The 121,143-nt window shown below is 53.3% G+C and overlaps 11 protein-coding genes across 31 annotated transcripts; 4 read left to right on the top strand and 7 right to left on the bottom strand.

Moving 5' to 3' along the window:
• The first annotated feature begins 19,324 nt into the window (after positions 1-19,324).
• Positions 19,325-27,957, top strand: EFNA1 (ephrin A1). Its single transcript, XM_081226496.1, has 6 exons — positions 19,325-19,419; positions 21,008-21,552; positions 25,081-25,376; positions 26,606-26,671; positions 26,838-26,888; positions 27,063-27,957. Exons 2-6 carry the CDS (start codon positions 21,461-21,463, stop codon positions 27,173-27,175), a joined length of 618 nt encoding a protein of 205 aa, XP_081082622.1. The 5' UTR covers positions 19,325-19,419; positions 21,008-21,460; the 3' UTR covers positions 27,176-27,957.
• Positions 27,958-28,452: 495 nt separating this feature from the next.
• Positions 28,453-31,579, top strand: SLC50A1 (solute carrier family 50 member 1). 3 transcript variants are annotated; one of them, XM_081216696.1, is made up of 6 exons: positions 28,453-28,671; positions 29,428-29,505; positions 29,648-29,771; positions 30,573-30,734; positions 30,993-31,112; positions 31,194-31,579. In XM_081216696.1, exons 1-6 carry the CDS (start codon positions 28,664-28,666, stop codon positions 31,293-31,295), a joined length of 594 nt encoding a protein of 197 aa, XP_081072822.1. In that variant the 5' UTR covers positions 28,453-28,663; the 3' UTR covers positions 31,296-31,579. The 3 variants fall into 3 exon arrangements, with proteins under 3 accessions (XP_081072822.1, XP_081072821.1, XP_081072823.1); XM_081216695.1 differs by lacking the exon at positions 28,453-28,671 and adding an exon at positions 28,986-29,118; XM_081216697.1 differs by lacking the exons at positions 28,453-28,671; positions 30,573-30,734 and adding an exon at positions 28,986-29,118.
• A 439-nt stretch (positions 31,580-32,018) lies between these two features.
• Positions 32,019-32,638, bottom strand: DPM3 (dolichyl-phosphate mannosyltransferase subunit 3, regulatory). Of its 2 annotated transcripts, none has more exons than XM_081216726.1 (2): positions 32,561-32,638; positions 32,019-32,378 (listed from the first exon to the last, which is right to left on the bottom strand). In XM_081216726.1, exon 2 carries the CDS (start codon positions 32,371-32,373, stop codon positions 32,095-32,097), a length of 279 nt encoding a protein of 92 aa, XP_081072852.1. In that variant the 5' UTR covers positions 32,374-32,378; positions 32,561-32,638; the 3' UTR covers positions 32,019-32,094. The 2 variants fall into 2 exon arrangements, with proteins under 2 accessions (XP_081072852.1, XP_081072853.1); XM_081216727.1 differs by lacking the exon at positions 32,561-32,638 and adding an exon at positions 32,488-32,548.
• Positions 32,639-43,378: 10,740 nt separating this feature from the next.
• KRTCAP2 (keratinocyte associated protein 2) lies at positions 43,379-46,039 on the bottom strand. Its single transcript, XM_081223600.1, is given in 6 exon segments — positions 43,379-43,531; positions 43,771-43,837; positions 45,219-45,282; positions 45,420-45,574; positions 45,886-45,922; positions 45,924-46,039. Coding segments are annotated over 6 exon segments (486 nt in total). The 5' UTR covers positions 45,966-46,039; the 3' UTR covers positions 43,379-43,410.
• Positions 46,040-46,529: 490 nt separating this feature from the next.
• Positions 46,530-56,300, top strand: TRIM46 (tripartite motif containing 46). 5 transcript variants are annotated; one of them, XM_081223596.1, is made up of 10 exons: positions 46,530-46,731; positions 48,119-48,380; positions 48,621-48,964; positions 49,635-49,778; positions 49,899-49,994; positions 50,694-50,947; positions 51,220-51,341; positions 52,335-52,637; positions 53,473-53,770; positions 55,162-56,300. In XM_081223596.1, the coding sequence occupies exons 1-10, from the start codon at positions 46,669-46,671 to the stop codon at positions 55,553-55,555; spliced, it is 2,280 nt and encodes a 759-aa protein (XP_081079722.1). In that variant the 5' UTR covers positions 46,530-46,668; the 3' UTR covers positions 55,556-56,300. The 5 variants fall into 5 exon arrangements, with proteins under 5 accessions (XP_081079722.1, XP_081079724.1, XP_081079723.1 ...); XM_081223595.1 differs by lacking the exon at positions 46,530-46,731 and adding an exon at positions 47,268-47,348; XM_081223598.1 differs by lacking the exon at positions 53,473-53,770 and having other exon boundaries at positions 46,600-46,731; positions 55,162-55,383.
• A 1,143-nt stretch (positions 56,301-57,443) lies between these two features.
• MUC1 (mucin 1, cell surface associated) lies at positions 57,444-61,994 on the bottom strand. 2 transcript variants are annotated; one of them, XM_081226495.1, is made up of 7 exons: positions 61,872-61,994; positions 59,745-60,649; positions 59,590-59,645; positions 59,309-59,439; positions 59,036-59,157; positions 58,803-58,952; positions 57,444-57,819 (listed from the first exon to the last, which is right to left on the bottom strand). In XM_081226495.1, the coding sequence occupies exons 1-7, from the start codon at positions 61,930-61,932 to the stop codon at positions 57,751-57,753; spliced, it is 1,494 nt and encodes a 497-aa protein (XP_081082621.1). In that variant the 5' UTR covers positions 61,933-61,994; the 3' UTR covers positions 57,444-57,750. The 2 variants fall into 2 exon arrangements, with proteins under 2 accessions (XP_081082621.1, XP_081082620.1); XM_081226494.1 differs by having other exon boundaries at positions 59,745-60,901; positions 61,872-61,982.
• A 2,413-nt stretch (positions 61,995-64,407) lies between these two features.
• On the bottom strand, positions 64,408-75,100 carry THBS3 (thrombospondin 3). 2 transcript variants are annotated; one of them, XM_081225904.1, is made up of 23 exons: positions 74,458-75,098; positions 73,241-73,447; positions 72,404-72,660; positions 72,197-72,299; positions 71,342-71,368; positions 71,060-71,142; positions 70,919-70,970; positions 70,637-70,785; positions 70,124-70,264; positions 69,805-69,882; positions 69,277-69,429; positions 68,975-69,085; positions 68,774-68,881; positions 68,316-68,475; positions 67,863-67,981; positions 67,673-67,725; positions 67,195-67,388; positions 66,827-67,005; positions 66,669-66,717; positions 66,299-66,495; positions 65,882-66,054; positions 64,802-64,941; positions 64,408-64,715 (listed from the first exon to the last, which is right to left on the bottom strand). In XM_081225904.1, the coding sequence occupies exons 1-23, from the start codon at positions 74,534-74,536 to the stop codon at positions 64,657-64,659; spliced, it is 2,871 nt and encodes a 956-aa protein (XP_081082030.1). In that variant the 5' UTR covers positions 74,537-75,098; the 3' UTR covers positions 64,408-64,656. The 2 variants fall into 2 exon arrangements, with proteins under 2 accessions (XP_081082030.1, XP_081082031.1); XM_081225905.1 differs by lacking the exon at positions 64,802-64,941 and having other exon boundaries at positions 74,458-75,100.
• A 760-nt stretch (positions 75,101-75,860) lies between these two features.
• On the top strand, positions 75,861-80,492 carry MTX1 (metaxin 1). Its single transcript, XM_081225909.1, has 6 exons — positions 75,861-75,981; positions 76,963-77,032; positions 77,167-77,246; positions 78,810-79,265; positions 79,392-79,468; positions 79,900-80,492. The coding sequence occupies exons 1-6, from the start codon at positions 75,901-75,903 to the stop codon at positions 80,366-80,368; spliced, it is 1,233 nt and encodes a 410-aa protein (XP_081082035.1). The 5' UTR covers positions 75,861-75,900; the 3' UTR covers positions 80,369-80,492.
• GBA1 (glucosylceramidase beta 1) lies at positions 80,490-97,971 on the bottom strand. Of its 3 annotated transcripts, none has more exons than XM_081225906.1 (12): positions 97,895-97,971; positions 85,341-85,399; positions 84,868-84,955; positions 84,429-84,620; positions 84,164-84,310; positions 83,728-83,861; positions 83,334-83,506; positions 82,863-83,100; positions 82,299-82,523; positions 81,772-81,935; positions 81,245-81,361; positions 80,490-81,151 (listed from the first exon to the last, which is right to left on the bottom strand). In XM_081225906.1, exons 2-12 carry the CDS (start codon positions 85,365-85,367, stop codon positions 81,046-81,048), a joined length of 1,611 nt encoding a protein of 536 aa, XP_081082032.1. In that variant the 5' UTR covers positions 85,368-85,399; positions 97,895-97,971; the 3' UTR covers positions 80,490-81,045. The 3 variants fall into 3 exon arrangements, with proteins under 3 accessions (XP_081082032.1, XP_081082034.1, XP_081082033.1); XM_081225908.1 differs by lacking the exon at positions 97,895-97,971 and adding an exon at positions 92,400-92,522; XM_081225907.1 differs by lacking the exon at positions 97,895-97,971 and adding an exon at positions 85,466-85,484.
• A 2,344-nt stretch (positions 97,972-100,315) lies between these two features.
• Positions 100,316-106,213, bottom strand: ENTREP3 (endosomal transmembrane epsin interactor 3). Of its 4 annotated transcripts, none has more exons than XM_081226490.1 (12): positions 105,416-106,213; positions 105,162-105,218; positions 104,853-104,963; positions 104,626-104,745; positions 104,354-104,461; positions 103,629-103,804; positions 103,399-103,498; positions 102,992-103,061; positions 102,182-102,727; positions 101,516-101,584; positions 101,156-101,409; positions 100,316-101,065 (listed from the first exon to the last, which is right to left on the bottom strand). In XM_081226490.1, exons 1-12 carry the CDS (start codon positions 105,638-105,640, stop codon positions 100,892-100,894), a joined length of 2,010 nt encoding a protein of 669 aa, XP_081082616.1. In that variant the 5' UTR covers positions 105,641-106,213; the 3' UTR covers positions 100,316-100,891. The 4 variants fall into 4 exon arrangements, with proteins under 4 accessions (XP_081082616.1, XP_081082617.1, XP_081082618.1 ...); XM_081226491.1 differs by having other exon boundaries at positions 103,629-103,801; XM_081226492.1 differs by lacking the exon at positions 105,162-105,218.
• A 540-nt stretch (positions 106,214-106,753) lies between these two features.
• LOC308613183 (dual specificity protein kinase CLK2) lies at positions 106,754-120,827 on the bottom strand. 7 transcript variants are annotated; one of them, XM_081226233.1, is made up of 20 exons: positions 120,548-120,811; positions 118,769-118,938; positions 117,962-118,190; positions 117,185-117,272; positions 116,765-116,831; positions 116,473-116,589; positions 115,496-115,662; positions 114,178-114,272; positions 113,408-113,537; positions 113,221-113,303; positions 112,981-113,060; positions 112,703-112,793; positions 110,497-110,574; positions 109,722-109,844; positions 109,515-109,635; positions 108,940-109,068; positions 108,335-108,494; positions 108,125-108,226; positions 107,482-107,599; positions 106,754-107,203 (listed from the first exon to the last, which is right to left on the bottom strand). In XM_081226233.1, the coding sequence occupies exons 2-20, from the start codon at positions 118,936-118,938 to the stop codon at positions 107,057-107,059; spliced, it is 2,295 nt and encodes a 764-aa protein (XP_081082359.1). In that variant the 5' UTR covers positions 120,548-120,811; the 3' UTR covers positions 106,754-107,056. The 7 variants fall into 7 exon arrangements, with proteins under 7 accessions (XP_081082359.1, XP_081082357.1, XP_081082353.1 ...); XM_081226227.1 differs by lacking the exons at positions 106,754-107,203; positions 107,482-107,599; positions 108,125-108,226; ... (3 more) ...; positions 109,722-109,844; positions 110,497-110,574 and adding an exon at positions 111,638-112,168 and having other exon boundaries at positions 120,548-120,827; XM_081226228.1 differs by lacking the exons at positions 106,754-107,203; positions 107,482-107,599; positions 108,125-108,226; ... (3 more) ...; positions 109,722-109,844; positions 110,497-110,574 and adding an exon at positions 111,638-112,168 and having other exon boundaries at positions 117,185-117,269; positions 120,548-120,827.
• Between the last annotated feature and the right edge of the window lie 316 nt (positions 120,828-121,143).

Below are 121,143 nucleotides of genomic sequence, written 5' to 3'. Positions count from 1 at the left end.
AGATATCAAGCAAAATTACAAATGCATTTACCCTTTCACCCAGCAGTCCCACTTCAGGAAATTTGTCCTGCAGCTATATCTGCAGACATTTGAAACAAAGTATGTATACAGTTATTCACTGTGGTATTCATTTACAACAGTAAAGTATTGGGAAAAAAAGTGTCTTTCTCTAGAGAACTGGTCTAATAAACTACTGTACCTCCACACAGTGGAACACTAAGCCACTTGACAAAAGAATGAGGAAACTCTCCGTGGAAAGATCTCCAGGATATAATGGAAAATGAAAACAGCAAAGTGTAGAACAATGTATATAGAATATTTTAAAACATAAGATAGTATATTCATATTTACTCATACCTTATGGAAAAAACACTGGAACATAACAATGTGAATATAATTAACACTACTGAACTGTACACTTAAAAACGATTATGATGGGGGACTTCCCTGGCGGTCCAGTGGTTAAGACTGTGCTTCAGTGCAGGGGGTACGGGTTTGGTCCCTGGTTGGGGAACTAGGATCCCACATGCGGTGCAGTGCTGCCATGAAAAAAAAAAAAAAAGAGAGAGATTATGGCGGTAAATTTTGTTATGTCTTTTTTACCACAACTTAAAAAAAAAAAATCATTGGAAGTGTCCATAAGAAACTAACATAATATGGTTGCCTATTTGGAAGGAGACAGGGTACGTGGAGTCAGTTATTTTGCTTTTTATATCATTTTGATTTTTCAACCATGTGAATGTATTACCAACTCAAAAATGAATTTAAAATTAAAATGTTTCCTGGACTGTTTTATTTTTTTATTTTTGTTTTCTTTTCCTGATTACTAATTTATCCCCAAACTCTCTGATCGATCCTTCCTCTCAATGTGGTCAGACGCATCAATAGCTTGGCAGTGCCCTTTTTCTTGGAGACAGTCTTCCTGGAGTCATTCACTCCTTTGCTCTAATCTGGGTTGGTTGGTCTTTAGTTCTGTTGCACAGCTGCCACCTTGGAGCTCCTCTTCATCAACAGTCTGGGAATTCCCTTCCCCTTTATCCTGTGTTAGAGCCCTGTTTCCTGGATCCCATGTCCCATTCTCTCTGTGTTTACTGCTCCTTTGTGGACATATTTCCAAGAACTTCCTGCGAAACATTTGTTTTCTTCTGTGTGTTTGAGTGACTTGTAGTGCCCTTTATCCTAACCGCATCCTTCACTGCTAGTTTGGTTGGGGTAGAATCATAGGTTGGAAAACATTTTCCCTCAGGACATCAAGGTCTCCTAGTTTCTAGCGTTGCTACTGAGAAGTCTAAGACTAAACCGATTCCTGATCCTTTGTGTGAATGCAAATCACTCTCATTCTAAAATTTTGGTTCTTAGAAAGTTTCCAGTATCATTTCTTTTTTTTTTTTTAATCTTATTTTATTTTTGGCTGCGTTGGGTCTTCATTGCTGCACACGAGGCTTTCTCTAGTTGCAGTGAGAGGGGACTACTCTTCCTTGCCATGCCCGGGCGGCTTCTCCTGTTGCAGAGCACAGACTCCAGGTGCAGTCTTCAGTAGTTGTGGCTCGCGGGTTCCAGAGTGCAGACTCAGTAGTTGTGGCACTCAGGCTCAGTAGTTGTGGCTCACAGGCTCTAGAGCACAGGCTCAGTAGTTGTGGCACATGGGCTTAGTTGCTCTGCGGCGTGTGGGATCTTCCCAGACCAGGGCTCGAACCCATGTGCCCTGCATTGTCAGGCGGATTCTCAACCACTGCGCCACCAGGGAAGCCCTCTAGTATTATTTCTTTGATAATTTCCTCCCATCTCCTTTCTCTTATTAGCTGGATGTTCAGTCTCCTGGGTTGTTTCTCTAAGTTTTATATTTCCTCCCCTATTCCCCAACACTTTGTTTTCTTCTGCTTTCTTAGAGATTTCTTCAGCTAAACTTTTCATTCCTTTGGTTAATTGTTTTTACTAACGTATGTCTAATTTCTGATTAATTAAATGTCTAATTGCTTTTTAACATAATCTTTTTATTTCATGAATTCTCTTACTTCTCTAAAAATATCAGTTACCATTTTTTTTAAAGATTTCTTCTACTCCCTGCATTATTCCTATTTTCTTTGTGATTTCTTTTTCTCTGTGTGCTTTATCTCTGTCTTTTTCCCACTGGAGCCTTCCTCAAATGCCCGCTGATCCTCGGCTATCCATTCATACTTCAGCATGAGGCACAGAAAAAGCTGTTGGGTAACTGTATGTACAAGCTGGGTTTGTGACTGTACTCCGATAGAATACTAGCTCTTCAAGGCAAAGATCTACCTCAGTTTTGTTTACAGATAGAGCCCAAGCACCTAGAAGATTGTCTGGCACATAGTAGATGCTCAACAAATATTTGTGGAAGGAAGGAAGGGAGGAGGAAACAGAGGGAAAATTGGAAAGAGTGAAGGCTGGAAGAAGGGAAGGACAGAAAGAAGAAGGGAGGAAAAAAGGATATCTAGAGGGTTTCTCATCTTTTCTAAAGGTTAACCTTTTCTTTGGGACCATTCTCTGGCACTTTATCTAGAAAAGAGTCCTCTAATCTTGTTCCTGGGAGTACAGCCCTAGCTTTCAGGAAGCAGGTAGGGAAGGGGGCAGGAATTTCATCATTCAGCACACAGACTATTTTTATCCATATACTCCTTTTACCTATTTTTGCCTGGTGTTCCTGAGGCTAGATTATTTTTTCAAATCCTACTATCTTCCCGGCATTATTCTCTACAGTAAGGAACAGAGTCCTTGCCCCATGAAGCTTAAAATCTACTTGGAAGAAACAAAAAATAAACAGAAAATAATATATACATATTTAATAAATACATAAAATCTATTTTAAATATAAATATATATATGTATGAATATAAATGTCAGGTACTGACAAGTGCTGTGAGGAAAAGTAAAGCAAAATAAGATGAAGAGGGGACAGTTTGGCAATGAGGATGGGATGAGTGGGACTTCCAGCTTGCTCCAGAGACTGAAGCTGAGACCTCAGGACCACTGATGAAGCTGGCAAGGCCTCAGATGGAGTGAGAATAACAATCATGCCATGTTCACCTTGTATTCATCCAGTGGAGCCTTCTCTTTACCAGTGATAATAAGCATGGTGACCTGGGATGCCATAGTTTGAAGATAACAGAATCGCAAGATAAAGGAAGTTCTAAATCTTCGCTTGGAGGAGAGCCACCTGCCAATCAGATGTCTATTTTGGACTTTTTTTTTTTTTTTTTTTTGCGGTATGCAGGCCTCTCACCGCTGTGGCCTCTCCCGTTGCGGAGCACAGGCTCCGGACGTGCAGGCTCAGCGGCCATGGCCCACGGGCCCAGCCGCTCCACGGCATGTGGGATCTTCCCGGACCGGGGCACGAACCCGTGTCCCCTGCATCGGCAGGCGGACGCTCAACCACTGCGCCACCAGGGAAGCCCTATTTTGGACTTTATATGAGTAAGAAATAAACATCTTTTGTATTATGTCAAAAAAAAGAAAATGACGAGGAACAGGAGTGCATGGGTGTGACCTTCCTCGTGCAAGCTCTTGTGAGCTGGAGTCATCAGAAAAGACCTCTCAATGCAGGTGACATGTGACTGACTAAGTGTATATCTTGGGGAAAGGTTTTCCAGCCTGACATTCAAAGTGCAAATTCTCTGAGGCTAAAGCAAGTTGGGGAGGTCAAAGAGCATCAAGAAGGCTGGTGTGGCTGGACAGTGGTAAGTAAGGAGAAAAATGGTTTGAGATAAGGTGGAGGAGGGAGCCTGGGGCCAGATAATGAAGGGCTTGGTAGACCACAGTGAGCACCTGAATTCCATTGTGTGACTGGGAGCCACTGGAGGGTTTGGCCAGGGGAGCCCAGGATAAAATTTACGCTTACAAGGATCTCTTGGCTATCTTGTAAAGAATAGGATTATAGGGGTGAGAGTGGAAGCTGGGAGACCGGAGGGAAGGCTGTTGCCTAGATCCAGGTGAGGGGAGGTGATGGTGGCTCGGCCCAAGTGGTCGAGGTGGAGGTGGTAAGCTGGTGTCAGCTTCAGGATGTACCGGAAGGCAGACCTGACAAGATGTGATGAGGCCTGGATGACGATTGAGAGATAGGACAGTCAAGGGTGACTCCCATTTTGCTCTGTTTTGCTTTGGTTTTTCTTGGCAATTAGGTGGTGCCATTTGCTGAGGTGGGAGTCACTAGGGGGAGGAATGGGTTTGGGAGTGGAAATCAAGAGTGCATTTTGGGGCTTCCCTGGTGGTGCAGTGGTTGAGAGTCCGCCTGCCGATGCAGGGGATACGGGTTCGTGCCCTGGTTTGGGAGGATCCCACATGCCGCGGAGCGGCTGGGCCCGTGAGCCATGGCCGCTGAGCCTGCGCGTCCGGAGCCTGTGCTCCGCAACGGGAGGGGCCACAACAGTGGGAGGCCCGCGTACCATAAAAAAAAAAAAAAAAAAAAAAAAAAACAAAGAGTGCATTTTGGCCATCCCAACAGTGTGGGATGCCAATTAGACTTCCTGGTGGAGATGTCACATAAGCAGTAGATCTGTGAGTGTAAAGTCTAGGGTGAGGGATGGGTTAGATATAAATGTGTGAGTCGGGATTCCCTGACAGTCCAGTGGTTAGGAATCTGCGCCTTCACTGCCAGGGGCCCAGGGGTTCAATCCCTGGTCTGGGAACTAAGATCTTGCAAGCCACAGGGCACGTGTGAGCCGGGAGCCTGATGAGATCTCTTAGGGAATTCATTCACTCAGGGCAGTGGGGAGGTTTCCTATGGGGTAGGGTTTACAAGGGTGTCATTGCTTCACTTCTGGGGATCCAGGAAAGACCTGGGGGCCTAACTGCCCCAGACCCCCCTTTCCTAACCCCATCTCCATTTCCAGCCCTGGGCCAGATCTTGCCTTGAGAGATGCCCTACTCTTCCAAAATCCTTTGGCAAGAGTCCATCCTGCAGGCACCCACCTTAGAGCTTCTTCCTTTCTCAAAAAATCAGTTCCCACTCCCCGACCAGCTGCCCACCTTCCAAAATGTGTTAAACCTCTCATCTTTGGAGGAACTATATTATTGTTATATAATGATTCACAGTCATTCTAGTGTGGTTTTAAGAAATAGACATGTGTGATTAACCCCTCCTGTTTCCCCAAGTCTTTTAAAGGGCAGAATTTGTGCATCAGCACGGAAAAAGCTGAGGATTCAAAGTCAGACAGACCTGAGTTCAGGTCCCAGCTCCACGATTTTCAGGTTTGCAAGCCTGGAAAGGCTTTTAAACCCCTCCATCCCCACTCTGGGATGGAGATGATACCTACTCCTTGGTTATCATTAGGAGAGGCTAGTTCCTTCGCTCTCCCCACCCCCTTATAAAACCAACTCCCCAGAATTCATATAAACTAGAATGGGAATAAAAATAGAAAAAGGGGTAATGAGAAGAAAGAGGCAGCCAGCCTATCGGGGTGAAGATCCACCCCCTAGCTCAGGTATATTCACAGCTATAACCATTCATGCTCATCAGTCACTTCCTTCTATCCTGGGAACAAAATGTGCTTGACCATGATGCATTTGTCTAACTTCGAAGCACAAGCAAGGAAGTAACATTAATCTGGTAATTGAGGTCCAAACCACAGAAGGAGCTGCATTTCCATTTGGTGACCATAAACCTATCTACCGCTCACCCACACTCCCAGATCCTCTGCATCTGGGAGAAGAAAACCCATGGAGATTGGGTATCGGAAATGGCTGCTTAGTTATGCTTAACACCTTTTCCAAAAAGGACCATAGCTTCCTACAGTTGCTTCTCAAGCTTAAACCAAAAAAACCTCCAGAGGAGTACGGATGTCCTCGGTCCTGGCCAGCCCCAGCTCTCTACCACATGCCACGTATACACTGTGCATCCCACACGTGCTCTATCACAGGCAGTGTCAGAGAGGACTTTGCTCAGGAATGAGTTTCACAGTACTGCAAGGAACAATGCTAGAGTTACACACTAAAGCAAACAGCACTTTAGAAGTTTCTAGAAGTTTAGAAATTTCTTGTTCTTGTCTGAAAACCCATGTCTTTGCCATAATGTATTTTTTTTAATTCATTTATTTATTTTTGGCTGTGTTGGGTCTTCGTTTCTGTGCGAGGGCTTTCTCTAGTTGCGGCGAGCGGGGGCCACTCTTCATCGCGGTGCGCGGGCCTCTCACTGTCGCAGCCTCTCGTTGCAGGCTCAGTATTTGTGGCTCACGGGCCTAGTTGCTCCGCGGCATGTGGGCTCTTCCCAGACCAGGGCTCGAACCCGTGTTCCCTGCATTGGCAGGCAGATTCTCAACCACTGCGCCACCAGGGAAGCCCTGCCATAATGTTTTTAGGACTCAGGAAACAGGTCGTAACCCCTCCGTCCCCAAATCAATTCTGATAGTGGTGCCGCTCCTTTGGAGCATCACTCTCCGTAACAATAAACGTGGGCAGCTGCCACTGTGGGCCGGGCACTGACAGAGACCTAGGAAGCAGAAGTGTGGGGTTTGGGTTCAGTCCTGCACACTTGGGCCTGAAGGATGATACCACTGTGTACCCGCTGGGCTGTACTGATGCTCCTCGGGCCTCTGAGGACACTAATTCCAGCCATGTAGGGTTAGTGTGAGGGCTAATACGGCAGGTTGTGTAACCCTACATGCCTGGTGCACCATAGATGCGCAGCAAGTGGTCATTATTATTAATGATAAGTAAAAGTGGTGCTGTTTCCTGGATGTCAAGGAAGTGTCAAAGTCATAAAGGGTTACAAGAGTTCAGAGGGTGGAGCTTACTAAGTTGACCCAGGAGGCTTCACAAAGGAAAATGCACCTTGACACACAGTTGTCAGGTAAACTACAGAACCCCCAGTTGAATTGGAATTCCAGATAAGCAACGAATACTTTTTTAGCATACATATGTCCCAAATATTCCATAGGACATACTTATACTAAAATATTCTTCATTGCTTATATGAAATTCCAATTAAATTGGGCATGCCCCGTTTTTATCTGCTAAATCTGGTAAGCCTAATCTGGAAGAAAGGATAGCATAGACAGGCTGGGAGAAGAGGATGGGGAACCCCCACAAGCTAAGTGGAGGAACGACCACACATGTGCGCTTACATCCGTCAGGCGCTGTGTTTGGGCAATTTACAAGAGTATCCCAAACCCTTGTAAGGTATTTATTATTCCTTACATTCTGCAGATGAGGGAACTGAGACTCAAGACTCAAGAACTGAGACTCAAGACCACTTAAATCCCCACCCCACACCCCACCCCCATCTGCCTGGCTCCTAAGCACCTGTCTCTTCCCAGGCACTACATCCTCCCGGGGGGCAGCCAGGAAGCAAAGGAAAAAAAGCATGAATACCCACCTTCATGAGAGAGCCCACCCCAGGCATCTGTTCCAGTTCTGTTCCAAGACAGCCTCACTACTGAGCACCAAGGAGCCTTCATCTTTTGCTTTTTGTAATTTATTTTTTTTTGAGAGCTGAATACAACAGCTAGACTTATAGATTGCCACTCCCTTTAACATTTCTATTTAATCAGGCTACATTTGGGATGCCTTTCCATTATTCACACTAATCAAGTGTTTTTTCCATACCCAGTTTTGAGTTCTCCAGAAAACACTACAGGGAATGGTGCCCAGTTGCCAGAGTGTCACCATCCTTCATCAATCAGATGCCAGGAAATTTCATAATAAAGACAAACTTACCACAGGCCGTCTTGCCCTCCCACAAAAGCTGTCCCCAAACAAAGGATTTCCTAACAAGATAAACATTATGTATGAGAACTACAACAACATAATACCACATTTTCTTCAAATTAGATTTTGAATTCCACCAATTCCAAATTCAGCGCACTCAACACTCTAAATGAGGCAAACTTCAAAGAGTATGAAATAAAAATATCTTAAAGTGTGATGGCTTTTACCAAATTAGGTCTGTGCCAATGCAGAGTCTTTATTTTCTGCAAAGTAACCCTCTTTAAAAAAACAAAAACAAAAACACAGTTTAATTCAGCAAACATTGACTGAGAGCCCACTCTGGGCACAGAGCTGCAGGGAGACGTTGAGAGCCAAGTGGGTTCTGGTCCTCAAAGGATGTGTGACGGGGAACGGACACTTATTCAGCTAAATTTCAGAAAGGAAGGAACAAAGTAAACATTGTAAAAGACAAAATGTCATGGGGGCCCAGAAGAGGGAGTGATTAATTTGCACTGTGGGGAGGTGGTACTGAGCCAGCTGGGAAGGATGACTAGGGTTTTGACAGCTGGTGAAGGCATCCAGGCAGAGGGAACAGCTTAAGCAAAGGTAGAAGGCCATGACGTGCAGGAGTACTAATCATCATCATCTAATTGATCAAAATGTGTATTGCGACATTCTAATTATTATATGTTGTCAGATATTATCACACCTACTTGCTTTAGAAGTAAAAATCACATACCTGCATGATTACCCCTATAGGCCTTTAACTAATGATGTATAAGTATGGTGGTTTTTAAAAAGATGCTAATTTCCCAGACTAAACCACCTTCCCAGGTCCCACAGCCCTTTACACACATTCCAACATGAGGAACACACACCCTGACCAACAACAGACTCCTTTCTTGCCCCTGATTCTCGTTGGCTCCTTGGCCATCACTACTTCTAAACTCCCTCATTAACACATACTCCAGGCCACACATGCACACATATTACCAATACGCAGTGCCAGACAGGAAACACATTTGGAGGATTTTAAACAATTTTAAAATGTGCCTTCAAATTTTACAACTTGCTGTACTTGCCCGAGGGAGGAACCAAGCCCCTTGTATAAATATCACCCCAAACAGGCCTGCTCTACATCCCACCCAGCTCAGGGATCTTGGTTTTTCTGTGTGAGGCTCAGGGTGGGTTTGGGAGTTTTGTTTATTTTGATTTTGGTTTTTTTTTTTCATTTCATCTGTGTCTACCGTGGTCACTGGCTTCTTCAGTCATGTTTATTTTATAGGCATTCCCGGTAGCCAGCGGGAGAGGAGCAGTCCTTGCTCCTCAGAGCACCAGCCACACAAGCAGCCCAGGACAAAACCATTTATCAGGCTCCAGGTGGACCTATGAGGAAACTTCCCAAGGACATAGTTCCCTGCCATGAATCAGTTCCTAGAGCGAGCCTGGCTGTGGGGAAAGGAAAGGACCTCATAGCAGGGACTGGGGCACCCAGAGGATGCTGGCTGAGACGGGCCTCTCTCAGTGCCCCAGCCTCTGGCCCAGTGCCTCTACCCACAGGGGACCCTCAGGAAGCCACCCCAGCTGCTTCATCCACTGTCCCTGTCACTGGTTCACAAACCGGAGTCTCCAGTTAACCTTTGCTGTTGTTTGTTAGCTATATTTTTTTTGTATCGCCTTTAGAGAAGTATAATCTGCACACAATAATATTCACACATTTTAAGTGTACAGGTTGATGATGACTTTCTCAACAAATGTATTCACCCCTGTAATCACCACCCTTGTCAAGATAAAGAACATTGCCATCTCCCAAGAGAGTTCCTTCACGACCCCTTCCAGCCAGTACCCCCATCCCCATCCCCACCCCCTATCCCAGGCAACCACTGAGCTGCTTTCTGTCCCTGGAGATTAGAGCTACGGGTCCTAAAATCAATTAAACTCTTCTGGTGGGACATCGTCGCTGGCTGGTACCCTGCCCTTCTCCACTCCTACAGAGGATCCAGGTGCTTCAAATGACATATGGGGATTTTTTTTCTTTTCTTTTTCTTTTTTGGAAGAAGAAAGAGGAGAGAGTTCTGCTGAAAGAGAGTCTGGGAAGAGATGGGGACTAGGCAGTGGGGGAGGTCTTGGGTCTGTCCTTGGCCTGGTAGAAGGGTGGGGGCGGATAACTGGCTTTGATAAGGGCCTTGGGGCCTCAGGGCTGATTTGGGCCTTTGGTGACTGAGCACAGCCCAGAGATGGAGAGAGGGCCCGCTCCCAACCTGCCTTGCCAGGGGCCCGGCAAGGCCGGTCTCTTTACCCAAGCTTTCTGCTGGGGACTCAGCTGGGCTGCTATGGCAGGAGGGGCTGAGGCAGGTCACTCACCGGAGCCTTGTGTGTGCACTGGGCTTGGCAATCACCAGGCAGCCAGGAGAGAACACCTCACAGGAGTGCCCTTGCCGGAGGGGCTGTGGAAGCTCCCCAAAGGCTCCGTGGCAAAGCTGTCATCCTCAGAGAGGACTAGAGGTCCCAGTACAGTACAGCAAGGTGGCGAATATGCACACCCATCCTCAGCCCAACCCCGGGGGAAGCCTGTCAGGCCTCATAGAGAGAAGCAGCTGCAAATGAAAACTGAAGAGCTGACCCACCAAACCACATGGATACACCAGTGGCCTTTCTCAGGGACCTTCCTCTCCTCCTCCGACCGAGGTCACACAGGAGAGGAGAGGGAGATGCCTGCCGCCCCATTCCCACCACCAGAAAAACACTGCACCCAGCAGAACAGCTGCAGCGCTCAGCGCGCACACACAATGATGAACCCACTTGAAACACCCTGTGGGGACCATCAGCAATATTCGAGAGGGACTTGGCAGGGGGCTGGAGGTCCTGTGTCAGCAGGTGGGAGCCAGAGCCAGTTGTACTGGAATTCATTACTGTTACTGTGAGCCCTCTGCAATAAAAATCATAATAATTACCATCATAATAGCTAATCCTGAGGTCTTTCCATATGCCAGACACTAGCCGGCTTTTCTAAGTACTTTACATACATTATCTCATTTAATCTTCTCTGTGATCCTTTGGGTGGGCCCCGTTATTATCATCTTCATTGCATAAATGAGAAAACTGAGGCTCCGGATAGGATTTGCCCAGCATCACATCCTAATAGGCGATAGAGTTGGGATCTGAATCTCTGCATTCTGTCTCCAAAGCCCAAGCTCTTAGCTTGGGTGAGGCCTGGGAACGGGTTCTCTAGTGACTTCTTTCCAGTACCTCAGCCCTCCTCCCACCCTCATCTCCCTACCTGCCTCCACTCAGAAACAGCTGCTCCTCCTTTTACCAAGCTGGACTCCTACCCTGCAGCCTGAAGCCCATCTCGACACGTCCTTCCTGGGGCCTGCTTCCTCAGTTTCCCCTCTGTATCTCCAGACTCTTTCCAGTAGTTTTCTCCTCTTTACCTATAACTGGGCCCAGATTTCTCCATCCAAAAGAATCCTTCCCTCCATTCTGCAAACTTCTCAAGCTACCAAGCTCCCTTGGTTGACATCTGCTTGTTTGCTTGCCCAGCTTCCATTTCCCCTTCTGGGGACAGAAGCCCAGTTTTCCTGTGGGACCCCCCTCATCCTCAGTCCACCTCCCAGGTCCAGTAGTGAGCCACTGTCCTGAGCCTGGCTAGTGCCAGCACAGCAGCCCCAGGCCACAAGGATTGGTTTGGGAATGGGCATGTGGCCCAAGGAAGGACGATGCGAGTTCTCCTTGGGCTCTTGATGAAACAGTAAAGATGCTCTCCCTCTGCTGGGATGACTAAAGCAATGGGATGCTTGCCTGAAGCCTGCATTTTGCCTCCCTGACAAATATACCTGGGCCCCCTCACTCTTTCGTGATTCCTGCCTGGCTCCCTGCAGGCACTGTTTGCAAACCAGCTCTCCACTCTCTCATGTCAGTTCCAGCACCTCAAACCCTAATTCTCTGCTCCATCTCCACACTTCTAACTCAAAGCGCTGTCCTCAGGCCCAGCGGCCAAGAAGAAACTTCTTCTCAACCCATTCTCCAGGCTTTTTCTTTTTTTTTCTTTATTTTTAAAATAAATTTATTTATTTTATTTATTTATTTTTGGCTGCATTGGGTCTTTGTTGCTGTGCGCAGGCTTTCTCTAGTTGCGGCGAGCAGAGGCTACTCTTTATTGTGGTGCGCGGGCTTCTCATTGTGGTGGCTTCTCTTGTTGCGCAGCACGGGCTCTAGGTGTGCGGGCTTCAGTAGCTGTGGCACACGGACTCAGTAGTTGTGGCACACGGACTCAGTAGTTGTGGTGCACGGGCTTAGTTGCTCCGCAGCATGTGGGATCTTCCCGGAGCAGGGCTCGAACCCATGTCCCCTGCATTGGCAGGCAGATTCTCAACCACTGTGCCACCAGGGAAGCCCTCTCCAGGCTTTTTCAAGCACTTTAAAACTTAACCTGGGGCTTCCCTGGTGGCGCAGTGGTTGAGAGTCCGCCTGCCGATGCAGGGGACACGGGTTCGTGCCCCGGTCTGGGAAGATCCCACATGCCGCGGAGCGGTTGGGCCCGTGAGCCATGGCCGTTGAGCCTGCGCGTCCGGAGACTGTGCTCCGCAACGGGAGAGGCCACAACAGTGAGAGGCCCACGTACAGCAAAAAAAAAAAAAAAAAAAAAAAAAAAACTTAACCTGCTGAAACAGAACTCCCTGTCCTTCCCCCAAAACATACATCTGCAGCTGACCCTTTTGGTCTCCCAGGCTTTAGACCTTGGTATCATCACCGACTCCCTCTGTACCCATCCAGGTCCTGGCTTGCCAGTGACAGAAACTGACTCCAGGTCACTTAAAGCAGAAAAATGATTTATTGGAAGGAAGTCCAGTAGTTCACACAACAGATGGAAAGGCTGGGAACCTGCCTTGGGAGATGGGCAAGGACCAAGGTACATGGGGTAGCCAAGACTACAGCCAGGATCACAGGAAGAGCCTAGGGAGAAATGAATTCTAAGTCCCCACATCTCTGAGTCCTTCCTTTGTAGTAAGAGCCCTGGGTGGAAGCACCTGACTGACTGAGCTCTAGCAGAAAGGCCTGGGAGAGCAAGGCTTTTATCTGGAGGCTTCCATGGCCCTGCCTCCCACCTGGGTTCCAGATGCTGAACTAACAGCTCCATCTTTCCCCCACATCCAAACAACTGCTGCATCCTGTAGAGATCATTTCCAGAATGGCCTTGCATCACTCTACACCCCCAGTGGCCTGCACTAGTTGCCCCTTTCTAGGAACAGCTGGATAGTATGGTGCAGTGGTTAAATCAGGACCCTCGAGCCAGATTGCCTTGTTTCAGATTCCAGCTTCACCGCTTTACCAGCTGTGTGACCTCAGGGAAGTTATGAACTTCTCTGTGCTTTCACTTTGCTCATCTGTAAAATGTGGATGATAATACTACCTATCTCTTATGGTGATTGTGAGTAGTGAGTGCTTAATGTACACAAAGTGCTTCAGATGAGCCTGGAATGGAGAACATGTTCTATAAACACGAGCTGATATTATTCCCAGGGCAACCTGCCCATTATCCACTCTCAAGTCTCCAAACCTCCCCTCTCTCTCTGCCTTCCCTCAGCCTAGGGCTCCCCAATGAAATACAACCCCCTCGGCTTGTCTCTGAGGCCATTCTGGGTTGGCCTGCTCCAGCCCATTCTGGAATGTCCTCAGCCCATGCAAAAGCAGTTTCCCTGCAAGCCACGTCTCCAAAGGGCCTCTTCCAGGATGTCTATCCCGACACCTCCTCACACGGGGACTCCTGCCCGTGTGAGGAGCTTTTTCTTCCGAGTCACAAAGTACTGGGAGCCCATCTCCCCGAGGTATTTACAACATTCGGCCTGCATTCCAGCTCTTTGTACACTCCTGCCCCTCCTCTCTGCGTGGTTCCAGCCCGCTCCCTGTGCCCAGCCCCAAGCTGTGTCGCCCTTTCCTGCTGTGTGCCCTCCCCCCGCCCCACCTTACTTCATCAATTCCTACTCTTCTTTAAGACCCAGCTCGGGATCTCCAGGACCCAGCAGTGCCTGGCCCACAGTTAGTGGATGGAGAAGGTGGTGGAGGGTACTAGATGGAGGCTGGGGGGCAATAAGGAACATGGAGGGAGTAGATCCTCTCCCCATCTCCTTCCCCTCGCCCCTGCAGTCAGGGGAGAAAGGCCTGCACCTTCCCTCTGGGCATGGAATGCCTTTACCCAACATCCCTACCTGGGGAACCCTCAAAAGGATTTCCCCCATTCATCTCTGCCCCCACTGCACCTCAGAGCTCTAGGCTGCCCTGTCCCTGGGGCATTTATCAAGTACTACCTGGAGGAACAAATATTTGTGTTCCTAAGGCTCCTCCTCCATCGCCTTCCCTGTATCCTGAAGACTCCCCTTCCTCATTCCCAGGGTCAGCACATTTACCCCCAGTCAGTACAGGAGGTCAGGCCTAGTAAAGAGAAATATACACCAGTCCTTACTGACAGTCTTCTCCCCCAGGCCCCTCACAGCAGCTATTTCCTTTGATCCATATAATAATTCCAGGAAGAAAGTAGCCTTGCCCCCATCTTACAGATGAAAACAGTGGAGGCTCTGCGACGAAAAATGCCTTTCCCAAGTTTCCATATCTGGGACTCAGACCCAGCTCTCACAGCACCACTCTCTCTCCTGCTCACAGGTTGCCTTATCTGGTCTTTCCTGCAGTGCCTAACAGAGTGCCTAATAAACAAACTGACCTCAAAAAATGTTTGGTGAAATGGAAAGTAAGCCATTATCCGGACATCTACTTCCTGCAGGGACAGGCCAGGGCAGGCTTCAGTGCTGGAAGACTGCATCTCACAAGCCTGACCCACAAACCCCTTCAGGTCCCTCCCCTCCCACCTCCCCAGCCCCTCTCCTCCCTCTCCCTCAAGGGCTCTGGTGAGGGAAGGAACTGCCCCCTCTCCACCCCCTTCCTTTCCCTTCTCCATACACATTCCCCCATTTGCCCACAGCAAATTCAGCACTTTGGACGCCCAGGTCTTTCCTTTATACCCAGGAGAGTTGGGCAGTGAGGTGTGGAAGGAATAAGGTGCTGTGGACCCAAGCCCCACCGAGGCTAACCGTCTGAGTCCTGGATACCATCATCTTTCCAAGCCTCAGTTTCCTCATCTAATCATTGGGGGCATAATTCCTGCTTTTGCCCACCTCAAAATGTGTAGGAGTCTATAAAGATGAAATAGTACGTGATAAAATACACAGCTGAAAACACTGGAAGAGCGTAAAATGTTACACAAATGTAAGGGATTCCGAGCTGGCCGTAACATGGGCATTGAACTGTAACCTCTCAAAGATATTTACCATAAAAAATTCCAGGGCTTCCTTGGTGGGGCAGTGGTTGAGAGTCCGCCTGCCGATGCAGTGGACACGGGTTCATGCCCCGGTCCGGGAAGATCCCACATGCCGCGGAGCGGCTGGGCCCGTGAGCCATGGCCGCTGAGCCTGCGCGTCCGGAGCCTGTGCTCCGCAGAGGCCACAACAGTGAGAGGCCCGCGTAACGCAAAAAATAAAAATAAAAAAATAAAAAAATTCCAGAGCCATGGGGAAAAGAACTGTGAATTGTGCTTGTTCCTGAGATTTAACTTCTTTGGGTGATTTTTTTTCTTTCTTCATTTGTGTTTCTCCAAGTTTTCTGCATTGGTCATGTATTCCTTCTGTAATTAGGAAAAAAAGTTATGTAAAAGTAATGTCCCTGAAATAAAAGTGTCTAAATTCCTGCTTTTACACTATGTTATAGTGAAAGATTAGGGGGAGGGGAGGGGGACAGGGAAGTGGAAGAGAGGTTTATCAGCTGCATTGAGAGTAAATGTCTTCCCACCCACCCTCACCCGGCTTTTCTACCCTGGAGGACCAGAGGACCAAGGCTGGGTAGCTGGGAAGGAAGGATTTCTCCCCAGTCAAAATCACAGGGAAAGGATTCCTGGCTCCCATCCCCAACTGCCTCCCTTAGACACCTCCCCCTGGAAATCCCACTGATCCTTCAAATGCAACATGTCTGCGCAGGCACCATTCAGTGGTTATCCTGCTCCCAGTCTAACAAGACTCCTGTTTCTTTGGGGAACAGAGCAGATCCCATTTGAGGGAGGAGGGTCCCAGGCCCAGCCCCAACCCTCCAGAACTGTCCCTTCTCCTGCACAAATGTTGCTGTAGCCATGGACACTGAACCAGTTCTGTCCCGAGAGTAAGTTGTCTAGGAAGCTGCTAGGAAAGATTTTCTTACCAGATAGAAAGAGACCCTTAGGAGGAGAAACCCTCTTGCTCCCACCCCTTCTTCCTGTGGCTCCTGCAGCTTGAATGTAGCTCTTGTACAATCAGCCATCTTGTAACCAGAGTCATGAGGACAGCAGAGCAGAGAGGCGGACAGCATTGGGTCTTTGACGACACTGTCGAGCTGCTGTCCCACATCAGAGGGCTTTGTGTTGGGGGAAACATAAAACCTCTTGCTTAAACCACTAGTAGTTGGGTATTCTGTTATTTGAAGCCAAAATCACTCCTAATTGATACAATGTCCAAAACTGTCCTCTTTATTTATCCCTCCTGGGTCTGTTCCTCGCCTCCATTTCCTATATGTAAATGGCACTTCTGCCCACCAAGCCATCCCAGACTCCTCCCGGCCTCCTGCCCATGGCTCAGCTCTCATCCAACTCTGTCTGCTCTGTCCTCTGCTCTCCCCCCTTTGCTGCTCCTCAGCTTCAGGCCCATCTCACTCCCACCGGAACTCCTGCAGCTCAGGCCTAACCAGCCCCCCTACCTCTGAGCTCCCTCTTCTACCCACATTGTTACCCCCAGTGATTTTTCTAAAATACAAATCTGATTATGTTTCTTTTTTTTTTTTTTTTTTTTTTTGCGGTACACGGGCCTCTCACTGTTGTGGCGTCTCCCATTGCGGAGCACACGCTCCAGACGCACAGGCTCAGCGGCCATGGCTCACGGGCCCAGCCATTCTGCGGCATGTGGGATCTTCGCGGACCGGGGCACAAACCCGTGTCCCCTGCATCGGCAGGCAGACTCTCAACCACTGCGCCACCAGAGAAGCCCCTGATTATGTTTCTTACTTAAGCATCTATGGGCTACAGAATAATGTTCAAAATCCTGAGCATGGCAGTCAAGGCCCTTGGCAACATGGCCCCCAAACCTCCTGCTTTCATCTCTTGCCACTCCCCCACACCCACTGTAATTTTAGCTACACCAGAGTATTCGCTGCACATACCCTAACCCCTCTACTTGTGTTTTTTTCCACTTATCCCTGAATATGAATGCCTACTTATCCTCCAAAACCCATTTCAAATATCTCCTCCTGAGTCAGCCATGTTGGCAGACTCAAAAGAAGGCAGAGGAAAAAACATATATATCCCCTCCTTTGTGAAGCATTCCTGACCCCAAATAAACATTCCTTCCTCTGTGAGCCCATAGCCTGTTGTTCCACTTATACCACTATTATAATTCTTATTTTATATTCTCAGTACATATTTGCAAGCAGATTAGATGCCTTTAGGACAAGGGTATATTTCAGAGCCCCCAGCACCTTCCAGTACAGTATTTGGTATAAGTGATTAATTTTTGGTGGCATCATTAACAAACACCTTCTGGTGCTTTCTGTGCAGAAACCATGGTCCCATCCTTCTTTTTTTAAAATAAATTTATTTATTTTATTTATTTTTATTTTTGGCTGCGTTGGGTCTTCTTTGCTGCGCACGGGCTTTCTCTGGTTGCAGCGAGCAGTGGCTACTCTTCCTTGTGGTGTGCAGGCTTCTCATTACAGTGGCTTCTCTTGTTGCAGAGCCCATGCTCCACAACAAGAGAAGCCACCACAATGAGAAGCCCTCGCACCGCAGCGAAGAGTAGCCCCCGCTCGCCGCAACTAGAGAAAGCCCGTGCGCAGCAAAGAAGACCCAACGCAGCCAAAAATAAATAAATTAAAAATATATATAGAGAGAAATATCTCATAAACAATCACAACAAATAAACTTTAAAAATATTTTTTAAATATTGTTTACAAAGAGTTTATACATGAAAATATCTTCTATTGTAAAGTTAAAGGGGAAAAAAGAATTACAACATAGAAATGAGTCATATTTAACACAATATCTAAAAGCAAGCAAACAAAACCTTACAAACAAAAAGCTGGCAGGGAAGGGTTGAAGATGTTCACAGTAGCTGGTGGTTCCCCTTTATTCTCCTGTTCTCTTGTTCAACTTTTGAAAAATATACACACATTACTAATAAAGTGGGAAACATACACTTCATTTTTCAAAATGACACAGGGAGAGGAGCAGAGGCTGCTTCAAGCTCTGGATCACCTCCTCTGCGCCCTGCCTCATCCCACTGCCCAGTGATGCCCTTAGAGGCTGTGCCAGGTTGGCTGTGTCCCAGGGCCTTGTGGTTCTGGCCTTCCCCACCCCAAACCACAGGGCGCTCAGCAAGGCAGTAGCAACCAAGTAGCTCTGCACGGTCCAGACTGGGAATGGTACCTCCAGGCCAACAGTGCCCCACAGGTGGACAGCACCTCCCTCCAGAGGCTGGGCCTCCCCCACGGCCCTCAGAGGGTTAATCCTGTCCCCGAGGAATTTCCAGAAAGGACTCATGCGGGGAATTTCCCAGACAGGCAGGCAGACAGACAGACACCTCAGATGGCTCCCGCCACTGAGCACAGATGTTTGCCTGAGGGTGGCGATGCTGAGAGCCAACACAAGCGCACAACTTTGTGGTGAGACGTAGCCCAAAGCAAGAACCGAGACGAGACCCGCCTGGGCAGGCTGGGGGCTGGGATGGGGGAGGGCACGGGGCTGAGCTGGTTTGCAGGTCGAGTCTCCGAGCCAAAGTCCCTTGGGCGGTCTCGGTCTGGGTCTCTCAGTACCTGCAGCTCTCCTCCCGGTCCACCAGGAGTCGCAGCGGCTCTCGGAGTGTCCAGGCAGCGCGAGGGCGGTTGTGGGTCTGCAATCTCGGCTTTTCCTCGTAGCAAGTCTATTGTATAAATGGTGGCTTCTCTATTTCCCCTACTGGTCTGAGGGCTAACCAAGGGCAGGGATTTTATCCTAGACGCACCCTTACCGTCGGTGCCCATCACAACAGCTGGGGTCTAGAGGTGCCCCATTAGTTCGGACGAAAGACCCCCATACGCACAAATACTAGGATAGGAGAAGAGTGATTGAGCTCCAAGCCTTCAGAGAGAATGCTGGGGACAGTGCCAAGCTGGAGAAAGAGGGCTCCGCGTCCCGTTCGTGCCCAGAATTTCCCCCCACCTCTCCTCCACCCGGCTTGCTCCAGCCCTACACGCAGGCAGGGCGGGAACGGACATGGCCCCGCCGGGCTGGGCCGAGCGAGCCCAAACCTGCCCGGCCCGAGCGGCGCAGCCCAGGGGACCCCACTGTTTCCCGCCCAGAAATCCCGGCGGTCAGAGAAACGGGGGAACGTGCCCCAAACTGTCTCCTCCAGGGGGCAATCCTGGGCCACCCTCTCTGAAGAACTACCATCACCCCTTCCTTCTCTAACCCTTCTGGTTTCTTTTTAGAGCAGTAAGTACCGCAGAAGTAACACTGAACAGTGATTTCACTCAACAAAGATTTCTTGACCACCTACTACGCGTGCTGGGTGCTGTGCCAGGTGCTGGCAATACAGCAGTGAACCAGCAAAACTCCCTGCCCTCGTGGGACTTCGATTCTATGGGACACGAGCAGAGGGCTGGGGTAATCTCGCCTGGGACACGTGGGTGGCCGACACCCAGGTGCCCTCCCAGGTGAGCAAAACGCGCGTGAGGCGTCGCTCTGGGGCTGGTTCGGCGGGTAGACTTCGGCCCCGGCGGGAGGGGCGGGCTGCACCTCGAGTAAACGCGGGGCTGGGCACGTCGCCTGGGGGCAGGTGCGCGCGAGGGGGTGGTGGTAGGGGCCGTGCGCAACGCCTGGCCGGAACCCGGCCGCCAGGTTACCGAGCCAAGCCCCTAGTTCGCGCGGGGTAAATATTTATCCTACGCGCGGCGGAATCCGGCCGAGTCTGGCCTCTAGCAACTTGGGCCCCCCCACGGGGTAGGGCTGGCCTGGGCCCTCCCCCGCCCCAGGCTCCTCCCCGGCGGGGCCAGCGCCGGACTAGCCGCTGCGTCCCGGCCCCGCGTAATTACAGGGGCTGCGGCGAGGCCTGGCCGTAAAAGAGGAGGATCAAACAGCCTGGGAACCGGGGAAGCTGGGTTCGAGCCTCAAGGGGGCCCCGGGTCTGCGGCTTCCCGCGTTGCTCAGCCGCTTGGAAGGGCTGGCCAGGGGTGTGTACAGACTCGCAAAATCAACTCCGGACGGGCATGCAAAACAGCCACACAATTACACAGATGAATCACCAAACGCACGCAGTCATACAGTATTAGGACCTCCAGCTCCAGATACACATACACACACACACACACACACACACACAAGAACCTGATCAAACACCTGCCCGCCCTCTCCGCCCCAAGATCTGGGAGGCAGACACCCACCCGCCAACCCCTGCCCCAGACGGTGCAGATCCCGGCAGGGAGAGGAGCCCCGAGAGGCGAATTCCAGCGGGTTTGTTTACACTGCTCGGGGTGCGGGGTGGCGAGCTGGATACTGGGGCCTGACTGACTGGGAGACCCAGCCCAAACTGGGCCAGACCCAGTCGCCCAGTCTGGGACGCTGCACAAAACCCCCCTCCCCGCCTTCAGCCCCCAGCCCCCAGACGTTGCTCGCCTGTGCATGTTTCCCCTCCTCTTCACACGCTGTTCACAAACATTAGCATACGTACGTCAAAGTTTCACACGCTTCCCCACACGCGGCTGTGATACTACTCACAAATGCTGTCACACTTGCGCGCCATCACACGTATTTACACATGCCAGATGCACATGTGTGGTTACAGTTTGTCACCCTTCAGGCCCAGATTCTCACAGTCCATATTCAAAGCCTGTTCGCACGGTACACACGTGTTAGCACACACTCACACACAGGTCATTAGTGCCCTTTGGAGCCCTAGAAATAAGAGCGAACCCCCTCGCGGGTCCAGAATCCCGAGTGTTCCTCCCTCTCACAGCACTGACGGACAGAGGCGCCCTAAGCCCCGGCCGCACACGTTACACACTTGATCACACACAGGGTTGCACTTTATTCCCGGCATCTAGGCAATGACACAATCTCCCGAACAAAGACAACATTGACAAACCCAACAAAAACAAACAGCAGCGTGTGTGGGGAGGGGCAGCCGAGCGCAGAGTCCAGGAAAGGGGTGGGTAGGAGGAGAGTGTGGAAACGCGGGCGCCCGAGCCTGGGTGTGTAAGGCTCGGGAAAGGTGCGGGACCTATCAACAACCTCGCACCCTTCAAGATCGGCGCACGGCGCCCGCCAGCCGGGTCCCGCACCCGCTGGTTAGCAGACCCGCACGTGGAGTTCGTTCCCTTCTCCCGCACGAGACTGCTTGGGGGACACAGACCCACCACCCCGCACAGGCCCACAAAGCTGCACGCGGATCCACGAGTGAGCAAACACACAGCGCTGAGCAGATTTGTCGGGCGGAGGTGCGCGCTTTGCTCCCCTCTCCTCCCCTCCCCCCTGCCCTCCCCTCCTCCACCTCCCCAGCCCCCAGGCCCAGGGCAGCCGCGCGCCGGGCGGGGCGGGGGCGGGGCGGGGTGTCGGGCGGCGCCGGCCCAAAAGGCGGAGTCGCGAGGCGGAGGGCCCAGAGCAGTGAGCACTGTGCTGAGTGCGCCGCGGAGAAAGCCTGCGGGAACCCAGACCCGGAGGAGACCCTCGTCCCCGCCCGGCCTGGCCCGGCCCCGCGCTATGGAGTTCCTCTGGGCCCCTCTCTTGGGTCTGTGCTGCAGTCTGGCCGCTGCTGACCGCCACACCGTCTTCTGGAACAGTTCAAACCCCAAGTAAGCCCCGAGTCTCCGGCCGACAGCCTGGGCGCCCGGTTGGCACTGCTCCCCCCTCCAGGTTAACTGTCCCGGCTAGCCCCTAACCTGAGTCTCGGGGAGGTGACCGGAGGCGGGAGGGATCCCATAGACTTTCTTCTCCCCCATAGCTGGGAATACCCCACCCCAGGGCAGGACCCTGCCCGCATCTGCTTGCACAGGCACTGTCTCTGCCCCTCTTTTCCTTCCCTCTGGCACCCCTGTTACTCCGAAGTGAGGGACCCGCGTTGAACCCCCTGCCTTTAGCAGGGGCCACTCTCTCTGGCCGCCAGGGCTCTTGTTCTAGGCCCTTCCACTGAGAAAGCCTCTGTGCCTCTCCTTGTGTGTTACTTGGGCATCTGCCCACACTGACAGGTCTTGACATCCGGAGTAAGCAGAATGCTTATTGTAATCCTGGAAGGACCCTTCAGGAGGGACCTGGGCTGCCAGCATGAAGTATTCATTCTGTATTTAAGGTCACCCTGGAAAGCCCTCCCCCCTCAAGAGTCTTTTGAGGTGGCATGAATGAGGCACATGCTGTGTGTGGGTAGGCTTGAGGGTATCTGAGGTTCAGGTAGTAAAACTGAAGAGAAAGGGAGAGGGAGGTCGTGGGAAAGGTTTCAGAGGACAGGAAGGGGTTAAAAGGGTTACAAAGGCCTCTGGGCAGGAAGGAGTTAATTTCTCCGGGGCAGGTTTAGGGCTGTGAGGCAAATGGTACGGGGAGGGAGAAGCTCCATCGGACCCTTTGTTCTTTGTTCTTGAGTTTTCTGAAGTTATGGGAACAATATTTGCAGGAAAACGGGAGAGGGGGGTAAGGTGGAGTAAGGAGAGGAGGGCTGGACACCTTGGGGTCGGGGGGGAAAAACACTTCACTCTGCCCAGCCACCGGCAGCCCTAGCAGGCCTACCCCCCACTCCCCTTGAGAAATAGATTGTGCCAGTTTCCTCTTGACCCTGTGGCAGCATTGCCTGGTAGGGGGTCTGTCGTCTGTGGCGAGCTGGGCAGGGAGGGAACAGCCAGCTGCCAACCCCAGAGGGCAATGCCCTCTTGCCCATTGGCCGCCTGACGGGGCAGTGCAGTCAGCCCTCCCCCACCTCACTCCTTGCTCTCTGTTCTTTGCTTCTTTGACCCAATCTTGTCCTAGAGGGAGAGAGCAAAGTCCCTGTTTATGCCCGTGCCAGGTGTTGGCTGAAGGAGGAGGAGGGGACAGGAAGCCAGGAGTAGGGAGGGGGGGACCCTGGCCTTTTCCGTTCCCAAGCTCCCAGGTTTCCTCTCTTTCAGGAAGGAGCCTCTTCCTTGCCCCCGCTCCCCGCCTTCCCTGACGCCGCTGCCCCCCTTTCCCAGATGGAGAGCAAGAGTCAAAGGAGTGCTAAGTGGAGCAGATTGTACCCCCAGGAGGGGGGTGATGGGCGCACCCACCAAGCACAGCTTCTGCCCTGTCCATCTGGACACACACACACACACACACACACACACACACACACACACACACTACCATACCCAGGACTAAAGAGAAAGCCAGCCCAGAGTGGAGACCACAAGCAGCCAAGCCAGGCCCAGCTTAAGGGCAAAGACGAGGTGGTAATAAGCTGGGTGGGTATGAGGCTGGCATGGGTGACTCAGGGCAGTGGGCATCAGCCCTGGGATCTCCAGGCCCCATGAAGGAGCAGCATGGGAAGAAGGGCAGTGCCACTGTGAGCTGCACCCTGGCCTCCTCGGTGCTAGAGGGGCAGGTACCCCACCCATTCAGACCTGTCAGCTCCTTTTGCCTGGAGGACAGTGCCCAGAGCAAGTGGGCACTGGGCCATCCTGGGGTCCTGGGGGCTGTCCACATTTGACAAGGGAAATTTTCACAGGTTCTCATGAATGCCGGGGTGGGTGGCAGAGGTAGATGAAGAATGAGTCAGTGCCCGTCACGGGAATGGAGGAAAGACGCCAGACCCAGAGCTGAAATACCTGTTCTGAAATGGCTTCTATGTTTATCTCTCCAGAGAGGAATTTTAAAAGCCTCTCTCTGCTCCTCCTCCCTCCCTCCCTCTCTCTCTCTCTCTCTTTTTCCCCAGGGTGGGGGAGGGGCCTTGGTAAGCCTAACTGGAGCACTAGCATGCTTCTGCAGAGCCAGGCCTCTTAAGGGTCTGAGCAGTGGGTGCCCACCTCAGAGGCCTCTTGGCCTAACCCCTGCCCCTCTCCCCACCACCCATGCCCCTGGCTTTGGTTTGAAGCAAGTTGGCAGCCAACTCTGCTGAGTCTCTAGCTGGCCGTGGTTGGTGGAATTCAGAGAAGCTGACCGGCTTGGAGAGGGAGGTGGGGAGGCACTTTTTCCCCTACTAGGACCCCACCTAGACTGGAGCCAGGTGTCTAGAGCTGCGGGGGAGGGGTCTGTGGGCAGTCCGGCTGGAGCCTTTGGAGCCTGGGGGGAATGGGCTGGGGGAGGGGAGCTGGCTCCATCTTGGGAAGAGGGAGGGGAGAGGCCTTCTCAGATCTGAGAACTCCAGCATTTCTGGAGCTCATTTCACAAGAGGTGAAAGTATGGCTTTTGGAGATAAAGGGACAGAGAGGTTTTGGGGTGCTTTGAGAGAAGTGGACAAGGAGAGCTGAGCATAGATTTGAGTAGCTAGAAGGGGAGATTTGAGGGGACTGGATGAATTGATTAAAGCAATTTAACTCAAAAGGACTGGACATTATCTGTGGGCATGGATGTCCTGGGTGTTGGGGGAAAAGTGAAGTTGAACAATGTGAGATATACTCAGTGGGTCAAGGGGAAAAATGAGAGGAGTAAGAGAAGTGAAGACAGATTGTTGGACGCCGAGTACTAGCATGGGAAAGAGAAGGGGTTATGTGGATCTTGATTATAGAATGGGCCAGTAGGGTCTCAGATTGAGGTCTAATAGCAGTTAAAGGAGCAAGTGGTAGAATAGAGTTGGGGAAATATTTATAGGTAGAAGAGTGAGCAGAGGAAATATTTAGAAGCCCATCCTTGGGTAAATATCAGGGAGGTTATGGGAAGTGCCTTGGTACCTGAAAGATACTAAGTGGATGCTATTTAGAGGATTAGTGGCAGACGATGGTGGCGGGAATGTTTGGAGATGGTGGAAATATATTTAAGAGATCAAGATCAGGGCTTCCCTGGTGGCGCGGTGGTTGAGAGTCCACCTGCCGATGCAGGAGACGCGGGTTCGTGCCCCGGTCCGGGAAGATCCCACATGCCGCGGAGCGGCTGGGCCCGTGAACCATGGCCGCTGAGCCTCTGCGTCCAGAGCCTGTGCTCCGCAGCGGGAGAGGCCACAACAGTGAGAGGCCCACATACCGCAAAACAAAACAAAACAAAACAAAAAAAAACAGAGATCAAGATGAGTAAATTAAATACTGGAAGTTGAGAGTTTTAAAAATCTTTGGTGGGGGCGGTGGTCCAGTATGAAACGTGAGGGGTCATGTAAACATTTGGAAGCTCAAGGCTCTGGCCTGGCTTCTGAGTGACCACCAGCTTTCTCTACCTCTGCGCATGCCCAGGTTTCGGAATGAGGACTACACAGTACACGTGCAGTTAAATGACTACCTGGACATCATCTGTCCTCATTATGAGGATGACTCTGTGGCAGACGCTGCCATGGAGCGGTACACACTGTACCTGGTGGAGCGTGAGCAGTACCAACTGTGCCAACCCCAATCCAAGGACCAGGTCCGCTGGCAGTGCAACCAGCCCAGTGCCAGGCATGGCCCAGAGAAGCTGTCTGAGAAGTTCCAGCGCTTCACACCCTTTACCCTGGGCAAGGAGTTCAAAGAGGGACACAGCTACTACTACATCTGTGAGTGCCCGGGAGGCATGCACACAGGTGCACACACTGGGGGACACACCTGGCATGATGTACATGCTTTGGTACATGCTTAGTGGGAAGGCAAGCAGCAGACGGCCCCTTCCAATCCTGAAGTCTGTTTTCGTTCATTCCCATTACAAATGTGGAGTGAGCTTCTACTGTGTCCTGGGCACTCTGCTTAGCACTATAGGCGCAGAGATAAATAAAACATTACAGAGTCCCTGTCCTCCAGGAACCTGGAAAGGGACATACATAGATTAACAGACCATTAGAACAGGGTGATATGGTAGATATGAGCTCAGGGGCCCTGCGGAAATGACTTGAGTACCTGCTAGTCTGGGGTGGGGGGCGCACCTCAGAGAAGGCTTCCTGGGGAAGATGACCCAAGAGTTTAGGACAGACAGAGGAGCTGGCCAAACAAGGGGACATGTGCAAAGAGGCATGACATCTTCAGGGAACTTCATATGGTTCAGACTGATTGGAACAGGAGGGACGCCTGGAAGTGGGGAGATAGGAGCTTGGAGAAATAGACAGGGTAGATAGAGCATGGGGGCCTAAGAAGTGCTAAGGAGTTTGGACTTTATCCTGAGGGCAGTGGAGAGCCACTGGTGGATTTTACAAGTTGTGAGATCAGCTTTGTATAGAATGAATCCAGGACTCACCCTGTCAGTGGGGCTTAGGCAGGGTGAGGACAAAGTGGCCAGGTAAGGGGAACATATTGTGCAGGTTGCCCCCAACTTCAGGCTGGGAGGAGTGGAGGATGGGCTGTAGGGAGGGGACAGTGTCTATGTTCTTTTTACCACCACCTCCAAAGTCAGGGGTTATTCCCAAGAATGGGAGCTTGGACTGAACTTGGGGCAGAAAGTGGGCAAAAACTAAGGAAGGTGAGAATCAAAGATTAGAGGGAGGGGCTTCCCTGGTGGCACAGTGGTTGAGAGCCCGCCTGGCGATGCAGGGGACGCAGGTTCGTGCCCCGGTCTGGGAAGATCCCACATGCCGCAGAGCAGCTGGGCCTGTGAGCCATGGCCGCTGAGCCTGCGTGTCCAACGGGAGAGGCCGCAACAGTGAGAGGCCCGTGTACCGCAAAAAAAAAAAAAGATTAGAGGGAAGAGAGGGATTAAAATGAGTAGGGACTGAGAAAGCGGGGTCAGAGGCATTTACGCTTATATTTTCTTCCAAAAAAGTTTCCTTCCTTATCACTCTCTGGATTTATTTTGTAGCCAAACCCATCCACTACCAGGAAGACCAGTGCTTGAGGTTGAAGGTGAACGTCAATGGCAAAATCAGTGAGTGTCACAGCCTTGTGGGCCTCCTTGCTCCATCGCTATCCTGGGCCTGGTCTAGTGATCTGGGATGGTTGGGAAGTCCCACTGCCCAGCCCACCCAGCATTCCCACCCCTCTGCCTCCTTGGTGTACCAAGTACCTGACCTAAGACCACCCTTATCTTTCAGCTCACAGTCCTCAGGCCCATGCCAATGCACAGGAGAAGAGACTTCCAGCAGGTAGGTGGCTGGAGCAAATTGAGCCTGGGGCACAAAAGGGGGTCTGCTTGAAGAGGGTGGGTACAGGAGGTGGCTCTTTTGCCAGGCAGGGGCAGGGGAAACCTCGCTGGGCTGAGGGCCAGTGCCAATAGGGGGGCTGCTCACCTTGGGGGCCTCTGTCCTCTCACCTTGCAGACGACCCAGAGGTGCAGGTTCTACATAGCATTGGTCACAGTGCCGCCCCCCGCCTCTTCCCACTCGCCTGGGCTGTGCTGCTCCTGCCATTCCTGCTGCTGCAAACCCCATGAAGGTGTATGCCGCATGCACTGTAAGAACTGGAACTGGGCTGAGGGGGCAGGGCGGGCCTCCCAAAGCCCTAGTCCTGGGAACCACTCCTACCACGTGCACAAGCTGCCACCCAGCAGCCTCAAAACGGGTCAGTATTAAAGCTTTCAACCCAAAGGAGGTCAGCAAGCCTGACAGTGCCATCCTCGCCTCCACCTCAGAGGGATGGACAAAGAAGTGGAGACAGTCCTTTCCCCTCCATTCCTGCCCTTAAGCCAAAGAAACAAGCTGTGTGGACATGGCCTCTTAAGAAGGGCACTGTGGGAGCCGAGCTGAAAGGGGCTTGGGCTTACATGGATGGACACTGAGCTTGGCAAAGATGTCCCTCCCAGAGAGAGCCAGGATGGCTCTGAAGGAAAAGCAAGAGACAGTTTCCTGCTTGGGAGCCAGGGACAGGAGAGGCAGCATGCTTGGGCTGACCCAGCATCTCCCCCAAGACTTTCCTCTGTGGAGGTGCCACGGAGAGGACTGTAGCCAGGCACTACATCCTCTCCCACCCTGGGGCATCACTCCACAGAGCTGCGCCAGCAGGGGGGCTGTGCCTACCTGTTCTTAGAGTGTAGCTGTAAGGGCAGTGCCCATGTGCACAGAGTCTGTGCCTAGACTGACTGTAGCCTGAAGGGCAGGGCCCACGAGTACAGAATCTGTATATGAACTAGATGTGTGTCTGCTGATTTCTACAACTGGAGTTTTTTTATACAATGTTCTTTGTCTCAAAATAAAGCAATGTGTTTGTTTTTTTGGACATGCTTGTCTGCCCTTCCATCCTAATTTATGACCATTGAGTCCCTGCTGCTGCTAGGCTCTGTGCTATGTCAGTAGCAATTGGGTTTGAGTTTTTTCCCCTCTCTCTGAAAAGAATACATGCCCCTCACCAGCCCACAAGGGTGGGGTGTTTCCTCCTCTGAGGGTTGTCCAGGACAGGAGTGCTCCCCACAGCAGTCTCTCGGGTTCTAGGCTGCACCCCACTCTGGAAGTTCCTCCCGTCCAACCTCCGCCCCACTCGTATCCTCTCAGCGCTGGGCTTTGGCGTACTGTTCAGGTACTCAGGCTCTTGGGTGAGTCAGGGCAGCCGCTCGGAACGCCTGCCAGCTGAGGCATGCGGCTCGCCCCACAGCCCCACCAGCAGAGATGTGTGGGAGGCTGGGAGGGAAAGTTCCCGGCAGCAAGTTGGTTGGACTAGGGGGGGTCGGTGATACACGTTTGTCCAGTGGATTGGCCAAGTCACGGAAAGCCGGCAGTGTGGCTGAAGGGGGAGGGCATCTCACAAAGACTTGGTGATTCCTGGCAGTCCCTGTTACTTAGGGAAGAGACCGGAAAGAGGCTTCAGCAAACAGCGAAAAAATCTCCTAATCCCTGGGCAACTGAAGTTCTGAGCTGCGGCCCTCCGTGAAAGCGTGTTGAATTCCCCGTAGCAAGCTTTTGAGTTCTACCACGTAGGCTTGCGGCCTATGGGAAAGTGAGTTGAGGCTGGGGGTCTGGGTGATCCAAGAAGTAAGCACAGAGTGTGGAGCGGCTGATGCCGGGGACAAATCCGCGGAGCCTTAGGAAGGAGACCGGCCAGAAAACCGAGAGCAACGGGAAGACGGGCAACCCTGCAAGCCGACAGCGGGCCGGCGGGGTCGGCACAGGCCCTCGCAGGGGCGGGGCCTGAGCTCCGGCTTGAAGCTCTAGGGGTGGGCCGGGTTCCGGTTCAGTTTCCGGGGGGACGGCCGAGCGCGCAGGGGCGGGGCCGGGGGCGCAAAGGGGCGGGGCTCCGGCGTCGCGGGCTTCGGTTCCTGCTAGCTGGCCGCAGGCGCCGAGCTCGGGATCCGACTCGGGGAGGGATGGAGGCGGGCGGATCGGCCGACTCGCTTCTTTCCGGAGCTTGCGTGCTCTTCACCCTCGGCATGTTCTCCACCGGCCTGTGAGAGCGCGGACGGGCTGGGCTGGGGCAGGACCAGGAAGTCAGGAAAGGAGAGAGAGGGGACAGAGACGTGGCCGCAGCCCCAGGCTGCATCTGGAACCTAGGGTCAAAGTGGAATCGGGTCGAGAGGGCCGGGGTACAAGGGCAAGGCTGGTCACTTTACCTGAGGGAGAAGGCCAGGGTGCTGAGGGTAGGGCTGGGGGTCTGCAGTTGTCCAGAAAGGATGACAGGCATCGGGGATTTCGACGCCCCAGCTGCCTGTTTCTCCCTTTCCACCTCTCCCCCACTGCCTTCGGGTCCCCGTTACAGCTCGGACCTCAAGCACATGCGGATGACCCGGAGTGTGGAGAGTGTCCAGTTCCTGCCCTTTCTCACCACGGATGTCAAGTGAGAGGGGCGATGCCTGCGGCGGGAAAGGCTGTCTGAGGGAGGTTGGGGAGGGGTGAGGAGGAATGTGGACGAGGCCCCTCGGGTCCCCCGCTCACACTCAACCCAGCGGGCGAATGTCCCTCCCCTCTCCACCCTGCAGCAACCTGAGCTGGCTGAGTTATGGGGCCCTGAAGGGAAACTGGACGCTAATCGTCGTCAACGCCGTGGGTGCTGTGCTTCAGACCCTGTATATCTTGGTGTATCTGCACTATTGCCATCGGAAGGTAGAGCCCCTTCCTCTGCTGCATGCCCTGCCCTGCCTTGCTGGCAGGGCACTGTTTCCTAGAAGACTATAACAGGCTGGCACTGCCAACTTTTCCTGGAAGACCCCTCCAGCCTTGCAGTCCTCCTTCCGACATGAAGCCAGCCTTCTGAGACTCACATATTGTCCCCCATTCTGGCAAAGCTGGTAGCTCTGCCTAGCCTGATGGTGCCTTGCTGCCCAACAAACTGAGTGGAAAGGTATTTTGTCTCCATAGTTCCTTCAAAGTCAGTGCCAGTGGCTGAGAGTGAGATGATCCGCTCTGCTTCCCCATTCACACAAGCATTAAGCTCCTACTCTGTGTAGCAAGCTCACCAAAAAAAGATACCTTTCCCGGGCTTCCGTGGTGGCGCAGTGGTTGAGAGTCCGCCTGCCGATGCAGGGGACACGGGTTCGTGCCCCGGTCCGGGAAGATCCCACGTGCCGCGGAGCGGCTGGGCCCGTGAGCCATGGCCGCTGAGCCTGCGCGTCCGGAGCCTGTTCTCCGCAACGGGAGAGGCCACAGCAGTGAGAGGCCCGCATACTGCAAAAAAAAAAAAAGATACCTTTCCCGCTCCTAGAAACCTACAGGGTTGTGCGTGGATCAGACATGTGCTCAAGTCACTGGTGGGAAAGAGGATGTGACAAGTGCAATACTGGAGGCTTGGGCAAAGGTTGGCTCCCCAACTGGAGCATGGGAGAGGGCAGGATGAATTAATTCCAGCAGCAGAGTCAGAGAGGGCTCCTGGTACATCCAGAAGTAAGGCTACTCTCTCCTCTGCAGCATGCTGTGCTCCTTCAGACTGCAACCCTGCTGGGGGTCCTTGTCCTGGGTTTTGGCTACTTTTGGCTCCTGGTGCCCGACACTGAGACCCGGCTTCAGCAGCTGGGCCTCTTCTGCAGTGTCTTCACCATCAGTATGTACCTCTCACCACTAGCTGACTTGGTGAGTGGGGGTGTCCAGGGAGGAAAGGAAGATAAGTCTCCCATAGCCAGAGGCTGTAGCTTATACTCCAGAGGAAGGAAAGACCCAAATCCTGGAAGGGGACGGGGCAGTAGAGTTGGGTGAGTGGGGGGCAGGAGGGAAAGGTTGGGTAACAGAAGATCAGGGAGGACGTTGGACTTTTTTTCTGAGGAAATTCTTAGGCAAGGTGGGAGATTTACTATGTGCCTTGCTAGGAGTGTCTTTCATCCTTTCCCACAGGCCAAGGTCATTCGTACTAAATCGACCCAACGTCTCTCCTTTTCACTCACCATTGCCACCCTCCTCACCTCTGCCTCCTGGACGTTCTATGGGTTTCGACTAAAAGATCTGTACATTGTGGTAAGCAGAACAGGGGCGGGGTGACAGGTGTACGAGGTGGAAAATCAGCTCCTCTCCTCATAGCAGCCCTTGTGATTTCAGGTGCCCAACCTTCCAGGAATACTCACCAGCTTCATTCGCTTCTGCCTTTTCTGGAAGTACCCCCAGGAGCAAGACAGGAACTATCAATTTCTACAAACCTGAGGGAGTTCACCTGACCACTGGGCACCTTAATGCCAACCTACTACCAAGGAAACCTTGTTTCAGCTCTTCCTGCTGGTCACCTCCACTGGTGAAGTGTGTTGTGGTAAAGGAAAAGAACTGCTTTGAGAATCCAGGGACTAAAGAAAGGGCTTTACTTAGAAGACTGGATGGAACCTGGGAGATGAATCACTTTTATTTTTTTTCAAGATTTAATTTTTAATTTTGGAGGTCGGGGTGAAATCTTTAGAATGTGCCTTAAAATAAACTGTTCCCTACCCCTTGCCCATCAAGGCTCGTTCTCTCTTCAGGGATAGTCAACCTGCCTGGTTTGGTGAAGGGTAGACGGGAACTGTCTGATCCACAGTTACTCTTGGGCTGGTAGGGTTGGCTCAGAAAAGGTATCTGAAAGAACCAAGAAGTTGTAAAGACGTAGGAAGGCCTTAAAAAGAACAGAGCTTGGATGTTATGAAGAAGAATAGGCTTCAAGAAGTCCTTCCTAACAGGGCTAAAAAGACCAGGAAAGTGAAATGACTTTTCCATTCTGAGAGATCTTGAGAAGGGCGTCTTTGCCTCCTTCGGAGCAGATAGGAGGAAGTACCAGCAGAATGCAAAGATAAAGGCTGAGAGAGCTTCAGGAAGGTGGCCCTTCTACCTCTCACTTCTCAACAGCTGGTACACAGAATCCCCAATTCCCATCATCCATACTCCATACTCAAAACAAAGTTAGAAAATAAACTGGCGCTTTAATGGGGGAGGGGAGGGGAGGGCAGGCTGTCCGTTCGGGAATGAGGTTAGGGTGTCAGAAGCGCAACCCCCTGCGGGCCAAGTCGGCTCGGGCCTCCTGGATCTGGCTCTGCAGCTCGCGGGCGGCGTCCTCGCAGTCGTGAAAAGTGGCCACGCGATAGCCCACAGTACCCAGTGCATAGCAGCCGGCGGACACCAGCAAGTAGGCGGGCAGTGACCACAGGACCTCCCGGCATGACGAGGGCAGCTCCAGGCCCAGGGCTCCCATGGTCAAAGCAGCCCAGGTGGAGCCCAGGAGCGCCAGTCCCCACAGCCACTGCGCTAATTTCGTCATGGTCACTGCGGGAAGAGGAAGCAGAGCTCGAGGTCCCTGACACCCCGCTACCCGCTCTTCATTTGAGACCCATTCCCTGTCCTTCTACGTCACCCCCTCTCCGTACCACCTAACCTCAGGGCCGCTCCTCCGTCGCTCCCGACCTCCACCCTCCGCTCTCAGCCCTCAGCCCTCCTCCTACACTTACCTCCCAGCCTAGCGTCTTCCCTGCGCCGCACGGCTCCGACGTCAGCGTCCGGAATCCTCCACGGCTCGTGCTCCGCCGCCGCGCGGCCTTCTGGGAGTTGTAGTCCTCGAGCGGCGCCTGGCAGGCTCGTGGCCGCGGTCTTGACCTAGGCTGTGCTCAGCCGGCTCCGCTCCTGCAGCCGCGACCTGGGCCCAGAGGGCTTTCGGTGCTGCTTCCCTACCTCGAGACCCCGCTCCAAGCTGGCGTGGGGCTTGTAGACAGCCTGAGGACACCCTTAAGCCTTGCGACAAGATGGGAATGTAATATCGTTCCTCTTAAATTCACTTCTGCACAAAAATTCCACTCATTCATTCATTCATTCATTTATTCACTTATTTATTCTTTTATTCATTCATTCAGTGGAACGTTTCTTGAGCGTCACGACAGACTTTGGAGAAATAGAGATGTCAAGACACGGACCCTTCTGGGGTGGAAGGAGGAAAGCAGGAGTCAGGAAAGCAGATGCATTGACAACTAACAGGTGCCCTGAGATAGGTGCCCTGAGATAGGTGTTAGAACAGAGGTTGTCTTTTTTTTTTTTTTTTTTTTTTTTTTTTGCGGTACACGGGCCTCTCACTGTTGTGGCCTCTCCCGTTGTGGATCACAGGCTCCAGACGTGCAGGCTCAGTGGCCATGGCCCACGGGCCCAGCCGCTCTGTGTCACGTGGGATCCTCCCGGACCGGGGCACGAACCCGTGTCCCCTGCATCAGCAGGCGGACTCTCAACCACTGCGCCACCAGGGAAGCCCGGTTGTCATATTTTAAAAGAGAAACTCAGAGGAGCAACCAGTAAGACTTGGAGCCAGAAGAAGAAGTGCTTCAGGAGGGTGTCTTTAAGGGAAAAAAAACTGTGGGGACAGAGGAATCACCTGATGTGTTTAAGGTATTAAGAGAAGGTGTATACGCTTTTCAGAATTTGGGGGATGAATTCATGATAGGTATGTAGAAAACCGAGTGAAAGAAAAGGTCAGGCAATTATCAACTTCAGGGAAAACAAAGAGTTATAAAAGAAAGGAAAGATGGGCAGACAGAAAACAAATTATAGTGTCATAATAATCAGCAGATTAAACAGTCATTGAGGGGCTATTTTGTGTCATGCCTTTTGTGACACTGCATGTTTGATTTTCACAACAGGCGGCAGTAGGTACTTTTATATCCCCATGTATGAATGAGGAAACCAAAGCGGAGAGAAGGTAAAAGGTAAGTAACTTGCCCGAGGTCATGCAGGGTAGTAAGTAGCAGACTGTCCCATCTGACACAAAGCTATATGCTTAGTAATTTCACCTTTCTGGGTTACTGGTATAGGAATGGGCAGATAAGGATCGTCATAGCCGCTGACATTCATTGATTGATTACTCTGTGCCAGGCACTGTAATGAGTACTTTATGTGCATAATCTCATTCAATCTTTACAGCCACCATATGAAGTAGGTACTATTATTATCTCCATTTCACAAATGAAGAAACAGGTATGCCCCAGATAGTCAGACTAGACTGCAGAGCCTGCAAACTTTGCCACTAAGGTATAGCATCTCCCTACCTAGATCAATGGAACAGAATAAAAAGTGAAGAAATAGATCAAACATACACCATTTCAGCATATGATAGAAATGGCATCTCCAGTGAGGAAAGATAGATTATTTGAAAAACATTTGCAACAAGCTTACCATTTGAAAAAGTAAATTAAGTTATATTTCAACCTCACGTCTTATACTAAAATAAATTCCCAGTGCATTAAACAAAACTTCATGTGAAAAGTGAAACCCTAAATATGCCACAAGAAAATGTGGGTACATATTTCTCTAATGTTCAGCTCAAGCATCACGTCCTCCAAGCAGCCTTCCTGGGCCTTGACCCTGTCTTGCAGGGTTGGATACCATCTTCCTCCTCTGAGCTCCCACAGGCTCTCTTTTATAGATGGCACTTACCATGTTGAGCTGTAGGTGTTTTGTTTCCCCACTTGGGCCACCCAGGACCATTGTAACTCCAGGACCAAGCATAGCGTGGGAAACCCAGAGGGCTTCTATAAATGTAAGATGAGGGGCAGAAGGAAGGACAGGTTAGCATTTGATGGTCTCCAGGGAAACTGACCCAGCTGTCCTGGTCCCAGGAAATATAACTACTCCAGAGACTCCCATCTACTGGACACAGGGTCTTTGGCTTTGGATAGCATTGGACGAAAGCCAGCAGATTCTTATGGTCCAACTCCTTTCTCTTCAATCTTTTTACAGACCTTTACCCTTCTGCAGCTACAGCAGGCCACAAGTAGACATGATTATAGCAAGGTATGAAAGGCAGTACAGCTTGGGGGTTAAAAGTTTGGGCTTTTAGAGCCCCAGATGTCCTGAGGTTGGGTCCTGCCTCTTTCCTTTACTTACCTATGTGACCTTGGGCAAGTAACTTAACCTCTCTGAGCTTCAGTTTTCTCACGTTTGTTGGAGTTTTCTCCTTTGGCAAGCTTTTATTTATTTTTTGGCTGTGTTGGGTCTTTGTTGCTGTGCGCAGGCTTTTTCTAGTTGCATCGAGTGGGGGCTACTCTTCGCTGCAGTGCATGGGCTTCTCATTGCGGTGCCTCCTCTTGTGGAGCACCGGCTCTAGGCGCGCGGCGGCTCATGGGCTAGTTGCTCCGCGGCATGTGGGATATTCCTGGGCCAGGGCTTGAACCTGTGTCCCCTGCATTGGCAGGCGGATTCTTAACCACTGTGTGCCACCAGGGAAGTCCCATCTTTGGCAAGCTTTGGTTTCAGTGAGAGACAAATTCCAAATCTGGAGCCCTCTATTTATTTATTTATTTTATTTATTTATTGGCCGCACCTCGCAGCTTGCAGGATCTTAGTTCCCCGACCAGGGGTTGAGCCCAGGCCCTCGACAGTGAGAGCACAGAGTCCTAACCACTAGACAACCAGGAAATTCCCGTGGAGCCCTTATTCTAAAGTGCACTAAAGATGGGAGAATATGCAAAATTACATACAACACAGAGGAAGGGATTGACTGTTTCAGGGAAGGCATGAGCCTCTATCAAATAGGCCCTAAAGCCCAAGGTAATACTGGAAAGATGAGTAAGAGAATTCAGGTGGTGGTTGAGGGCAGCGCTTGCAAAGCCAAGGGAAAGCCTGAACAAAGGCAGGGAGGGTTGAGAGTTCATTGTGAGTAACCCTCTGTGTCTGTCTCTGGCACAAAGACTGCTTCATGGTGGAGTGGCAGGAGGTGAGGCTGGAAAGGCCAGCCAGGGTCAGGCTACCTAAGAAAGACCCCTTAAAAGTATTTGTGTTAATACTGTATGCCATCAATATATGTGGAACCTAGAAAAATGGTACAGATGAGCCAGTTTGCAGGGCATAAACAGAGACACAGATGTAAAGAACAAACGTATGGACATCAAGAGGGGAAAGTGGTGGTGGTGGGATGAACTGGGAGATTGGGATTGACATATATACACTAATATGTATAAAATAGATAACTAATAAGAACCTGCTGTATAAAAAATAAATAAAATAAAATTCAAAAAAATATTACCTAATAAAATAAAGGACAAAATTATAAAATAAATGGTAAGAAATTTGGGAAAATAAATTTGCAACAATAAAAAAAATACTGTATGCTAACACATATATATGGAATCTACAAAAAAAAATGGTTCTAAAGAACCTAGGGGCAAGACAGGCATAAAGATGCAGACGTAGAGAATGGACTTGAGGACACGGGGAGGGGGAAGGGTAAGCTGGGACGAAGTGAGAGAGTGGCATGGACATATATACACTACCAAACGTAAAATAGCTAGCTAGTGGGAAGCAGTCACATAGCACAAGGAGATCAGCTCCGTGCTTTGTAGCCACCTAGAGGGGTGGGATAGGGAGGGTGGGAGGGAGGCTCAAGAGGGAGGGGATAGGGGGATATATGTATACGTATAGGTGACTCACTTTGTTATACGGCAGAAACTAACACACCATTGTAAAGCAATTATGCTCCAGTAAAGATGTTAAAAAAAAAAAGTATTTATGTTGGGTTTGGTCCCTCAGGTCAGCGTCTTCCCCCCTTAGAGAAGTGGGAGGTCCCCATGTGTGCCTGTGTGTGTCCTGTCAGGCAGCAGGTGCCATGGTGATTATTGGGTCCTTGAGGAAGGTTCCAGGTGATTAGATTGTGTTGATTCTATCAGCATCCTCAGGGCACCCACAGCTTCATTGGGGTGACAGGACAGACAGACATGTAATCCACAAAAACACATACAGACAAAATCACAGCCGGGCTTTCAGGGGAAATAGTGCATCAGAGATTGTGCTGCTGACTGGAGAAGGGTCTGGGTGAATCAGGTGAACTAGAAGAGACCAAGATGGGAAAAGATGATAGCCTGAGGCAGGAGGGATCCAGGAACAGGGCTGGTGGCTGACAGAAACATTTGGCTGATTCTGAGGATTCAGCAGTTTGGAGCTGATGCAGGCTGGAAGTTGAGTTTTAGCAAAGAGCTCAAAGTGTGACAATGGTGTGTGGCTAGTGGGTCTTGGTTCTCTTAACAAACATGTATTTAGCAACTACTATACTATACGTCAAGCAGTATTCTAATGACCAAAAGAGACAAAATCTCTGCTTTCAATGAAGCTTGCAATGAAAACAAACTACTTCAATGAAATGGTAGGAGACAGACAGGAAACAAACAAATATTTAATATATCAAGTAGTGAGAAATACTGTGAAGAAAAATATAGCTAGGTGAGGGGCTAAAGGGTGACAGTGTACCATGTGATATAGCATGGTCAGAAGGGCATCTCTGAGAGGGAGACATTTGCATGGAAACTTGAATGAGGTGAAGGACACAGAAGTGTAGATAACTGCTGGATGGCTGTTCCAGGCAGTGGGAACAGCTTGTGCAAAGGCCATGAGGTGGCACAGGGGACACATGGAAGCCAGGAGTGGGATGGAGGAGCATGGGGAAGAGTGTGAGGAGATGAGGTCAGGGGTGGCAGGGATCAGATGCTGTGTTGTAACCGTGTTGGTTAAGCATCAAGGCAAATACCAATGGATCTGGATTTCAATTCCAGCCTTGCCTTCCCTTATAATCTTTTTCTTTCTCTTTCTTTTTTTCTTTCTTGCTTTATTTCTTTTTGGCTGCGTTGGGTCTTCGTTGCTACACGTGGGCTTTCTCTAGTTGCGGCGAGCAGGGGCTACTCTTTGTTGTGGTGCGCGGGTTTCTCATTGTGGAGGCTTCTCTTGTTGCAGAGCACAGGCTCCAGGCGTGCGGGCTTCGGTAGTTGTGTCACGCAGGCTCAGTAGTTTTGGCTCGCGGGCTCTAGAGTGCAGGCCCAGTAGTTGTAGCACACGGGCTTAGCTGCTCCGCGGCATGTGGGATCTTCCCAGACCAGGGATCCAACCCGTGTCCCCTGCATTGGCAGGCAGATTCTTAACCACTGCGCTACCAGGGCAGTCCTCCCTTATAATCTTTTTTTTTTTTTTTTCTCCCTTATAATCTTGAGCAGGTTGTTTTAACCTCTTTTTCATTTTACCCCATTTCATTTCACTAAAACAGATGTATTGGTCAGGGTTCTCCAGAGAACCAGAACCAATAGGAGATATATCCGTGAAATTTAAGGTCTTGTCTCATGAAGTTGTAGAGGCTGGCAAACCCAATATCTGCAGGGTCTCTGTCTTGACTTCCTCCTGACTGGGGCTGGGAACAGTGGGCAGAGGGCCAGGTCCTAGCCCACATGAGTATAGACCAGTGAGAGAATCCAGCAGGCCAGACCCGACGTTGCTGTTCAAGTCCACAGGCTATCTGCCACTGAATTCCCTCTTTCTCTGGGGAGGTCAGTCTTTTGTTCTATGTAGTCCTTCAGTGGATTGGATGAGGCCCACCCACATTATGGAGGGCAATCTGCTTTACTCCTATTTTAAATGCAAATCTCATTCGAAAACCCTCTCACAGAAACATCCAGAGTGGGAATTCCTTGGTGGTCCAGTTGTTAGGACTCCACACTTCCACTGGAGAGAGCATGGGTTCGATCCCTGGTCGGGGAACTAAGATCTTGCACGCCATATGGTGCTGCCAAAAAATTAAAAAAAAGAAACATCCAGAGTAATGTTTGACCCAATATCCGGGCAATGTGGCCCAGCCAAGATGACACATAAAATTAACCACACAGAGTAAGAATATCAATCTCATAATGTTGATGTAAGTGTTGAAACTGAGAATATCTGTAAAGCACTAAGTTGGCTGGCTAGGTCATGGTTGTTATCACGTGGGAGAAGAAGATGACATTTGTCAAATGCCTAGTAGGTTAAGCTCTATGCTAGGCTCTTCCATGTTGTTATTTAATTCCAATCCTCTTTGCCACAATTTGAGGCAAGTATTATTATCCTCATTTTACAGGTGATGAATTTAAGGTGCAAAGAGATCACTCAGCTTGCCCAAGGACCCTCACCTGGTAAGTGTCAGAGCCAAAACTAGAACTCAAGTCTGTCCGATTTCAAGACATGGGCTCTTTCCTACTGCCCCACATACGTCTAGAACCTGAAGCTGTCTGAGTCGGAAAAAGGCCCAGGTCACAGAGGCTGGAAATGGGGGCTGGAGGCAGAGAGCAGGAAGGGGAGGGATCTCCCTGGAGGGTTAGTCTAGGCCTTCACACACCGGTGTACATGCACCTCAGTCCCAGAAATTCCCTTGAAAAAGCCCTCACAGCAACTCTTGGCCCAGAATGGGGGTGTGTGGGAGGTTTTTCTGTGGGGTCCAGACCTGTGCAGAAGGGAATCCCACTTTTCAGTCCCTTCTGTTAGTGCCTCAGCCTAAAAGTAGGGGAAACATGTCCAACTTATTTGAGGTGAGTGGAATTCTCAGAGAAGGGCTCCTCGAAGACCATAAGGGCCATTTGGCTCAGGCCTCATTGTCACACAGGGCCTCAAATGTAGGCTTCTGAAGTTATCTCCAAGTGTGGTTTCATTCAGTCACACTGTCACTCTCCCACAGAAAAGAAAGAAGGAATTTACAGTACAAATGATTTAACTTTTACTGTGGAATTTTCAAATATATACAAAAGTAGAAAGAATCCTACAATGACTCTGATAGGCCCATTATCATAGAACTTTACATTATAAAGTAGGGCCTGCAGTTCCCTGTGAAGGGAAACATTTCTAAAATTCCTGTAATGACCTTGCGACTAGCATGATTATATTGTATCATAATTTTGTCTTAAAGTGTTGATTTGTCAAGTGTACACATTTCAAACATGTCTCAGTTTTTCTTCATTTTGAAGTGCATCTGGAACCTCAGTAGACAGAAGGGACCTGGACTTCTCTCCACCTTTCAGCGGATCTGTCTCCCAGGGGAGTGGTTGCTGAGAACTGTGGGCCCAGGTAGAAGAGTTCGAAGGAAGGAGGCCCACCCCAAGCCCCCAGGGATGCGGAGGCTGGGGTAGGAATAGCTGGCTCTTCGCGGCAGGGGGCGGGGACGGGGTGGGGGTGAGGGCAGCTCTAAAGCCTGCTTCCTGTCCCAGGGCAGGCAGTTCACACTTTGCCCTCCACCCCAGGTAATGCAATGCCTGATTCTAGGGCCAACTAGGGGGCTTCTCTCTCTGCCAGGGCGGGAGCTCAACCAGATAGCATTTATAGTGCAATCTCTGGTGGCCAGCTTGCTCTCAGCCCTGAGGGGGTAGGGAGGTGGGATTTGGGAGCATGATCTTGGCCTTGCCCCTGGAGGAACTTCCAGCCTGCTGGGACGGAGGAAAAGAAATGTACTTGAGGTGAAGCAATTAAGTGCCACCAACTGTGCCCGCACAAGGGTTCTGGCTATTGTTTGCTTAGGAGGTGGCTCTGTGAGTAACCCTAAGTCAAGGAGGAGAGTGCGCACAGCAGGCCAGTCCAGAGGTCCCTGAGGGCAGGGCCTCCAGCTTCCCATTCGTACGGTTCCCATAGCGCTCAGCGCTGGCTCAAGCTCACAATGAGCTTCAATACTTGCTTTTGACTGAAACTTTTCCCTTTGTATCTGTCTCTGTGTCTCTCAGCATCTCTGTCTCTACCAATCTCTGGCTTCTCTTGTTTCCCAACATCCTTCCCGAGCCCCTGGGGAGCAGAGCTGGGGGGCCGGGCAGTGGGAACGGGACAGCGTCCTGTTCTCACCAAGGACAATAAGGTCCGGAAAGGGCTGGAGCCAAGGCCTGGCGTAGACTCCCCCTCCCTGTCTGCCCTGCCCCCCCCACCTTCTGGCATGCCCTAAATGCCAGGCATCCCCTCATGTCAGTGCCAGCCCGAGAGGAGTCCAGCCTCTGCCCAGGCAGGGGAGCCCCCTCATCTCACCTTCCCACCACCCTCTTTTTAGGTGGCATCACCTTCTGCCCCAAGAAGCACACCTCTGAGTCAGGAGCCCTCTCCCGCCAGCACCCCCCCAACTAGCATCCAAGGCCCCCTCCCGCTGTATTATTTACTCCTGTTTCCGGAGCAAGCAGCGGGCGCTGGCGAGTGTCAGGGCCACGTGTGAGGGAGCAGAAGGAAGCACCTGGCTTCCCTCTGGCCTCCAGGGGCAGACCGCCCGTCTCTCCCCTAGGCCTCTAGCCTCCGGGGTGGTACAGAGACCCAGGCATCCCGGGGCCAAGAGGTTAGCACCTTTGCCCTTCTCACCTTCGGGTCTCCAGAAGCCATGATGGTCTGACGCCCCCTTACTTTTTTTTTTTTTTTTTTTTTTTTTGCGGTACGCGGGCCTCTCACTGTTGCGGCCTCTCCTGTTGCGGAGCACAGGCTCCGGACGCGCAGGCTCAGTGGCCATGGCTCACGGGCCCAGCCGCTCCGCGGCATGTGGGATCCTCCCGGACCGGGGCACGAACCCGCGTTCCCTGCATCGGCAGGCGGACTCCCAAAGACTGCGTCACCAGGGAAGCCCCAACCCCCTTACTTAATGATGGTGTCTGGTGTCTGGGATACCCTTCCCAGGGTTAATTGGTAGGTCAGGTGGAGGCAGCCGGCAGCTAGGCACCCCAGGGATGGGCTGGGTGGAGAGCTGAGGTCGGCGCCAACCTGCCTGGTAAAGGCACCCATTCCCTGAGCAAGGTGTCATTATTCCTGGCCACATACTGTCGCTGATGCCTATGTAGTGGGTGGCAGCAGGTGCCCAGATCCCTTGACATTGTCCTGGCACCTGCTCGGGCTCTCCCCTGTCCTCCCCTAACCTGGCCCCACCCAAGCTCTGATCTTGGAAGGCATGGTGCCCTGAGGGGGCCAGATCCCCCAGCTGTGTCTATGCTCACCTGGGCTGGGACCTGGCCCTCTGCCCACTGCTCCCGTTCCAGGTCAGGAGAAAGTCTAGGTTTGACAAAGCGAGACCTAGAACTAACCCAGCCTCCCTGGAGGTCCAGGACCCATTTTGGACAACCTTTCCCCTCCCCAAGGGTCCCAAATACGGTAACGCCCCAACCATCACCAGGTAAGTTGGAGCCTAGAGCTACCATTCCCCCTCAGGAAGGCTCTGGTCTCCACTGAACTCTCTTTGCCTCCATTCCTAGACTGGAGGAGCAAGAAGACTTGATTCAGGATTCAGCCCTTCCCAATGGGCCAGTCTTTCGGGTCCTCCAAGAGTTGGCTTCTACCGGAGAGACTCAGCAGCAATCCTCCCAGCCCTCAGGTCCAACAGGCAGGGAAGTGTTGCGAGTCTCCTGGACAAAGATGTGAGCTTGTGGCGCCCTCTGCAGGCAATGTGGGTAAACTGCATAGCACTCCCTCAGCTTAGGCATAGAGGAGAAAGGGTCCGGGAGTCCGGCTACAAATGGGGGTTTGGGGGGGGGGGCCTCTAATCCTTGACCAGAACTCCTTTGACTCACTTCTTCATCTTCACGGGGTCTCATTCCCAAACTCAGCCACATCCCATGTATAGGATTTTCTGTTCTAGGACAGGTTCTTTCATTCAACCAACCCACCAGTCCTCACTGCCCATTATCAGGCACTGTGGAGAATACAAAGCTGACCAAGGCACGGTAAGCACCCTAAAGCCCACACCACCCAGCAAGAGGGACGGTGCCTAGGTGCCCCAAAGGACAGACACTCTGGACAGAGAGGCACTCCTCATGGCAGAGCATGGACAGAGCAGGACCTGAGAAGTCACATCCCTCACTTCCATTAAGGCTGGCTCCAAGGTTGGTGGCCTTGTTCCTATCATTTTATGTATTCAAAACTTTGCTGAAACTTAGGAAGTTTCTTAATTCCTTGGCTATGAGACAGAGGAGAAAAATGAAGGCACAGACCAAAGAGGATAGGGACAGTGATCAACCTGGGAGTCTTTCTAAACACGGGCATACATCCATGCTGAAGAACAGATGGGTCCAGGAGGGCAACATCAGTAGGGAACTCCCACCTGCAGACTTGGAGCAGAAGGGGCAGGGGGCTCATTTGCTCAGGGTGGGGAGCTAGAGTAACAAAGCCCTCACAGGTTAAATGGAACTCCACAGGGAGGTGCAGGGGTGAGGGGCCTTTCCCTCCCTTACTCCTCTGTTCCGAGATCTATTCCAGTTCCGATGGGCAGGCATTCCTGCATTGTAGTCTTTACCCCTTTTCCCAAAGGGCAAGATTGCCGATCATTCATGCACTTTTCTTCCATGAGACTCTTACACAAGTATATGCCACTCCAGTGCCTGGCAAAGTGCCTGGCACTGATGGCACTCAATAAATATTTGGTAAAAATGAACCCTGGAGGAAGGAAACCCCACCATCCCCAAGGTCTGAAAACAGCAAGTACCCATCTGCCCCAACATTCTGCACACCCATGCAGCCATGGGCAGGAGAGGCCCACAGCATATCACAGCTTACAGAGCTACAAAGAATCAACTTTATTAAACATTTAGGGTCAGTTTCTCTTTTTGCCCTTGCCCGTAACCTTGGCTGGTGTGAGGACTGGAGCTGTTGCCTGGTACAGAGTGGAAGAGATCTTGTTGATGTAGTACAGACCAACCATGGAGAAGATGAAGCTACAGGGTGAAGGAGAAAGGTCATGGTATCAGTGGGCATGCTGCCAGCCTGGTGCCTCCTAGAGCAGACAGATACCAGCATGAGGGAAAGAATCCAGGATCAGGTTTAGGAAAATGGGGAAGGGGACAGAGGGAGAACAGAGTGGGAGGGACATATGGGGAAGTCTGGAACCATCACAGGAGGACCGGGTGCCAAAGGACAGGATGCTACACCCCTTACTCAGCTGTCAGGCACTTACCAGGTGGTGACACAGACTCGGTGGATGAGGCCAGATGCAAAGAGAGCCAACAGGAGGCAGAGGAGAACTGGGGAAGCAAGAGAGGACGAGGAGGGTGGTCAGAATGGAAACACCAGGCATTCATATGTGGAGTCTAGAAGAAATCTGGGGTCCTCTGAATCTTGGGGGAACTGCTTGGAGGGGAAGGGCATGACAACAGCAGGAGGACCTCAGATGGCCTTATTGATGCCCAGAACACGGAGGTAGGAGATGCATGCTCATCACCAGCTCTGCCCCAAATACCACTTAACTTTCCTATCCTGGCTTCCCTCCAATAAAAAGGAAAAGGAAAGCTGACAGCAGAATCTGAAGGGCAAGGCTTGCTCCCATTTGAGGAAGAGGGTCAAGGCCTTTCCAACAGAAGCCAGCCAATGGGGATCAATTCATTAACCTGGCTGGCTAGTTATGGAAGTGGAGGGCCTCAGTTCCTGGACATAAGTTGGAGAGCAGTGTCTGGGTACACACACCCATGGGGGCAGAAAAGGGTCTCAAGACATCTAGAGTAGGACTAGAGAGAAGGTGGGAGGGCAGATAGCAAGGGCAATCCCACCTGACCAGCTGGGGAGGGCAGGGCAGATGAAGAGGGCCAAATAGCTTGCCCCACTACAAAGGTTTCTTTCAGAAGCAAATGAAGACAATACACTTAGAAATAAAATCTAACAGAGAGAAGTTCTGAAGCCGCTGTATGAAAGGACCTCCGGAAGCCTAGGTGGAAAGAGCAAAACATGAGGACAAAGAAACGAGGGCCACAGTGACAGGTCTTTGTTCTACCAGGTGAAGGCTTCACAAGAGATGGCATCTGCTGTCCATCTGGGGCATGTGGCATCCCTCAGGTGATCTGGCCTTGACGCCTAATTGGCTTTACGAACTTAATTCTCCATAAATAACTGAATCATCAATTCTTGATTAGAACCATTTCAAAAGAAAAACAATCTGACAGTTACTCTAATTTGGTCAGGATTCCTACTGACAAAGAAAGCTGGTGTATCTAATACTTAGGCTCTTCACAATCATCTCAAACAGAATTCACTAATATTGGGTCAATTTCACCTCGGAACCCCTCAACTGATTTGGCCCTTCTTCTTCTTTTTCTGGTGGAAACAAAGAACATCCCTTCTTGGATGTATTCATTACAGGCCCAAACCTGCCTGTTCCCCTCAAACCTTCCCTGGGAACTGGCCAGGAAATAACTTGAGTTTCTTGCTTTCAGAGGCCCTCTCTTCTAGCTCCAGTTCCGGGAGCTAGATAAAGTGCTGCATCCAAAAGCATCATCTGTCTCCAGACAGTCTTAATACACATATTTTTTCCTCCTAAAAAACCTTTACTGACTAAGCACCTGGAAATTCAGTACCGTGTTGGGGGAGGTTACTGGAGAGGGTTCAAATACTCAACCCCCAATTTTCACTTACTCTCAGGGAAGATCTTTGCTTGGAATCCTTTGCCAAAGACAAGATTCTCCAGATTATTGAAGGCCTGGGTTGAGGGAGTTAAGGAGTAGGACAAGCAATGGGGGCAGAGATGTGCGGCTAATGGGAAGGGTACAAGCCTGTGTGGCCCACCACCCTTCCTACCCTCAAACACCTCTGCCCGCTCCCCCGCAAAAAGGATACAGTGAGAGAGAAGACGAAAAGGCCGGAACCAAGCAGGCCGCCCTGGATGGTGAGCCACTCGGTGGAGGCCAGCTGGCGGCTGTACATCTGCATCCCAGCGAAGAGCAGCAGGGACAGGAGGGAGGAGAGCGCCAGCGAGGTGCCTGTACCCACCACTGGAGTGGAGAAGAGACGCAGAGTCAGGCCCAGCCCTCCCTCCAGGAGCCGCAGGCAGATTCGGCAGGGGGCCCAGCCACCTGCAAGCACTCCCGGGACTGCAGCCACCCTCCCCAACTCCCCACACCCCGCGGCAACCCCCAAGAATTCCTCAGTCCCGGACGCCCCGAACCCTCCGGCCCCGTGGAAATGCCCGTCGTCTGGAACCCAGGACACGTCAGCTTTGCGGGGAGAGGACCGCGAAAGCTGATCCGCCCAAATCCGACCTCCTCCTAGTCCGCCCGGTGGGGGACCCCGCTGGTCCTGTTACCCATCATGCCCTGCCCTCGGGTCCAATCCGCGCCTCTGTACAAGGGGAGAGCCGAACCGGGCACGGTTGGCTGTGCGCATGCGTCAGCCCCCAACGTGGACTTGCTTCTCCCCCACGTATTCCTCTTTCTCCCTCTCGGCGCCTGAATGCAGCGCCCTCTTCCTGCAGGGAGGAAATATTGCGTCCAAGAGCGTCCTTGGCCACCACCCTCGTCCCCCGCCCTTCCCCGCACCCAGAGCATCTGCTGCCTCTCAGTGCAAGCTGCACTTAACTCTTCAAGTCACTGTGCCCATGGACTATAGCCTCTAGACCACTTCTGTCTTCTTTGTCAATTATGTCAGCTTTAGTACCTGTTCCTCAAGACCACCTGCCCCATGATCATTGCCTTGATATCTCCCCTGGACTCTTGCCCAAACCAAAATCTAGTCCTTCCATTCTGGAGCCCATCTTTCTCTGAAATTATCCTTCTGCTTTATATGAGTAAGATTAGAAGCCAATGAAGAATTCGAACATAAGAAATGGTTCCCCCTCAAATACGATTCCATGTTACCCAGCCAACCCCACCCCACCCCCCGACCCGACAGCCTTCTGAGAACCACGTGGGAAAAACTATTTCCCACCTCCTACCTCGACCAGCGCCGCTCGAGGCTGGTCCCTGGAGCATGCGCAGTGACATCTCACCCCCACCCCTCCCCACATCCCCACCGGGCTCCTGCATTAAGCCCGGGGTTCGCAGCCGCAGCCGGGATCGGGCACACGGGGGCGGGCGGGCATGGTAGGGCCATGGCTGAGGGTGAGGATATGCAGGCCTTCACTTCCATCATGGATGCACTGGTCCGCATCAGTGTGAGTTAAGGTGGGGTCGAGGGGAAGGGGAGGGGGAGTATAGGGGTCCCGGGCAAGCCGGGACCTCGAACAGGTGGGGGTCCCGCAAGATGCTGGGATGTAGACAGGGGGCGGGTGATGGCAGAAAGGACTGGGAGGGTCGGGATGCAGGTATGAGAGGGTAATCCCGGGGACAGCCGGGAGGTGAATGCCGTGAAGGCGTCCATCTGCTGGGGTGTGAGGAACATGTAGCTACCCGGACGCAGCGGGTGGCTTGGGGTAGCCTCCAGCTGTGCACCGGGGCTGGGGCTGCAGGGCAACGGGGCTATGCTATGAGGAGGGGGCGTGAGTGAGCTTGGATATTTTCCAAGAAAACTGAGGACAGGTGGGGGGCGAGGAAAGGGCCGCCCCACGGTGCAGTTCCCAATTTGAGCCCCTCCGCAAGACCCCACCCCACTGCACCCCCACTCAGGGCTGCCTCTGAGCCTTCGGTTGTCATGGCAACCCGGGCCCGGCTCTCCCAGGGGCGGTGCCAGCCCTGCTCCCCCCAACCACTTCCTTCCCCCTCCCTCCGTGTCCCTCCCTCCTTTGTGTCAGCTGCGCCCCTGACCGGGATGGCTGCGAAGAGAGGGACCAAGGTGAGGTGTGGGGGTGGGGCATAGCTTGAGGACCCCCGCCACCAAAAAAGGGAGGGGTACTTCCGGTGGGGAGGGGGCAAGTAGGCGGGGCGCTCCTTTCCCCCTTGCTTGGGGAGGGGGTTGCGGCAGGCCGGGTTACCCCGGGGAAGGGAGCTGGAGGGCCGGATGGTGGGGGGCAAAAGGGAATGGGTTAGGAGGAGCCGGATGGGTTAGTGATGGGGAATGGAGCCGAGGGCGGCTGCAGTCTGGAGCCGCGGCAGGAGGACAGACTGGGTGAGCAGGAGGATGGAGAGAGCCTGGCTTTAGGGAGGAGTCACGCGGGGGAGGGGGGGGCAGGGGAGTGCCAGAGAAGGGGGCGGGGGTCCGCACCGAGCTGCTGAATGGGCTGTATCCTTGAGAGATGTGCCTGGGGCCAGCGGCCCGGAGATGGGGGGATAGGGGCAAAGGCCAGGTGAGAGGGGCTGCAGGTCCGGCTGGGACTGGGACAGTGAAGGGGGTGGGGCTTGAGGCTGGGGCGACCCGAGCTCCAACCATCCCTCCTCCTCAGGTCTGTAGCTCTGCTGGAGTGAAACAGAAGCAAGAGACAGGGAGCTGAGAAGGCCTGTGAACCAGGCCAAGGCTTGTGCTGGGGAAAGTCCATAGCTTGTCTGGTCCCTTGTACTTGTCTTGTCCACTCCTGAGACCCTTTAGGTCTTTAAGGGGCAGTTGAGGGGCTGCTGAGATATGCCCAGGTGTCCAAGCTCTGATCCAACCTCCTGGCCCCTCCACAGACGAGCATGAAGAACATGGAGAAGGAACTGCTGTGTCCAGTGTGTCAAGAGATGTACAAGCAGCCACTGGTGCTGCCCTGTACCCACAATGTATGCCAGGCCTGTGCCCGGGATGTGCTGGGCCAGCAGGGCTACGTAGGCCATGGTGGGGATCCCAGCTCTGAGCCCACCTCTCCTGCCTCCACCCCTTCTACCCGAAGTCCCCGCCTCTCCCGCAGAACTCTCCCCAAGCCAGATCGCTTGGACCGACTGCTTAAGTCAGGTGGGGCTGGCACCTGTGGGGTGGGGGTGGGGATGCTGAGATGTCCATCAGGAAGATGGAAGGGGTCCATCACTGGCCAAGGGCATTTGTCTGTTTTTCAGGGGGTGGAGATACTGCCCATCCAGGCTCTAATGAGAGCTGCACTCTGGCACAATAGAAATTAATTTTTTAATTGAAAAGCCTTCCCCCGCTCTGAGCCAGCTATAATTTTCACCTCCCTACTTCCCGGCCCATCCACAGGCTTTGGGACATACCCCGGGCGGAAGCGAGGCGCTCTGCACCCTCAGGTGATCACGTTTCCGTGCCCAGCCTGCCAGGGCGATGTGGAGCTGGGGGAGCGGGGCTTGGCGGGGCTGTTCCGGAACCTGACCCTGGAGCGTGTGGTGGAGCGGTACCGCCAGAGTGTGAGTGTGGGTGGCGCCATCCTGTGCCAGCTGTGCAAGCCCCCGCCACTAGAGGCCACCAAGGGCTGCACTGAGTGCCGCGCCACCTTCTGCAATGAATGCTTCAAGCTCTTCCACCCCTGGGGCACCCAGAAGGCCCAACATGAGCCCACCCTGCCCACCCTCTCCTTCCGCCCCAAGGTGAGCCAGCCCTTGCAGGGCCTGGGAAGGGAGGGGCATGGTGGTGCTGGGTGGGAGGGCATGCCCAGCACTGTGGGCTTCCAAAAGGGGATGGCCAGGGAGTTGCCATTGCCGAGCTCCTTTTTCTGTAACAAAAAGGCACTGGACAAATCTTTGAATGTCTTTGAGCCTCCATCTCATCTGCTGAATGAGGATTATAATATCTGCCCTGCAATATCTGTGCTTGCAGTGTTGTTGAAAGGATCACTGAGATAATGTTTGTGAAGGTTATTTATACACTAAAACGATCTGTTATGCATTCATTCATTGAACAAATATTTATCAAGCACCTATGTGCCTGGTGCTATTCTAGGCATTGGGGCTACAGCAGTAAACAAGATTGCCAAGGCGAATTATTAAGCACAAGGCTAAATTTACCATCATTATTGTTATTACCACACATTTCTGTGAGGTAAATGAAGGGAGAAGCAAGGCTAATGCCTGGAGCTTGCAGGAAAGGCTCTCCTTGATGCCAGGGTGTACCACCAGGTGGCACCATGGAGCACCACCAGCTAAACTCCTCTCCACCCACATTGGGCCAGCAGAGGGAGGGCACCAAACTGCTCTGTGGTAGGTCAGCACCCTTACACACACCACTGGCTGACTGTCTCATTGCTCTTTCTGTCCCTAGGGCCTGATGTGCCCAGATCACAAAGAAGAGGTGACCCACTACTGCAAGACATGCCAACGACTGGTATGCCAACTTTGCCGTGTGCGACGCACCCACAGTGGCCACAAGATCACACCTGTGCTCAGTGCCTACCAGGCCCTCAAGGTGAGGACCCCACCTCACTCTACCCCAGTGCTGAGCCACACTCACACCCTCTCACACCTCCTCTGAACTGCTGGCTTCTTTGGAGCCGGGTGTGATGCCCACCTCTTTCTTCCCCCTCAGGACAAGCTGACAAAGAGCCTGACATACATCCTGGGAAACCAGGACATAGTACAGACCCAGATCTGTGAGCTGGAGGAGACCGTGAGGCACACTGAGGTGAGGGAGGGCATGGAGATGGGCCCTGGGCCCTGCCTGGGAGTGGGAGCAGGAAGGGGGTGTGGATTCGCACAGCCCAATCACCTGGTTGCAAGCTCAGGAAGCCCATTTAGGGTCCATGGATGTGTCGAGGTTCTGGTTAAACCAGGTCATCAGGAATAACAGTGCCCCAGGCCAGGTGGTACCCAAGGCTGCAGTGGAGACAGGGTGTCTATCACCCAGGAGAGGAAGAGCTTGAAAAGCCCCAGGGATGGAGCTCAGATGCCCTCAGGCTCAGCTGCCTGCTGAGGATGTTGCACATCCCTGGACCAAGGAGGGTGAGGTGATGGCTCTGATACCTTTTGCCAGATTGCTTGAATCAGCTGATATGGGAATGGGCGATAAGGATGGCACAGATGCTGAAAGATGTGAGTACAGTGCAGGTGGACATTAGTGTAGTCATGGCCTCTTATCTGGGGGAGTCCTTAAGGGATCAGGATTGATTATGGTGTGGGCATCCAGCAAGGTTAGCACAAATGGTCAGGAGTTGAGCCCATCTGGGTGTACAGGAGCCTTTGGAGCCATGAACCTGGCCCTATTAGAATGGGTAGGTAGGATTTCCCCAGATCCTTTGTGATCCTAGCCATGGCGTGGTGCCCCAGGAGTCTGGTGCAGGTGCTGCCTTCAAGAAGAAGATAGTAAGTGTTGCTCTCTGGGCAGGTGAGTGGTCAGCAGGCCAAGGAGGAGGTGTCCCAGCTGGTGCGGGGGCTGGGGGCTGTGCTGGAGGAGAGGCGGGCATCCCTGCTTCAGGCCATTGAGGAGTGCCAGCAGGAGCGGCTGGCCCGTCTCAGCGCCCAGATCCAGGAGCACCGGAGCCTGCTGGATGGCTCAGGTCTGGTGGGCTACGCTCAGGAGGTTCTTAAGGAAACAGACCAGCCTTGCTTTGTGCAAGCAGCCAAACAGCTGCACAACAGGTACTCAGGGGCATGGCACAGGGGCATGGGCTCCTGCGGGGTAGGGGCAGTCGTGGGTGTAGCCCATGTATAAGGCAATGTCGAGAGTACTGCCCGATGGAGAGCTGGGTCCTGAGGATTTTCACCAGGCCACACTGATATCAGTTTGCCCGAATGGACAGGGAAGAAGGCCCCCAGCAGATACCAAGGCTCTAGGGGCAGGCAAGGCAGAATCAAGGGGAAAGGTGGTTGCCCAGATGGCAGTGCCTGACCCTGGCCTGTCCCCGTCCCAGGATTGCCCGAGCTACGGAGGCCCTCCAGATGTTCCGGCCAGCTGCCAGCTCCTCCTTCCGCCACTGCCAGCTGGACGTGGGGCGTGAGATGAAGCTGCTGACAGAGCTTAACTTCCTGCGAGGTGAGGAGATGGCCAGGCCCCGTGCCCAATTAGAGCCTTCCTCCCTTCCTCCCCAGCAGCGGGCCCGGGGGGCAGCGCCCGCCGGGGAACTCCCCAGCCTCCTGCCTGGCCTGGCCAGCCGCCCTGCCCACCTAGCCCACCCCACCCAAGCACACCGTCCCACCGCGCTCAGCGCCGCTTCTCCCTCTCTTTGTTTGTAGGCTGTGGCCACCGCGGACTCTGCTCCGGAGCACCCCAGGCAAGTCAGCGGCCCTGCCCCAGGGGTCCTGCCCCCCACCAGGCCCCCTGCCCTGCCCTGCCACTCCCACACAGCCCGGCTACCCACTCATGGCTTCCTTCTCTTTCCTGCCCTGACCAGACCCCATCCCCACCTTCCTCTCCCCTGACCAGTGCCCTCTGTCTTTCATGCCTTCCTTTCTTAATCTTTGCCTTTCTGACCTTTTGTCCTTGTGACCTTTGCCCTCTAGACTTTCCTTCTCTTCCCCCTGACTTTGTCCCCTGCCATCAAGCTTTTGCTTGCCCTCTGTTGTCCCCTATTTTCTGTCTTGCTAACTCTTGCATCTATCTCCTCCCACTCAGTTCCCTCCTTCCTGTTCAGTGCCCTCTTGCCTGGGCTTCAGTGGCCGTTGCCTGCCTTTCCCTGGGGCTCCTCTTTATTCATAGAATAAAAAGGGTCATAGAAAGAAGGGACACCATGTGATCTCATACCCTCATTTGACAGAGGAGGAAACTGAGGCCCAGAAAGGGGACGTGACTGGCCTAAGGCCAGAGCAAAGGAGTGGCAGACCAGGACTGGCATCAGGCCTCCGGTCTCTCCTTCTCCCGTGGGCTCTGCCCTGCCCATTCCTGCCCAGGGCCCAGACAGGTGTCTTCTCCAGATCCCTCTCACTCACACTCACCCCCCCGGCTCCCGCTGCTTTCCCTTTTCCTGCTCACCCTCCATGCCAGGCCCGCGGCCAGGCCCTGACTGACCCCCGCTGTCTCTTCCAACAGTGCCCGAGGCTCCGGTCATTGACACCCAGCGCACCTTTGCCTACGACCAGATCTTCCTGTGCTGGCGGCTGCCTCCCCACTCACCACCTGCCTGGCACTACACCATTGAGTTCCGGCGCACGGATGTGCCGGCCCAGCCGGGCCCCACCCGCTGGCAGCGGCGGGAAGAGGTGAGGGGCACCAGCGCCCTGCTTGAGAACCCTGACACAGGCTCTGTGTATGTGCTGCGTGTCCGTGGCTGCAACAAGGCTGGCTACGGCGAGTACAGTGAAGATGTGCACCTGCACACGCCCCCAGCGCCCGGTGAGTGGGCACAGGGTACACTTGGGACCCAGGCACTGAGAGCTGGTGCTGGGTGGGCCCCAGGGAGATGGCATAACACAGTGCGTCACTCTCACTAGCTCTGAAGCGAGACTGCCTGAGTTCAAATCCCAGCTCTGCCTCTTGCCAGCTGTGTGGCTTTACACGAGTTATTCACCCTCCCTGAACTTCAAGTTCCTCTTCTGTAGGGATAGTAGCAATACTTATCTCATAAGGTTGTTGTGAGAATTAAGTGAGATGATAACGTGTAAGGGCTTAGCTGAGTTTTTGGCTCAGGGTAAGGGCTCAATAAATGTTGGTAAAATGACTCTCCAGAAAACAGTGGGGACTCCGGGGTGTAGGCATAATAGAGAAGCATCACCACCCAAGTAGGGGGCAGAAGAATTAGGGGTTAAGTATAAGAGCCAGGTAAGAGCACCAGAGTGCGGGCTGGAAAATACAGGTGGATGGTGGTGGGATGTCACCAGGTGGAGTGGACAGCAGTGGGGACCCTCCATGGTGCAGCCATGGGAAAGGGGTGGGAGGCAGCACAGCGAGTCAGCTGGGTCTGGGAGACTGATTTCTGTGCCCACTAGTCATCACTAAAACTCTTCCTGTGGCCCCATGCCCACTTGGGATGGGATGCCCCTTCTTTTTTCCTATGCTCCCCATTCCAGTTCTCCAGGCCCTGTTCCCCAGAGCCCCCTGCCCATCCCTTGGCAACTCGTTCCATGTTTTGAAATCTCCCAGTGTCTCGTGTTAACACCTCAAGGTCCCCCCGACTGCCAGTGTTTGTCCCTGAAGCCCTTCCTTCTGTCTCAACCCCCCCCAACTCCAGTCCTGCACTTCTTCCTCGACGGCCGCTGGGGCACAAGCCGAGAGCGGCTGGCCATCAGCAAGGACCAGCGAGCGGTACGGAGTGTTCCAGGGCTGCCCCTGCTGCTGGCTGCTGAGCGGCTACTGACGGGCTGCCACCTGAGTGTGGATGTGGTCCTGGGCGATGTGGCTGTGACCCAGGGCCGCAGCTACTGGGCCTGCGCCGTAGACCCAGCCTCCTACTTGGTGAAGGTGGGCGTCGGGCTGGAGAGCAAGCTTCAGGAAAGCTTCCAGGGTGCCCCCGATGTGATCAGCCCCAGGTCAGGCCTCTCTGGAAGGGTTGGGGGTTTGGGGACCTGGGTGGGGGAGCTGGGGACAGGGTGGGGGTATGCAAGGGGAGGACACACTTGCTGGGATGGAGCTGGGAGGAGATTAGGAGGAAGTAATAAGAGCCAGGCTGTGGGGGTGGCTGTGGTCTGGAGAAATGTGAGCTCAGTGAAAGAGCTTTGTGGACTAATATTCGGAGTGGCTGGGGAAAGGGACAATAGTAAAGGGAGCCATCTCCACTTCCCTCCATCTGTCACTCAGGCTAAAACACCATCTCTCCAAGTCTCCATGTCCTTTCTCCCTAACACCCCATTTCCAACATCCTTTCTCCACAAAGCCTTTTCCCTCCAGTACCTCCTTCACCCACATCTTTTCTCAACATCCTAAAATTCTTCCCTCCAACTTTCCATCTCCATATTGTCTCATCCACAACATCCTGTTTAACACCCACCCACACATACTTTTCTCCCTGACCCCTTCCTCCCCAGCACTCTATCCCCCAGTACCCCATTTCTTTAAAATGCCTTCTTTTCGACACCAGTTCCCTCTTAACCCTATGGTCCCCAAAACCCTGCATCCCTCTAACATCCTTCATCTAAGGCACTGATCTGCCCTCATCTCTCTCCCAACATCCACCTTCCCAGCTTCCTTTCTCTGTTCTCCCCCTCTCCCCCAGTACCTTAGTCACTAACTCCTCATCCTTCCAAGATTCTCTAACCCTCAAAATGCTCTCTCAGCATGATATCCCAGCACCATTTCCTCACCACCTTCCTGTGTTGGAAGCTCTGCATTTCTTCAGTGTGCTTTAGCAATACCCTGTCTTTCTTCTCCTCCCCCCACCTCTCTGGCCAACGTGCTTTCCTTTCAACACCACTTTCCTACCAAACCAAACTCCCAGCCCTATATTCTAACCCCTGTCTCTTCAACATGTTTTCTTCTCAATGTCCAGAATCAATTCTTTTTTTTTCTATTTATTTTTTAATTTTTTTAATTTTTGGCTGCGTTGGGTCTTCACTGCTGCGCGGGCTTTCTCTAGTTGCGTCGAGCTCAGGGCTACTCTTCGTTGCAGTGCGCGGGCCTTCTCACTGCGGTGGCTTCTGTTGCGGAGCACGGGATCTAGGCGGCGCAGGCTTCAGTAGTTGTGGCGCACGGGCTTAGTTGCTCCGCGGCATGTGGGATCCTCCCAGACCAGGGCTCGAACCCGTGTCCCCTGCATTGGCAGGCAGATTCTTAACCACTGTGCCACCAAGGAAGCACCCCAGATGAATCCTTTGAACCACTTACTCCCCAACATTCCATCCTTCCAACATCTCAGCCCTCTGGTACTCCCTCCCCCACACACTCCACCCCCCAACGTCCTCCTACCCAACGCCCACCCCTGCAGGTACGACCCGGACAGTGGGCATGACAGCGGTGCCGAGGATGCCACAGTGGAGGCGTCGCCACCCTTCGCTTTCCTAACCATTGGCATGGGCAAGATCCTGCTGGGGGCTGGGGCCAGCTCAAATGCAGGGCTGACAGGGAGGGATGGCCCGGCGGCCAGCTGCACAGTGCCCCTGCCGCCCCGCCTGGGCATCTGCCTGGACTACGAGCGGGGTCGGGTTTCCTTCCTGGATGCTGTGTCCTTCCGAGGGCTCCTGGAGTGCCCCCTGGACTGCTCGGGACCTGTGTGCCCTGCCTTTTGTTTCATTGGGGGTGGTGCAGTACAGCTACAGGAGCCCGTGGGCACTAAGCCCGAGAGGAAGGTCACCATTGGGGGCTTTGCCAAGCTGGACTGACCTTTCCAGGCCTCTCCTGGGCCCTGGCCTTCCAAGCCTCCTGAAGCTGGGTTATTCCTCCCGCAGCTTCTCCCTCAAACTCTTCCTGCCATGTGGTCCTGTCCCTTCCCCTATGTCTGTGTCTTCCCAGGGCCTTCTCTTGACCAAGGGACTCTCCTCTGCTCACCTCTCTGGATGTCCCCCATTCTCTCCACTGCCTGTTAATCCAGGCTCCCACTCCCACATCTCTGCCCCGTGACCTGCCCTTGGCATCTTACCCGAGTCAATGGAGACAGCCCCTTCCCCATCCCTGCCCTGTGCTCCTCCCCAGGCTGATTGGGAGGGAAGGCACCTGGAACACTGGGCATGCTCCCCAGCTCTGCCCTCTGCCCTGCCAAGCTCCCTGACCCATCCATGCTGAACTACAGCTTTGGGGCGTGCAGGCTTTTTGGCTGGACACTGCCCAGGCACTCCCTGGTGAGGGGAAAGGGACCCTATCATCCTGCTTTATTTATTTGGGTCCCTGTACCCCCAGCCGCATGCCTCTTATCCCCCTCTTCTCCCTCTTGCATGCTTTACCTGTCCTGCACCCATGCCAATGTGCCAAGTCTCCCTTGGGGAGCCAGCTGAGGTTGAGTCTCCCTACTGGGTTGGGCCTGGCAAGGCCTCTGGTGCCCGCTGTTGCCTCCCCCTGCGGTGAGCACTGCTAGGCCTATGTCAAGCAACAGCTGTTGTTTTCATGGTTTATAAACAATAAACTGTGATGCCAGGCCTTCCTGTGATGTCTTTGCCTTCCCTGAGCCCATTCCTCTTAGTTTCTGTGCTGGACGTGGCAGGTGGGGCGGGATGGGGGGCGCGGGGATCGAGGGTTCCCTGCTATAACTCAGAGCAGGGGTGCACGGTGGATCTGGCGCCTGAGGGAAGGAGGTCCCCAAGCCCGTCGCTTCCCCGCCTTCTGCCACACCTGTACCCAGCCCAGGCCCGAGCCGATCGTGGCCGCCAGGGGGCGCCTCACTCCGGTGGCTGTTTGCGTCAGCCCCGCGATGGGGCGTCCGGACGGCGGCGCCAGGCTCTGCGGGAATGCGATTGAGGGGGCGGGCCCCGTGCCTGGGCCCAAAGGGATCAGGGAACCAGAACGACTTCCCCATTCCCCGGGTGCTGGGTAGCCGACTCCAGAGCCAGAGGCGGGCGGGGCGGCCAGGGAGGGGCCCGGGCCCGGTGCCAGCCCCCGGATATGACATGGAGCTTATCGTGGCCCTGTTGACTCTGCAGCTGTTATCGCCGCCCGAGGACTTACTTCACACCCGGACAGCTAAGAATAGAGCCGCCTGGGGGCACCGTGCCAAGGGGAGAGGAGGGCGCGGGAGTGAAACCCAGGACCGGGGAAAGGGGAAAGCTACGGGCGTGCGTGCTGGCGGAGCCGGGTCACGCTGGCCGATGGAGCCGCCGGGTTTCATTTCCTCCTTCCTCTTGAGCCGCCAGCCATGCAGGAGAGGTGACAGAGGTGACTCGAGTTCTTCCACCAAGCACTCCTGCGCCCCAATGTCACCTACTTCTTAAGTGAACCCCGCTCCTTCTGGCCTTCTTTCCTCCCTCTCCTTTCCCAAGGCCTCTTCCAGACCCCCTCACACACATTTTGACCGCCCCTCTATCAGCAGGTCACAGAAGACAGATCAAAAGTTGGCGGTTGGGCTTCCCTGGTGGCGCAGTGGTTGAGAGTCCGCCTGCCGATGCAGGGGACACGGGTTCGTGCCCCGGTCCGGGAAGATCCCACATGCCGCGGAGCGGCTGGGTCCGTGAGCCATGGCCGCTGAGCCTGCGCGTCCGGAGCCTGTGCTCCGCAACGGGAGAGGCCACAACAGTGAGAGGCCCGCGTACCGCAAAAAAAAAAAAAAAAAAAAAAAAAAAGTTGGCGGTCAGCGCAGAGGAGGCCCGAGTTTTATTCAGCCATGTTCAGGTTCCCACTCCCATCTCCCACCTGTCCGGGCCAGTCTTCCTGGGAGCCACTGCCTCAGGCTTGTCCCCAGGGGCTCAGATGGGCTTCGCCAGGGCTAAGATGAGTTAGGGGACTTGGTGGGGCCTGTGAGGGAGGCAGCCCACCTGAACGCCCAGCTCACCAGCCCAGAGCAGAGTTGGGGGCAAGGCGGGGGCTGCAGCAGTGAAGAAACCCAGGGAGGCAGTCGGAGCTGGCTGGATGTTCAGCAGGCAACGTGCCCCTACAGGTTGGCGGAAGTGGCTGCCAGGTTCGTGTAAGAGAGAGTGCTGCCACCGTTGCCTGCAGAAACCTAGGTAGGGGGAGAAGGGATCCAGGGTGAGGGGCAGAAGCTTTCCTGGAAGAAGCTTCCTCCCCAAGGCCCCTGGATGGCACCCCGTGGCTGGGGTGAATGGTCCAGGCGCCTGACTAGCTCTCAAAGGGTTAATTTGGAGAGAGCACCTGCTGGTCACCACCGGCAGCCAGGTGACTGTAAACAGGGCCACTCCTCCTCCTCCTCCTCCTCTTCCTCCTCCTCGAGCTCCCCTTCCCTCCCTCCCCTCGGCTCTTATCAGCTCCCCCTGCTTTCCCCTTCTGCCCCTTTTTCCCTCCATTCTCTGCTCCTCCAGCCCAAGGAGGTGTGTGTTTGTCTGTAAAACTGGAAGAAGGAAGTCCCCAGGGGGAGGAAAAATGGGGTCAAGAAAAGGAAACTCCTCTCCCCTCCCCCACTTGGAGTGGCTTTCCAGCCCCAGGTGGCCAAGTAATTATTTACTAGGTCCTGGAGGGAAAGGAAGAAAGAGGGAGGAGGGGTCTGTGCTTCTCCGGAGATTCCCAAGAACCTCCCCCTCACCCGGCACCCAGGCTTACCTGGCTTGGTGAGACTTCTTCCCCAATTCACAGACCCCTCCTCCCCACTAGTCTGTCTCAATCTACCCTCCATTCTTAGGAGACAAGCTGGGGCACAGGTGCTCCTCCCATGAAGGGCTCCCCTGGGCGCAGTGCCCCACTCATTTCGCCTCTGGGCATCCCAGTGAACAGCCCTGGCACCAGTTCAGCAGAGCAGTGAATGCTCTTCTGGGAGTGCTGGTAGTGGGGGCACCCCCTACTGAGGTCCCCCTTCTTCCATGGTCTCTTCCCAAGGCCTTTCCCCCAGAACTCGCCTGACCTCCAACCCCAGCCTTGTCAGGCCCTCACTGCCTACTGTCACTCTCACCTCTTCTAAGTTCTTTGGGCTTTCCCAGCACCCTTTCAGAACCCCTGCCAGCCAAAGCCTCTGCCTCCTTCCGCCATCCTCACCTCCTCAAAGGGGCTCCGTTTGGTACTGCCAGGGGGCACATAGCGCCCATGGGTGTGGTAGGTGGGGTACTCGCTCATAGGATGGTAGGCATCTCGGATTGGAAAGAGGTCCAGCTGCCCATAGTTCGTTTGTCTGCACTGACACACAACCTGGGGAGATAGGAGGTAATGGGGGGCATGGGGGTTCCTTCTAGCAGAGGGACTATGGTCAGGGCTGGGGACTGAGCACTTACCAGGGCAATGAGATAAATGATGGCCAGGGCAACCAGAACACAGGCCAGTACCAGCAGGGCAATGCCCCAGCCAGGCACCCCAGACCCAGACTGGGCAGAGGAAGGAAATGATGCATCACGCACTAAAAGGAAAAGCAGCGGTCAGAGCACTCTCTCAGAGGAGGTGACCCTCCCCTTATTAGTGCCAAGAGGAAAAGCAGGAATCCAGATGCTGGAGAGAGAGAGGGTCCCGGGCAGTGCGGTGTTGGCTGGCAGCTGGGGAAGTGGTCTCACCACTAACTCCACTGATGGTCAGGTTATATTTGACTGCTGCTGCTTCAAGCTGACCAAGCTGTCTCTCCACGTTGTGGGCAGTGGTACCCTCTCGGAAGACCAAAGTTAATTTTATCACCACAGATCCTGGCCTGGTCAGAGAGAAACAGGCAACTCAGCCATGGGTCCCAGCTTCTGGGTCAGCACACCACCCATGCCCCGCAACCACAAGCACACCAGCCCCTCCCACAGTCAAGACAACATCCACCCATCCCACATAGAGTCCACACCCAGAACTGTACCTGAACTCGATGTCTGAGAGGCCCAGAAAATCCTCTTGTTTATAAGTCTGCACAAACTGGGGTGAGAGGGAAAGGACTAAGTTTTGATGCAAGGTCTTCAAAGAGTTCTGAAGGCTGCTTCAGGGAAGCACGGTGGAGGAAAGGCAGCTACTCACCAATACAGAAATGCTTCTCTGCAGCTTCTGGTAGTAGCTGGTGCTGGGATTTTCCAGGGAAGAGTTAAACTGGAGGTTCGTAATGCGAAAAGACAGGAAGAACAGGGAGATCCTAATAGGCAACTGCTGAGAAGTCTTATGATTGGAGGAGGTGGGAGGTACTATGCTCTGGTTAGGGCTGCTGGCAATTGTCCCGGTAGTGTGGCTGGCAGAAATGGTGGGAGTATAAGAGCTGGGAACTGTGGTTGGAGTGCCCTTGCTGGCTTGGGTCATGGTAACCTTAGAAGAGGTGCCCTCGTGTGCTGTAATAACTGATCTTGAGGCAGGACTGGTGGTCGGAGGTGAGGCGCCACTGGTGGCCCGGGGTGAGGTGCCACCGTGGACCGGAGAGGCAGCCGAGCCTGAGGCAGGGCTGGTGCTCGGAGGTGAGGCGCCACTGGTGGCCCGGGGTGAGGTGCCACCGTGGACCGGAGAGGCAGTCGAGCCTGAGGCAGGGCTGGTGCTCGGAGGTGAGGCGCCACTGGTGGCCCAGGGTGAGGTGCCATCGTGGACCGGAGAGGCAGCCGAGCCTGAGGCAGGGCTGGTGCTCGGAGGTGAGGCACCACTGGGCCTGGAGAGTGAGGTGCCATCGTGGACCGGAGAGGCAGCCGAGTCTGAGGCAGGGCTGGTGCTCGGAGGTGAGGCGCCACTGGTGGCCCGGGGTGAGGTGCCATCGTGGACCGGAGAGGCAGCCGAGCCTGAGGCAGGGCTGGTGCTCAGAGGTGAGGCACCACTGGGCCTGGAGGGTGAGGTGCCATCGTGGACCGGAGAGGCAGCCGAGCCTGAGGCAGGGCTGGTGCTCGGAGGTGAGGCGCCACTGGTGGCCCAGGGTGAGGTGCCATCGTGGACCGGAGAGGCAGCCGAGCCTGAGGCAGGGCTGGTGCTCGGAGGTGAGGCACCACTGGGCCTGGAGGGTGAGGTGCCATCGTGGACCGGAGAGGCAGCCGAGCCTGAGGCAGGGCTGGTGCTCAGAGGTGAGGCGCCACTGGTGCCCCGGGGTGAGGTGCCATCGTGGACCGGAGAGGCAGTCGAGCCTGAGGCAGGGCTGGTGCTCAGAGGTGAGGCGCCACTGGTGGCCCGGGGTGAGGTGCCATCGTGGACCGGAGAGGCAGCCGAGCCTGAGGCAGGGCTGGTGCTCAGAGGTGAGGCGCCACTGGTGGCCCGGGGTGAGGTGCCATCGTGGACCCGAGAGGCAGCCGAGCCTGAGGCAGGGCTGGTGCTCAGAGGTGAGGCGCCACTGGGCCTGGAGGGTGAGGTGCCATCGTGGACCGGAGAGGCAGCCGAGCCTGAGGCAGGGCTGGTGCTCAGAGGTGAGGCGCCACTGGGCCTGGAGGGTGAGGTGCCATCGTGGACCGGAGAGGCAGCCGAGCCTGAGGCAGGGCTGGTGCTCAGAGGTGAGGCGCCACTGGTGGCCCAGGGTGAGGTGCCATCGTGGACCCGAGAGGCAGCCGAGCCTGAGGCAGGGCTGGTGCTCAGAGGTGAGGCGCCACTGGACCTGGAGGGTGAGGTGTCACCGTGGACCGGAGAGGCAGCCGAGCCTGAGGCAGAGTTTTGGTTACTCAAAGCCTGTGTACTGCTGTTTGGGGGTGTATCAGAGGCTGTAAGAAAGATTGTTAGTGTAGGGTTGGTGGCAGCTGTCAGAAGTTGAGGTTACAGAGTTGGGTTGGGGGACAAATCAGCACAAGGAGAAAATACATTCTCTGGCATCTGAAGAAGTAATGCCAGGAGGATTTGGGGAGTGGCCCCTAGGTCAGCCCTCCTCCTCCCTACCTGCTGGCAGCCTCCCTCCTTCTTCCCATATCTGTCTGCTCCTGGCTTGTCGGGTTTCTCCACTCCTAAGATTTACCTCTCCTGACTCCACCCCCACCCCCTCCAGACTTCTTTTCAGGACGTTCGCCTGCCCCTGGCACCCACTCTCCTGGGGGGCTGTCTCTTCTCAGCCTGACCTTAGCCTCACTCCTCTATTCTTTATTCTGGCACAGACTGGGCCACCCCTGTCTGCAACTTCTGCCTCTTGGATGCCATCTCCCAGGAAGCAAAACCCACAGAAAGGCTGGGAAGACCCCCTCCCCACCTTGCGCCCCTCACCTGTAAGCACTTGGAATAGCAGCAGCAGGAAGAAGAAAGGGGCCTGGATGTCCGGTGTCATGGTGTTGGCCAAGTGGTGGGGAGGGGGCAGAACAGACTCAGGCAGTGCGCATGAGGTGGAGCAGGCACAGGCGCCTGCTGCTTTATACCGGTCCCCCGCCCGCCCTAGGCTCAGCCAGAGCAGGTGACAGGTGACAAAGCTCCGCCTCCTCCCCCTTTCCTTACCTCCTACCTCTTCCTCTTCCTCTTCCTCCCCAACCATTCCTGGCCCCTCAAATAGGGTACGTGGGCTCCAATCACTCAACCCTCTGACAACCTGTTTGTTTTCCAACTGGCCTCCCCCTTTCACCAACCACTCCCTGGCTCCAGAAGGCGGTGGAGGGAGTCTGGAACCTGACCTGGGTCCCCATGGTCCTATTTTAGCCCCAGGACAACAGACAAGGTGAGAAAAGTAACAGAGAAAGTGGGCTAGGTCAAAGCCGGGAAGCTCATCCTCAGGTCCCCCGCACCATTGCCCCATTCTCCCTGGGTCCCTTGGAGTCCTACTCTGGGGGCTGAGAAGGAAGGGGAAGGCTCGATAATGAGTAAACTAGGTGCTAGTTTTGGACCCCCTCCACCCCACTACTTCCCGGAACAGCCCCACTCTTCTAACCGCTTCCTGTCCCGTTCCACACACGGTTCTACACTGAAACCCACAGTCCAGGCCCCTGCCGGCCTTTCCAGCAGCCTGAGTTCCTTCTTTGACTTTCTCCCGAGAAGGGGAAGGGGGAAGAAATTTCCAGTTAAAGAAATATGAAATCTGGGTTCGGCCGAACCCTAGGGTCTTTGCTTTCCCAGTCCTCCGCCTTGTAGTGGCGGCTCGCTGGCCGGGCTCTCCTGCCCTCTAGCGGTCACCGGGAGCCTCACCGGGCCTGCCCGAGCGGGCTGAGGGGCTACCTCGTCCGGGGAGAGGAGGTTGGGTGGCGCTGCCTAAGTTGGGGCAGAGAGAGGCTGGGGAGGGCAGGCCCGGGCCGGAAGAAGAAGCAGTGGCTTGGACAGAGAAGGGGAGGAACACACTGTACCATCGACGGAGGGGCTGGAGCTTTAGGAGGGGACTCAGGCGCGTGGGGGCGGTGTCTGGAGGAAATGGCGCTAAGTGGGTGGAATCCTGAGTTAACACGGAAGGGGCACCGAGGTATTTGGAGAGGGCAGCGGAATGTGGGAGGGAGAATGGGACAGATTAGTTACGTATTTATGAGGCAGAGAATAGGTGGGGCGACAGAATGGTATTTAGGGGCACGGAACTATCCTTTGCGGAGCAAAGTGGTATTTGGGGCCGGTGGGCACAAGGTGATGGGGGTGGTGCAAAACCATTTGTGAGCGCGCATGATTTGGGAAGACCAAGTGATATTCTGAAGGGCAGAAACACGTGGGACCAAGGAGTATTTGGGGCCACAACGGCGCACATGGAGCTTATCGAGTCCCATCTGGAGGTCCTGGGTTGCGGTCTAGACCGACAGGAGCAATTACGTCCGCATTAGGAAACAATTCTTAGCCCCAAAGAATACAGATTGAGAAATGAATTTTAAGAACGCTTCGGTGCGGCAGGATTGCAGGGAAGCCGGGGAAGAGGAGAAGCACCACAGCTCCCAGACGCGCGTAACTCCGCCGGCTCGGCGCGGCATTGTGCGGCAGCCGGACCTGGGGGCGGGCTCGGGGCCGGAGGGCGTTTACGTCATCGCGCCCGGGCGCGGGCCGGAGGCGGGGAAGCACCCCCACCCGCCGGCTAGAGAAAGGGCGAGTATCTAGGTGGGAGGCCCCAAAACTTCAACCCCTGGCGTTGCCAGGCAATAGCCATTCAGTTCGGTTGCTGGGACACGCGTCACCATGGCGACGGCTCCGCGCCGCGCAGTCTGAGTATTTAAAGAGCAAGCGCGCGCAACGCCCCGGCGTCTGAAAGCGGCCTTCCGGGATATCGCGGTCTCCCCTTCTCCCCTTCTCCCTCCCCTTACCACCCCCTTCACCCTCTTCCGGGCGCCAAGTCTATCTGGCCTCCAAGGTGAACCTAACTCCCCAGCGCGTCCCGGGTTCTCGGGCTGGTCCGGCTTCAGGCGGTGGAGAGCGGGATTCCGGGCCCCGGGCGGGCGGGAGGGACGGGACGCGGTGCAGTGTTGTTCTTTCCCCCGCCAATATTGCACTCGTCCCGGCCTCCGGCCCCCTCGGCCCCCCGGCCTCCCCCTCACCCCGAGCGGGGCAGCCCCAGCCCTCCTGGCTCTCGAACCCGGCTGCTCTAAGATAGACTGGAGTGTCGCCGCTGCCACCGTGAGTAAGTGGGGCTGGGAGGACTTTAGCCATCCTCCGACCACCACCCCATCCTTCACCTAACCTCCGTCCTTCACCTAACCCCCGTCCAGCACCTTCCTCACCGTGCCCCAAACTCAGCCAAATTTCCTCTAGATCTCTAACTTCCATTCTGCTAGTCCTCTCCCCGCCTCAGGTTTTTTCCTGCTCCCCACACTATCCCGGCAAAACCCCTAAAATAAGTAATTGCACTGGCTTAGAAAACAATTGGAACTTTATGGCAACGTGCTGTTGTCTTTCCTGGCGTTAATGCCTGAGAAATACCCCTCAAAAACTTCTCATGTCCTGAACAGTGGGGTCACCACACCTCTGGGGCTGAACTGATGGGTGCCAGAGGAGGTTCTGTGTTTGGCTGAGGGGCTGTAAATTAGACCCCAGGGTCTCCAGGATGGACCCCAAGGCCTGAGGGTCTAAAATCAGGATTCTGAAGCCGGTGGCCACCTCTTCACACTCTTTCCTGGAGCAGCTGCCTCCGGAATGGCTCAAAGTCCTCGGGCACTGTGTCTGAGAAAGGAGATATGATTAAGGTCAGAAGAAGTAACTCCCATGAAGGCAGGAGAGGTCAGGCTGATCTCCGTCTGGAGGCTCACCATTGCATCGATACTGGAGATTGGACCAAATGATGTTTTCTTGGGAGAAGCAGAATACACCAAGACGCCCCCCTCGCATGGATGTGTCAATGATCACCCCAGAATCGGCCACTAGCTGGGAACCCTCATAAAGCTTCACCCTGTCCAGGATAGGGGTGTCCATTGGTGCTAAGGTGCCAGTGGGCACTGTGCCACCATGACCTGGCCCTGTTCATCCCCAACCCCCCTTGGATTCACCAGGCCTGAGAGAGAAGGGAGGTGGGGAAAAGGGAGGAAGGAAAGGGGAGGGAAGGGGGGTGCTTTTCTCAGGCCTGAGGCCCCTGGCTCTTTGTCCAGCCCCCTTTGCATCTCAAAGCACCAGCCGCATTCCAAGCGAGGATTGGGTTGCCATGACGATGAGTACAATGGGCTGGGGGGTGAAGTCACCCGCTTCCCAGGCTCTAGTCCACCCCCCCCATCCCCTGTCCTGGCACCCCGCAGCCCCAGACACCTTAAAGGGGAACCAACCCAAGTCCCTGCACTCTGGGCTCTTGGCCATTGCCCCTCCCTTCCCTGTCATCCCCACCAAATAGGAAATGCAAAGTCGTGGACAGAGTGCTGAACTGAGAAACCTCAGCCTCACTACTAAGAGGTGTGGAGTCTGGGTTTCCATTAGCTCTTCTGTAAATGATGATCCCTTCCAGGTCAGACACTTTGATGAGGCAGGTTCTGGGCTGTACCAGTGATGGGGCTGGATGTGATGTGCCTCTCCACAGACTGGCCTGGGGTTTGGAGGCTCCCAGACGCACCCTCATTTTACAGAGGGGAAAATGGGGCACAGAAAAATAAGGACTTGCCCAACATTGCTTATAGGTCCTCGGCAGCATCAGCACCAGAGCCCAAGCTGCCTGGTGTTAGGAAGAAAGCAGGGCCAGGACAGCCGAGTCTGTGGTGAGAGGGGAGGTAGAGAGAAGTGGTCCCAGTCTGGGCCCAATGGCACCAAGGCACTGAGTAGAGGGGAGGTCACTGGGGAGTCCCAGCTAGAGGTGAAGGAAAGGCTGGGCCTGGGGTCCCTTGGGAGGGCTCAGCCCCTCCCCTCACCGAATGTAGCCAACTTGAGGCCGGTGCAGCAGCTGCCAGCGGTAGGAAGTCTTGTCACGCCAGCCCACATTTCGTGGGTCAGTCCACAGCAGCCGTACCTGATCAGGGGTGTGACCTGTATGCCACAGGGCATTCCTGAGGTGCTCGCCTGGGCCAGACGCTGATGTCACTGCCTAGGGGGCATCGGCAAACACAGTGGGTCAACCCCAGGACCCGACCGAGGGAAGACAGCAGGTTGGTAAGTGCAGGTGGAAAAGGGAGTCAGGAGAATATTCTGGAGCCCCAGGGAGCCAACCTCCAGGCCAGATGTCTGGGTAAGAGGGTTCCCCGTACTCAGGCAGTGGGGGAGGCCCCAGGGTTGGTGGGGGAGCCTTTGGGAAAGGGCCCTGGATTGGGGAATCTGGGCAGCTGCAGGACCTTGAGCTGTAGCCCGGGCTGGGCAACAGCCCGGAAAGGTGTGGCCTGCCAGTAGGTCTGCTCCGTTTGCTTCCACATGACCACGTAGAAGCGGCCGCTGTCTTGATAGCTGAAGAGAAAGCCTGCGTAGTCATCATCAGTCACTGTGTTCACATGGAAGGTGCCTTCAAAGTCCACACCATTGAAGGCTGTATATCCTGGGGGCAGGTGGGTGGGTGGGATCAGAGTCAGGGGCAGCAAAGCTACTGATGCCCATTGTGGGGTGGGGATGGGAAGGGATGCCTGCTAAATGTGTGGCTCCATCCTCTGCCTGTAGGACCCCTCCATTTGGAAGTCATTGAAATTGTTGAATTGGGTGTCCCTTACATACCAACTGCCAGGCCGGGGTCACTGTTCATGGTCTGAACGATTTCCATGCCCTGGTGGTATGCAGTAAAGACAAAAGCCCTGGTCCAGGTGTGCTGCCCTCCTTAGGCCCTGCTTGCTAGTCTGGCCTGACAGCACCCGCCCAGCCCACTGCCCTAGTACCTGGTTGAGCACGACCCAGTTTGGGTCAATCTGAGCATCACCCTCAGGATCCAGGACGACGGTCTGATAGGCCCGAAAATCCGTGAGGGTTACCTCTGCGCTTTCAGGGCACACATCCAGGGGGTCATCCACTGCATCATTGTCAAAATCATCCTCACACACATCACCAACGCCATTGCCTGGGCAGGATGAAGCCAGGTGCTCAGGAAGGCCCTGGCCACTGCCAGTAGCCAACACTACCACCTCTCGGGCCTTGAGATGTTGACCTCTCTCCACCACCCTGCCTTCCCTCACTCCCCAGCAAGGCCTGCCACTTCTCCCTGGGCAAAGCCCATGCCAGCCCAATCCTCTGGGGACTCCAGCCTTACCATCTGAGTCCTTCTGATTGGGATTAGGTACCAGGCGACAGTTATCAGGACCAGGAGGCACGTAATCTGGGACACCATCATTGTCATCGTCCCCATCACACTCATCTCCAAGTCCATCATTGTCTGAGTCCAGCTGGGAGCTGTTGGGCAGCTGTGGGCAATTGTCCTTAGTGTCCTGATGTCCATCGCCATCACTGTCCGGAAAAAGAGGCACCTGATAAAGGCTTTTAAAGGTACCACATCCTTCCCCACTCTTCTGCTTAGGAGTCTCTCTGCGGTTTACCCTCCATTCAGCCAGACCCCTTGCAGTCAGCCAGATGAGGTGAATGTCCAGCAGTGAGAATGGAAGGTAGACTATGGGAATGACCTGCTACTCGATAGTAGTGGAGAGTTAAAGTTAGACCCTAGAGGGAATTGAGAACATACTAGAGGAAAGTAAAGTATCTCCTAACCTTCCATCTCTTGGCCAAAACCCTACCTGTCTTCATTGGTGTCACAGACATCCCCCACCAGGTCGCTGTCTGCATCTGTCTGAGAGAGAGGGACCCATTCTCACCATCTCCTCTTGATAACTCTAAAGAGGGTGACCTGACCACTTCCCATCCAAAGGGCTGGGCTTCATCCACCAGTCGCCCCACCCCTTCCCTGCCCTCTCCATTCCCCTGTACCTGGGTGGGATTGCTCATTTCAGGGCAGCTGTCGCAAGCATCTCCCACCCCGTCCTCATCCCTGTCTGTCTGCAGGGGGTTGGGGACTTTAGGGCAATTGTCCAATCCATTGGGGATGCCTAGAAGATATGCAGGTAACACAAGGTTATCACTAGAACGTATCACTCTGTCTTCTAGGTTGGTGAAAGCCCTGAGCTCTATCTCCCATCCAGAGGACAGCTGGTCAGGAAATCTGCCTGTAGCTTGTCTTATCCTCTTGCCCACTCCCTGCCTAACCCCACACCCTCCCTCACATTCCCACTGACATCTGCCACAGGTAATCTCTCACCCAGGCTGACTTCCCCCAAGCATTGCCCTTCCCAAATTCTCAGCCTCCCCGCTTCATTCCCACCATATCCAAATTCTTAAGAGGTCTCCCAGCCTCCGCCCCCCCCGTCAGCCCCAGGCCTGCACCATCCCCATCCACGTCGTTGTCACAGGCATCCCCTTCCCCATTGCCATCTGTGTCTTTCTGGTCATTGTTGGGAACGTTGGGGCAGTTGTCACAGGCATCACCAAATGAATCTGTATCTGAGTTTTGCTGGTCCTTGTTGGGAAAGAGCCGGCAGTTGTCCTGGGGTGGGAGGGAAAGAGTCAGGCCTCCCTTGAACCACTGGCCACCTCGCACCTTCCTCATCCCTGTACCCTTGTCTACAATCTCCACTCCTGTGATGACCCACCTGCTTGGCTCCGTGCCACCCACCCAACTTCCCTGTGGTCCACCTCATGGTGGGCACCAGGCTTATGGCTCCCTAACGTGGAGTATTAGGGCCCCTCCTCAGGAGCTGCCAGTGGCCAATGGAGAACAGGGTTATGGGACAAGGCAACAGCGTCACAGAGAAGCTGGAAAGGTCAGGACCTCTGGGAGCCACCTCAACATTCTTGATCCCGTCCCCGTCAGCATCATCATCACACTGGTCCCCCACACCGTCGTTATCAGCATCTTCCTGCCCAGAGTTGGGTGTCAAAAGGCAGTTGTCCTAAAGGTCAGGGGGAGGAAATGGATGGATGAGTTCTGTCCTATCCCAGCCTGGGGTGCCCTATCCTGCTCATCGCCCGCCTGCCCCCTGCACCTGCTTGCAGTGTTTGTTGTTGTCCATGCAGGGCAGTGCCTGGTCTGGGTAGCCATCGATGTCCGTGTCGGGTCCACACACATTCCCGTTCCCAGCCCAGCCCACGTTACACTGGGGCAACACAAAGGGTGGGAGTTAGTGGTCTGGGCTGGCTCCCCACACCTCACCCTCTTCAGGCTCTATTTTCACCAACCAGTTTCTGGGCCTGGGCCCACCTCCCTTTCCCATGCAAGCCCCCATACCAGTCCCTAAACATGGTCACACACACACCCCTTTTCTTCCAAGCCCCAGGCCTAGCTCACCGAGCAGGTCACTGCACCATTGCGTTCAAAGAGACAGTGCGCATGGACATGGCAGGGGCTGTGGGTCGGGCTGTGGCAGGTCCGGGCTGGGAAGCAGCCCTGGCTCTGGTTGCCCAAGAAGCCCAAGCGACAGGGACCACACTTGAAAGAACCCTAAGAGTAGGGAGGCAGTGTCTCAGGAAGGAGGGTCAGCCCACCACAACCAGCAACATCCCCATCCCCCGAGGGGTGTAGGAGGGACCCTCACAGCTTAATAGGCCAGGTCCATTACTTATCTCCTTTAGGTTCTCCTCACAACCTTTCAAGGAGGGTAATAGCCCCACTTCTCAAGCGAGGATGCTGGGGCTCAGAAAAGGTAAATAACTTGCTAAAGGCCATGGCTAGTAAGATGCAGAATCAGAATTCCAAACCGGGTCCGTGTTGAACACCTACCACATGTAATGTCCTAGGGAAGGAGGAGGGGAAGCAGGAAATCTGAAGAGGGGGTTGCACATTCCCACCACCCAGACACTCAGGCGTTCAGCTCACCACAGTATTGGTGCAGATGGAGTTTGGGTCGCAGCCACCATTGTTACCATCATTGCATTCATCAATATCGTTGCAGACCTGAAGGGGCAGACTTTGGGTAGAACCAGACCTACGGTGGGTCTCCTCAGATACAGGAGAGAGCACTGGGGTGGCCTTATCTTTGAACATGGACATGAAGCCCAGACCCCAAACCAGTGCAAAGCTGGCAGATGAGCCAGGAGCCTCATCCCATTTATCACAAGGGCTCCACATCCAACCCAGAAGTCCCCCACCCCTGCAAAGCCAAGATCTTTTGTCCACAGACTCTACCCAACCTGACCTGTTTGCTAGCCCGGGCGTAGTCGATGCCCACACCAGACACCCGTGTGCCTTTGTAGCCTCGGGGACAGGCTTCACAGTGGAAGCCAGGCATGGTGTTGACGCAGCTGGAGCCCGGGAAACAGGGGTCCACGTGAGCACACTGGGGACCGGATGAGAAGAGGTCAGGCGCCTGCCTGTGATCCCAGGACCACTGCTCCTGGTCTCCCTGTTTGCAGGCCTCCCCTCCCCAACCTCATTTATGCTCTGATCCCACCCCCAGCCTCCTGTGGGTTCCCTCCTAGCCAGCCCTCTCAAAATGCCCCTGCCACTCTCCCAGCTCCTTCCCTGCGTGGCCCTGCAGTCTTCGTCCCAGACTTGTCTCCCTTCCTTCTCATATGTCTTTTCTGGTCTCCAGCCTCTCCTAAACCCAGGGTTCCTCTGCTTCTGACCGACATGCACCCCACCTTCTTGGGCCTCTCCTAACTCCCTCACCCCAGCTTTCTGTGCCCTTCCAGAAAGGGTCCTCACCCACCTCATTGATGTCTGTGCAGTGGGTGCCGTTGCCCTGTAGGCCAGGGGGGCAGGGCCCACAGCGGTAGCCGGGGTACTCGTACACTTCCATGCAGTCCACGCCTCGGAAGCAGGGGTTGGGGCTGCAGTGGGAACGCTGTTCGTGAAAGCCTGGGCGGGGGGGGGCGGGCACAGTCAGAGTCACCTACAAGTCACCATTTAATTCACCAGAAGTGGAGGCCAAAGCCCTGGGGTGGGGAGCACACTGATGCCACCTGGAGCCCTCCCCTACTCTCCTACTCACCGCACACCTGACACTCCATGATTGTGTTTCGGATCAGGGACATTTCTTTCACCTGGTAGACAGAAGGATGGGGCAGAGTCAGCTCTTGGCATCTGCCACCCCACCCCAGAATCAGCGCCACCCTTCACCAGCCCACTAAACCTGGTCTCGGATGTCATCCCGCAGCTCTACCAGGATCTGGTTGAAGAGGGTGAGTTGGGTGACCAGCGCCTTGGTCTGCTCCCCTGTCAGGGTCCAGGGTGCAGAGAGGCTCAGAACTGGGGCACCAGCCCCATGCCCTCTCTGGGTAATACGCCAGGTGCTGCCACTGCTGCCCACCTATCTTTAAACCCCACCCCATTCCTGGCTGAAAAGGACTTAGTTTCAGGCAGCGGCTCCTCCCCCACATCCTCATGCCCCTTCACCTCAGCGAGGCCTACTCACCTAGGATGGAGTGGAGTGCTTTGGCCACTAGAGAGGACAAGAAAACACAAGAGGGTGGACATGTGAGGAGGGGTCTGGCTGGTAAGGAGGAGGAAGGAGGGAACAGGGACAAAGGGCTGGAGTCTTGGAATAAAGATGTGGTGTCGAATGGTAGGAGGGCAGTGGTGACGCGCAAGCAGCACCTGCTCCTCCACTGGATGAGGGTCCCTCTAAGGGAGCTGCCTCACAGATAGTCGAAACCCAAATCCTCCTGTTCCTAGGCATGGTAGTGGCAGAAGGGATCCAAGTGAGAGGTGACCCGAAGCAGGGCCAGGGCCCCAGTACATTCCATTTCCTCCCTCCCAAGCTTCCACCACAAGAGCTCTTTGAAATATCTGGGAGAAGTGGACATTTTATTTAGGTAAGAGCCTCTGAGCATCCCTGTTAGAGAGACCAGCCAGATGGGCAATGCTTAGGGAAATGGCTGGTAGGTGACAGATGCCAGTGGGAGCTAAAAAAGACTCAAGACGCTTAGCTCAGTCAACGAAGAAAGACCAAGCAGCTAACTTCCTCACCCCCACTCAGAGTTCTTCAGAGTTATACTCTTTTTTTGGATCATTTTATTTTTCTGGCCACGCTGGTAGGTGGGATGACCTTAAAGTAGATTTTTTTGACCCACACCTCCTGCTGGGATGGTATTATTTGGAGATCATAGAGTCAGAGGTGAAGGAGATTTGGGACCACAGAGTCAGAAGCCCCAGGAATAGGTGTGCCGAAAGAACTGCTGTTAAGGGGGAGGGAGGTCAAGAGGATGGGAGGGACCAAAGATCACAGGACCCAGGGTCCAGGATGTCAGCTAACAGAAGTCTGTGTTACCTGCACTGTGGATAGACTCATCCCCCTGGAACGGACACTCACTCAGGGCTCCGACCCGGGCCATGGACCCGCCCAGAATCATTTTCATAGATTCCACGAAGCCCTGGGGGGACAGAAACAGAGTAGGGTGGGAGGACCTACCAATTCTTCCTCCCACCGGTGCAAACTGTTTCACAGACACTCAGGGGGTCCTCCTTTCCTGCTCACCTGCATCCTCAAATAAGCCTTTTGTCCCGTCCTAATCTCCAGCCCACTGACTTCCGCTGGAGGGATGGGGGCCAGGGCCGGAAGGCCAGCATGCTGATCGCCCAGTTTGCAATCCACATAGAGCTGCAGGGCAGGGCTGGGTCTGGACGGACCTCGGAGTCGCAGGAGAGCCGTGTGTGTGCGCCCGTCAGCCAGGCCTGCTTGCTGTAGGTTCACTGCATGGACTTTGCCATCCTCCCGCTGGTACCGCACCAGCACTGCCCAGAAGGGGAGGTCAGTATGTGCGCTGTCCCCCATCCCGTCTCCCAGCTGAGAGACGGGATGGATCAATTCTTCTGAATACCACATCTCTAGGGCTATCATTCCTTATCCAGCTATGTATCTCTCAACACCTTGTACATATTAGGTACAGGAAAAATGTTTTCCAAAGTGATTCAAAGACTAGGACTTTCTTAGTCTTCACTGTCATCAGATCACTCTCTCCCCTGCTAGGGTGGCAGCTAGTTCTGTACCCACTGAACCGTCCCAGTGATCTGAGACAGTTCAGATCCCTGGGACACAGTGATACCACTTCTGGGGCACAGAGACATGCCTCCCCTCCCCCCAGGCATTCCTACATACAACTCCCATTCCTACAGATGCCTCACCCTATTGTTTGGGTGCCTGGCCTCCTGAGGCACCTCCTAAGCGCCAGGTGCCCCTGGTGCCTGGACACAGCCTGATGGGTCCACGGTCCCCACTGGAGCCCAAGGAGAATTAAGAGGGATCTCAGAGTGGGGATGAGGAAGAGTTCTCAAAGGGGTCACCACGGCAGGAAAGGAGATGCCCACCAGTCACCTTTGTTGATCTTGCCCACAACAGAGGCCTCCAGCCATCGTGTGTTGTCTTGGCGAGAGTAGAGGCCGAAGAGGACACCACCCTGCTTGGGGGGCAGGCGGAAGGTGGACAAGAGATAGATGTCCCCAGCAGTGAGCAGGGCTGTCCGTATCTTCTCCACCACAGCTACCATCTGCCGGGACTCGCCCACAGTCAGCAGGTCAATCACTGGTCACGCAGGGATGATCAAGGTCAGACCCCTGTCAAATGCTAAGGCCTGCTCTCTCCTCTGAGCCTTCGGGGGTGGGGCATCCTTCATCACCACCCGATAGTGTTAGTCACCTCCTCGAAATTCAGCCCTTGTCGCCATCAGAGGACAAGGCATTGTGCCTTCCTTACTGCCACTCTGGGAACCAGCAGGCCTGAGGCTCACTTGGAAATACAGAAACAGCACCCCGCAAACTTGAGATGCTCCCACCAGGTGGCGCAAAGGAGTCACTGTGCTGATCCCAGGCAGGAGTAGCACCTGGTGCCCACCGCACAGAAATAGGAAGGCAGTTTCTCTTTACACGGCTGGGTTTGGCTCATTCTACACCCTAGTGCCCCTCCTCCCATCCTGGGGGTTCAGCACGCTTGCTCTGGATGAGAACAGCTGCTCACTGAAGGCTCCGACCCTCCTACTGTCTGGCTCTCTCCTACAGGAACGTAGGACCCAGCTCCCCTGCCTCCTGCGTCCTGGCCAATCTGTGGTTTCCCTTCCAGCCAGCAAAGAATCTGTGCCTGTGTCATCTGCTCCAGCTACCTCTCCCACAGCCACAGGCCCATCCTACCACCAGACCTCCAGGAGGGCCCAGACCTCTCGGTCCCCCCCCCCGATCCCGTTCTTAGGCAGCCAGGAGCCCAGGGGTGAAAGAAGCCACCTTTGAGCTGCTCTCCCAAACCCTGGGGTGCCTGGGGTTGCTCAGACACCAACCCAGCCAGGCAGCCCTAGCTAGCATCCAGCTCCTGAGTCCTCTGCCCTGGCCTCATGCTGACCCTGGCCAGCTCCCACTCACTCCCAGTTGACACCACCTTCTGGTGTCAACTCCTCCCCAAAGGGCCATAACTTCATCAACTCTTCTCTCTGATTCAGTGTCAGGACTCTCCCCTCTACTTTTGCCCACATGCTCCCTGCTATTAGGCTGGGGGCAAATGGGGAGGAGGCAGAGAGGGGGCTAAGAAGATTGGTACAGGCTTACCCTGCAGGTCCTGACTGGCAGATGTGAAAGTGCAAAGGAGGAGAAGAGCCAGGGCCCCCCGAAGTTCCTGCGTCTCCATGCCGCTCAGCCGGCTCACTACCCCTGGCAGGCAGGCGGCTGGGAGGGGAAAAGGCTAGGCGGAGAGCAGGAGCGGGGGGGCGGAGGGACTGGAAGGGGGAGTTGAAGGGGGGGCCGGCAGGCGGTGAGGTGGGGGCTGAAACAAAGAGCTGCCAATCACCCTGGAGGCATACCCAGCTCCGGGAACCAGGGGCACTGGGGAAGAGTCCTGGAGGCCTCCTTGCCTCCTGCCTCTCCCTAATGGTGCTCTCCCCCAGGTGCCTCCCTCTCTCCCGGCATCTCGCTGTTGGGGGCTGCTACCGAGTGCTACTGTTTTCTGGAAGCCACAGTTGGGGAAGGCAGGAACCCTTGGCGGGGCAGTGCCAGACAGTGGGCATTATTCCACAGCTGGCATGAGAAAATTCCAAGGGAGTGGCCGAAACTAGCTCGCTGTAGTGCCCAGGGGATGGCCGCATGGCATGAAGTTTGCTGCTCGGATAGAGCAAGTGCTCTTTATTGGGGTGGGGGGGGCATGACTTGTGCTTGCGCCTCCGTTTTTCCCTCATTCTTAGGAAAACTTCGAGTCTGGAAGCGTCCGCTGGGAACTGGAGGGAGAGTCTAAAACAGTGGTCAGTGAGGTTGAAGAAATCAGGAAAGAGGAAAGGGACACCAAGGACAGGAGTAGACCAAAGGACAGGCCAGGGGCCGGGGGCCAGACTGAGAACACTGGGGGTACCGGCGGACAGGCCGTGACCCGGATGAAGCAGAGGGGCGCCTCTGTTCCCGTTACCAAGGCAACAGCCCGCGAGCCCCACCTCCCCTCCCCCCACTCAGGCCCCAGCCCGGCCTCGCTCCGGCCGCCGCCACCGCCCCTGTTTTGTTTCCATGGCGACAGGAGGCGCGGGGCCGGTTCCAAACATAACGCGCTGTGGAAAACATGCAGCTCGGGGGACCCCCCCACCCCCGCAGCCCCCGCTCAGGGCCGAGCCCTGAGGGGCCCCCGGAGCAGCCCAGACCTCATGCAGATTTGCGAGGGCCCCCAGAGCCCGTCCAGGAGCACAAAACCCCCTTCTCCTGGGCCCGCCGCGCCTTCGGGGGTTCAGGGCTCCCCTCGGCCGAGGAACCCTAACTCTCCAAAGGCGCGCCGCGCTGAGAGCCCTTCCCCCCTTCGCGAGCCACCTCTGGATCAGGCGGTGTCCGCCCTCCCCCGAAGCCCTCGGCCCCGCCCCACGCCGTCAGGCAGCCTCTCGGGCCGGGATAAGCCGCGCCCTCCTGAGGGCCTCCCCCGGCTCTCCACTGCGATCCGCCTGAGGGGCTGGGGGCGGATCCGCACAGTGGAGGGCGGAAGCGCAGGGGGAGGTGCTTCCGGGACAGAGGGCGGGCAAGATGGCGGCGCCCATGGAGCTGTTCTGCTGGTCAGGGGGCTGGGGGCTGCCCTCAGTGGACCTGGACAGCCTGGCCGTGCTGGTGAGGAGCGGCGCCGGCGCCCTCTGCTGGGCCCTGGAGGACTGGGGAGGGGGCCCGGACTAGTCGGTCATCCGAATTTTGCCAGGGCGCCTCAGCACGGGTGCAGTGGGGGAAACTGTGGCCATCAAAGAGCGTGCCTGACCGGTATAGGCTCAGTGTCCTGTGTCGTAGCAGCCTAGGTTTTGTTTAGCGATGGAAAGAGGCCTGATCAGGGGTTAAGAAGATGAGTTTTAGTTCTTGAACATCCATTTACTGGCTCTGTGACCTTGGGACGATCCCTTCTTTCTGGGCTGTTTCTTCATCCGGAGGTTTACTAAGGCTGGACGATCTCAGGGTTCTCCGGCTCGGCACTGCTGCTTTCTCCTCAGCCTCCCTTTCCTCCTCCTCAATCAACAGCATTTACTGAGGTTATTCTTTATTTAACCAAAAGGCCTACAGCCAGGCTCTGTAGAAAAAGCTTTGGAGACAGACAGACTAGTTCATTTCACACATTCACTCACTCTTTCATTTAATAAGCATGTATTAGGCCTCTTCCAAATACCAAACATTGGCATGTAAAGATGAATAGCGTTTGGTCCATCCCCTGAAGTTGTTCACAGAAAGATAGACATGTCAGCAAATAAGTGTAATAAAATGTTCAGGTGCTAAGTTATAAGTAGGAACAGGCCATAGAGACTGCCCAGGAAGGAATGGTTAGTGCTTCCAAATGAGGCTAGGTGTTCACCAGGTAGATGGCAGGAGAGGAGACAGAGGGAGGGATTTTCCTGGCTGACTTGTAATCATGGACATGTCCATAATCTCCGTGAGCCTTGTGTTGCCCATAGTAAAATGGGAACAGTAATGTCTACCTCTTTTTTTGTGAGGCAATTCCTAAGCATAGGGCATAGCACAAAAGGTATTCAATCAATGTTATTTCTTTTCTTGATTCCCCTGTGGGGGCCATGTCCCTGGCCTCTTTGCCTTCTGCTTCCTTCCCTGCAGACCTATGCCAGATTTACTGGTGCCCCACTCAAGGTGCACAAGATCACCAACCCCTGGCGGAGCCCTTCAGGTACCCAGTGTCCCTGGGGGGTGAGGAAGGGAGTGTACAAAGGGAAGAGCAGGAGACAGACAGGGATGTGGTGCAGTTATGTATGGATAGGCAGCTCTAAGGGTCTGGTGGACATACTTCTTTCTCAACGTCAGGAACTCTGCCTGCCCTTCAGACCAGTCATGGAGAGGTCATCTCAGTACCACACAAGATCATCACCCACCTTCGAAAAGAGGTAGGTGGCTTGGGTAGGGGGGCTGCCAGTGAGAGACGTTCAGACAATTCAGTGCAACACACATTTATTGAGTACCTAATATATGCCAAACCAGACGCAGGGGACCGAGCTTCAAGGAACATATAGTCTGGTTGAGGAGACACAGACGTGTTGCTGTGATACATCAGTATCTCAGTAGTAGGCTAGAGATTCAGCTAGGCCACTGTCAAGGCATCTGGAGGCACAATGACTCCTGCCTGCTGGGTGAGGAGGGAGAGATGAACAGGCTGATGACACATGGAAGGGAAAGAAGAGTAGGAGAGAACAGTTGGCTCAGATGAGGTCCTCAAAGATGAGACCAGAGAAAAAAAAAGACGGTACCAGAGAGGAATTGCTAAGGGCCATTGCCCTTTTTTCAGGGACCAGGTCGGGCTTTATAATATGGAGCTCGGGATGGACGAAGCTAAGAGCCAGCGTGGGGAAGTTGAAAGAGCATTACGAGAGGATTGGGGAGGCCTAGGCTGTGCTTTTCACTGTCATTGGCTGTGTGACCTTGAGCAAATTGCTTAACCTCTCAGAGCCGTAAGCTCCTTATTTGTAAAACTATGGGGCTTAGCCAGGTTGCTTTCCAAGGGCTCTTCTAGTTTCATGGTCTAGTTCCAAAAGTGAACATATTGTCAGAAATGGGGCTCTCTTATTCACTTCTACTTTCCCAAAGGTGGAGGAACCAGGGAATTAATGGAGGCTTCAGAGGCATGGAGAGAGGGGATCCAGGTAAAAGCCAGAGTTCCTGGCGGGACTGGGCTATTGTTGCCTTATGTATGAACACAGCTTTCCCAGTTTCCAAAGAGTTTTCTCCTAACACAGCCACACTGAGAGAAAGATTATTATCCCTATTCCATGGGGGAGAATGAGGCTCAGAGAGATTTAAGGATCACACTCAAGAGGTTATCTGAGGACAGCATTTACTCAGGGTGTGGAGGAGGGTGCTGAGGAGCAGACACTGGAGCCTACAAGGTGTGGCAGGCTGAGACCTGGGGGTATGGTTGGAATGTGTGTGTGGTGGTGGCACCTGGGCCATGGAATGACATAGAAGAAACACCCAAGAGCTGGGCACTGGGGCCCTAGACGTGGGTTCACGGGGTCTTGGGAGCATGAGGATGGCGTCCCCTAGTTCCCGAGGCACTGACTGCGGCCCAACCTGCATCTGAGCTCCGCTCTGCTAGTTTTGTGGTGTCTGGATCGGAGAAGTTACTGTTAGAAAGTTGCCGTCAGCAGGCATCCTGCCAGCTTTCTGTGGAAACTCTGGGAGCTGCTCCTGGTTTGCGGCTGGGCCTTCCTTCCAACCCCCAATGGGCGCGGGACCTTGACGGCCAGCAGGCTCCAAGGTCCAGGCTTCCCGCCAACAGCAACAGGCTACTGACTGGGCCCAGGCAAGGGGGCCTCAGTGAGCAAAGCCCCACACTCTACCTCTGCTACACTCAGAGGTCAGTGTGGGTGGTGCCAGACAGGGTGCCTCCCTCCTTGAGGAAGTGTCCCTGGAGTCCCCCAGCGTCCACCTCACAGTGGATGTTTCCTCCACAGAAGTACAATGCTGATTATGATCTGTCAGCCCGGCAAGGAGCAGACACCTTGGCCTTTATGTCTCTGCTGGAGGAGAAGCTGCTCCCGGTGCTGGTGAGTGTGCCCAGACCTCCCAGCATGGATGGTCAGCGGGGGAGGGGGTCGGGCATACACACAGACACCCCACACACACCCACTACAGGCTTGGAGCAGCATGGGGACCAGAAGCCCACCCTGGGTCAGGCAGGCGCACTGGCTCAGACCTGCCTCTTCCTTCCTACACACCCAATCCAGATACATACTTTCTGGGTAGATGCCAAGAACTATGTGGAAGTAACCCGGAAGTGGTACGCAGAGGCTATGCCCTTTCCCCTCAACTTCTTCCTGCCTGGCCGCATGCAGCGGCAGTACATGGAGCGGCTGCAGCTGCTGTGTGGGGAGCACAGGCCTGAGGAGGAGGAAGAGCTGGAGAAGGAGGTACCTTTGGGACAGGGGGCTGTTGTATGAGAGAAGCCCTCAGGACGATGGCCAGGAGTGGGAGTGCCTGGCAGGGGAGGCGGCACTGTTCCCGCAGCCGCAAGCTGACTTGGTGTCCCCCTATAGCTGTACCAGGAAGCTCGGGAATGCCTGACCCTTCTCTCTCAGCGCCTGGGCTCTCAGAAATTCTTCTTTGGAGATGCGTGAGTCTGCCTCCCGGGGAATCATAGGTGGCTTGGAGGAAGGTACAGGTTCAGACAGCCACAGAGACTAGGGTGGGCTCAGGCTCTGGACAAGAGGTCCTCGGGACAGACATTGGGTCTGGTGACAGTGGGGCTGTGTGTGGGCCTGGAGCCGCCTCAGTGGCACAGGAGGGTGGGAGGGCCGCCAGGCCCAGGAGGGGCCTGCTGGGCTGTGGGGCACTCAATGTGCCCTTTATGCAGCCCTGGGATAGAGTGCCATGCAAGGCCAGGCTGGCGCCACCTGGGGCGCCTTCCCCACACCAGGACCAGAACTGTGTGTCCTCTCCTCCCCTGGTGGTTCCCTGCTGCCCAGAGCCTACCTTCCCAGGGCCGACTCTTCCTCCGACTCCATCTCTCCCCCTTCTCCATCCCACCCTTTCTCTCTGCTGCAGCCCCGCCTCCCTGGATGCCTTTGTCTTCAGCTACTTGGCCCTGCTGCAGCAGGCAAAGCTGCCCAGTGGGAAACTGCAGGCCCACCTGCGGGGGCTGCACAACCTCTGTGCCTACTGCACCCATATCCTCAGCCTCTACTTCCCCTGGGAGGGAGGTAAGGGGCAGATGGGTGATGGGTGGGCGCTAGCTCTGCGGAGAGTGGGCGGGGATCCAGAAACCAGCCCCCGACCCACCTTCCTTCCTTGCCCCTCAGCTGAGGTGCCACCTCCACGCCAGACACCAGCAAACCCAGAGACTGAGGAGGAGCCATATCGGCGCCGGAACCAGATCCTATCTGTGTTGGCGGGGCTGGCAGCCATGGCGGGCTATGCCTTGCTCAGTGGCATTGTCTCCATCCAGCGGGCACCACCTGCCCGGGCCCCAAGCACACGGGCCCTGGGCATGGCTGAGGAGGTTGAAGAGGAATGATTTTTCCTCATGCTCCCAGGACTGATTTTTCTACTGTCATGCATTCCAGAGACTCCTATGTTTCCCCGTTGTTGGTATGGCTGGAAATGGGGTCCCACCCCCAGAATAAAACTGCTCACACTGACTGGGATCAGACATTCTCTCCTTTAAGAAGCTTCTATTTTTCCTCGCTGGACCAAGAGGGCCATCTGGGTGCTTGAGTCTACCCACTGGTGCTTGGCTTCTTTCGCTGCCTGTGCCCTGGTGCTGACATCTGCATGGGCCTGGTTCTGCATCTCCAAGAAAGACAAGCACTTCCCAGTTTTGGGTTCAGCCTTCCTAGTCTCTTCCTTTCCTTAACCTCTCTTGCCATCCAACCCCCACCCCTGTGTTTGTACAGTGAGCTCACCCTGGGCCTGGGCCCAGTTTCCACAGGCAACCAGCACACAGCACACGCTCACACAAGCATGGGGGTGGAGGACCACTGGGGCCTCCCAGTCCTTTCCCTAGGCGCCTCCAGCCCCTGGCACCAACTAGAGGGGAGAGTGAGTCACCCAAACCACTGCCTCTGGGCTTACGTCACTTAAGCTCCCCCCCCAGTCCTGCTGTACCCTCTGTAGCCACAGACAGCATGTAAGCTGACTCTCTCCCCTCGATGTCCATGCTGAGCCTAGGCGCCTGCTTGGGCATCTGTTCCATCACTGGCGACGCCACAGGTAGGTGTGAATGGAGTAGCCAGGTGAGATGGTTTCCACGAAGCCCACGGCAGGATCCTTGATGGTAAGAGGCACATCCTTAGAGGAGCTGGGGGAGGTGGGGAGGAGAAGCTGAGAGTGTGATCCCGCCAAGCCCACCGTCTTTGTCCTCAGCCCAGTTCCCAGGCCCCACTGCTCTCACCGGTTTAGCACGACCACAACTGCAGAGCCATCGGGATGTATCAGTGCCACTGTGTCCAAGTCATTCTTCTCACTGGCAACCAGCCCCACTCTCTGGGATCCCTCAGGAATGAACTTGCTGAAGTGAGAACAGGCATCGTCAGGGACCCCAGCCCAGCCCCCCTGGCCCTGAGGGCAGCTCATCAGTCTCTCACTTAAGAAGTCATCTTCCCTGCCACCTACCCCTCCCCCTAGAACCCTTCCAAAGCTCTGCCCTAACTCTCTAGGCCTCAAACCGTGCGGCTGGGTGTGCCCTGCCCTCCCACCTCCCAGCCCCAGCATCGGGCATTCAGGGATTGTCTGTGTCTCGAATGCCAGCTAGTCACAACCTGCCTAGATGGTGCAAGGGGGACATGCATGCTGCTCCCAAAGTTCCCACCCTCAGCACCTTCCTGCTTCCTCACTGTGGGGGAGGGGGGGCGGGGATACAATCCCAGTGCAGGAGATGCTAGGACTGGTGTGGAGTGGGGGTGCCTGCCCTCCACCCACCTGAAGTGGCCAAGGTGGTAAAACATGGGCTGTTTGTAAAATATGTCCTTGGCGATGTCCACGATGATGGGGCTGTCGACAAAGTTGCGCACCCAATTGGGTCCCCCCTCAGGGTTTAGGGCGAGGTTCCAGTCAGTCCAGCCGACCACGTGGTAGAGGAGGTTCTATGGTAGGAACGGGGCAGAGACAAAGGCCCCCAGTGGATACAGTTAAGTGTCACATGAGGGAGACGGGCTGTGGTGCCTCAGCCTTGTGAGGGGAGTAATATCTAAGGAGCGAGGGATTGTGAGGACAGAGGCATCGCCAGAGAAGCTGAGGGATCTGAGGCAGATGTAACCGCTCAGGCATTTGGAACGAGGGTGATGGTGTGCAGATCTGGGAAGGGAAGGCAACAGAGGGGAGCATGATATCCCAAAATTTGCTCCAAAGAGTAAGCCAGCTGGGGAAAAGCTGGAGAGGAGCCTTTGGTGAGACTAGCAAGGGGTCTGAGGTGGTCTGCTTTGCGGAAAGGGAGACAGGTGGTTCACCGTGATGATGCTGTGGCTGTACTGCATCCCTCGATCCCAGGAGCCCAGCTGCACGCTCTGCTCCCAGAACTTGGAGCCCACACAGGCCTCTGAGGCGAAGAGCATGGTGTCGGGGAACAGGCGATGTGTCTCCCCCAGGGTGGCTTTTGCTGGAGCCAGGAAGTCCAGGTACCAATGTACAGCAATGCCATGAACATACTTAGCTGCCTCTGGGTCTGCCAGCACCTGTACAGGGAAAGGGAAGGACTACTGGGGAAAGAGAGCCACTGAGCCTGGGTCCTGCACAAAGGGTTCTGGAAGAGGCACTAGGACGTGAGAAGTGGGCAGTGGGATGAACACAACTTAGAGGGGGTTAAAGTGACAACCGTGGAGATTCATGGGGCCCTGGAAATCCAGAGGGGGATCACCACCACCACCCCAGGGGTGCCACCGGGGCACCTGGTCCCAGCCAGGGTGCTCTAGGAATCAAGAGTTGGGGCAGGGAAGGCACTCTGTTCGGGAGCCAGCCATTCGGATGCTGGACTTGGGGGTCACTAGGGTACCCGTGGAGTTCCTGGTCCTCACCACCTGGGCCCAGTGGGGCAGCAGCAAGCGCTGGTCATCTAGCGTGAGCAGCCGGACATGGCGGTGGGTACTGTTGGCGAGGGTGGGACCCAGGTCACGGGCGATGAAGTCTCGCTGGTGTTCAGGGGTGAAGCCCAGGCACTGGAAGGGGTACCCACTAAATAGCCCTGCAGAAGGCTCGTTCTCAGCCGTCACTGCCCAGAACTGTAACTTGTGCTCAGCATAGGCATCCAGGAACCTGGCGAGGGAAAGGGTGTGAGTGATCGTGGCCAAGACAGGGAACCAAGACCCTGGGGAATAGGAGGCCTGACTGGGTGGGGAAAACTGAGGGGCCTGAGTCTGAAAGACCCAGAAGGTAGAAAGGTGAGCTGAGGAGATCTGGAGGCGGAACCAGATCAAGGGCTGGGACACAGACCAGGGTGTCCGAGATGGGAGGCTGGTCTGGACCCCATGGCCTTGCTGTTCCCTTACTTGACAAAGTATCTGGCCCAGGTCTGGTGGTAGAGATCCCCGGGATGACCCTTGAGTGTCCCCTTCCCATTCACTGCCCCATTGGTCTTGAGCCAAGTGGGTGATGTCCAGGGACTGGCAAAGAGTGAGACAGGGCGCTGGGCCAACTTCAGGGCTTGGTGAATCAGGGGTATCTAGAAACAAAGGTGGTGAGGAGACATCCAGAGCTGGAACATAAACAGACTGGCCCAACCAGTGTATCAGGCCTAGCTATCAGCCTCTGCCCTCCCACCCCAGGACAGAACACAGAGAGCAGAGGGCACGTTCTATGTCTCTCTGCAGACTGCTCTAGCCTGAGGCCTCTCAACCACCAGGGATCAATGCCACTGGGGCCTGAGGTAGCCAGAGTGCCCACCTTGAGCTTGACATCTTCCTCTGGGAGGCTGAAGTTGAGCAACTGGAAGTCATCAGGGGTGTCAGCATAGGTGTAGGTGCGGATGGAGAAGTCACAGCTGGCCATGGGGACCCGCATGATGTTGTATTCGATTCCTGCAGAAAAAGAAGACCAAGATATGTGTGTCTGAGTCAGTAGGAGAATGTGGGACATTGTCTACCACTTGCCAGTCCTAAATTATGTCTGAGTGAGGGCCAAGGGGAACTTGGGCTCTGGGTGAAGCACAGACCTTCTGAGCCTGAGAGGCCCCAGGCACTCAGCAGAAGATGGGTAGGACAATCATTTTTTTCACTGGGCATTAACAGAGACCCATATGTCAGGGATGGGTGGATGTCAGGGTCAAAGGAAAGGTCAAAGTGTCAATTGCACTATGTCATCTTGTCCCCTTCCTCCTTACCTTCTTTAGAGAAGTACGATTTGAGTAGTAAATCCCGTGCAGGAGGTGACAGGGCAAGGATGTTGAGAGCAGCAGCATCTGTCATGGCCCCTCCAAAACCCTTCACTTTCTGGAACTTCTGATCTGGCTGCAGGGTCAACAGCAGCCCTGAGGACATCCGCAGGGAATAAAGGGTGTCAGTGCACAGGGGAGAAACTCCATGGTGATCGCTGGCATGATTTAGCTCCAGGAGGACCCCAGCCTGGGTGAGGGGTGTAGTGGTTACCTGTGCCTGTGCGGTTGGCCTGGATGGTCCCCAGACTCAGCTCCATTCGGCGCCCACTGCGTGTGCTCTCAAAGCGGCTGAAGGTGCCAGGGTCAGGCAGGGTCAGGGGGTCAAGAGAGTCACAGTACGTAGCATTGCAGACACAGACCACTGAGCCATAGCCAAAGCTTTTAGGGCTGCAGGGGTGGGCACCTGGGACGGAGAGAGCACAAGAGAAGCAAGGGCTGAAGGATGAAGATGGGGAGAAGGACACACTAGTGGGAAGGAAAGACTGAATACTGATTTCAAAGATTCTCTTGATGTACCCCACAGTTGATCTCAGTCACTCAAAAGGGTTTAGTGAGCATCTAATGAAGTCCACCACCAGTATGCCAGAGACTACCAAAGGACCATAAGGCAGAAGGGGGCCTCGGGGCTCCCTCCCTCCTCCTTGACTCACCTGATGCCCACGACACGGCCTGCAGTAGAAGCAATCCCATGAGGCTGGGAGCCATGATGCCTACTCTGTCCTGGGGCTTGGGATACTCCTGAGAACAGAATGAGGAGAGGCTAGAGGGCAAGCCCCTCTCCACCTCTCATCTACTCTCCCAGGCAGGGCTCAGCTGCCTGTGGGCACCCAGCCTAGTCTCCCACCTTTAATAGAATGGAACAAAGCCCACAGACACCTGGGTCCAGACACCCTCCAAGCCCTCTGCTAGTAATAGCTCTCTGCCCACCCTGACCAGGACCCTCCTCCACCCCTCGTCCTAACCATTTCTCCCTCAACCTCATCTTCCCTCCATCTGTCCCTCCATCAAAGGGCCGTGATGGCCTGGTTTCGAGGAGAGTGTGTCGTTCACTGAATTCCAGAGCCTGGATGGCCAGGATTCTAGAAAGAGCGACAAGACCATTTGGGAGCCCTGGCCCACTCACCTCTCTGGAAGGACTTGAAAGCTCCATCACCAGATGAGGAGACTGCGAGGTTCCCAAACCTTGGAGGGATAGAGTATCAGCTAAATAAAAACAGGGGTGCAGGAGCCAGAGGTAGCTATACGTACCAGATGAACCCTGCGGGTTAATTCCGGCAAAATGGAGTGGGTGTGTCATGTGATAACCATGGGAGAGTCACATGACACAAGAAGTGAGGCAATCGCAACCATACTTGTAAAGGGCGACTGACTGTCTTCCTCCCGGCTGTTGGTGATTATACACCCTATGAAATTCTGGAAGGCATGTATGGGTGACAACTTTAGGAAGAATCTAGAGGAAAGATCTGAATGAAGGATTGGGTAGAGGCTCCCGAATCCCAAAGGATGGGAACCACAGCAGGCACATTCCTTTCTTGAGAAAAAATTTTAAAGTCATGCTAATAAAGGTGATTCTAATAAAAGAGGTTCACTATGCAAAATACTGAGGCCAAAAAAAAAAAAATACTGAGGCCAAAATACTGAGAGATGATTAAGAAGTCTTTGCCCTATTGAGGTTCAGAAGTCTCCTGAGAGTCAGACTCTTACATGGATGGTTACAGATAAAGACAAAATTGGTAACAGGTGTGCACAGAGAGACCCTTCATGCTGTGGTTATCCTGGAAGGTTTCACGGAGGAGAAGAGGTGAGGTTTAGGGAATATTAACCAGAGAAGTAAGTGCAGGGATGATGGGCCCTGGGCAGAAGGACAGTGCTTCTCCAGTCCTCACTTGTTTCATCATCAGATGCAGATGAGAAGGAAATCACAGGACAGGGAGGTTGTGTAAAGTAGCTCAGAAACTGGAAAGCGTGGTACAAAGCTGCATCCTCAGTGGATGTGACAAGGGGGTTGTCCATGGTGTTGCCTCATGGCCCGCATCATATTGATTCAGTGGGAGTGACACACACAATTATGACCTGACTGACTACAGCTCTCTGAGCCTACTTCCTCACCTGTAAAATGGAAGGAATACCACCACCTCACCAGGTCACTACTGAAATCAGGGAGATAAGCACAGTGCCTGGTACACAGTAGACACTTGGGAACCACTTGTTTGTTGTGCCTTTTTGTTTTTTTTTAATTATCTCAGTGAAGTCTTTCCAGACACACTCCAGGCAAAATTGACCATTTCTTCTTCTAGGTTCCTGTAGCCCTATAGGAGCTATAGTCTCACTGAGGCTATACTGAATATAGACTATAATGAATACAGTCTCAGTGAGACGAGCTTGGTTTGAATCCTGGCTCTACCACTTACTGGCTGACCTTCAATAAATTACTTAATCACTCTAAGCCTCTGTTTCTCATCTATAAAAGGGGAGAGATAACTCCTATCTCACAGAATTGTTGTGAGGTGTAAGTATGATAATGTGTGTCTAGCACACTGCTTGGCACCAAATACTGCAACAAGTTAGGGCTGTGTTTATGGAAGGAGCTTGGGGTTCCCCAAAGGAATGGCTTACTCATTCTAAGTAGAAGGCCTGGAACAGGGTGGGTAGGTGCCAGCTTGTTGCATTGAATTGAACTATCATCACTATGTCAAATCTGCCCCATCTAGACCTCCTGTTTTTCCAGGAAATGCTACACAGGGCTTGTTCTTGGGAGGAGGGCAGGTGATCTTACTTCCCTCTAGTTCACTCACTCCACAAATATTTATTGATATTAAGTACATACTACATTTGCCCCTACCTCCTCTTTATTTATTTATTTATTTTTAACATCTTTCTTGGAGTATAATTGCTTTACAACGGTGTGTTAGTTTCTGCTGTATAACAAAGTGAACCAGCTATATGTGTACATATACCCCCATATCTCCTCCCTCTTGAGCCTCCCTCCCACCCTCCCTCTCCCACCCCTCTAGGTGGTCACAAAGCACCGAGCTGATCTCCCTGTGCTATGTGCTCTGTTGGCCTTAGAGCCCCACTCCCCTCCCTGTTTCCTTCTGCAGGCACAGAGTTTGTGAGTGTCTTGTTTCTTCTCTCATAATGTGGTTTGCCCTTGAGGCTTTTATATTTTATTTTCTAAATAAAGTTGGTTATAATAAGGGCTAATATTTATTGAGTACTTATTCTGTGCTACTTTATGTTCATAGTCTCATTTTATTCTCACGTGGCAGATACTATTATTTTCCCCATTTTAGAGATGAGGAAACTAAGACTCTGAAAGGTCATGAAGTTGCCCTAAGTCGCTTGACTACTCAGCTGTGGAACCTGGATTTGTAATGAGGCGGGGCGGGCACACGGCCCCTTAGCTCGCGGCTGTTAACGCGAGACCCTGAGCGCCACGGTTAGAGGTCGTACTCCACCAGCAGTCAGCCTGGCGGTGGTCCTCTCAACAGAGAGTGGGTTAGGCCGAGGCAGATCTCGGCCTTCTCGCCGGGACCCTCCAGGCCCTCCAGCCGCGGGGCCAGCAGGTGAGCTGGGGTGCCCCGGGGACAGGCTGAGGGCTGTGTCCCGCAGAGTTACAAGCCCTCACCACGGCCACCCACTGGCCGGGTCCAGGCCTCGAAGCAGCATCAAACCTCTCCCCCATACCTGCCTGTGCAGCCTAATGGCAGTGGCTGTCTCCATGGGTCCCAGGCCATGGAGGCCTCAGCAACTGCAGTATATGGACACTGCCATTAAGGTAAAGCTTCAGGGACTTCCCTGGTAGCATCGTGGTTAAGAATCCACCTGCCAATGCCGGTGACACGGGTTCGATCCCTGCAACGGGAGAGGCCATAACAGTGAGAGGCCCGCGTACGGCAAAAAAAAAAAAAAAAAAAAAAAAATGAACCCCAAGTTGGCTTCTTTAGTGCTGGCTAGATGGCAACATTTCTGGATCTGTGTTCTTCAAAGGCATTGGTCAGGGGATAACTTGTCAATAATGAAACAGAATCCAGGACTCCCAGGTTGGGCAAGATGGATTGATTTTCAGCTGGGGAGAAGCAGGTCTGCCTCTCTTCCCAAGCTTCACTCTCCCTGTCCTGGGAGATCTCAGCCTAACAGCCTGAGCACTGCTTTTCATAAAAAGTATTTCCTCACATACTCTCTACTATCCTGAAATGAACGTATAGATAATATGGCTTACCTACACACACAATTTAAGAGAGTCAATATAGTTGCCTTAATTGGCATATAAAGGAAAGATAATGGGACTATGTTTTATAGCAAAATATGTTTTCAATAAGTAAATGCTTAGGCATGATTACCTATAAGACCTTATAAAATAGTCAGATATGTACTAACCTAAATGGAATAAAATAGGATTTAACAGAAGCAAAAACAGTCCATGAATTAATAATTTCAATATGTAAGTTTCATCATATGTCATTTTTACAATATGTAATTATTATTGTGCTGCAAAAACATAAAATATATGATAAATCAAAATGCTTAAAAGTCAATCTTTATGAATAATATTCAGTGCATTCCACATGTCTTCACATATTCACTATTTGATTCTAGGCCTTAGCAATTCAGTAAGGAAAAGGACAGTCTTCAACAGACGGTGCTGAGATGACTGGATATCATGCAAAAAGACAAACTTAGGGACTTCCCTGGTGGCACAATGGTTAAGAATCCGCTTGCCAGTGCAGGGGATAAGGGTTTGAGACCTGGTCCGGGAAGATCCCACATGCCGCGGAGCAACTAAGCCCGTGCGCCACAACTACTGAGCCTGTACTCTAGAGCCCACGAGCCACAACTACTGAAGCCCGCGCGCCTAGAGCCCGTGCTCCGCAACAAGAGAAAACCCTGCTCACCGCAACTAGAGAAAGCCTGTGCGCAGCAACGAAGACCCAAAGCAGCCAAAAATAAAAAAAATATATATATATATATATATAAATAAATAAATTTATTTTAAAAGAAAAAGATAAACTTAGACCCTTACCTCACTCCATAATCAAAAATCAAAGCAAAGTGGATCATAGACTTAAATGTAAGAGCTAAAACTCTTAATTTTCTGGAAGAAGGAAGGCTAGGAGTAAATCTTTGTGACCTTGGATTAGCCAGTGGTTTCTTTTTCTTTTGTTTTAGGCAACAACAAACATTTGTTATCTCACATAGTTTCTGTGGGTAAGGAATTCAGGAGTGGCTCATCTGGATGGTTCAGACTTGAGGCTTCTCAAAAGACTGTAGCCAAGATATTGGTCAGGGCTGCTATCATCTGTAGTAGGCTTGACTGGGCTGAGGCTCTGCTTCCAAGTTAAGCCACTAACATAGGTGGTGAACTGGGGCTGGCTGTTGGCAGAAGGCCTCAGTTCCCTACCATGTGGAATAATTCATAGGGCTGCTTGAGTGTCCTCACAACATGGCAGCTGGATTCCTCTCCAGTGAGTGATCTAAGAGAGAGTAAGGTAGAAGCCACAAGGTCCTAGCCTCAGGAGTCACACATTATCATTTTCACAATATCCTATTGGTTACACAGGTCTTCTATACAGATGTGTGTGGGGCAGAGGGGCTAAATAAAGGTGTAAACACCAGGAGGTGGGGATCATTTGGGGGCCATCTAGGAGGCAATCTGCCATAGTTTGTCCTCTGGCTTCCAATAAGTCATGTCCCTCCCACACGTAAATACTATTACTTCTTCCCACGGTTCCCAGAAGTCTCATCTTCTTATAGCTTAAGTCCAGAATCTCTTTAGACAATGGTTTCTTATTTACGATTCCAAAACACAAATGACAGAAGAAAAAAAAGATAAACTGGACTTCATCAAAATGAAAAGTGTTTGTGTTTCAAAGGATGTCATCAAGAAAGTGAAAAGACCTCCCACAAAATGGGATAAAATACTTTCAAATCATATCTCTGATAAAGGCCTAGTATCCAAAATCTATAAAGGACTCTTATAACTCAGTAATAAGAAGATAACCCAATTAAAAATGGGCAAAGGACTTGAATAGATATTTCTCCAAAGATAATATAAAAATGGGCAACAAGCACATGAAAAGATGCTTGACAACATTAGTCATTAAGGAAACGCAAATCAAAACCACTATGAGATACCACCTCATATGCACTAGGATGGCTGTGATTAAAAAGATAGACAATAACAAGTGTTAGCAAGGATGTGCAGAAATTAGAATGCTCATATGTTACCGTGGGAATGTAAAGTGGTGCAGCCACTTTGGAAAACAGTTTGGCAGTTTCTCAAAATGTTAAACGTAGAGTTACCATATGACCCAGCAACTCCATTTCTAGGTATCTACTTAAAAGAAATGAAAACATTTGTCCACCCGAAGACTTGCACATGAATATTTACAGCAGCGTTATTTATGGAAACAAACTAAATGTCCATCAGCTGGTGAATAAATACACAAATTGTGGTACTTCATTAAATGGAATACTATTCAGCAATAAAAAGGAACAAAATACTGATACATGCTACAGTATGAATGTACCTCAAAAACATCATGTTAAGTGAAAGAAGCCAGACAAAAAGACCACACATTGTGTGATTCCATTTATATGAAATTCCAGAGTAAGCAAATCCGTAGAGACAGAAATAGATTAGTGCTTTTCTGGGGCTGGAGTGGGAATGGAGATTAACTGTTGCAAAACTCTGTAAATTTACTCAAAATCATTGAACTGTACACTTAAAAGGAGAAACTTTTATAGTATGTAAATTACACCTCAATGAAGCTAGTAAAAAAACTTTACTTTTATTACATATTTGCAGTTGGTTCATTGCTTTTGCAGGTACACTACTGCATTGAAACTCTTTTAAACGAAGTATATTGCATAGCTGGAAGTGCTCTAATACACTGAGTAGACAGATGTAATAATGTCAAGACAATGTATTTTATTTAAGCTTCCTTCTCCATAATGATCTCCTCCTAAATTATTGGGCTGTTCCAAAAAACAAAAAAACACCTTGTAAAACTTTTCTGCATTATTATATAATGAAGTCCTGCTGATTTATATATTTGCATATATTGTTGTTGTTGTTTTAATAAATTTATTTATTTATTTGCCTGCATCGGGTCTTTGTTGCTGCGCATGGGCTCTCTCTAGTTGCGGCAAGCAGGGTTTTCTCTTGTTGCAGAGCACGGGCTCTAGGCGTGCAGGTTTCAGTAGTTGTGGCACGTGGGCTCAGTAGCTGTGGTTTGCAGGCTCTAGAGTGCAGACTCAGTAGTTGTGGCACATGGGCTTAGTTGCTCCATGGCATGTGGGATCTTCCCGGACCAGGGCACGAACCTGTGTCCCCTGCATTGGCAGGTGGATTCTTAACCACTGAGCCCCCAGGGAAGCCCTTTGCATATATTGTTGAGCAGAACATTCCAAAGCCAAGTAGAATGAGAGACAATTCTTCTTTGTGCAGGACTGTCCTCCACGTTATAGATGGTCTACCTTTCCTGTCCTCCTTCCACTAAATCCTCAAAGTGCCTCCTAATCCTGGTCTCCACTAAAGAGACGTTTCCAAAATGCCCTCTAGGGGGCGACTGAGAACCACTGCCCTTAGGGGAGTCACCTCAAACGCCCAGGTTGCAGTAGCCACTAGGGACGTACTAGGTGGCCACAAATGCGTTCCTCGGTCCCCTTTGCACAGCACTTTTATTTTATTTTTTATTTTTTTTGGCCATGCCGCAAGGTATGTGGGATATTAGTTCCCCAGCCAGGGATCGAACCTGTGTCCCTGCAGTGCAAGTGCGGAGCCTTAACCACTGGACCTCCAGGGAAATCCCTGCACAGCACTTTTAAAAGACTTAGCTAAACACCAAGGGAGGACAACTGGGAAATAAATATAAGCGAAAAGCAGAAATACAAAAATAGTTTGGCTGACCCAGCACAAGAGTTCTGATCCCACTTCAGCCAGCCCTGTGATGAGCTGTAGGCTTGGCTCAGACAGCAAACTCCAGCCCTGGAGCCTGGCAAGTACCATGTCACAGGCTCCTTGCTCTTTAGGTCTCAGATCAACTCCCCAAGGAGGGTGCCTCCTCCCAGTCCCACTGTCACCTCCATGATCAAGTCAAAGAGAGACACTCTTATGCCATGCATAGCAGAGTAGGTGCTCAAAAAATACTCAAGAGGTGAATGAATGGATAAACCTTACCAGTCAACCTGGAACCTGTCCTTTCAGCTCTGGTTTCTGATCTGAAGATACACCACTCCTCCTGACACCAAAGGACTTGTTTCTCCAGTGAGACCCTTCTGCCCCTTAATTGCTAGGGTGTGGCTTCACCCTTGGATTCATCTGATTAACCAACTTTTTTTTTTCAGCTCTATTGAGATATAATTGACGTAACACTGTGTAAGTTTAAGGCATACAACTGATGATTTGATACATGTATATGCTGCCAAATGATTGTGGCAATAAAGTTAGTTTGATTAACCAACTCTTTTTTAAAAAATATTTATTCATTTATTTATTTGGCTGCGCTGGGTCTTAGTTGCGGCACGTGGGATCTTCGTTGCGGCATGTGGAAACTTAGTTGCAGGATATGGGATCTAGTTCCCTGACCAGGGATTGAAACTGGGCCCTCTGCATTGGGAGCACGGAGCCTTAGCCACTGGACCACCAGGGAAGCCCATGATTAACCAACTCTTAAACAATAACCATAGCATACTTGTAAAGCCCAGTGCAAATGGAAAGTATTTGTACCTCACATGCTCTCCTATAATTTTTCTTTTTTTTTTTTTTTTTTTGTGGTACGCGGGCCTCTCACTGTTGTGGCCTCTCCCGTTGCGGAGCACAGGCTCCGGACGCACAGGCTCAGCGGCCATGGCTCACAGGCCCAGCCGCTCCGCGGCATGTGGGATCTTCCCGGACCGGGGCACGAACCCGTGTCCCCTGCATCGGTAGGTGGACTCTCAACCACTGCGCCACCAGGGAAGCCCCTATAATTTTTCTCAAGATACCAACAGCCAATCTTTCATGAGTGCTTATTACATGCATTAGCCTGACAACCCCATGTTACAGATGAGAAAACTGACTTAGGTCAAGTGAGTGGCAGAGTCAAGCCTAAATTCAGGTCTGTCCTACTCTGAAGCCCAAGCAGCTCTTAGCCATCATGTCATACAGCCTCCCAGATATTTCAGTTGCATATTTTTAGTCTTCTGTAAGTTTATAAATGGTCACAGGGCAAATCTCATGGTTACTATTTCTCTGAAACCTTAAAACTCTTCACTTAGAGACAAGCACAGAATCGGGGCTCAAGTTTACTGAATGAATGAATGGGTTAAGTTACCAACCGCACCTTCTCGCTGTTTAAGGTCCTACTTGTCAGTGTTTCAGAGACTGTCCTTGGTGTGATTTGAAGCAAAGGAGTGGTGAACTTCAGGAAGAATGAGGTTAACTCTGAACAAGACTATTACAGTGAGAGTGAGACCTAACTAAGGCGATTTGGTGGAGGCAACAGGAAGTATGATTCAAATACTGAACAACTGTGAGCCTGCTCGCACATTCCTTATTGTTCTGAGCTTCCCATGCAGGGTTGTAATTAGGCTCATTGAAGATAACAGTATCTGAGAAGGGACTTCCTTGGTGGCGCAGTGGTTAAGAATCCACCTGCCAATGCAGGGGACAGGGGTTCGAGCCCTGGTCCAGAAAGATCCTACATGCTGCGGAGCAACTAAGCCCAGGCGCCACAACTACTGAGCCTGCGCGCTAGAGCCCACGAGCCACAACTACTGAGCCCACACGCCTAGAGCTTGTGCTCTGTAACAAGAGAAGCCACTGCAATGAGAAGCCCCTGCACCACAAGGAAGAGTAGCCCCCACTCACCACAACTAGAGAAAGCCTGCGCGCAGCAACAAAGACCCCCCCCCAAAAAAATCTGAGGTGTTCCTTGTGAACTGTAAAATTCCATATAGATGGCTGGAATTATTACTGTTATTGTTATTCAGGCTTTGTTTCTTACCTCCAGGTACAGTAGAAGGAGTCTTCTGTGCGAGGCCTCTACCTCCACACTTGCCCCCTCCGGCCACCACCATTCCTCTCCTGTTCCCCTCAAGAAGAGGCAATAAGGAAGGGTGTTTCAGCATGAACACCCGAGTGATTATACAGGATTGAAATCCTTGCTTCATTTCTCACTAGAACTGAGATATAGGGAAGTTACTTGATTTCTCAGAGCTTCAGTTTTCTCATCTCCAAAACTCTTGCCTCATGGGTTGTTATGAGGATTTCATGCAACAATGCATGTAATATTACTCAGAGCCAAACCTCTGGAATGAGTTGCTACACCTGATGAGTCCTCTCTCCACTTCCTACACTCCACGGGCTGATACTGGACCCTCTTGGCTCCAAAACTGCTCTTGCCAAGGTCACTAATGATCCCTCTGTTGCTAAGTCCAATGAATAGTGCTCAGCCTTTTTTTTTTTTCCTTGAGGTACGCGGGCCTCTCACTGTTGTGGTCTCTCCCATTGCGGAGCACAGGCTCTGGACGTGCAGGCTCAGCGGCCATGGCTCACGGGCCCAGCCGCTCCGCGGCATGTGGGATCCTCCCGGACCGGGGCACGAACCCGTGTCCCCAGCACCGGCAGGCAGACTCTCAACCACTGCGCCACCAGGGAAGCCCAGCCTTTTTTAAAAAATGTAGATTTATTTACTTATTTATTTATTTATTTATTTATTTCGGTCTGCGTTGCTGCATGCCGGCTTTCTCTGGTTGCGGCGAGTGGGGGCTACTCTTCGTTGCGGTGCATGGGCTTCTCATTGCAGTGGCTTCTACCTATTGCGGAGCACAGGCTCTAGGCACAGGGGCTTCAGTAGTTGTGGCACACAGGCTCAGTAGTTGTAGCACTCTGTGGCATGTGTGATCTTCCCGGACCAGGGCTCGAACCCGCGCCCCCTGCATTGGCAGGTGGATGCCTAACCACTGTGCCACCAGGGAAGTCCCTGCTCAGCCCTTATTTGACTGGACTTTTTACCTCCTAGAAGCACTCTCTTTTGTTTTCATGACTCCACACTCTGCTGCTTTGGATGTCCTCCCACTTCTTTGGCTGTTCCTTCTCTTTTGCAGGCTTCACGTCCTCTTTCTGTCTGTTCATTAGGGTTTTGTCCTAGGCCTTCTCTTCTCATACGTCATTCTCTCTCCACAGAGATAACCCATGGCTTTGACTAACCTTCTAGTTGTTTTCTGGTTCCACAATCTTCACTTCCAATCCCAATCCTTCTCCTGGGATGGACTCTGTGATGTGACTCTGCCCTCCAGACCTTTCCTCTGGGTGTCTCACAGACACTTCAGCAGGACCAGCATGAGAGCATCATCTCCTCCAGCCAAACCCACTCTTCCTCCTGTGTTTTCTTTCCCCATGAATAGAACCTCTTCCTCACAGAACCTGGGGCTCATCCTTGACTCTGTCCTTTCCCTGTACCCTTCTCCCTTTCTATTCTCTTCTAAACTACTGAAACAACTCTTGCTTGGCCTCCTACACTCTACTTTTCTCCTCCAATCCATTCTCCAAGAACTGGATGGTCTAACTAAAATACAAATTCTGAAGCTACCACTCTCCCTCCTAAAATCCTTCAACGGCTCCACACTGCCTTTTAAGAGGGCTACCAGGACCTGGCATCTTTGTTCCAGTCTCATTTCTCACCTCTCCACTTGGACCATATGCTCCAATCACATTTCGTCTAATAGGCCACATTCCATCTTGCCTCTCTGCTCTATGTTATTTTCTTCTCCTCTCTTGAAAAAAACGAATGACTATTCTTTTCCATCATTAACTCCTCAGCCTTAATGTCCCTACCATCAGTACCATTTTCCTGACACCCCTGAATGAGCTGGGCACCCCTGCTATGTGCTCCCCAAGACACATATTTGACAAATCATAATTGGGCATCTACTATGTGCCAGGCACTGTTCTAGACCCTGGTGATACAGTAATGAATAAGATTATAAAGTCCCTGGCCCTATGGAGCTTATGTTCTAGTGGTGGTGGAAGACAAAAAACAGGTAATTTCAGGTGGCCGTGAGAACTATGAAACAAAATAAAGGGGAAGGGGGACTTCCCTGGTGGTCCAGTGGTTAAGACTTAGCCTTCCAGGGACTTCCCTGGTGGCTCAGTGGCTAAGAATCTGCCTGCCAATGCAGGGGACCTGGGTTCGAGCTGTGGTCTGGGAAGATCCCACATGCCGTGGAGCAACTAAGTCTGTGCACCACAGCTACCGAGCCTGCGCTCTAGAGCCCGCAAGCCACAACTACTGAGCCCATGTGCCACAACTACTGAGCCCACGTGCCTAGAGCCTGTGCTCCGCAACAAGAGAAGCCCGCGCACCGCAACAAAGGCTCAATGCAGCCAAGAAAAAAAAAAAAAAAGACAGCCTTCCAATGAAGGGGGTGTGGGTTCCATCCCTGGTGGGGGAGCTAAGATTCCCACATGTCTTGAGGCCAAAAAACCAAACATAAAACAGAAGCAACATTGTAACAAATTCAGTAAAGACTTTAAAAATGGTCCACATCCAAAAAAAAAAAAATCTTAAAAAAAAAAGGGGGTAAGGAAGCTGGACAGAAGGAGTGAGTGGGACAGTGAGTAAGAAGCGAGTTGGAGTAAAAGGTTGGGGGTCAAGTTCTGCAGGGCCTTGGTGGCCACAGTGAGGAGTCTGAATTTTGTTCCAAAATGGAAATTCACTGGACATTTTGGGGCAGGGAGGTGACAACACCAGATTTATATTTTTAAAAGATCACTTTGGCTGCTGTGTAGAAATCAGACTGTAAGGGGCACGACGACGGAGACCAGCCTCCAATTACAGCCTGTCACAGACTGGCCCCCTTGTTCTACATCCTTTCTGGATCAGAATCCTCCCAAAGGCTCTTCTTTTTTTTTCTTTCTTTTTTTTTTTTTTTTGCGGTACACGGGCCTCTCACTGTTGTGCCCTCTCCCGTTGCGGAGCACAGGCTCCGGACGCGCACGCTCAGCGGCCATGGCTCACGGGCCCAGCCGCTCCGCAGCATGTGGGATTTTCCCGGATCGGGGCACGAACCCGTGTCTCCTGCATCGGCAGGCGGACTCTCAACCACTGCGCCACCAGGGAAGCCCAAGCTCTTCTTTAGTATGCATCACTCTTCACCTCCATTTAGCCTAGGTAATGCCTATTCATCTTCCTTTCAGAACTCAGCTCATATGTCATTTTCTCCAAGAAATTCTCTCCTTTCACACACACCCCCTCCTGTGTGTGAGGAGCCCTTACATCTCCTTGTAGCTCTTATTACATTTGCAATTAATTGTACAAATGGCTTAATGTCAGTTATAGCACCCATTGGCCTGCTAACTCCTTTGTCTGCTGATCTGTCTGTGAGAAAGCCCAGTAGGGCGGGGATCAGTCTGTATCCCCAGTACGTAGCACAGCACCCGGTGCTCGTCCCGTGCTCAATGAACATCTGTCGGATGATTGAAGAATGGATAAATTACACAGACTTTCTTTCCACTCCACCCCTCAAAAAAGCAAGTCGGTAGAAGAGGATTTGAAGATTTTCCCCCTCTTCTTCATTAGTAACATACAACCATCCCTACAATTAATAATAACAATGATGATAAAAAGGTGAAGTGCAGACGCAGGGAAAGGAGAGTTAAGATCCCAAAAGTGCAAAATCCATTACGCCTACCGTCGGCGAAGCGAAACAGCAGCCCCAAACGGAGGCGAAGGGAAATCCCAGAGCAGCCTGCAAAGCGGGGTGGGCGGGGCGGTAGAAGGGGGCTCAGCAGAGCTAGGCTGCACTGCACCACGCGCAGCCGCGAGACGCGCAGGGCCGGCGGGGCGGGGCCGGGGCCTAGTTCAAGAAGGGAGACCCCTGAATCGTCAGGAGGCGGGACGCAGGCCCTTTCCTCACGTCTTATTGGTTATGCTGGAGACGGACTGTTTTCGCTGACCAGCCGTAGCCCAAATAGGGCGCAAGCGTATCCGGAGGTCTCTTCGGAAAGAGGGCGTGGGAAGCTAGAAGCGCGCATGCGCCTCGTTTTACAGTCGGCAGCGTATCCTAAGAGTTGGGGGAGGTTGAATTCCCTCAATGAGTCCAGCTTACGGAAGTTGAGATGGATTCTTGAACTTCCTCCTTTGGGAGCCTCAGGATAGGGAACATTCAGTGCCCAGAAACTGCCCCGTTGGGAATCCCAATCTCCACTCCCTGCTACCTCATTTTGTCGTTCTGGCTGCGCCCTAACTCTCCCTCCCTGAAGCTGGGTTGTTATGATGGTGAATTATTCAAGAAGCCTTGCAGCCAGACGCCATCTATGGGCAGTGCCTCTCCCTACCCCCTTCCTCTCCTGTAGGGCCCCACGGCTATCCCCAAAGTCATAGGGTCTCCACGCTGTATACAAGGCCCCACTCTGCCTTTTAATAACTTAATGAGTTTGTTGAGGACCTACTAAGTGTTAGATCCAGTGCAATGAGCAAGCCCCTGCTCTCAGGAGCTTGCATTCTGTGGGACGACACAGAAAACAAAAACAAGGTAATTTTGGATAGTGATAGGTGTTCAAAACAAGGCGGTATGATAGAATGGGGAATGCTCAATAAAAACGTGAGAATGGAACTAAGACCCGAATTAGGTGAAAGCAACAGATATAGGGCATCGAGTTTCGTGTTGGTGAATAGCTAGCTCGTACAAAGGCCCTTGTGCAACGCAGTTTGGCTGAAGCAGAGTGGACCAGGTTGTACCTGACCATAGTTTCATAAGGAGTTTGGAGATTATCCTAAATACAGTGGAAAGCCAGTACATTTAGGCAGAACTTTAATATGACATGATTTCTTAGCACTTTGCTGAGTGGAAAATGGATTGTAGGAAGAATGGAAATAGATCAAGAGTTTGGGAGAGAGCGTGATGACTAGGGCTAGGTAGCTGGTGAGACATGGATGAATTCAAGGTAGGATCAGATGTGTTGGATGAGGGAAAAGAAGAAATGAGGGTGATTCCCAAGCTTATAGAAAGTGCAGCTAGGTGAATGATGGTGCCACTTATTGAGATGGGAATGTTGGAAGAGGAACAGGTGCTGGGGTGGGAATCAAGAGTTCCATTGTGGCCATGTTGAGTCTGAGAGGCGCATTAAATATCCAAGCAAAGATGTCAGCTTGGAGGTTGGAGCTCATGGAGAGGTAAAGGAGAGAGTTATCCACGAACACATAGATGGCCTTTAAAGCCATGGATCTTGATAGGGCCACTTACAGACTGGACGTAGAAAAAAGAAGAGGGCCAAGGGGAGCGCCCTGGAGCCCTCCAGTGTTAAGCGGTTGGGCAGAGGTGTGAACTCTGACAAATGATACCAAGACAGTAAAGTAGGAGAAAAATTAGGAGAGTATGATGTTTTCAAAGACAAGAATGGGAAAAATTCAAGAGGAAAGATGCTGATTATCTGGGTTAAATGCTTCTTAGAGGTCAAGTGAAATGCAGGCAGAGAATTGGCCAGTGGGTCTAACTTTTTTGCTTACTGAAAAATTTGTCAGGAGCAGTGCCTGGGGGCTTTCCTGGTGGTGCAGTGGATAAGAATCTGCCTGCCAGCACAGGGGACACAGGTTCGATCCCTGGTCTAGGAAGATCCCACATGCCGCGGAGCAACTTAGCCCATGCGCCACAATTACTGAGCCTGCGCTCTAGAGCCCGCGAGCCACAACTACTGAAGCCCGCGTGCCTAGAGCCCGTGCTCCGCGACAAGAGAAGCCACTGCAATGAGAAGCCTGGGCACCGCAACAAAGAGTAGCCCCTGCTCACCACAACTAGAGAAAGCCCACGTGCAGCAGCGAAGACCCAACATAGCCAAAAATAAATAAATAAAATTAAAATTAAAATTAAAAAATTAAAAAAAAAAAAAGAGCAGTGCCTGGGGAGAGGTAGGGGAAGAAGCCTGATGGGAATGGGCGAGGAGAGAATGGATGTTCAAGAGTGGAAGGAAGGAAGAGAAAAAACGTTTGGTTATGAAAAGGGGCAGGGATATTGTGTGGTAGCTGGCAATAGATAATCAGCGTCTTGAGAGTTTTCATAACTATGAGAGATGCTAGAATAAATTTCAATAGTGACAAAGAATGAACCAGAAGAGAAGGGGAAACTGAAATTTATTGAAGCCTTACTTAGTGTGTTAAGAGCTTTACAAACTTTCGTCCTCACAATGTTTTAAGGATCAGGCAATTGAGGTTCAATAACTTGCCCAAGATCATGCAGCTAAAGGTGGCAGAGCTGAGAGGCCACCCAGATTTTTCTGACCCTTCATGCCTCACCACCCCATTGCACAGGCGTACAGCCCCTTGTGCTCGAACAACTGGGACATGCCTTTGCCCTGGCCACAGGGCCCGTGGTGAATTAGAGAGAGTCACTCTCATGCTGGAGGAACAGGACTTTATTTTCCTCCTCCAACGCTGTAAGCAGGGGCATCTCTCCGCACAGCCTGAACACCCATGCAGCGCAGGACAGAAGGTCTCCCCAGGCTGGAGGGGCAGAGGCAAGCAGCAGGAGCCCCTAGAGGTAGGAGGGAAAGGGATACTTCTGGGGGTGTTCAGCAGGTTTCTTTTTGTGTCAGCCAGTGCAAGGGGGTGCTGGAGGCTGCTGGTCCCAACCAGCTGGTGCCTGTGGCCCCAGCATTCATCTGGATCTGTTCAGTGTGGGAGGATGCCCAGGTCAGAGCCCAGTCTCCTGGCTGCCCCCACTGAGGCTGAGGCTGTGGGGGCGGGTGCCGCGCTCCAGCCTGCGGCCAGACAGGAGGCGTCTCAGGGAGGAGCCGGAGCTGAGGTCGCCGCAGCTGCGAAGGTGGAGGCTCTCTCGGCCTGGCCGGCCCCATGGGCTCCGGGGCACCTAGATGGGGCCACAGGAAAGAGCATCAGTGTGGCCCCACCTGAAGCACCAGGCTTTCCTGGGTGTCTTCCCTGGATTCCCTCACTCTACCTGCTTATGTCCATGGGCTCCATTCCCATTGGGGTCTGGGGCCTTCCTAGACATCTGGAGGAAACGAGTGACCAAGCCCCGGCCTGGCCAGCTGCCCTTCAGGTCCCCCAGGGAGTGGGCAGGTGCAGGGCCTGAGGGCAGGGGGACCTTCTGGAAGGTGGGCACAGGGTGCCGTTTCTCGGCTGAGCGGGCACGTAGCAACTTGGGGGAAGGGCAACGGGCTAGACGGAAGAGGCAGGCTTCAGAGCAGAGCCCTGGAGAGACAGAGGGAGAGGGAGAGTGGGTAGAATGGGAGGTGCAGAGAAGGCCAGGCAGCACTCCCCTACCCCCTGCTCCCTGGGCACCAACCATATGCTTCACCTGTATCTGCAGAGGAAATGGAAGCAGCTTCTTCCTCAAGCACTTTGGTATAAAGGTCCCTGAATTCAGCTGAGAAGGAAGAGAGAGACAGGGACTGAGTGGGAGCGCTCAGTGGATGCGCCCGCCAATCTCACGGCCCTCCTGAGAACTCAAGCCCAGCTTCCACACCCCATGCCCAACCAAGGGGGCATCATCTCTGCTCAGGTCCGCCAGCAACTAGATGGTACGATCCACCAAATCAGGGACTAAGGCGCTATCGTGCCCTGCTGCGGCGTCTCCAGTACGTGGCACGTAATGGTAACGACAAACACTTTCTGTGCCCGGGCTGAGCATTTGACCTGCATCTCTCCTCAGTAACTCCACAGTACCTATGGTGAGGTACTGTTATTATACCTGTTTTACAGGTGAGAAACTGAGGCTTGGAGAGGGTAGGTAACTAGCCCAAGCTGGGAACTGTAAGACTGCGTTCCAAAAACCAAATCCTCTTCTTTTAGCCATTAAACTGTTGATGTATTTCTAGGAGGGGACATAAGAAGTGTCTACTGCAGGAGTGAATTCACCCATTCTTCCTCCCCAGGGACCTCAACAGTGTCCCAAATCCTGGTGGGTATCGCTGGCCCTCTAACTCCCAGTGCCTGCCCTCTCCTGAACCTTGTGGCGGCTCACCGGTGTTGCTGGAGGTGGTGATGCCCGGGTCACTGTGGGACCGTGGCAGCAGCAGCGGTGGTCGGGGAGCCGGCTGAGGAGGCCGGTGCCCCGGTGGGGTGAGGGAACCTGAGCTATCGCTGAAGCGGCGAGCCGGGGGGAGGGGGAGAGGGGCTGCAGCTGGCCGGCTGCCTCCCCGGGGGACCCGCCGCCTCAGCTCGGGGAAGCAGGGTCCCACCCAAGGCGGCCAGCCCTCCAGCCGGTGGCAGCTTCGGGCAGCTGTGGGGGCACCCAGCGGGGGTGGGGCCTCGGGGGCAGAGCAAGAATAGGAGCGGGCAGCTCTCGGGGGCCGCCGGGGCAGGGGGCTGTCCTCAAAGGGGCCCCGCAGGCCGCAGTCCAGGCTGAGGCAGTAGCCGGCGCGGCTGCGCTGAATAGAGCGGAAGAGCACGTAGTCAACGGAGCGCACGGAGCCCTGCAGCTCCAGCAGGCACGAGTCCTCCGACGGGCTGGAGCCCCCCGGGAGGTCACCGATGGCTGACAGCACCAGAGACCCGCTGTCCATGGACACTGTGGGTGGTAGGGGCTGCCGGGTAGCACCAGCCTGGCCCGGCTCAGGCGGTTCCTCTTTTCTCAGGCCCAGCCTCTTGCGGGCCATCCTGCCTCCAGTTTTATCTCAGAGGAGACAACTAAGCCCAGGATTGCAAGAAGCCCCAGCCCTCATTTGTTCCTCAACCACCAACTCGGTCTCGTCTCTCCCCCTCTGCCCCCCACACCCAGCTCTGCTATCCCAGGCATCCCAGACCTTGTCCACCCTCCCCACTTTCTGCTCACCATCTACAATGGAGGCCACTCGCTCACAGATGCAGGAGCCATCATGAAGCTGAGGATCAAACAGAGTGGCCTGCAGAAGACACAAGGGTCAAGGGTCAAGCCCTACACACTGATTAGGCCATCCCATAGGCTGGACAGAGCTCTAGAGACCTAGATTCCAGTCCAGCTTTGTCACTTTGTTCAAGTCACTTATGTGGGCCTCAGTTTCCACATCTGTAAAATGGAAACAACAGTTCTTACCCCCCCACCACCTCGCCAAGCTATCAGGCAGATCAAAGATGACAGTGAATGTGCTAGTGCCATAAAGATCATGAGAACTAGTGTTATCTTTATCCAGTAACAGCAGCTCACCCAGCTTTTCAGGCTCTGTCTCTGACTCCCCAGCCCACACCAAGCCCTGCTCTCACCTGGCTGTCTCCTCGTAGCCCCATGACGGCCTCATAAGAAGGGGGGCAATCAGTAGGATACAAGGGCACCGGGCTGTCCATGGAGCCGTTGTAGGTGATGCTGGCAGGATGAGGGAGAGGGTCAAAGCCTGGGAAAGAACTCCTATTCCAAAAAGATCCCTCCCCACCAATCCCCGGCCTCAGCCCCAGTCACCTTCTTTAGTTTCCCCCCAGATTCCACCTGGCCTCACCTCTGTGCATCTGTTTCTGAGCTGCAGGTGTACTCTGGGGGATAGTAGGGCGGCGGGGGCACAGGCGGTACAAATTCCTCCAAGTCCAGCATGGTGTGTAGGAGAGGGGCTGGGAGCGAGGATGTACAGCCCAGAGGCCCCAGAGGGCCTGAGACTGAGCGCTCAGGGGCCAACTGCTGGAGAGCAAGCAAGTCAGCAAACTTGGTTTCTGGGAATACAGCTCCTTGGCTCCCAAACTCCTCTCTCATCTACATTTTCTGGCCCCACCCCCTCCAAGAAGCTCAGTTCTGGCCCCTTTGCCAAAACCAGTTCCTCCTCTAACCCTGCCCCAGCCGAGGACCTTCAGCTCTTGCCCTGCCCATCTAGAAAGTCCTCCTCTACATGGACCTTTCTGCACCCAAAATCACTATCTGTTCTCTGTCCCCACCAGAACATCAACCCATTATCCCCACCCCCATCTAAGACCTTCCTGACTCCGCCCAACTTTTAGTCCCACTTTTCAATGCCCCCAGACTGGCATCACGTACTTCTCTTACTCCCTGTCATTTCTCTCCTCACTCTCCTTTGGACCCCCTAAATATCCCTGCAACAGACATGCCTAATAGGTGACCCACAGTGCCTGGTGCTCAAAAGCCAGCACTGTATTCACCCCTCAAGCCCAATCCCAGCACACACACCCTGCCCACATCCTGCCTTATCGGCCTTGACCCCGGCTCCCCACTCACCGTGTGCACAAGGTCCAGGGAGAAGATTTGGATGCAGCAAACAATAGCAGAGAGAGTACAGATTACGGCGGCACAAACCGTGAGCCCACAGACGCTAAAGAGCAAGTTCTGGGGAAGGCAAGAGAGAGAGAGGGATGTGAGAGGCGCCTGGGGTGTAGTAAACCCCACATACTCGGGGCCTGTGAGGACTCCAGGAGGCAGAAGGGTGAGAACCAGGAAGATGGTGGGAGAGGAAGGCATGGCGGACGGGGGGAGGGGGGGTGCATGCTCACCTTGAGGGCCCCTCGGGCTTCATCACAGGTGGAGTTAGGGGCAACTTTCAGTTCCTGCCCTGACTCTGGACAGGGCCGCAGTAGAGGAACAGGAGGGCAGCACACACAGACCTTTCCGTCCTGAGTGGGAGTGGAGAGGGTGAGGCAGCCTGAATCAGGACAAGCCCAGGTTGTCCTGCACACCTCCCCCAACCAGCACTCTCAGGCTCTCTTTCCTCAAATCTCACCAAGATGCATTCTTGGAAGTCTCGGGCCAGCTGAGCGTTTTTACAGGAGAGAACAGAGCCAGCCATGCTGAGCATGACACAGAGCACCGAAAGCAAGGAGAAGAAGGAAATCTGGGGGAAACAGGGCACAGACTCAGGGCTGGGACCCCAAGAGTACCCTCTACCGCAGATGGAGCCACCCTCCTTCACAGACATTTGTGCCTGGACAGCATGAATGGGAGAGTCAATTCCCTTTTGGAGGGCTTAAATAGGCATCCCCTAAGGTGCTGGGCACCTGCCTCCCCGTGGGCATCAGACCCTGGCACCTACCACTAGAGTGAACGGCCGCTTCCAAGACACAATGCCAACCACCCCGGAAAACGCCAGCTGGGGATAGAGTGGGCACAGGCTCAGCCTGACAGGGGAGGCACCGGAGTGAGCCCCTCACCACAGGGTGCACCCAGTTCTGTAAGGAGGAGGAGGACCAGGAGAGGGAGGAGAGGCCAGGATTTGGACTGGCAGCTGGTGTGGAGGGGTGGGGCCCGAGGAGCCTCCCCCACCCAACAACTGTGCACCCAACTCACCGAGAATCCAGCCCAAGACGGGCAGGATCTCTTGACGCTCTCGGTGGTGGTGACAGATGAGGCCACCATGCTGAAGGTGACCACCAGGATGCCCAGGAGCACCTGAGCCAGCCCCAGCGTGAGCAGAGCCTGCAGCCAGGGTCGGTGGAGACGGAGGTGGGTAAGGCCCCGGGTGCTAGGCCGGCTAGTCAGCGAGCGGCTGGAATCACTAGGCGAGGGCATCATGCCTGCCGCCCGGTTGCCTGAGCCTCGCTCGGCCCCCCCTGACGCTTGGGAGCATCTCAGAGGCGCCCGAGGCCCCGTCCTTCCTCCTCTCCACCCCCCTCGCTCTAGACCCCACTCCCTGGCTGGGTCCCCCGGGGCATGGCCCGGGGACTCCAGCTGAGGAGGGGGCCAAGGGAGGGGCGTCACGGAGGGGCCCCGGAGTGCTCCCTCCCCACCACGGGCACTGGACGGGCACCGTGCCCGGGACGGCAATGAGGACGCGGGGGCACCGGCTCATCGCATCTCCCTAGAGAAGAGAGGCGCCGAGAAGGGCCGGTCCGGGAGTGAACAGAGGGCGGCGGTCCGGAACCCTGGGAAGGGTGGGAAGGGTGAAGGCGAGAAGGATGGGAAAGAAGTCTAGAGAAGAGGGGAGAGGCGGCGTGACTCTAAAGGCGCGGTCGGTGTGCCCTCAGTGTCCAGTGGGATCCGAGGCTGCCTGGTGGGGAGAGGCTGCGGCGGCGCCGCCGCCTCCTGGGTCGCCAGCCCCGCTCCCCTCCCCACCACACCCCCGCTCCCCCGGCTCGGCTGCAGCAGGTCCGGGACTGGAGGCGGGGGATGGGGATGGGATGGTGCGGGAGGAGGGGCATGGTGCGAGGGCCAGCGCAGCGCAGCGCACCGCGGGAGTTGTAGTCCCCGCCAGAGACCCTGTGGGAGGGGGAGAGGGAAGGAGGGAGGGAGGGAGAGGGAGAAGGGGAGAGGGAGGGAGGGAGCAGTAGGCAGGGTTGCAGGGCCAGCTGGCCGTGGGAGCTAACAACGCTTTCGGCTCCCATTTGAGCCCCACCCAGCCTCTCAGGCCCCTCGGCCTGCTGTGTTCCCAGCAGAAGTAGCGGCTTCTTCCCTGTCATTAACGGAGAGGGGTAGGGAGCTGGGCTCCCTGGCAGCTCCTCGTGGACTTCCCTCCCTCTTCCTGCGCGCCGTCCCATCCCCGAGAGCTCTCCATTTACACTAAGGCCAGGTCAGACCTTCCCTCTGGAGTCCACATTCTGCTTCCATTCTAGTCTCCTCCACTTTCTCTTCCATAATGCCTAGTTCCCATTAAAATTCTGGAAACGGGGTGATTTGTGTTCCAGTTCCACTTTCTTTTTATTTAAATAACCGAAGCAACAGCCTTGGCACAGCAGAAGGAAGCTGGGTTGGGGTGTGGAGAGGTGGCAGCAGTGTGGCCTGATGGGGGGAAGGGGAGTGGGAGGGAAGCAGTGACTGGGTCACACTGGGCTCCCCACACCCTTAAGTCAGGTTCAGCAGTCATGGCTGTGAGACTGGGGGCACTATAGTGAAGACATCAAGTAGTGACGTCTCATCAAGTCCCAGAGACCTCAGGGATGGGGGCTAGGTCACCTCCCCTAAGTGGCAGGGCCAGGGCATCCCAGTTAGGGGTCACGGTGCCCGGAAGGCATTTTCAGCAGCCCCAGCGGCTGCACTGGCAGCTGCGGTTCGCACCGCAGGGTTGGAGAAGACACCAGCTGCAAACTCTTGCTGGGCTTTCTGAAAGCTGGCACCTGTGCGGCGATACAAGGAGTGGATCTGCAAGTAGAGACATAGACTTTACAGCACGTTCTGGCCACTGTTATCCCACTCCAATCTAACGCCATCACCACCACTCACCAGCCTGCAGCTCTAGCTTTTCCCTTGTGGCTCCCTACCAACCCACACCCACACATACCCCACAACACCCGCCTCCCAGGTCCATTAGCTGAGAACCCGTCTGTCAGCCTGGCCCTCCCCAGTTGCTCCTGAATGTTCCACCCATGCCCCTAGGGACACGTGATCTCACTCTCCTGGCCCCATCTACAGCCCCTCACCCGCTTTAGCATCACAATTCCCAGCACGGCAATGCCAGTGAAGAACAGGGCAACCAGCAGCATGAGCACAGCTACAGCTGGGTTGGGCTTCAGCACCACCAGAGCAGAGATCCAGCCACTGTAAGGAGGGGAAAGTATATGGAAGTGAAGGGAGGCTGCTCACAGCTGGGTCTCTATCCCCCCAGCTTCTCCACTGGTTATGTCTTCCCACCAGGGGCCGTTTTCCTGTCAGTCTGGCAGCTTTCCATGCACCGCAATCCCAAACTACACCTACTCTCTTCACAGTTTAATCCCAGCTTCTGAACGATCAGCTCCCAGCTCTCCAAGCTCTTCCAGACATCCTCACTCCAAACAGACCTTTCTGTTGAGGATTCTTCCTCTTCTCCAACCATGGTTACACATGTCTCCTCCAGGAAGCCTCTTCAGATTGACCACAGCCATCTTTCCCTTAATCTATGTCTGCTGAGAGTTGTGTCTGGGCTCTCTATCATGGAGGACATCTTGTCTCTCTGGTTAAATTAGCACCTCCCAAGGATAAAAACCACATTTCCTTTTTCTGAACAACTCCTATGCCAGTACCCAAGGCTGACTTGGTCTACAGGAGTGGGAGGAAGGGGTGAAGGTAGATGGCAGCCTCACAGACCTGAACCCCCAACCTGGGATGCCAATGGCCTGGAGGACAAACAGAACATCCTGGACGAAGAAAATGAAGAAGAAAACGAAGAAATTGAATGAACTGTCACTCCTGCAAAGAGAAAGAAAGGGAAGTGTAGGCAAAGAATTAGGGTTGGAGAAGCAGAATGGGACCCATCCAAGTCCCCTCCCTGCCACCACCCCCACTCCCCCTTCTTACCGGAAAGCCTTATACATGGGGCGGTACCAACAGACGAAGGAGCAGGGGGTGAAAAGGAGGATCCAGAGGATAGAGAGCCCAAAGCCTGAGCCATTGCTGGTCTCCACACAGAAGCTGGCCAGGCAGGCAAGAAAATTCAGGAGAAGAGCCAGAGTGCTGCCTAAGGGTTAGAGGAACAGGATGATGGGTCAGTGAAAGCTCTTTTCCCTAGAAGCCCACCCCACAGCCCTCACCAAATGTGGCAGACTAAGGAGAGGAAGGCGGCTTCTGCCTTCACAGGATCCTCAGCAGGGGAGACAGAACTAGCAAATCTCAATCATGTGTGATCCCCTTGGCAAAGACATTTAAAGGATTCAGAATACATTTATGCATAAGGACAGGGGGAAGGGGGAGAGGGCAAGAACATACATTTGCCAGAAGGCTGGAGAATAAGTTCTAAATACTATAAAAGGAGTAATCCAGGAAGATTCCTGGAGAAATGAGCCTTTAACTCAAATGCTGAGGATAGGTGAAGTGTCTAGTTCTGGGTGAGTGCGCTCCAGGAAAAGAAAGATGTACAAGTTACTACCTGTACTTTTCCTTCAAAAAGGCTTCTCACTACTCACACATCCAGAGGTAGTACATGGTGGATACTGTCTTCTGAAATTCCTGGGGGATCTCCATGGAGATATCCTGGAAAAAGCAGGGCTGAACTGGGCAAAAAGAAGGTAGAGGGGGCCAATTGTTCTGTCGAGCTGTAAGGCACAAAAAGAGCAGGAGGATCTCACAAGTGAGACAGAGACCAACAAATCACTCCCCCTTCCTTTCACCTCCGGGTCTTCTCTTCTGTTTCCAATTTGAGGGTTCAGAGAAACAAGGGCCAGTGGCAAAAGTTATATTAATACTGAGTGTTTATTATGACTTACAACTTCTAAGCACTGTGCCCAGCATTTTGTATAGATGACTTTGTTTAATCCTCACAACAATCCTGTCAAACAGGTACAAACATTACTCTCATCTTACAAGTGAGGAAACTGAGGCACTCAAGATTAAATAACTTGTCTAAGAGCTCACCCTTAATAAGACATAGCACCCAAATTCAAACTCAGCAGTCTGGCTCCAGTGCCCATGCTCTGAGGTCTTTTTTTGAGACTTCGAACCTGTCAGATGCCCTCCCCAACCGTATCAAGGACCCACTTACTAGCTGTGCCCCCGAGGGCAGCATGCTGGAGTTCTCTCTCCCTCCGGTCCAACTCCTCTGCCTTCCGGTTGAGCTCCTCCTGCTTCTTTAGCAGCTCAGCTGTGGCTGCTGCAGCTGAAGCCTGACCAGTATGAGCAGAGGCCAATGTGAGTCCTGAACCCCAGGGCTGGTCCCTCTCCTCAACCCCTACCCATACACCCCCTTTACCTGGGTGCTGTAGGAGCCATAGTTCTTGGGTTCTGTGGGGCTGAGCTTTCTCGAAGACTGCAAAGGGGGAGCTGAGGGTGGAGCTATCGGAACAGGGGCAGGAGGCTCATAGCTTGGTGGTGGCTGTTGAGTTTGGAAAAAACCTTAGGAATCATCTAGTCCTTCGTAACACAGGAATCTAGAGTCTATTTGAATACCTTTAGACCTAGAACTCATTACCTAAGGTGGCAGCCCCTCCCCCAGTTGTTAGAAAGCTAGTTCTTGTGTTTGTATCAGAGAACTCTTTTACAACCTGCAGCAGCCCTCATAACCCCTCACATCGAGTTCCTTACCCAGGACTCAAAGCACTCATCTACCGTATCAACCTCCTTAAACTTTTAAAAACTCTTACCTTTTTCTATTGCAGTGAGACAAACAGGTCTAGTCTTCTTTATCCCTTGTTTTCTAACTGTATACCTAAACATGGTTTGTTTTCTCCGCAACTCCAACCGGCCCCATCCCTTTTCTTCTTCAAAAAAGGCTCACCAGACAGGGTCTTCATCAGGCCCTGCTAGACTCCAGGTCCTCCCAAGACTGACATTTAGAGCTCAAACTGATGGATCCTTGGCCTTAGTGTCTTTAGGATTAGGCATCCCATGGCAGACTGGCCTCTCTCAGGGAGCTAAGATCACGGTGTTTCTTCCTTTGCGTGCAAAAAAGTCCCCTATACCCCAACAAAGTGGGCCTGTTGGCATACCCCACCCTTCCTCGCCCGCCCGTGCTCCCAGAATCTCACCTCCCGGGTCTCAAAAGGGTTGTAGACATCAAGCGTGGCATAGTGCGTGCTGGGTCGGTGCTGGATCACAGCTGGGTCCTGTGGGCAAAGATCTGGGGCTCAGCTGGCACCTGGTGCCTCTGGGGGCACTCACAGGGGCCTCTTCTCAACTGCTGTGGCTCCAAGGACTGCAGCTTGGGGGCCACGCTGTTGTCCCCATATTTGCCCCAATCCTTCACGCCACACTGCCAGTACCAGCTCCTTAAGGGGCAGGGCCCGCCCCCCCAGGATGCTCACTGGTTTGTAGTAGTCGTCACTCCCACGTGGCGGCCCTTCCTCGGGTCAAATGTCACGAACGGGAATACAAGTTAGCCCGACCCTCTAGACTCGAAAAATCACCCCAGCTGCCCCAAAGAGGCCGGCGCAAGTCACCTGAAAGGGGTTGTCAAGCTCGCCGGGCTCGGCGAAGGGGTTTCCACCGTCTCTGCTTTGAGCCATGTTTGCAACTTCGGCTTGGGCCGCCCCCTGCCCTCCACGCCCCTGCCGCGGCAGTGGCTCTCAGAGCTCCCTCCGCTCCTCTCGGTCCGCCCCGCTTCTCTGTGCACGGATTGGCTTTACACACCGGAAGGGTCACAAGGATCCCCGCAGCAGCAGGAGGGTTGCGCCTGCGTCTCGGTCAAAGGCAAAGAAGGAAGTGCCCCACGTGACACCTCTCACTCAGTCTCAGTAGCCAAGTACCGCCCCTTCCCCACGTGACTTCCCTCAATTAACGAACTACACCTCCCAGCAGGCCTCGCGTCAGAATCCCGGTCCCTCCTCGTCTTCCGAGACATACGACCGGGGTCTTCCGACCGGTGGTGGTACTCTCCCAGGAGCCCAGTTGAAAAAAATTTTTTTATCTGGACTTCGGGCTCTATCCTGGGGCCCAGCCTAAGAGCTACAGTAATCGAACCTCCTTCTCAAACCTTATCATTCCAGATAACCCTTCTCACCGTCAAGAAATGTTACCCACCACCACTCTCCTCCTGAGACAAACTGGACAGGTAAACTGGTAACCTGACTACAGTTAATTTTGGAGGATAAGATGGGACTCCCTTCGTTGCCAATCTTCTCATCCCTCCACCCCAGCACCCCCAAACCTCAAACTCCAGGGATGGGGGTCAGATGAAGCACGTCATTTTATTTCACAAAGACTGTACAAAATTCCTTATAAAACATGGGATAGATGCCATCTGGTTACCTCATTCTGCCCCTATCCAACTCAATTGTGAAGGGGCAAGTGAGGGTGGGAAGAGCGTGAGATGGAATAGCATTATGTACAAGGCAGGGGTTGAAGTGATAGGTCCAAGTTCTTTCATATTTACACTATTTCACATATTCACAGGTACATAGGGAGCCAGGAGGAAGGAGTGGGCTCCGGCTCTGTTCTCTTGTATAAAAAAGCACCAGTGTCCTGGACTGGACACCCACTGCTGTTAGAGTGGCAGAGGGGCCCAGGGCCTGATCGTCACCGACTGATATCCCGACTGGAGTCCCACAACTTGGCGTTAGGTGGCTCAGCCCGAAGGCGGGCGAAGAAAGGGTGTTGAAGGGCTTCACCCAAGGTCAGCCGCTTAGCAGGTTCATACTCTAGCATGCTTTCAATCAGATCGAAGAGCTGGTGGTGTTCCTCTGCCTCTGAGGTCAGATACCGCTGGTGGTGGAGGGCAGGAAAAAGGTGAGGCACGATGCCTTACAAACCCTGCGTTCTTCAAGGCCCTAGATTTCAATCCTGAAGGACCACGGCTCTGCTTGCTACCATTATGAATGACCACACCGTGACCATTTCTGATGTCACAGCTCACCCTACCTTCCCACTAGCACAATTATTCCTTCATACTCTTTGAAAGTTCTACTTGTATATCCTTGTCAACTTCATGAATCTTCTTTAGCTTGTCAGTAAAATGTAACCTCTTCAAAGGCAGTTTATTCTTTTTTGCCTGACCTAAAGAATCCAGGACATTGCTTTCATCTCTGGTTGGCTCAAGAAAAACATGGCTGTCTAACCTCATTCCCTCCATAAAACCACTCCCTCTTATCTCTCTTCTATCAACAAAGATGTCTTCTTTCAGTTTTCCTCCCCTTCTTTCCTAACCCTCTGCTTGTGAAATGCATTCCAGGGGCAAAACACCTTAAGAAGGAAGTGACCTCTGGGTGGTGGGCACAATTTATTCCCAGCCCGGCTCACCCGAAGTGGTTTGCAGTTTTCTCGAACGTAGCGCCCAGCTGATGTGTTCTCATCCCAATCCAGGCGACCCCGATAAAAATATTTCTGCTTCCTAGAGGGGAAGGGGGAAGTTGAGGAATCAGGAGGTTCCTCTTGTTGTGGGATGATTCCCTTACTCCCTCATCTCAAGAGTAGCTGAGGGGAGGGCAGGTGTCAAAGAAAAAAGAAAATGATGTGATAGAGACCAACTTTGCGGAGAGAAAAGGAAAAGGGTTCAGTCCCTCCCACTCGAGGTTCACCTTGTCTTTCGGATCATCCGGGAAGGGATAGGACCCAAGATCCTTTCCATCATGGCTAGATGTTCTCTGTTGTCATGGGTCTGGGAAACAAAGACAGAACTGAGCGTGGGACCGAGAGGGGATGCTGAGGTCTGGCCGCCAAGGAGATAAGCAATGTGGAGTGAGCAGGCAGCTCCTCAGCAGACAAGGAAATTAGGTAGGAGAATACCTAGTGGTCATATAAAACACCCCACCACTTACTTGGAAGAGGGTGAAGCCAACATAGTATTCGAAGATGATGCAGCCTATACTCCACACATCACAAGGCTGAGACCAGCCCAACTCTGGGTAGGAATGGGAAGGAAAAGGTACTATGAGGCTCAGGGGGCCCTATCCTCACCACCACACCCCCTCACATACTTGGACAACCTTGTCCTTCCCCCCTTACCGAGGATGACCTCTGGTGCTCGGTAATGGCGGGTGGAGACAATGGTACTATGGTGTTCATGGTCAAAGGTGGCACTGCCAAAGTCTACCACCCTCACAGCTGTGCTCTTCACACTGCGCTCATCTCGCTTCTAGGAGCAAAGCAGGAAGAACATGAACCTCTGCACCGAGACTGAGAATGAACAGACCGAGCTTCTACCACTATTCTCTAAAGTGCTTCTGAGCCTTAAAAAAACAACTCTGACCTCCTGCCTGCTCCCACACATGCCTTCTGCTTTACAGCCACCCCCATAGCCAGCAGACTACTTTAGGAGTGGGGGAGGAAGATGATTTAGGAATAACTGTGGAACAGCATGCAAGTCTCTATGCATCTGAAGAGTATACCCAAGTGACTAGCGTACAGTATTTCTGAAAATATATAGCAGGTAGCAAAGTGAGGAATAGCTTCCTTAGCTGAGATCTCCATGATCTCCAGTTAGTCAGTGGAGATGAGCTTTCCTTACAGAAAGAAAAGGAAGCCCAAACCAAGAACCTTGAAAGCATTTTCACGCTACTGGAAAGTTAACTGAGGTTCTTTTCCAAATTCTCTTCCAATTTGTCTTGTATCTCTCCCCTTCCAACTATTCTGGTGCTGCAGTTTTACTCAGTCAGAGCCAGAGCAGAAAATGTGGGAGAAAGAAGTAAAAGGGAGGACAGAAAGGGCTAAGAGAAAGGCAAAGTGGCATGGCCACCTGTGCCCACTGACCAAGGGGTGGACCCTGTCCATCTTACCTTCTCTAGGTTGTAGGTGAGTTCGTAGTCCGAATTCACAAACAGAATATTTTCAGGCTTGAGGTCCGTATGTGTCAACTTGTTATCATGGAGGACTGCAGAGGAGAAGGCCAGGTCAGGGTTGGTCCAAGTGGCCAGAGCTAACTGGTACCAGCTGACCCCAGGCTTGGTCACCTAGCTCAAAGCTGGTGAGAAGGCGGGTCCAGAAGCACTAGGCTGCTTTCTGCTCTACATCCAAACGAAATGCCTAGTCTAAGAAGGCCTGTACTTATTTAATTTTTGAATTTTATTTATTTTTTATACAGCAGGTTCTTGTTACCTGTTTTATACACATTAGTGTGTATATGTCAATCCCAATCTCCCAATTCATACCACCACCACCACCCCTGCCACTTTCCCCCCTTGGTGTCCATACATTTGTGCTCTACACCTGTGTCTCCATTTCTGCCCTGCAAACCGGTTCATCTGTACTGTTTTTCTAGGTTCCACATATATGCATTAATATACGATATTTTGCTCCTTCTGACTTACTTCACTCTGTATGACAGACTCTAGGTCCATCCACGTCAGAAGCCCTATACTTATTAACATCAGATATACATGTACTTCTCAACCAAAGTATAAAGATGGCTTGCTACGGGGTTTTTTTGTTTTTTTGTTTTTTTTTTTGCCACACCGAGTGACACGCGGCATCTTAGTTCCCCAACCAGGGATCGAACCCGCACCCACTGCAGTGGAAGAAGAGTCTTAACCGCTGGACTGCCACGGAATTCCCTATGGGTTGCATTTTTGCACTGACTTTGACATGTGTCTCTCTGACTCCTGTGAATTCAACTCTGTGAAACTGTACTGTTATGAAGACTCAAGAGGAAGTACGTACTAGTCCCTACCTGGCCCCTTGGCTGCACTACTCCCTGCTCTTGCCTGGTTTGCTGCGAACAGAGAGCATTCTCAGCTCAGACAAATGTAAACCTCTAGCTCGAGGAATCTTTTTGTCTCTTTGTGCTTGCTGCCTGACTTACACTTTCCCAAGGAAGGGGAATAAAGGAAAAAAGAGTTAATTAGGTGCTTTGACTTCAAACACTTTCTCTTCCAGCTCCTGCTAGGTTCAATGTGGAGTAAGAGCAATCAGTGATGGTAAGGACATCAGTGAAGGAGTTAAGTCAGAAGAGAAAGAGATGTCAACATGATAGTGAATAAAAGAACTGCAGATAATTGAGTTGACTGTTTAGGGGCTTCAGCAGTGCACAACTGAGACAGAAGAGGTCCAATGGAGGGAGGGGCTGCCCCAGAGTCCGCCTCGGCCCGCCCCACTCACACTTGACGGCCTGGCACAGCTGGAAGGCCATGTGGCGCACTTGGTGGATGGGGTAGGGCAGGTAGTTGTTGTCTTTGAGGAAATCGAAGGTGCTAAGGCCCAGAAGCTCAAAGGAGATACACATGTGGCCATGGTAGTCAAACCAGTCAAACATCTGGACACAGAGGCTGGGAAGAGAGATGGGGGAAGGGGATGTCTGATGAGCTCCCATCTGCCCACCACCCCTCCAACAAAGAGGGACTGCATAGCTGTTGATTCCACATACTTGTATAAAAACATGCCAGCTATTATCACCAAGAAAATTCAGTTCAGCTAAGCAGTGGCCTTTCTGGCAGACCCAAGGAGAGAAGTACTACCTGCGAAACTTCAAACCATTTTCCTGCAACATTTTAAATAGTTAAAAAAAGTTCTATTTGCTGAGGAGCTGCCAAGCGCCAGGCTTCAGTGTGGACCGTATACTGTCAAACTGCCACTTCTGCATTCTGACCCCAACTCCCGCTCCTGAAATTCACTCACCATCAGCCATCATTGGGCCCATGTTTATACCTACTTATGTCTCTGCTTAATACTCTTATTCTACATTTGGATTATGGAATGTGTGTGATCAGAAAAATTACACATAAATGTCTGTGGCTTCATTAGCATAGTTCTAGGTATTAAAAGCACAACTAATTTTTTGATGAAAATGTTGATTCTCAGTCTCAGGGCCATTTCCAGGGCATATCCCTACTGAGGCCATCTTGGGTCGGAGCCAAACTGCAGAGCAATCTAACTGCCCTGAAAACAAGGGAAAGGATTAGAGAATGTCACAGACCTTCTCTTCCTGCCCTAATGTTCTACTACTCTAAGATGATGAACAAAAGATGGATGGATGAGAAGGTCTACAACTCCCCTGCCTGTCTAGTCCAGGTCGGGAAGGTTTTCCTGTATAGGGGTGGAGCCTCTCAGACTCCCCACATACTCCTTCACTCACTTACTTCTTGTTGTCAGGGTCCTTCTCATTGATTTTCTCCAGCACATTGATTTCAAGTCGAGCTGCTTCCTTGTACTTTTCCACATTTTTAATGATCTTCAGGGCAACTCGAGCTCCGCCCCTATAGGATGGCAGGAGAGGCTTTTGCTGGAATCTCAAGAACATCTCAGACTGAACAGGGCTGCCTGGGGATTAAGATATCCTACCTATGGCTCATTAGCAAAAAAGCCCTAGATAACCCTCACTACCTCTTTATGGCTACCAGGTGTGGAGTACAGAGGGGGGCTGACAGTTACCTGCGATGGTCAACACATTGTACAACTCGGCCGAAGGTCCCCTCTCCCAAGGTGCTTACAATTTCATCTGAAATGAAAAAGAGCAGGGTCGGGGAGAGGGAGGGAGAGAAGGTGGGGAATGAGCTGAGTTCGAAGAAAAAAGGGTACAGCAACCTGGGGTGAGGAGATGAAGGAAGGGGGAACAGATACAGATGGTCACAGGGGAAAAAAACCCCTGCATGATTCCCACCACCTTTAACCCAGGGGCCATGAGAGCTGGGAGTGGACAGCAGAGGTCAATTCTCAACAGCAACTCAAACCACCCAGATAAACAACACCACTGAGAAAAGGCAAAAGAGGCTGTGACTTGGGTTGGCTCGGGACGTTAGGATGGCTATGGGACCATTACAGGCTATAGGATTGTTACGATTTGGCTTGTACATCGCTCTTGTAGCCAGTCCCCGACGTGGTAGATGAGGTGGCCCTCAGCGTCGTCCTCTACACTCTTGGCTCTCCGGCTGCTGTGCTGCTGTCGGGGGGCGGGGGGGGTCGGAGCAAGCCAGGTGTCGGAGCGGGGGCCGGAGGGAGGCGGGGTGGGTGGTGGAGGGGTCACCGGTCACAGGCGCCCAGCCAGGGGGGACAGACGATGATGGGGGACAGTGGAAGGGAACACGTCAGATGCAGTAAGTTGGATCGGGGTGAGAAGAGAGAGCGGCGCATAATCCCAAGTCCCCAAAACCAAAATGGGAAAGGGGGGAGGCACGGGCAGAGCAGAGAAGTGGTGTCGTTGCCAATGTCACCCACAACCCCATGCTCTACACGATGCCCTTCCAGGCGGGCACAGGTCTCCCCTTGCCCCCACCCAAGCCCACCTGCTGACGGGGCCATGGAGTACATGGGGGAGAAAGGCAGTTCACAAGCAAGGTCCCCATTAGAAAGTGGAGGCCTTGGGGGGTGGAGGAGCTGCTCCCAACACAATAAGCCCAGCATGCCAGGGAGGGCACTGGGGTTCACAAATGCTCTGTGCCCATCAATCTCCAAAGCAGATTCCAGGGCCCTCCAAGAGTCGGAGAGCTTCCAAGAGAGTAGACAGACTCAGTGCCCACCTTACTGTTCATGCCCCAAATGCTCAGATGAGAACAAGGATACTTCTCACTTACCAGGGTCCCAGAGAGCTGAAGAAGAGTGGGGAGAGGAAGGGCCTGGGCTGACACTCACCGAAGATGAGCGGCTGAATGTCCGGCTGCGCCGCCTCCGCCGTCTGTGCTTCCTACGGCTGCTGCGCTGGCTGCGGTAACTGCTGTTCTCCCGATGATATTCGTAGGAATGCCGGTAGTCTGTGTCATAGTAGGCTTCTCCCCGATCCCGGCTGTAGTCGTTGCGCCTGTAGCTGCCACAGTATCGCCGGTCATACGCCCTCCGGTCGGATGAACGATCATCATAGCTGCTGTTGGACAACAAACACCCATTAAGTGCATCTGTTCAGGCCACATTCCTTGTCATACAACTCCCTGGGAGGGCCTCCTCCTCCCCTCCAGTGATGCAATGGAATAAAGAGCCATTTCTTTTTTAAGGTATTCCTGACTGATATCCAGCTTTGCTCCAAACTATCCCTAACCCATCCCTCCCACTGAGCATGTTGCTAAGTTATTAAAACCATGGAGACCTACCTCTGTCTTGTCTATTAGCTCATTAGTTACCTCTAGCCCCTAGTCCTTTGCACTTGCTTTCCCTTTGTCTGGGACACTTCTCTCGTCTTTCAGACAAGCTTAGATGTCACGTTCTCTGGGACGTTTTCCTTGAACTACACATCTTGCCAACCAAACCTGTTGGATGCTATCTCAGCCCCCTACTATATACTTCCCCTGTGATAAGACTCTTAACACCACAGTGTAAATGGGTTATTTTGTTCTCCGTTTTGAGCATCACCTTCCACCAGCTACTTAGTTTGAAACCAATAAATCTTTGTTGAATAAATAAATAAGTGAGTGGGCCAAGTGTGAGTTTCTCTTCCTGAAGCCTCACCTCCGGGAACGGACATGGTAGCTGTCTTCCCGTCGGCGCCGCCGTGTCCGGTCACTGCTGCTTGACCAGGAGCGGCTTCTTCGTCTCTTATGCTTTCGGCTCCGATAGTGTTCATGGTAACTCCCCCGGCTGCCTCTCTCTGAAGAGTGGTACCTTCGAGGATGAGGCATCTGGAAGGGAAGGAAAAGTAGCAATAGTGGGGCGAGCTCTGAGTTTTCAGAAGTCCCCTCCAAGGACTGGCTGCTCCAGAGATGCTAAGCTGCTTTCTGCTCTTCAATTTCTACTTTTTTTTTTTAACCACTCACAACTTCCTCAGTCTTCCTCTGTGCTTACAAGTCCTCCTTAATGAAGTATATATATTCACCTACTAACTCTACCCAAAAACTTTAGGAATCTTCCCCCCCCCCCCCAGCTCGTTGCTCTATTCTGATTTTCCTCAAACTTGCCTTCATGAAGACACTCAGGTCTGGGCCACAGCTCATTACAGTTGAGACTGTGTAACTGATGAAGACTGCAACAGTTCATCATTGGCTGGTATCTAGGATAGATCTATGCCACGCTAAGTTCCTCATAACTCAACAAAATAATGCTTTACTACAGACTATTATCACAAATGCTTTACAATCATTAAAAGTGTATCTTATCTCCCCAAATAGGCCATTCATGTCCTGAAGGCAGGAATCCAGTTTCCCAGGTTTCTACATATAGCTGTATAAACCAAATATAAGCAAGTTACAGGGATCTGGGTCTGGCTCCTTGAACTATCTTAATCATTTCTCACATCACTGGCCAAATCCCCCTTGAGTGGTTTTAAATACATGTGGCTCCAAGCTGCAGTCAGCTTCCCATCCAGCCCCTCCCCTTTTATGCTTACTAAGTACAGAATAACTGGTTTTTAATTAATATCAGCACCAGTTGGCTAAAAGCTGGCCACCTTCTGGTTATTGGAATTGGAATGGCATGGTGCACAAATCCTTTTTTTCCTTCAAGGAAAGAATCAGAGAGTAATCACTGTCACAATCCAGGAAGATGAGGAGGGCAGAAAGCAATTACATAGGCCCAGGGACAGAAGTCTTGTTGGGCGGGGGTAGGATTAGGTGTGGAAAAGGCATGACTCCAACATCTGGCTCCCATTCTGAGCTACTTCTCAAACTGAGGAGGGTGGCATTTGATTCATTCCTGGCCTAACAGGGCTTGTTGGAAACCAAGAAGATGCAAGCACAAGACTCTCCCAGTTAATCCAACCTTGCTTAGCACAGCCACATAAATGTCATCTCACCATATACATACTGCCACCAAAGTCCCTCACAGGCTGTCCTTCTCCACATTCCTCCAAGGATCTCCAGCCTGCAACCTTTCTCAACTTGTGCATCTTTTTTTTTCTCTTTCTCACTCAGAAAATCCAGAAATAACTCCTAGGGTAAAACTCTTTCCACATCCTCCAAGTGACACGGTGGTGTCTTCCCCTTTTCCGGCTTTGGTCCAACTTTGATATTCTGCTCTTTCTCATCTCTGGAACCACTCCTATCCGTACTCCATCACCCCTTCTCCTACTCTGATCCCTCCCAACTTCCCCACCTGTCTTCCAGAATACATCTAGGGCAGGTCGACCTTCCATCTCATCTTCCTACTCCTCACCTCTGCCACTTCCCAGCTCTCAGCCCTCCCCCTCTCCTAATTTCGCCCCGACCCCTTGCCCCCAATCCAATCTTCTTCCCGCCCGCCCTGCGGTCGCCATCTTTCCGCGCGGCCCCGCGGCCCGCCAGCCCGCGCGCTCACCGTTCTGGCGGCGAGGCCCGTGCGCTTGTCCCACAGGAAGTCCGTGATGGCGGCGGCACTGAGGCCGGAGTCCCGGCACCCCCGCGGCGACGAAGTGCGGCTCCACCCCCCTAACCCGAGACCCTGGGACCTCCCGCCTAGTTCCCGGGCTCCGATCCAGTCCCGCCCGCCCCGGCTCCGTCCCCGCCCCCAGGATCCGCTTGGCGCCGCTCGCACCGCCCCCGCCCGGGGCCCGATCCCAGCTCGGTCTCCGGCTCTGGCCTCTCCGATCCGCCGCCGCCACCGCGAGCGAGCACGTACGCACGCACGCACGTCCTGCGTCGCTTCCCAGCTACCCCTGAGCTCCGCCCCCAGGGCCGCGCACGCCAGCGCGTCTTCGCGTAGCTCGCGGCAGTCCGCCCGTGAGAGCGGAGGAGGTGCTAGGGCGGAAGTTCATGGGGGCGGGGAGAGAGTCGTCGGGGATTACCAGGTCCGCGCCCCGCCCCTCAGCCCCTCGTGTCCTTCCGTATCCTTCCTAGATCTTTTACCACCTATTCCATGAGACTTCTGTGGCTTGTTTTGTTAGATTTGGAGGTTGAAAAGAAGGGGTTGTTGTT

This window comes from Mesoplodon bidens, assembly GCF_964165515.1.
Source record: "Mesoplodon bidens genome assembly, chromosome: 2".
In the NCBI taxonomy this organism is placed as follows: Eukaryota; Metazoa; Chordata; class Mammalia; order Artiodactyla; family Ziphiidae; genus Mesoplodon; species Mesoplodon bidens.
The sequence above is the reverse complement of the archived record's forward strand: the minus strand, read 5'-3'. Positions and strand labels throughout refer to the sequence as shown.

Coding starts and splice junctions, on each gene's coding strand:
- MUC1 (XM_081226494.1), bottom strand. CDS start 61,932: ATGACACCGGACATCCAGGCCCCTTTCTTCTTCCTGCTGCTGCTATTC. Junction 60,902..61,871: donor GCTATTCCAAGTGCTTACAG/GTGAGGGGCGCA, acceptor GCCCTGCCTCAG/GCTCGGCTGCCTCTCCGGTC. Junction 58,953..59,035: donor TCATTTATCTCATTGCCCTG/GTAAGTGCTCAG, acceptor CTATCTCCCCAG/GTTGTGTGTCAGTGCAGACA.
- ENTREP3 (XM_081226490.1), bottom strand. CDS start 105,640: ATGATGCCCTCGCCTAGTGATTCCAGCCGCTCGCTGACTAGCCGGCCT. Junction 104,462..104,625: donor AAGCCCGAGGGGCCCTCAAG/GTGAGCATGCAC, acceptor TGCCTTCCCCAG/AACTTGCTCTTTAGCGTCTG. Junction 101,066..101,155: donor GAGCCCATGGACATAAGCAG/GTAGAGTGAGGG, acceptor GGCCCCATCTAG/GTGCCCCGGAGCCCATGGGG.
- SLC50A1 (XM_081216695.1), top strand. CDS start 29,039: ATGGAGGCGGGCGGATCGGCCGACTCGCTTCTTTCCGGAGCTTGCGTG. Junction 29,119..29,427: donor GGCATGTTCTCCACCGGCCT/GTGAGAGCGCGG, acceptor TCCCCGTTACAG/CTCGGACCTCAAGCACATGC. Junction 30,735..30,992: donor TCTCACCACTAGCTGACTTG/GTGAGTGGGGGT, acceptor CCTTTCCCACAG/GCCAAGGTCATTCGTACTAA.
- LOC308613183 (XM_081226233.1), bottom strand. CDS start 118,938: ATGCCTCATCCTCGAAGGTACCACTCTTCAGAGAGAGGCAGCCGGGGG. Junction 118,191..118,768: donor TACCATGTCCGTTCCCGGAG/GTGAGGCTTCAG, acceptor GTTGTCCAACAG/CAGCTATGATGATCGTTCAT. Junction 107,204..107,481: donor GAATTGTGATGCTAAAGCGG/GTGAGGGGCTGT, acceptor CTCTACTTGCAG/ATCCACTCCTTGTATCGCCG.
- THBS3 (XM_081225904.1), bottom strand. CDS start 74,536: ATGGAGACGCAGGAACTTCGGGGGGCCCTGGCTCTTCTCCTCCTTTGC. Junction 71,143..71,341: donor AGCACTCCACTCCATCCTAG/GTGAGTAGGCCT, acceptor GGACCCTGACAG/GGGAGCAGACCAAGGCGCTG. Junction 69,086..69,276: donor ATGGTGCAGTGACCTGCTCG/GTGAGCTAGGCC, acceptor GTGTTGCCCCAG/TGTAACGTGGGCTGGGCTGG.
- DPM3 (XM_081216726.1), bottom strand. CDS start 32,373: ATGACGAAATTAGCGCAGTGGCTGTGGGGACTGGCGCTCCTGGGCTCC.
- EFNA1 (XM_081226496.1), top strand. CDS start 21,461: ATGGAGTTCCTCTGGGCCCCTCTCTTGGGTCTGTGCTGCAGTCTGGCC. Junction 21,553..25,080: donor TGGAACAGTTCAAACCCCAA/GTAAGCCCCGAG, acceptor GCGCATGCCCAG/GTTTCGGAATGAGGACTACA. Junction 26,672..26,837: donor GAACGTCAATGGCAAAATCA/GTGAGTGTCACA, acceptor CTTATCTTTCAG/CTCACAGTCCTCAGGCCCAT.
- GBA1 (XM_081225906.1), bottom strand. CDS start 85,367: ATGGAGCTTTCAAGTCCTTCCAGAGAG. Junction 81,936..82,298: donor ACAGCCACAGCATCATCACG/GTGAACCACCTG, acceptor TTCCTACCATAG/AACCTCCTCTACCACGTGGT. Junction 81,362..81,771: donor TACCACCTTGGCCACTTCAG/GTGGGTGGAGGG, acceptor TTCTCACTTCAG/CAAGTTCATTCCTGAGGGAT.
- TRIM46 (XM_081223596.1), top strand. CDS start 46,669: ATGGCTGAGGGTGAGGATATGCAGGCCTTCACTTCCATCATGGATGCA. Junction 49,779..49,898: donor GTGCCTACCAGGCCCTCAAG/GTGAGGACCCCA, acceptor CTTCCCCCTCAG/GACAAGCTGACAAAGAGCCT. Junction 53,771..55,161: donor CCCGATGTGATCAGCCCCAG/GTCAGGCCTCTC, acceptor CCACCCCTGCAG/GTACGACCCGGACAGTGGGC.
- MTX1 (XM_081225909.1), top strand. CDS start 75,901: ATGGCGGCGCCCATGGAGCTGTTCTGCTGGTCAGGGGGCTGGGGGCTG. Junction 75,982..76,962: donor TGGACAGCCTGGCCGTGCTG/GTGAGGAGCGGC, acceptor CCTTCCCTGCAG/ACCTATGCCAGATTTACTGG. Junction 77,247..78,809: donor TCACCCACCTTCGAAAAGAG/GTAGGTGGCTTG, acceptor TTTCCTCCACAG/AAGTACAATGCTGATTATGA.